The following is a 133,853-nucleotide window of genomic DNA, read 5'->3' as shown; positions in this document are numbered from 1 at the left end:
ATATGTTTAGTCAGAAAACTAACTCTTCGAGGCCGGACATCATGTGGTTCATACATTTTGCTGTCATATGGAAGAAGTAGGTGCTTCTGCATCGCTACAATGACAAAACGAGAAGTTAGAGAACAAAGTAACAGTGAGACTGAGACTGACATTAAGCATGTCACTAGTTGTAATTGGCAAATAATACTCAAGTAACACCAAATCACAAATACAAGACATAAAACAAGGCAAACATAGAAAGTAATGTATACCTATAGGTGTTCCGAAAGCGCCAGGGGGCAACGGATCAAAGTCCATGCCAAGAATAGGTCCATCATCTCTCAAAGGCTCCCCTAACTGAGCCTCAATGTAGAGAATAGCTCTACGGACCATAGCCGACAAGCGTGGCTCATAGCTCGGGTTCCCCATTGTCTCATATTCATCCAATTCAGCTCGAGAACTACTACTACCACTGGCAAAATTCCTCCTAGAGTCGGAATAAGGACTGTTACCTGAACCAGAATCGGAACCAGATCCGGAATCCTGTTCAGGAACCGATCTAGCAGAGGGTAAATCGTGAACCGAAGAGGCCAAAGCAGCCGGTTGAACCGAGACGGCTGGTTTCACGGGTTTCTTGGCCTGACCATCCTTCTTGTCCTTGAGGCGTCTATGGCAAAACCACATCTGCAACTGTCGATCTGTCAAATTCAACTTGTCAGACAAATCAGCCCTCGTCGCCTCCGAAGGATACGTCTCCTCTGAATCAAAAAATCAACAACAAGTCACATCAACAACACCACTAAAGAGGAAAACGAAGAAGAAGAAGATTATGAATCAAAATTGATGAAGGAACCTGAATAAACTTTCTCCAAGGTCTCAAGCTGAAACGGAGTCTTCATCTGACGCTTAGGCTTGAGAGAGGAGGAGGAGGAATTATCAATCTTGTTCTTCTTCTTATTATTGCTACCACCAACAACAACATCAGCAGCAACAACAAGGCTCCTGATCTGATCTTCTTCTCCATCGGAACCCATCTCCATGTGAAAGAGGTACGAAACCCAGAAACGGCCGCAAGGATCCCCACACAAAACACAAAACACACAAAAACAAAAACAAAAAAACTAGGGCTTTCTACAAAACAAACCCTTTTGATCCCCAAATTATAATTGTCGAGAAAAACGTAAAAAGAATATATTAGTAAGAAGAAGAAGAAGAAGAACAATAATAATAGTAAAATCGATAAAAACCAAAAAGGAAGAAAAACAACAGGGCTCGTACCACTCATCTCAATTTCAACCTCCTTCATATTCTTTTTTTTTTTTCTTTATCTCCTAATTAAAATCTTGTTGTTTCTCTTATTATTATTAAAAAAAAAAACGATTTTTTTTCGTAAGAGAAAAGGAAAAAAAAATCGAAACTTGAGGGATTCATTCTACAGCGAATCGCGTGCTTATGTGTGTTTCTGCCGTTGATGTGTTTATCAAAGCATCAAATCTTCTCTCCTTACACTTTCCATCCTTTTTTTTTTCTTTTTTTTTTTTAATGTATTTGGATTTGATTAAACTAATTAATACAAGTCGTCTTCGAAGGCTTATTTGTGTTTAAATACGAGAGAGCTTTGGTCTCTTTTTGTTTTTTTGTTTGTCGTTCAGATCAGATCCGCAGGTTGCTTCATTATAATCCAGTTTCTTGAGGAACCCCACTTGTGTTTACAATAAACGTCTTGCCGTTTACTGTTTTTGTGTCTACGTTTCCTGTCGTTTTGGATTAGTACTTTTAATCACATTAAACCGGTTCATTCCTGATTTTTCCAATCCCGGTTCATTCTTCGTCCCTGAATTGGAAAGAGCACGATTCGAGTTATGAGACCTTTGACTCAAAATCTCGCTGAAGAAGAAGAGATACTGTAGATAAATTTGTGCTCTCATTTTCCGGCGCCGGGAACGTCGGAACTCCGGTGAATAGATAATGGGGTTGCATTTGGCTGCTCTGTTTCTCGCCATCATCGTTTCACCCCTCTGTGTTTACTCATCTGAAATCCAGAAGATCAGTTCTAATCAGAACTTGGTGAATGATCTGGACGCAGCTAAGCTCAGAATATCTCAATTGGGTAATAAAGTTTAGCTCTTTTGGTTCGTGGTGGTTTATGGGTTTAACAACAAAATCATCTCTTTTTCATGTGTGTGCTGATTGTATTGTTTTGGCTCTGATCGTGTAGAAGCTGTTCTTGAGGCAACCATAAAGAAGGTGGATGGTAAGACCCTTTACTTGAAAGATCGTGATAAGTTGATCCAAGATGCTGAAAGTCAGATCCAAAGTTTGCAGTCTGCTTCATACAGTGACGAGGTTCGTTTGGTTCTCTATGGAAAATGTATTGGGAATTCAACGGATGCAAGTTTAGAAATTAGCTAGAAGGGCATTAGAGAGTAACTCCAGTGATTATGTAATGAATGTGGTAGGACAATCATTATATCATCTGTTCTGCCTCTGAGGCTACTGAGCTTTATCATCATATTTTGTAGTTGTAGCTGCCACACCTCTTTGATACAATATGTTTTAGTGTTGTTGATAAGAAAACATTTCTGGTTGTATGTTAAGTACTCTCTTCTCGGTTTATGTTAATCATTGTATATACCCGTAGAAGCATAGCCAAGGTTTTTTTTATGTTAGTGTTCTTATATAGGTCTTTGTTTTTGTTTGGAATCTTGTGCTATACTAAATCATGATAGTCGCATTGCTGACATTTAGGCTGACACTTACTACTTGATCTCAGAGCGGGTTAACTTTAGTCCAGAAAAGGATAAGCGAGCTGGAAGAAGAGGTCCGTTCAGCTATGTTGCTATTATATTCCTCATCATATTTATATTTGTATTATGTATCATATGCGTTCTACCATGGCTGGAGCTACTTTTTCTTCAACTCCACTAATCTAAAGAACAGGGTTGGCAATGCTAGGTTAAAAAGCTATGGGATGCCTTGAGAACAACCAACTTCGAGCTTCACGTTTTAGAGGATAAAGCAAGAGATGCAGAGGGTAAAGTTAAAGCTAAAGCTTTGGAAGTTGAACAGGTGGTTATTGGCTGGTTTAAACCCATTCCTTTAATTTTCTATCCAAAACACAAATGTGAACGATTCTTTGTAGATCAGAATCATCTCATAGTTCACTTCATACAATGTCTTCTACAAAAGTTCTGATTTATTCTTTCATATCTATTCTTTAAACTTTAAATGTCACTTAAGTATGTTTGGATCCTCGGGGAAACAAACATATATTGGCGTAGGTATTTAAGCATCTGATTTTCTATGTCACTTAAATGATTATGTGTAGTAACTAATCATCCTACTTCTGTCTGTTTCTGATGTGTTTTGTATGTAAATGAGTTTTCAGATTTTTGTTGTCACCAAATTCTTCAAGTGCATGGGGTTCTGACCTACTTTCTTAATCATTTTAGATGGTAGAAGTTGTTACGGAGCAGTGGATTCAGGTTCAGCATCTTGAGCAGGTCTTTAGTTTTAGCATACAAGTGTGTCATTTGATGTAGTTGAATCTCGTGAGTTGTGATCAAGTTGGATCGCTGATTATGTTTTTTTCTGTCCCTATTGCATCTTGAAGATGAGAGAATTTAACAACAGAAGGCATCACACACCTAGCAGATGCACCTTCTTGAAGGTAAAATCCAAATCCAGCTGTCGAACTTGCAGAGATATGATATCTGAGGCGTAAACTGGGGTTTAATCATCTCATAGCCTCGCATGTAATCTTTTTGTATCTGTATTTAGCTCATGAACGACATCCAAAGACATCTGCCCAAATTTCATGAGTCACTTGACATTCACTGGAAGGGAAAGAAGGTTTTCTCTGTGCAATCATATCTCACACAAGCACAGTCACGGTTAAAAAACCTTTGGGAAGCTATTACCAAATATCACCACCAGGTTTTGTTTCAAATAATTTCATTTCACCCTCTCCATTATATAAGATTGAATGATTCTGTAACCTCGCTTTGCTTTGATTCCTTATAGTTACAAGGCTTCATCAAGTATGAGATGGAGAAAACTGAGATCACAGCAGCGCTTGCAAACAGAGAAGTAGTGTTTTTCATGGTATGTTAGTCCATATTTTCAGATCTGGTAAAATGGTTAAATCGATGTTTGTTTTGAATGATCATTAAATCAAATATGTAAAATGAAATCTCCAGGCATCTGCAGTGATCACCTTCCCGGTGTTTGGAGCTTGGATCTTACTCTCTTCCTAGGTTGATTTCTGGAATGACATGATCAACCGATGCATCAGTTTCTTATGGCTCAAAACATTGTCTAGTTTTTTTAAAAAGCGTTGAGGTGGTTCCTTGCGATCAATTGCATCCATGAGCAAACCGGTTAATATCTAGTTAAAACCAGTTATTACGGGGTAAGATGCACAGTTGGTGTATCCAAGATTAGTTTTTGGGAGTAAAAAAGCGTTGGGTTTTGTTATTGAAGAAGAGACAAAACCAAAGAGATACAGACAAAGTCAGTTCGTAGTTAAACGTTAGTTGTAACTTGCAAGTAGCGGTAGCCTAGCCTTACTGTCCCGTAGGGTTTGGTGTGTTTTGGTTTAACCGAAAACAAAAAAAAAAAGAAAGACAACATCACATTGACAAAATCTGCGGGAATTAGTAATGAAATTTTGTTTTTTATGCGAGACCACATTATCTTTGGATAATGAAGATACTCTCTTACACATTCTCTGCAAGACATTGCGAAATTCTATTTGTTCAATAGATCGATCATTCATATCCTCATTCATAGTGTGAAACTATTACCTATTTTTCAATCAGAAGTTAGCCAATAGTTTGATATGATGATAGGTTTGAGTTTAGCTTTTGTTTTTAAAAATAAAAATGAATGTGTAACTTAACTAGTTAAGCTATTTATAACTTTAGCCATAGTTTGATATGATGATAGGTTTGAGTTTAGCTTTTGGTTTTGAACCAAAAAAATGAAATACTAATTTAACTAGTTAATCGTTTATAACTAAAAAGATTAAGATTGTTGCTGCAAATGCAAAGGTCCTACAAGGTTCTACTTACGACTCCAACAACACGACCTCTTTCGTTGTCCCATTTCCGCTAGTCACGCCACAAAATCTCCACCCAACACTTTCGAGTCTTTGATTGATTATTGCATTACTCTTTGTATATTTTTTTTCTTTCTTTTTTTTTTTTTTGGTCAAACCATAAGTAAAATCTTCTACTTTGTTTTTAGTTTTTTACCACTTTTATTGAATAGTTTACTTTGATTTTCATTGTATCCTAACCTTCTCTTATTTATGTAATAGTAAAACTGTAAAAGAAATTACAGACACTTTAGTTTCGTTTATATTCCTTTTTAGCTTTTATTATGTTAAATAATGATCCTTTTTAGCTTTTTTGAATGGTTGGAGTGCTTGCTCTTTAATACTTATATATGATATGTCTCATCGTCTGAAAACGAGAAAATACCTACTACTACTACTACTCTCTCATACCCACACCCCGCAAATTACTCATTGTTGCTTTGAAATTATTACTTTGACATTTATCTTTCGGTTGACAATTTATTTGTTTACTACTTTTCTTTATAAATCCTAGAATTTCATGCTACGAAAATAACTAATAATCTAGATACAAAATTTGATATTTTTATAAAAATTTTAAGTGCATATATTAGAAGTTAGAGGTACCGTATCTTTGAATGATGGAAAAAATATACTATCAACGAAGAAAATATAGAGCCACGAAATATTTTTGTCATAGACAATACTAGAGACTAGAGAGAGTAGTGGCCATTAGGGGTCACATGATATGTGTATTGGTGTCTCCAATCTCCATAGTGATCAGTGGGATTGGAGCAATCCCCACTAGACTCCTCCCTCAATTCTCGCATTATTACTCGCCTCTCAGTTTCTCCCCTCTCTCTTTTTATTATCCTATTTTCTTTCTCCTTTTTTGTACAAAGTGAAATCGTGTATCACACCACAGACAGTGACGACCAAGTTCTTTTAGTTAACAAAGAAAAAAAGGTTTTTTTTTTTCTTGGCAAAACTATGATATGTACGTAATCAATATTTCGGTGGTTCATGTTTTTTTATGGCCATCCACCCTGACTTATTGTGTTAACTGTTAAGTTGTACTATAAGAATAAGACTGACAGTTAAAAAAAAAAAAAAAAAGACAGATAAAAAACAGGTATAACTAACCTTATAATTAGGTAAATGATCCTACTCTATTGATTACAATTTCAACCTCAAATTATAATAATAATAAAATCAGCTTGAATTTAACAATAACATGTTATTTTAATCAATTGAACGCAATGTATAGGAAAATACTCGCTTAAATACATTTTTTAATGATACACACTTGTTATTTCGTTCGATAGTACAATATTTTCCAGATATAATGTTTTCGTAACTATAATTTCTCACTGGTGTTTTGAAAATTGTTAACTTGTAACTCTTTCAGCAGTGGGTTAATTTGTAATAACTGTTTTTTTCTCTTAAGTTTAAGCTAACATTGTATACAGCAGTTTATGCCCAATTGACACTCCTACCAGATCCCACTAATGAAACTGATACAAAACTTTATCATTCCAATGATTCAACAATTACAAAACTCAAGTCTAATAAACTACTGTTCTTTTATTTTATTCTCCGAATAATTGTTTCCGTAAAGTTTTCAATGAAAATTAATTGTCTTGTCAGTTTTGCAACTCACAATTTGCCTTTGAACAGTTCAAATTGATTAATATAGATATTGGAGCAGCAATGGTCTTCCTTCAGCATTTGGATAACAGATTCACACAGTATCTTCAAATGCTAATGTTGATCGGACCAGATGCCCACATATATACATTATTCATGTTTGCTCGTAGCATAAAGCAAGAATGATTACGAGTAGTACATGATGATAAAGATTACTGGTGCATTTCAAATCAGCTTTATATATAAATGTGGTTTTGTCTGACCATCCGATATATAATCAAATATAAGTTTGCTTGAAGATCGGGAAAGTTGGAGACATAAACTATAAAGTGTTTTTTACATAAGAAAAGCATCTCGAGGCTAATTCAATTATCAACTCGACACTGTTATGTCGATTTTTTTAGGGGCCAAATTATGAAGAATGATGTTTTATAAACAACACAAACAAAATTCTAGCTACTCCATGTTTTTCACGAAATACTGACAAAAAAATGTATGCATGTTTTATCATTTACGACTATGATTTAGAAACTATACACGCTTCAGTATTAACCATGTGGACTGCTCTAGTGCAATGAGTCTGATGCAATGATCTATCATAGAAATTGCAGCAACTTATAAACTTTGACTATTAATTTATGTGTTTATGTTAGATGCATTACATTTTCAACATTTTTTCTGTTGAATTTTGTTCTGACCCATGTTTTATAAATATTGTTTTGATTAATTATTATTTTCTATACGAGTTTTCAAAAAACCATCTCGATAATGCACTTAGTAGTTTTTAACGAAACGAGAAGATGGTATATATGAAAAGACGGTATCGTAAAAGATCGAATAAAAAATATTAATTTAAATATATAATGATAATATTTTACGATTTAAATAACAAACAAAATATAACTTTGGATCTTTCTTGAATATGCTAACAATATGAAAACCTTTAATGATAGGACTTGAATACTAACTCCTAGGCAACAATGACAGTATGACAACATGAACAAAGGGAGAAAAGAACCAAAAACAAAAGCCTCCCCCTATCTATTCCTAGTCCATATCTGTTTTCAACAAAACTACGAAATACGATCCATATGTTCTCATCTTAACTTAAACTAAACTAGTCGATAAGTGTTGTTTGTCAAAGTTAACAAACCAAATGGTTAATTAACCTTTTTCTGATAAACTAATCTTATAGGCAAGAAAGCTGAGCTACCTCTTTGAAAAATCATCTCATCCTTAAGGACCCACCAATCAACCATTATCACCTATCCAGTCCCCATTTCCACCTAACGACTTCAAATTAAAACACACACACACACACAAAAAGTCCACAATTCCTAAAGAAAAAAGTGTAAAAGAACAAAGAAAAAAAAAGGCTTCAGTGCTTAGAATCTTTCAATATATATAAGCTCACACATTAGCTCTCAATAAACCCACAATATCTAATTGTCCCTTCTCTTCTCTCTATCACACACTACTATCACATTATGGCTTGCTCCACTAGAAGCTCCCTCTTCTTCTTCTTCACTACACTTATTCTTCTCTCCACTCAAATCCACGCAAGAGATAGCTACTTCTTTGGGAAGTTCCACAGAGACTCTCCCAAAGACCAAAACCCTAACAATGTTCTCCCTCTCGAGACAAGCGAGAAAACAACGGTAGATGAATCCATCCCCAACAAGAAAGAGCAAGAACAAGATCCTACCTTTGTCTCCGAGTCCGGGAACGGCTATGGCTTGTATGGTCACGAGAGTACTACCTACAACGACAACAAAGAAGAGTTCAACAGCAACAACAAGTACGACGACAAAGTCAACGGCGAGACTTTCTCCACTCCAAGCCTGAGCGAGACTGAGGAGTCTTTCAACAACTATGACGAAAAGTACCCCAAGAAGACAGAGAGCTACGGCAGTAACGGTTACAGCAACGAAGAGTTCAACAACAATAACAAGTACGATGCAAACTTCAAGGAAGAGTTCAACACCAACAACAACTACGATGAAAACCCCAAGGAAGAGTTCAACAACAAGTACGCCAAGGAAGAGTTCAACAACAACAACAACAACTACAAGTACGATGAAGACGTCAAGGAAGAGCCTTTCTCTCAGAACAATGGAGACAACAAGGGAAGCCTCTACAACTCCAACGCTTACGGGACAGAGCTAGAACGTGAAACGCCGTACAAAGGTTACAGCCACAATTTGGAGAGACAAGGCATGAGTGACACAAGGTTCATGGAGAAAGGTAGCTACTACTACGACCTTTACAACGACAGAAACCACGGCCATCACTACAGGAAGTCTCACAGCAAAAGCCCCGCCGGTTTCTATTCATCTCCGACGACAGAGACTAACTACGACCAGCAATCGTATTCGTACGGAAACAACAACAACAACAACAACGGGGAGAATAGCTTTAAGGATCCATACAACTCCAAGTGGGAGAACGAACAGCCTGAAGAGTTTGTTGAGGAGCAAGGCACAAATCAGTTCAAGCCTTGATGAAGATTGTTATTTGATTTCATCTCAAGACTACTCTACACTCTTCATTAAAATCACTTTCTTTTTATTTTCAACTAAGTTATATTACTACTACTTATCGTTGTTTAGTCAAACTAAATCGTTGTTATCATTGCAACAAATTTAAAAAGTGAAAGGGGTTTGTGTTTTTTTTTTTTTTTTTAAAGTTGAGGTGGGTTTGCTTTTTTATGGGGTTTTGAACTTCGATGTTTGCGTTTTGCATATATTATTCGATGAAAAGAAAGATAGTTTATATATTACTTACTTTATGTTATTATTCTCTTATGTTAATTCAATCACTTTTTTGGTAATTTTGTTTATTAGAAAAAAACAATGTAGCTAATTAAAAAGACTGTATGGATCTCTCCATTATTAAAATGGGACCAAACGTGACTGCTTATAATGATTTATAATGGGGGACATGAAGATGCCTCTTCCTCCTTGCGTAAGTGCAAAAGAGATAAAAGTAATAATTACTTGCACAACCAATTTTTTTTTAATTTTCCATGGATCTAGAAAAACATATACTCCACTACATAATTGTCGACGAGGCCACAAAAAACCTTTGAGAAGATGTGTCTTAATGTTAGTTGGGTACGTACATCAACAGTTGCCACACTCGTATTACTATTAGTTCTTCTAGGTTCCTAATCAAGTTGTCAACCCATTAAAAGCCTTTTGTAACCTTCAATCACGTTTCTTGATTTCTTGACATATAGTTCAAGAAATGTATTCTTTTGTACAATAAGAATATATATACTCTCAAATTAGTGTAATGGGTAACATATGGGCGGCAAAGACCAAGAGAAACGCCGGGACAAGTAAAAGACAAGGACAGTTCCAAAGGCACTGATGAGCAATAAGAATCCACTCTCTCGACTCTCTCGAGTCTTTTACGAAGAAAAGAAGAGTGTGTCCCTAATTCCGATAATCACGGCCAACATAAAGCACAAATTAAAACCCCTTTTTTTCCTTTTCTGGATTTATTAACTTTTTCCTAAAAGAAATTAAATTATTAAATAGAAAATATTACCACCATGCAAAAAAAAATATATTTATTTTGATCAAATTTTTTTTAACTAAATAGTAAAATTATTGTGTTAATTTGTGAAATCATATGCTAAACCAACAGTGACCATGTTTTTAATAACCGATTGACACGTGTCACATATCCGCAGCAAACTAACAGTTTCACCAAGCTTTCCTGTATGCGCAGCTGCATCAGATCCGCACCTTAAACAAAAACCCCTACGCAAAAGCCCTAAATCTCTTTCTCTCCTCTCCGTAAGGAAAAAAAAAGCCAAATCGAAAGATCCTAAGTACTTCAATGTCCGCCGCAAGGTCAGTCTTCCGCTCCGCCGCGAGCCGAGCAACCGCCGCCGCGTCTAGGTTCTCCACCGGACCCAAGCCTATGCCGTCATCGGCACGGTCCGCGTTTCGGATGCCTAAACAGAGCCCTCTTTCAAACCGCATTTTCAGGTAAAAAAAATTCTTAACCCAGAGAGCAACTGGTTTGATCTCAAAGTCTCGTTCCATAAGCAATTCTGAATTCATTGTTTTGGGATTTTTATTTGGAATGAAAGATCTCCGGTAGAGCTGAGCTGTTGCGTGGAGACCATGCTCCCGTACCACACTGCCACTGCTTCTGCTTTGCTCAATTCGATGCTCTCAGCTTCACGCCGTGGTTGGATCGTTGAAGGTAACACACTCTGTTCTTATTGCGATTCCTCTATCGTCCATTTTGTTTCTCCGATGATTGAAATGCACCAACTAAGCTTTATTCAAAAATGCCACTTTTGTTTTAGTCTAAACTTCTAAATGAATGTTTTCTAGTGGAGAGATTGGTGAAAGGAAAGCTATTGTTGAAGTGTAAAATCATTTTAGAACAATTCACTGGATTATTCAGTTTGTTGCATAATAGTGGTAATGATCCACTGGTCATATGTTGGTTCTCATGTATCAATCATATACTTTTGGATTTGCTTTGCCCATGTACCGGTTGTTGTAGATTAGATAAAACAAGGTCCTGGTTGTTGTTGTGGGTTAGGTTTAGAGCTGTTATGTTAGACATAAGAAGTTATGGATCATGGATTCTTTTGGTTCTACATTTCTCTGGCACCTCTGAGTTTTATTTCTGTGTGCATTTTTTGATGAGTGGCTAGTTTTTCTTTTGTTTTTTAACAAAAGTTTGATGATCTTAAGTTTTTTTTGCGATTATACTTTCCTTATGTCTGGATTTGTCCCAGTATTAATATCTCAAGTTTATGCCCTTGAGATTTTGGTGTTCCTAGGATCAAAAGTTTATTTTTTTACAAATCTTTTTCGTATCCAATGTTTCCCTTGAATACTCTACTCTTGAATAGTTTGGATAGTAAATATCAATAACCCTTAGCAGAGTCTGTCTTGTGGCATCTTTTCTACATATCTTTACCCAATTATCCATACTGAAAAAAAAACAATTTCTTTTTCCTCCTATGTAGGGCTAGACGAGACTAGATGAAAGATCCATCAACAAGAGTGATGTGAGTCAATTTATTATCCTCTGGTCCTGAGTTAGGTTTTTACTTGATTTGCCATCATTGTTATAGTTTTTTTTCGTAAAGGGGGCTTCATAAGGGAGAAAGTTTGCAAAAAAGGGTCAGTTGTGGTTGATTATGTGTAATAGACATAGTTGTTAATGTAATTGAATGTGATTGGAATATTGGCATGCTATTATATTTTCTTTCTCTGAACCTTTGGGACTAGAAAACCTGCCATCAGCATCACACTGATACAAATTGTATTCACTCAGATTGCAATGATGATGTATGATGAATTACTGGGGAGTGGTCAGCAATGCATGCAGTCTAAGACAAGGTGGTGGTGTAATGAAGCTTTTGTATTTGTTTCTTGAACTTGTTTTTAGTTTCTTGTCTTAGCGGTTTATTAGAGAGAAACCATTAGAAGTGATAATAACCGAGTCACATCTCTTAGGTCACAAGGTTTAAGTTTTGTTCTGTTTTACCTTTGATAAGTGGTGTCAGAAAAATTCTAATGGAGTGTTTGTATTCTGTTGTTGTAGATGGATGACACTTCTTCTGACCATTGCAGTAACCAGGAAGATTTGTTTAAGAGTTGTTAGAACACTTGTGTTGATTCTTAAACCCAAAGGAGGTGGTTTCCTGCAAATGTTTTCTACTATTTTATTTACTTTATAAAATGTCCAAGTGAGATTTTTTGAATCAATAGGTTCAGTTCTTACATGGCATTGCCTTCTATTGTAGGTCTCCCTAGTTTGTATGCAACTGAAGTTATTTCTCTTGAAACTGCAGAGACAATGTTAAAATATGAAATAAAACAACAGAGCTAGATTTTGATTAAACTTAATATTCTCACAGTCTATAAATCATATACTAGAAATAAAATTAGAAGAAGAAAGAAATGAAATGAAAAGAACAAGACAACTAAGCAGGCAGAAGTCAAAGGCTAAAAACATCACATGTGACGAACGTAGAGTCTACACGGTCGTTGTAATTGCTGAATTTAGTTAACATTTTGATTCCTTTGATTTCCGTGAACTCGGAAACGAACGATAAATAAACTTGGAAATAGAAAAGATCGTGTAGAGTTTCCAAGATGGAAGCAAGATCTACATAAATCATAGTTTCAATGTTTTGTGGGGTGTAATTGTGTGCACAAAATCCTAAATTCTCATCCTTATTCCTGCTTGGTACGTTGGTCCCATCCCAAAGAGGCTCTAGATTCTACAGCTATAACCAAAGACATTTTCGTATGAGACAAAATATAGATTACGGTCATCTCTCTAACTATACAAGTATTGCTTGAGCCAATGATACGTAACATTTCACCATTTTTCAATAGAGAAAATCTCATGTATGTGTTTCTTAGCTTAAAAGGTAAAATATGTAATCTTTTGGTTGTTTTGTTGTTGTAACTTGTAAGTTCTTCTGTATAGTATAGCCACACATTTTACACATGCCTGAGTAAAGAAAAGAAAAAAAAGATAATTTCGAATTTGTTACGTTTCTTGATTGCAATCATCCACCAACATATCCGGCGATGAATCATCCTATCATCATAATAATCAATAATGCATGCAAAAAAAATAACTTTTTAACTTCTAAAAAGTGTAACATTATAACAAATCAACTATACATTTGAGGCGGAAATAATATTTTTGAAAAAAATCATCCAACACTTAAAAAGGAAATTAATGATTACACACACTTAACTCATGCACAGATACTGAGATACACACATACGTAAAAATGGTTAAATGCAAAACTTAAATAATTGAGCAACTTTGAAATTAATTATATATAAAAAAAGCAACTTTTGAAATTGTTTTCATTTTCACACCTATACCTTTCTCTTGCTTTCTTGCACCAAAGCTGTTCAACAGTAACCAATCTCTCACACTTCTTCTTCTTCTTCTTCCTCTTCAAAATCTTCAATCATGCTCCATTCTCACTCCTCCTCTTCCTCCTTCTTCTTCTCTTCTCTCTCTAAATCTCTCCCATGGGTTACCTCTCTTGCAACGGCGAATCCGCCGTTGCTATCTGCGATCCTTACAACTGGAATCCTCGTCGACGATCGAATCGTCATCCTCATAAACTCCGGATTTTCAAATACGACGAACTCGCTGCCGCTACAAACGGCTTCTCCGCCGGAAACTTCTTAGGTAAAGGAAGTCACGGCAGAGTTTACAAAGCGGTTCTTGACAACGGAAAGCTTCTCGCTGCCGTCAAGAGATCAACACTCACCACCACCGTCGGTAGTCATAATAATAACAACAACGTGAGTCAAGCGGACAACGAGATCGAGATCCTCACACGAGTTCGTCACCGTTGGATGGTCAACTTAATCGGTTACTGCGTTGACCACCGGAGAAAAACGAAGCTGTTAGTCGTTGATTACATGCCTAACGGCACGCTTCACGATCAGTTACATTCTCGTTGTTCGTTAGATCCACCCCTTAGTTGGAACCGGAGGACCAAACACGCGCTACAGATCGCAACTGTTGTTCACGCGCTTCACGTCGCGGAGAATCCGGTGATCCACCGCGACATTAAATCGTCAAACGTACTCATCGACGGCGACGGGAACGCTAGGCTAGCCGATTTCGGATTAGCGTTGATCGGAAACGTCGACGACGAGCGTTTGAAATGTACACCGCCGGCGGGAACGTTGGGGTATTTAGATCCGTCGTATTTAGCGCCGGCGGATCTAACGGCGAAGACAGATGTTTTCAGCTTTGGGATATTGTTGTTGGAGATGATTAGTGGCAGAGAAGCCATTGATTTGAATTATAGCCCGTCTTGTATAGTTGATTGGGCTGTTCCGTTGATCAAACGCGGCGAATTCGCGGCGGTTTGTGATCCGAAGATTAAGAACCGTCCTTACTCCGCCGTGATTCGGAAACTGGCGATTATGGCGGCGAGGTGTGTAAGATCGACGGCGAAGAAACGTCCGGATATGTTAGAGGTAGTGGAGTGTTTGAAAACGGTGAGGAAGCTATCTAAGGCTTCTCCAGCGTGGAATCGTCTGCGGCGGGAGAGTGAAGACAGATCGGAAAACGTTTTGGCGGTTGAGGAAGAAAAGGAATTAGAGAATCATGTGAGGATCGTGAGAGGAGGAAGCAGGAAGAACCGTAAGGTATCGTGTATGACGAGTGAGGGTAATGTTAATGTATACGATTACGAGAGAATAGAACCGGAGGTGCCGTTGCTTTCTCCGCTACCGCCGCAGATTCGTCGTCGGAATTTTGTGCTGAGATCGAGGTCAGTGGGAGCGAAAGTTGGACCGGATCCGAACGAAGACGTTGGACATAAGACTGCGGTTACACTGAGAATTCTTATCGAGAAAGAGAGACCGGTGAAGACTATGGCGGCGGTGAGGCTGAGCAAGTCGAGGTCGGTGGGGATGGTACGTAGTAATAAAACGGCGTCGGGGAAGAGATATTAAATATGTCTTAACGAAAAGTCAGCAATTTTGCCAGACTAAATTGTTTGACCGTTGCCTGATTTGTAGTATTCCACTTCTTTTTTCTATTTTTGTTTTTTCTTTTGTCTCATTTTTTTATTTTAACTATTTGTTTTTTTTGCTGTTGGTGTATTGAATAAAATTTGTGTTTTTTTTGCTGCGAAATTTTCAAGGTGATTTTTATAAAAAAAAAGTCAGAAAGGAAAATGGAATTTGATTTAGGAAGAGAAGAGTTGTTGAATGTTTAGTTCATTCACATTGAATAGTTTTTTTTTTCAAACTCGGTTTTGTCAAAGAAGAAGTTGGTTTATTACCTAAATATGTATGAATCTTTGCCTTTTGGTACTAAAGCTAGTTTACTCTATTTTCAATACTCAAATGAGAAAAAGATTTGGTCTGTTTTGTATTCGTTTAGCGACAATGACCAACGATTAGCCCGCGAGCTCCCACAAGATGCATCGACTAAATCATTTTACAAAAATAGAGAGTGACTCTAATAATTTACAAATTTCATAAGCTAAATGATTAGGCAAATAGAGATAAAAACCGTTTCAGTTTCATCCAAATATGTTGTTCTACAGGAGTGTACATATACTAGTTGTAAATTCAACAATATCAATATACAACGAAAACATTTACATCAACAGATAAATAAAATTTTCACAACCCAAAACACCTGATCAGACAAACGCTAATCACAATCTGAAACCTGCAAAAATACAACAGACACACTTTAACTTGTGTTCCCACTTAGACACCCCTCCATGTCCTTTCCAGAGTGCATGGATCTCTCAGACAAGCGAATCTTCAGACATAACAGTAAGCAGAGAGTATTTGGCTTTGATTGAGATCTTGCCTGCTTCAACACAAAGCTTTGCCCCAGTCACTACCCAATATCCAGGTGGTTCCTCTGGACCTCTCACTACCTCTTTCATGTCCACAAGATTCAGCAGCTTTGGTTTCGCAGGCGGAGATGGCCCCCTAGGATACACTGCAGAGTTTAGATCAATCTTAGACTGTGGCTTTGTTGTTGCCGGGTTTGGACTTAAACCCGCGCTTAGTCTTGTACTAATCATCGAGAAAACACCTGATTTGCGAGAGTTTGATGAGAGATTATCCCAGCATGATTTACGTATAACAGCTGAAGCATCGAGTGAGAAACCGAGCCTCAAGAACAGAACTTTCCTCATCCCCATTCCTTTAACTTCTAACCAGGCTTTGGTTACAATAGAGGCGGTGTCATCAGCCCGTGCTCCGCTGTACTGAACTGGGAAGGTGCAAACGTGTGAGAATATTCCCCATTTCACGGGTTCATAATACCCTTTTTCATCTGGTTCATCGACAGGTTCATAGGTGTCATCGTGTGAGAGATGGAGACTTGGTGGACATGTAGAGAGGTGCTGTAAATGGATTGCCAGATGATCTCCCTTCTTCCCCTCCAGGAAGAAGCGTAGTCCAGTTACTGGCCGCTCGCATGAATCAACCTATACAACAGTTTTTGAGAATTGAATGTTTGCAATTGAGCAAAGGTTTATTATCTACAGCAATGTGAAGAACACATGTACCTTTGACGTGTTGACATATAATTTTGGACCCAACAAAGAGAACTGAAGGGACGGAGAACTCTGTTTTCTCCGGCGTAATCCGAGAGGGAGATCCCCATAAACAGGAGCCCATTGGCGTGGAAGTTGAAACTCAAGAAACTGATGCAACTCTTCTATTGGTGGCTTATCTACAACATTTTATACAACCTTGTTACCTGAATGAACCGTCTGAGTAAGTAACTAAGATACAAAAGCCAATATACAAAGGGCTCACATCGAAGGTATAAGTTCACCGCATGACTTAGAAATCCTGTTCCTGGGAGACCACTCAAGAGTGAAGTTATAGGAACAAAACACATCGATATGGCGTTAGGTGATTGTGAAATTGTTGAGAGCCATCGATCATGACTTTGTCCCACATCAACACCTCCTCTTCTGACACAAATGCTCACCATCTCCTGGAGATGCAAAGTACACATTTGTTAATTTCCCAGTTTAAGCATACAAAGAATACCCATATGGCTCACTGCATTAGTAGTGGTGAGAAGAAGCGGACCTCGTTCTTGGAGCGCAAGATAACTGGGCGACTAACCGAGGCATTCAATGGTTGAAATCCCCACTGGAGAGGGCTCCCCTCCTGCGGAACAATTAAACATTCAGGCTCCAATGTGATTTAAAATGCAATAAGGAACAATAGACAGACCTAAAAACTTGTAAAAGACGCTTTTACATTTGGCTTTCCGGAATAAACAGCAGCAGGAGAGATACTTTCAACTGGATCAGCAGAAAATCTTTTGTCACCCAATTGCTTCAACAGTTTCTGGACTTCATCAGGCTCATGATTCGAATTACGCAGCTGCTTCATGTGAATAACCTCTTTGCCTCCCATTGTCACTCCAACAATTATATGAGTACCATATTTATCGATAAACCTGTTATATAAAAACCAAAACCAATCTTTCCCATTTACAAAAGATCCAAAATTGCAGTAAGAAAAAGAAAAAACCAAAACTTTGTTAGTGATGATAAATTTATTTACCCAGCAAGTGCAGCAGCGTCCCAAGAAGAAGGAACCTCACGTTTCACTTCATCACGTAGAGTAACTTGCGACCTAACGAGCTCTACACTGTACAAACTAATGAACCATCCATCATAAGCTAAAGTCTTGACAGAGCTCGCATCTTTCTGCCAACATCTATTAAAATCAAACATAGTATTGAACATCCCCGACGGTATCTTCCCAGACAGAGACATATCTTGATTAAACTTCTCCGACATCTACACAAACAAAAGTCACTCAAATTTAGAGATGTTTCTTTCTACTACGACACACGAATCAGTAAAACAAAAAATAAAAATCAAGCCTTTAGATACTAAACCTGATTAAAAGAGAGTATATCGGAGCGTAACCGAGTACGTTCGCCTTTATCGCACTTAATCGAGCTGGAGACGTTATTAACAACGATCCCACCAGGGAAATACAAGTCACGGTTCCGGGTCGGGTCAATCTCGACTAGCCTAGACCCGTCTGGTGTAGCTTTACAATAAGAGAGACGAACATCGGAGCAGAGATCATAGCCTAATCCGATCACTGATACGGCTTTCTCGGCGGCGGACTGAGCATCGTGGCGGGTGATATTGTAAGCCATGGGATGAGAAGGGTGGAGGAGGGAGAGAGAGAGATGATGATGAAACAAAGGGAAGTGGAAAATTCAAAAGATTGTGTCTTTGAGTGGTGAAGAAGACGAGGAACAAAGCCATTGAAGTGGTCAACGGTGTATGGCTCACAAAAGAAGAAGACTCATAGAAAACTTTACAAAAATAAAAATGAAGCATTTAGTCAACACGCAATTACTTTGACTTTATTTGGCTAAATGTTTGATTTTTTTTTGTTATGATATTAAAAGTGTGAATATGAGATGATTAGAATAATATTTTTTACCTAATTTTTTAGTTGTAACAAGTAACAACTATGCATATCGATTTTTTTTAATATAATCTTTGTTTGAGGATACACTTATGAAGCAGTTAGGCTGATGATATTTGACTAGGACACTATAAATAAATCATGATCAGCAGATTTGTTTTGTAGCTTTGTTGTCCAAATTTATAACTCACAACGAAGTTGATGGTTACTATTGCCTAATGTTTTACAATTTGTCTATTCAAAAATCAGTATGTGTAAACTTAAGAAAAAAAGAATATAAACTTAGGAAGATTTGATACCAAAACATGTAACATGAAACTTTCTTTGGTAGACTTTTCCAATAGTGCAAGGCTGTGAGACGTTACATCATCGGTTTAATATTTTTATTTCCAACGTAGGATTAGTTTTTATATATCATTAGCTTTGCTTGGGTGTATAATTGGGTGTCAACCCCAACCACACTGTAGTGTAGTTGGTTGGTAATATTGGTATACAATAGACAGCAATGAGATATTTTTTTACACGTTATTCGTCGTCGCATGTTACTCTCTCTGATACGTTTGACAAAGTTGCGGCGTTAGAACCGAATACACATAGTCTTTGTTACATATATTTCTATAAAGTTTATAAGATTACGATCTCATATTTGACTATTACAATGTTTTTTTAAACCACACGATATTTCTACTGTTGAATTTTGGTGTAAGAGTTGCATTTATCTTTCGCCTCCATCTGCAGATTTTACTACTATATTCAAAAGCTTTTACGAAATAAATTTATCTCTACAATGATAATAAACGGAGACAAAATTTTGAATGTGACTTGTCTTCGGATCAGATAGCAAATCCAAGAGATTTAGCTTCACAGTTAATTATCATTGTACATATATATTCATTCTTAAACAATAGCTTATAAAGTTAAGAAGATGTATTCAACAAACATTTGCTCTAGAAGATTTGAGTTTTAATAAATTTTTAGATGAATGTTTAAGATTTTGGACAAATTTATAGAAACTTGAAATCCCAATGTGTAAAACTTGAAGACAAACCACCAGTCGATCGCAAGTCCTTTCTGAACTCAATTAATGTCTCGTATAAGTTTGTTTGGTTAATTATAAAGCGTTTCCTATGGTCTCGTGTTCAAATATGTTAGAGGAGTATTTCTTGAACACATGCTATCCTTGCTCATAACAATGACATGTTCCTAGAGTATATTATAAGATGTGTGTGTATATAACTATTTGTATCTACTACGTACATAACACAAACGAAGACATCATCTGTATGCCAGTAAGTAAGTACAAACACAAGCCTTGATTTCATTAATTAATTAGCTCTACCTTATTTATAAAACACCCATATATGCACATATCAAAAGCAAGCTTTACCCGTAAGTAGCAAAGTTGAAGACCACCCTTCCGGTTTCATTTGGGCTTCTTAATTGTGTCTCTGTATCGGTCCTAGATTGCCATGAGGAACTGGTCCAGGATAAGGAAAACCTCCTCCGTAAACCGGGCTCGGGTTCCAAAACCCGTAATCGCCATACAACTTTGCTAGATCAAAGCTCTTGGATTTCACCTTTAAGGAAGAATCTAAATCTTGAGATGTATATTTGTTGGTAGAGATAGGTCTTCCCATTGCGGTCGAGATAATGAGCATAGCGAGGGTAGTTATGCGAAACATTGACATGTTAGATACATGAAGAAACATTTTTTAACCAAGAAAACTCTTTACGATCTGCATGATGTTCCTACCTTTTCAAAGCTATTTAAAACCAAATTAGATAAAGGATTACAGCTCATATCTTGTTTTATTAATGTAATTTTTTTTTAATATCAAAGGTAATGGGCATTTGAGGATACAGTGTTTAAGTGTTTTTATTTTTGGTTTATCACGTCATTTGAATGAGAAAGTTCATGAGGTTTGCATGTACTTGAAGTACTTCTTTCTTGTTTATCACTCGGAAACGATACTACGTTGGTCACTGGTTATTAATTCACAAAATAGACCAAGGCCCAGTCGTATGTTGAGGCCCAAATTTTGTTTGATGGCTTAGGGCTTATCTTAGTTTTTCGTCACATAATGAAAGGTAAAAAAAAACTTTGGTTGGTTTAATAATAGCTATCTTTTCTAATTGAGAAAATGATAAAGATAGTTGTTTTTAATTAGGATAATGAAACACATAGGCATGAATCAATTTATGGCCTTGAATGGAAGGGCAGATTAAAGCCAGATTAAAAGCAGATAATACACACAATGTGAGAACTGTTATTTTTTCTCCATTCACACAAAATTAATATAATGGCAGTTCAAAAAAGAAAATATTACTAAAAAATAATTGATCTGCTAGCAGATCAAATATAAGAAGGATATTGTATTGCACTATGAACAGTAAAAAAGCTGGAGATTTGGAGTGTTTTTAAATGAACTGCTTTTTTTAATAAAATATTAATAAAATTTGATCTGCATTTAATATGCCATATCTGCTAATCTGCTTTTGTTCTGCTGGGTATATTTTAACTGCTTGATCTGTTCTGCCATATTTATTATCTCCATTCAAAGCCTATATATAGTATATAACTAATCAAAGTCTTAGAAAATTTAGTGATGATCTAATAGTGTCTACTTTTATACTAGGCTGTGGTATTTTTTTCTTTCTGATAACTCATCATCGTTGCATAGCTATATATAGAGAGAATACAAAAAATGCTACAATAACATTCAGTTAAAAAATGATATCATCATTTGACTAAAACAACATTACATTTTATCATCATCCTTATTTTCAGTTCAAAAAATGGGTCATCATCTTTGGTAATATTATGGCTTTGAATGGAGATAATAAATATGGCAGAGCAGATCAAGCAGTTAAAATATACCCAGCAGAACAAAAGCAGATTAGCAGATATGGCATATTAAATGCAGATCAAATTTTATTAATATTTTATTTAAAAAAGCAGTTCATTTAAAAACACTCCAAATCTCCAGCTTTTTTACTGTTCATAGTGCAATACAATATCCTTCTTATTATGATCTGCTAGCAGATCAATTATTTTTTAATAATATTTTCTTTTTTGAACTGCCATTATATTAATTTTGTGTGAATGGAGAAAAAATAGCAGTTCTCCCATTGTGTGTATTATCTGCTTTTAATCTGCTTTTAATCTGCCCTTCCATTCAAGGCCTATATCTATATATTTTTATACCAAAAATCATCATCATCATTTCTCAACTACAAATTTTCTTGCATACTGGTATAGACCGAGGCATGTATGTTCTGGAAAGTATAACAAAAAATGCTTTGGAAATTGGTATTACCAAAATAATTGTCGAGTAGTAGTTTTCTATATATGTAAATATAGGAAGACGGCAAATTATTCTTTATGAATCGTATAATTTGCTTTGACTGTACGTACGTACATCCTATAAGAAACAAAAACAATACTATATCTTTGGCATGAAAAAAAGAAAGAAGAAGATATACTATGAATTGAGACTAATTAATTAAGCTTAAAGTAATCATATTGATAATAATTGTAACATGTGTTTTAAATGGTTTTCGAAGGCAAACCATATGATACGAGCCGAATAAAAATGAGAGATTTAGTCAACCGACGGACACGCTTTGATCCAAAATGTCTCTAATGTCCCCCTTCTTGACCCATACCTCTCTAAAACATCCTAATAAGTCTCCTCTTCCTCCTTTTGTTATATTTCCCGGCACGTTCAATTATTTGATTTGCAAAGAAGATACTTACTTAATAAAGCATATACTATAAACATTACTTTATAATGTGAGTTTCATTCATGCATCAAACCACTGTTTTGTGTGTTATATATTCCACTCTTGACATTCCAAAACACTATCATCCATAAAAAGTTAGTTATATGATTATTAAAATTAGCAAACATTTCAGCGCGTAAGACGTAATTACATCGGAATAGTAAAGTTGTCCAAAAGAAATGAATCCGGAATAGAGTTGAGTGATATGACTTACCGTGTGTAAAGACTAAAGATAGGCTCTTTATTTTCCTCTGGCTGAATAAGTCGTTAGTATAAGATCATATCATTAACAAAGGATCGTCATTAGCTACGTCTGCTTGGAGACGATTATCTTTCGTCATATTCGGTGTTATGAGAAAGGTTTCTTTATTTTAACTCATCTTTTCATGATCTAACCTTTCTTTCAAATAATTCAAATCTATTTAAATAAATAGAAACTTGAAATAGGGCAATAATAAAATTCAGAATCGAGACAGAATAACCGCGCATCGTGCGATTTTATTAGTAATGTGGCAATTTTTTTTTTTGTTACCATTAGAACCGCACTTTACTTTTTTACAATTGTTTTTCATGTTATTGTTTAAAGTTTAAATGTCTAGTAACCGTTCAAAAAAAAGAATTATCTTCTACTTAAAATTTTTTGTAAAAAAGGGAAAGAATATACAAATTTTTAAAAGATTAAATATTCAGAAAAAAGGTAAATATATAAATTTTAGCTTAGAATTAGTAAAGAGTGGTCAAATAGTAATGTTCGGGTGATTCATTTTTACATATAGTCGAGAAAATGCATAGATGGTGTGTAAGACTAAAAATAATAATATGTCATCTTGAAAAACAACATTTAAAAAAATCAAAAATCATTGAAAAATCCTTAAACAAAATATAGATCACAAAGTTTTCTATCAATGGAATATGTTAACACTTCTTGAATTTGTGCAAAATTCTATTTAGTAAATATTTTCAGAAAACTTGAATAAGTTGCCGGTACTCCGTCCGACAGGTTTTGATATAAAATTTTCATACGTATTAAAGAAGAAAAAAAATAGTAAGAGTACAACATTTCTGTGAAGAGCAAGTAAGTCGTATTGGTCCATTCGCCTGAAAGTCCAAATGCAAAATTTAATAATGTGAAATTGTGAGGAGAAGAATCAATCAAAACTTCGACATCAACGTGTAAATGCATTGCATCTGAACTAAACGGTGGCCAATCCTGGAAACCGAACGGTAACACATAATCTCATTCTTTTATATATCAAAACATTAGTATTATTATTATAGTATCATATACTATATGATTAACAAATGCAAATTATGATTCTCATCTGTGTGTGTTCTACCGACAAATTTTGCAGGCCTGTGTCTTCTTTGGTTCCAACGTAATCCGATCTTTGTGTTCTCTGGTCTATACATTGTGTCCATTGTTTATTTTGGCTTTTGTCAAATTATGTCCGTTTTTAACGTAACACATAAGTGAGTAATCATTCTTTGTTCTTCTCTATAAATAGATTTGTTTTTAAGATATGGTTTAATTTGATTCTTCTACCAATTATTAGGGCGTAATGGTTGCATGTGTACTTGGTCAAGCAATTCATCAGCCGCATGTGAGATTAGTTTGAGTATTTGCATTTTGCAATCGGGGTTTTTTGTTTTTTAGTATGACAGTAATGTTTTTTTAGTCACCCGTACAAACACATATCAATATTATAAAAATACATTAACTTATCTTATTATTATTTGTTTCCACACATAAGTTAAATTAAAAAACTAAAGAGATTTTTTTTTCTTTCAAAATCCCTAAGAAAAACGAGTTAAGCAAACGAAATAAGGTTACTATATATATATTGCTCGCCTCTTATAGTATTATTTTACCTAATTTTTTCTATAATATGTGAATGTGAAACTCGTAGGTAAAAGATATATATCTCAACTTCATTTAATAGGCTATGAAAAACAGAATTAAGTAGTTTGGTACACAAATTGGTTAATTATAACCTGTTAGAGTATATTATGATTTGTCTATACATATATCTATAGTTTACTTATTGTAGATTTATATATCGTATTCGAGCACTCCGATCTTTAAATTTTATAAATTACAGCGCCGCCACCTAAACATAATAACACCAAAAATAAAAATAATTAAATAATTTAAATTCAGAAATTAAAGATATACGTTAATCTACTAAATTACATTAGGAATAAAATGTTTACTTTATTAAAAAAAAAAAAATTTGATTTTTACCACTTTTTAATTTGTTATTAAATATGTGACTATCTATCAAAGCATAAAGTTTTATCGAAAATTAAAAATAACATGATAGTTATATATTATTGTAAGTTAAGCTTATTAAAATTGTTTTTTATTTTCAACTTTTTGTAGATTTATAATTACTTTGTCATAAATATTGCAGAGATATTAATTAATAAATATGATGTAAAGTACGAAACTGTATTAAAATTTGAAAGATTTCGACAGCTCGTCTAGTAAAATTTTAACTAATAATTAAAAAGTAATTGTATACCAATTAATATAATATATATATCAATTAATAATATAAGGCAACATGGTACATTTCATTTAATTTTCAATTTATAATTAAATAACACATGTAATAAGGCAATCAATTCATAATATCTAAAGCAAAAAACTGCTATGGAAACTCCTCCATTTTTCACTTAAGTATTTTAAGATATAAAAAAGTGTAAAAATTTAAAGAAAAACGATAAATCCATATCAATTCAATAGTATTTGTATCTATATTTTACTCTTTCCCATAAAAAAAACAAAAGTTTGTAACATAATTAAAATCCCGGTTTTAGTAAAAGATTATGTTTGCTTTAATTAGTACACACACATACATAAGAAATAAATCATTTGGCACGTCAATGTCCTTTACCAATTTTTCTTACACCAATACAAATCGACACGTGCCAAGTAAGCGCGTGGGCTCCTCATCGCAAGTAAAATATAGAAAAATCCATATATCACCAAAAATTAAATTAAAAGGCATTTTATACACACAAAAAAAAAAAACATTTTCATAATTGAAAAATAAAAAAACTTTATGAAGGGAAAAGAAAAAAAACATTTAAGAGAAAAAGCAAAAAAAAAAAAAAAAAGAGAGAGTCCATATCAGACAGTATCACTTTCCCCGTTCGTGGAGACAAAAAGAAGATGACACGTAGGTGTATTTAATTACCAAAACTGCCACTCGGCCGCCCCTTTTAGTCAAAACCGCGGTTGACTTACATTTTATCTTTGTCTCCTTCGAACTAATTATATATATATATCTCTCTCTTTCCTTACAACTTCACCCACAAAAACCTCTCAAGCTTCTTCCTTCCTCAGCCTCTCTTTTTCTCTGAACAAAGATTTGTATTTGTTTTTGTTGTCATGGCGCCGGCAGTTAAAACGGCGGTGGTCAAAACCAACGAAGGTAACGGAGTCCGTTACAGAGGAGTGAGGAAGAGGCAATGGGGACGTTACGCAGCCGAGATCAGAGATCCTTTCAAGAAGTCTCGGGTCTGGCTTGGTACTTACGACACTCCTGAAGATGCGGCTCGTGCCTACGACAAACGTGCCATTGAGTTTCGTGGTGCCAAAGCCAAAACCAATTTCACTTATTACAACACCACCAACGAGACCCTCAGCTTGAGCCAGAGCCATAGCACCGTTGAGTCATCCGTTCATGGTCTCAACAACAACAACCTCGGATCTGACGCCATCAGTTCAAGATTCCCTTTCCCTAAGATCCAGGTCAAGTCTGGGATGATGGTGTTTGATGACAGGAGTGAATCTGAATCGTCCTCTGTCGTGATGGATCGTAGCCCACAAGGAGGAGGACGAGGACGTGTGGTCTTGGACTTGGATCTTAACTTCCCTCCTCCACCTGAGAACTAATCATTTATATTATTGGGGATTAATCATTAATAATTTAGAATAATTAATTTTTAATGTTTTCTTGATTAAGTATTATTTGATCATCATCAAGTAGAAGTGGTTTCTACCAAAAAAAACTAATCAAGTAGAAGTGGTGCCAATTGTTTTTTCTTTTTTTTTTTGGTCATCAGCAGCAGATTTGTTTGAAAGAAATATTAGTATCAGAACGTGTTTTGTTCTAATCTGCTGATCGATGTCTTAATTATTACTTATTGATTAGTATGTAATTCTGATCAAAATAAATAATATACTCTTGTTTTGGCATCAATCTCTATGATCAACACATATAAGTAAGTTGATCGTATGTTTTTATCCACATCCAATTAGTTATATTTTTGACAGAAAACAACAATACCTTATAGGATACCTTATTTGGGATAATGAGATTTGTCAAAAACAGATTTTGTTGTTTTTGAATATAAAATTGCAGAATAAATTGTTGCATTGTTTTTTGTTCTCATGGAAGGTATATAATTGTTGGAAAAAAAAGGAAGGTATATTATTTTATATATGCTAATCTGCTGTTATAAAAATTAAAAAACATATATATTGTCAAACAATTATATGTTTACTGACTTTCCTATATGTGATGTATATAACTAGTCATGAAACAAAACTTTATAATATGGAAAGATATAAAGATAGGTGACTACTTCTTCTAACCCTGTATTGTATACATGGTAAGTAAATTGCTTATTTCGACATACATATACGAAGAAGGTTAAGATATATTTTATACATTTATTGAGGTAAATTGATTAATCTAGTTATTTATGAGCACGAGAAGAGAACATTTTTTTAGCAGAGGTGGTGATCCAACTCAAGCAAAAGGACTCATGCATTGGTGATAAATCTGAATTATTTCTTGTTATTGTGGTAAACATGTTCACTATGTTTATGTACTCTTTGAATGTTGTTAATTTGTTATACAAGCTAAGGATAGTTAAAGCATTAGCTAGCCTAGGTTTAAGATACAACTTGGTAAAATCTAGTGTATAGACCATATAATAGTTCTTTGTCGACCATATCATAGAATTTATGTTACTTTTAAGACATTTTCTTTGAGGAAGATTTGATTATCGATGGTTGGCCAAGGATATCTTTGATATGTACTAGCAAAAGATCTCTTGAAGTTTGCTTTTCTTGTTGGGTTTGGTTTACTCATTCTCTATCGAGGTTTGCGTTTTGGTTTGATTTTGTAATGGTTTTTTATTTTCTATCTTTTTATGATTGTAACATTGTATTTTAAGTTATTAGCTTTTTTTTCATAGGATTTTAGATTCCAGAGATATTGCGTTTTTTACTGGTTTTAGACTCTAAAGATATCTTGTTTTCTAGTCGGCTTATGTTTGTAACCTTCAATACGTTATGATTTCAATAATATAATTTTAGATGACAAACAAAAAAGACCATATAATACTTCAAAGCGGATAACTCCGCAACTGCCAGAGAGTTAGCCAACCACTGAGCAATGCTTAAGGTGGAGCCTCTTCGACAATTGGTTTAAATTAATTGACCTTCGGCCATCAAGGCATCAACGTTGGACTTTCGTTTAACACAAACTGAACTTGGATCCCAATTGCTTAAGAGCCCATCAGTTCTTTTGGCCCACTCCAAAAAAGGTAGAACCAAACATAAAACCGCATTTAACGTTAGAGTAGTGTTTGTTGGAATTTGCTCCACTCGGAAAAAAGCTTGTCCATGTCTCTCTGTTATTTTCAGTTTAGCTTTTTAACGAGATTTGATATATTAATACTTTCCCCGAAAAAAGTTATTGCAGTTAAATGAATTTTTGTGAAGAAATCATGCTAATGAGTAATGACTAAATAAGTCTAAATTCATAAACTAACAATAGGCAAAATATTCACAACAAAACCCAATACTACCAAAGTTAAAAACTCAGAAATTATTAACATAACAAAACCCAAAATATTCCCAAAAACCACGGATTGTGTTTTGATGGGACTCTCCATTTGGACATATCTTCGAACCAATTCATACACGGAAAAAGGCACTGATTAAAAACCTCAAAAATTGATGGTCGGCCACTGCCGCCACACTATCAAGTAAAAGAGCACTTATTAAGCCCTATATAATTCAAATTACATATGACTTTCTTTTGTCAAATAATTAAATAAAGCTTAGGTTTATAAAAACGACAAAGAAACTCACAAACACTTAAAGCCATCTAGAAATAGTTAACAAACAACTAAACAAGAAAAATCCAAATTTTATCAATCGTTATATCGGAATACTTTTTGTTCAGCATACGGGTAGAAATAATGTGCAAAACTATTTATGAAAAACTCGTAAATATAAATAAGACATATCATGTCCGTAGGTGAATAATAAGCCAGTCCAAAGTCCAAACTCACACGCTTGCTCTGTAAATAATGTCTCTCACTAGTCTCTATCTCTTTTGTTTGTTTCCTTCTTTACTCAGTCTTTTGTCGTGGTGTCTTACACAGAGAGAGGCGCGTGAGTCAAAACAGGACTTGCAAAGTAAAGAAAGAGCTGCACACAAGTCAGTCCGTACTCAACGACACGCCATAGAATACGATAAGATTTCAATAACCCCCTCGAAACCGACATAAGCTACGGTCGTAACGCAATCCACAAACAACAACAAAGCATTATCATTTTCTCTTTTTGATGCATGCACACGAATCATAATAATAAGACGTTTGTTAATATTTGCTGATAATTAAATAACTTTCTTTTGTTTTTTTCATCTTTCCGCAACATGGATCTCATAACAATCGATCTCTTCCGTCTCTTACATAACGAACAAAAGAACTACTTAAAATATAACTCTAACAAAAAGATATCTGCTAAAAAGAAACAAATACTTCCACCGAAAGTTGTCTAAAACGGCGCCGTATACAAAAGTCCGCCGAAACGGCGCCGTCTATATCGAGACTTAATACTTTTGTTTTACATCCAAAGCGGCGGAGGCTCGTTGAGGTCAATGGATAGGCCACGTCTCACCGTAGCAGGTGAAGGAGAAGGACTCGTTACAGGAAACCCTACCACTCGACCATTAGATGGTGACGTGGCGGCATTAGGCGGGGCGGCGAAGTAAAGCGGCGCTTCGTTAGAGGTGTAATCTGAAGTTTTGTCGTTGAGCACTCCAGTTCGTAGAAATATCCGGTGGTGCTGGTGATGGTGGTCGGAGATAGTAGGAGGAGGAGGAGGAGGAGCGGCGAACCAGAGCTGTTGATGGTGATTGTGTTGGTTATGATCTGGTGCGGGAGTTGCGACAGAGGGAGCGGAAGGGATGTGGTTAAGGTCGAGAGAGAGAGGAGAAGGGAAGTTAGTTTTGGCTTTGATACCACGGAGGAAACGAGCGGCGCCGTCGTAAGCGAGAGCAGCTTCTTCGGGAGTGTCGAAAGTGCCTAACCAAACCCTAGTTTTCTTCCAAGGATCTCTAATCTCAGCAGCGTAACGACCCCATGGTCTCTTTCTCACTCCTCTGTAATGCACCTCTCTTGCACATGTCGTAGACGCCATCGTCGAGAATCTCTATCAGAGAAGATGAGAGAATCTAGAGAGAGTTAGTGAGTACTACTAGTATATAAATATGAAGGAAGAAAGAGGTTTTGCTTTTGTTGACTTGTTTGACCCAAAAATGAGAGAGAGTGTGTGAGTGAGTTTAAAGAGGAAGAGGTGTTGTGTTTTGTAGTTGAGAACACCCGTAATCCTCGGCTTCTTTTGACGATTTATCTTTTAGTTTTTTCTTCTAAGCAATACTAGGATCGAGGTTTTCTATAGGTTTTGCAAGGATCAACCACCGTTCGATCTTTGTGCTGTTTGGTCGATGTGACTGTGGTATACTGAGAGATTGTTACACGTGTGTTTTTACACCTAACTATATTGTTTTCGATTATTTGAGAATACAAAAAAAAACACACACACAATAAGATACTAGATCTCTTATAAAGTGAATAATTGAATAGACTAATCGTACGACATAGAAAAAGGGACTTATTACTTCTGCCTGATGCTAAATACTGTTTTCTCATCTATTCATTTACGAGTATAATAAGTTTGGTTATACTAAAAGAAGATTATTGGACGTTAATGTTATAGAAACAAATGTATGAGTTTCCACTCTTAAAGCGAACTGCATTAAAAGATAAGCAGAAGGCTATTTGCTTTAGGTTTGTGCCATACTAGGAAATTAATAATGCTCGTTAGAAAATATATAACAAGCAAATGTAATTATTAAACCCAGATCGTATTAATTATTATAAACTTTTGTAAACATTATCAGGTTCTACTATATCGATCGTAATTACAAACCTCGATGCATTTTCTTCTCATAGCATAAGCAACCAACCAACCATTGAGAAATGATAAAAAGAAACAAATAGAGTAAAATAATAAAAAAGTGGTGTAAACGAAGAAGAAAGAAAGAAAGAAAAATAAAAAGGGCCGCCTCTTTGACTGGACCTGTGGCATTGGGATGCTGACGTAAACCCTACTAGTAGCTGCTCTATACAGTATACACTCTATATAGATCTCTTTTTATATATATATACACGTATCTGCTTGTTTCAGTCTATTATATTACAAGTATTTATAGGCTCTCTTTTGGGTTTTTTATTGGCACCCCCACCATATATAAAATATATATTTATGATGTAATAATTATAATGATGCACGAGTACACAAGCGAGCGAGAGAGATCATTTAATATAAGTTCACTTGAACACAACTACTCCTATCTATCTATCTATCTATCTATCTAGCTAGCTCTGACTGATTTTGTTTTTCTTTTTGTCTAAAATATTTATTTAATCAGCCCCATCTTTTTACGGGACCCTCTCTATATAGCAAAATCTTGGAGTACATTAGTCTGTTCTTGCCCCCTAGTGACGCAGTTAGCCTTTAGATAAAACTTTTTTTTATTTCAGTATAATTTTGTAATACAAAATTACCAAATTCTAGTCCAAATTGGAACTTAGTCCGAATCATACTATGATTTTTAAAGAAGAGACAAGGGTTTAAAACATCTTCCATACGAGGTTTATTTTTGGTCTTATTAACTGGAGTTTCATTAGGTTTTGTTTGTTATTATTTATTAGGGTTTTTCTTGATTAAAAAAGAAAGAAGTGTGTTTCCTTTCACGTGACAAGGCTTGGGCTCTGTCGTTTTGATTGAACAAAAGCTTTGGTCCATATCTAACAAAATTTCTACACGTGCGAACACTCTGATGTCTGACTTCTCTCTCTGACAACACCAACTTATTATTTTTTACTTTTATTAGATTAACCCTACTATATATTTATACTACTACATCCCAAAGCTAAGCTAAAGCTAATAGTAACAATAATCATTTTCAAGAATCTGGCTTTCGTGTTCACGTGAGCCTGCTCATACTTATGAGCTATATGACGTGTCTTTGTTGTGCAGCTAGAGAGATAGAGAGATAGAGAGAGAGAAGACAAAAGGACCATCATCATCGTCTAAGTGCTGACTGCCTACAGAAGCAGAACACAACACACACGAAATCATGACTACCATACGAATACGATGCCTCTCTCTCTCTCTCTCTCTCTCTTTCGCTGACGTGTTTTCTCCTCTCTCTCTCTCTCCCCGTCCCTCCCACTCCCACACACCTGATCCTGACTTTCGCGCCTCTTTTTTGACTATTTGTTTTTCTTTCTTCTGTAGTGGTGAGCTAGTAGTATCTTTCTTTTTTCAGCTATCCATCTATTGTTTTTTTACCATTTACCTCTTTACTATATTATCCGACACGTCACTGTGATCGCTTTATTCGATAAGCTCGAAACTTTATTTGCTGTAGCTGTTGAGAGCTTCTTGTAATGTAACTGTTGAGGATTCTTTTACTTGACGTAGTTATGGTTCCTCTACTCTACTCTACTCCATGTCTCTATCATTAACCAATAACTTTATCATCGTTATTTCATTAAATTTATAATTAAAAGAAAAACAATGTTGGTTTTGGATCAAAGTATCAAGAACTTAAATGAGTTTCTCGTCTGCTAAAGCCGAAGCTAAACCAGCATAAATCACAAAATTTGGTTTCTTAATCACCATTCTAGGAGGCTCGTCGAAAACAAAAAGTGAATAATATCTCAGAGATTTGCAAGCTTTTTCGTAAAAAGTCTAGTAACCCCAAAAATCCTTACGACAGCTTGTACTGATGAGCACAAATATGCTTCTCCAACCTCACCTGGTGACTCTAAAAGCCTAAATAAATAAAAGTACAACGATAAGTCGAAAGAGTCTGAGAAAATACACAATCAAATGGGTTTCGATCAAACCGTAAACGAGGGGACATAGATTTTATTACCTTGACCTGTTCCAGTAGATTTTTGGCCCGCTCGTTGGTTTTGAAGTGATCACGAACAGGCTGTGATACATATATCGGTAATGATAAGCAAAGCATACAATTCATATAGATCAAAGAACGATTGAAAGGAGACAACTTTCAACGTTCCAAGATGATTCTACATTTTCTGTTGATGCCAGAAACTTAAGAGAAAACAACTTTTTCTTATATGGATTACTATGCTCATGTTTGTTGTGAGAATGAAGTCATTAATAGAAGGAAGTGTACTTACTTGCAGGGTTATATTCAACGCTTTCATTAAGGCCTTCTTCAGATCCTCAGGCTGCAACTCGCCGCTCTCGTAGTCAGCAGCAATGTCTTCAAAGCTTTTGAAGGTCCTGACAGTCGGAAGAATTTCAAAGATCAGTCTAAGATGTAATTTGCAAATCTTATATTTGATTCAGAGGCACCAAAAGTTGCAACCAAGATATTCAAAATAATTGTTTCCACTACTCACTTGTTACTGCCGTTCTTTTCATATTCGACTTTGAGCTCATTGAATCGTGGCAGAACGATATATTTGACGTATTCAAGACATGGATTGCCTTCCACAGTTCTTGGAGGGCAATAAGCTTTGTTGATCTTCTCATTAACATCAGCCTGGAAGACAAAAAGATCATAATACATGTTCATACTTACAAAAACTCTTCTCTGTTTTGAAAGCTTTATAGCTATTACTTACCTCCTCATCTTCCATAAAAATGGCAGATGAGGGATCACTTTTGGACATCTTTTCTTGTCCTTGTTGGAGACCAGGAAGCATATCTGAAAAGCCATTAACACAGTTAAAGATGATGACAACATCGGAAAGAAAGAAAACAAAAATATGCAAAGAGACATACGGTGGGACAGGATGATGGGTTTATTCTTTCTCTTAATGTGAGCACAGTATTCTCTTGCTAGCATGTTTACTTTCCGCTGATCCATCCCGAGCTGGCAAATATCAGCCTACACAGATCAAACAACAAGTATCAGTAGCAATTATAGAAATGTATATATTTAAAATACAAAAATGCATTTTCAAGTACCTCGAGTAAGAAAATATCCGCACACTGCATACACGGGTAAAGAATTTGAGCTGCACTCAGCACCTCGGTCTCACTACGTCCCATAATCTGCCCACACCTGTAAGGAAGGTGACACATTTCATTCAGATCCATTCTCATCGCCATTATATGTGAAACCAATAACTGGAAATTAATTACCTCAAGATGCGACGGAGATTGTTTCTACGAGCAATATCCATCACAAGAGGCCAATACTTATTCCCCTTACCATTTATTTCGTCTGATGCCCAAAGGAATGCTACTTTGTCGTTGTTCATCCCACCCGCTTGCCAAATCTCTTTGAAGTATTCTCCAACCACTCTAATTCTCTCCAAGTCACCTCCCAACTTGTTGTTCAATTGAGCAAACCAATCTGCAATCCAAATTTTCACTTGGCAACCAGCTGAAGTCAATTTGTTCACATTGGTGACCTTCATGACTCCCTGTTAAGAAAGTACAACAATGAAACAATTTACAATAAAGTTCTCATACAAAAAATATATATAACGTAATCAAAACAGCAGAAAGGCTTTAAGTTTTTGCTAATCATCTACTTAATGAAACTTACGTACATATACAAGCAAATGCATCTATTTCTAATGAACTATCTTATCCTTCAGACTCTAAAATCCTTCAAAATGAAGGCACAGAATGGAATAAACTAAAAACTCGACATCTCTCAAGCTGCATCTTCAACCTTGACTAATCATAGCCAAAAGGCTTAAAAATCGAGAGAAATTCTACATCAATTATGATTAGACACATCAGAATCTCATAACCAACCTGGGCGATGTGCATCCTTCCTGATGGTTCAAAACCATCGTAGCAGATCGGAGCAGGCTTCTTGGCTAGCAGATTCTTCAGCTCATCTTCTTGTATGCATTCCTCACCAATACTCCTCACAATCTGGTATTTCACCTCAGCCTCCTCACTCATCCTGAATTAGCAGCGTGCTACCCAGTAAACCACAAGTGCATAATACTATAGGAAAACTGACAAACATATTCGATAAAAAATCGAAGAACTTGAACTAGGGTGTGTGCCTTGTTTTACGGAATTGTCTATTTAAAATGACAGGAGGAAACTATTAAGTAATTAAAGCAAGAAAATCTATCTCCAAGTTTCACATAGAAGTCACAAAAAAAACCAACTTAGATGAGAAAACAAACATTGTACACTCTAAGTAATTTATCTTCTCAGAAACCACACAACAGAACATGAAAGAAATGGAATATGATATGCGGAAGAATCCATAACAAGATTACTCACTGTAATCCGGCCACCAAAGAAGATGCTGCGCTTGATGTATTGACGGAAAGAGCCTCCTTCTCTGTGGATGGAGCCGTTGGGATGACTCTGATAGACCATTAAAACAGGAATTACATTGGAATTTTGGTTATAAAAAGTTTGATTAATGAGAGACGTTGCTGAAAATTTTGACATCTGAGAATGGTTCTTGCTCCGTAATTTCTTTACCTGGTGACTTTGTATCCCTACAATAACACATGATAAACCAAAAAGGAGAGAGAAGTTCAGAGGCCTGTGTATGAACGTCCAGGCAATATCTATAAGTAACTAATTGAACCTAAAATGAGTGGAAAGACATTTTTATTACCTTGACCTGTTTGAGCAGATTCTTAGCCCGGCTGTTGGTTTTGAAATGGTCACGAACAGGCTGCAATGTGGGTAAAAACCAAAATAAAATTGTTAAAAACCTAAAATCAATGACCTATTTACCTAAAGGACATAATTTCTATGTTCCATGATAATTTAGTTAAATCCAAACAAAAGGGAAACATATTATTTAAATGTTTGTTAATAAACCATCTTGCTGTAACATAAGGAAATACTCACTTGCAGTATCTTATTCAATGCTTTTGTCAGAGCGTCCTTCAGATCCTTAGGGTGCAACTTGCCGCTTTCATAGTCAGCAGCAATATCTTCAAAGCTTTTGAAAGTCCTGTCATTTGAAAAATTATCATTTCATAGGTAAGTAACTTGCATTGCTAAATAAACCGAAAACAGAGACATGAATTATGAGAAAATCTGACCAAAGAGAATATTTCATGGCAGCCATTAGTTTGAGAGTAAACCCAGAAACCAAACACTAAACACAGAGGGTCTAGAAGAACTGGTAAAGACTCACCTGTTACCGCCATACTTTTCATCTCGCTCAACTGTGAACTCACTGAACCAGGGTAAGATGATGTATTGGACATACTCAAGGCAAGGGTTACCTTCCACGATATCCGGAGGGCAATAAGCTTTTTTAATCTTCACATTAACTTCAGCCTGGAATTTAAGATCATTAAACACCACTCAATAACTATACAGCTCATCTCTGTTGGTTATTTGAACTAGCTACTTTACCTCTTCATCTTCCATGAAGATGGCAGATGAAGGATCACTTTTAGACATCTTTTTCTGCCCTTGTTGAAGACCAGGAAGCATATCTACCATCCGTTACAGATAAAGATTATAAGAAGAATACTTGAAAGGATACACAATAGAACATCAATCAAATAGAAAATGTAGAACATACGGTGGGACAAGATGACAGGTTTGTTTCCCCTCTTAGTGTCATCACAATAGTCTCTTGCTAGCAAATTTACAGTTTGCTGATCAACCCCAAGCTGGCAAATATCAGCCTGCAAACGTTTCAACAACAATTTTAGAAAAGTTAAAAAGGTAGATGCACTTGATATAGATAAATCAGAACGCAGCTAGAAACAGATTGTCAGGGATCTTAAGACGACTAGTGAGAGCAAGCCTAAACGTGGAAGAAACCTATACGAAATTAGTATTAAAGTACCTCAAGGAAGAAGGTATCAGCACATTGCATACATACATACAGAATATGAGCTGCACTCAGCTCCTCAGTTTCACTCAAACCCATAATAGGCATACACCTGATCAGACCAAGAAACAACTCATGAATGTTTATCATCACATTAACATAATTGCATAAATGAAACGCGGGTATACCGTTTTATTTTGGCGAGACTATTTCTGCACGCAATATCCATCACAAGAGGCCAGTACTCATCCCCTCTAGCATTGATCTCATCGGATGACCACAGAAACTCTACATTCTCAGTGTTCATCCCGGCTGCCTGAAATATCTCCTTATAATAATCTCCAACAATCCTGATTTTCTTCAAATCACCTCCTAACTTGTTGTTCATATACGCAAACCAATCTGCAATCCAAATTTTCACTCGGCAACCAGCAGAAGTCAATTTGTTCACATTCATAATCTTCATCAGTCCCTGTCAACGTAATATCAGAGTTAAACGCACTAGCAGAAGCTTCTCACTTACAAATGAAAGAAAAATGAAAGAATTCCAATGCATGCTAAGCAATATAAAACAAGAATATAAGAAACATAATCACCTGAGCGATATGCATCCTCCCTGATGGTTCAAAACCGTCGTAGCAAACTGGAGCAGCTTTCTTAGCCAGAAGATCCTTCAGCTCATCATCATGTATACATTGTTCGCCAACACTTCTAACTACATTGTATCTTTTTTCGACCTCTTCGCTTATCCTGAACCAATAAAGATGTAATCTGCTTAGCTAACAAGTGCAAATTATAAACTGGAAGATTCACAAATGAAGTATCTCGATTTATTTTCCTGAGGTTTATAACTACAAATGTGAATGGTGAAGGAAAATCACCAACTAATTCGATGATGAATTGGAGGATGTAAATTAATGATAGTGCCTTTATCCCAGAGTTCTAATCTAAAACATGCGGAAGAAACTAGAGAGGAAATCAACTAACACTATAACATCGCTATTGGCTTCATCCATTTCTTGGATCATAGGCAAGAAAAGTGCTAGTGATATAGAGAGAAGAAACTTACTGTAATCCGGAGGCCAATGAAGACGCCTGAGTTGGTGCATTGATAGAAAGAGCCTCCATACCTAACGATGGAGCTGTTTCTAAAAATCAAAAACACAAAAAAAACAAAAAAAATGGACTCAAATTTTGAAACTTTATGCAGAAAGGAGTCAGACAGAAGTAACACCTTATCCTATCTTCTCCTCTATCTATATTGTTTCCAAGCTCTTGTTCTTTTTTGTTTTACTTACTCACACTTATGAAAAGTTGGTACCTTTAGCATATATTTCGATCTGGGCTTTGAGTGTTTTAGATCGATTTCAATCTAGAAACTGGCATTGACTCCTAAAACTCAGAACTCCTATTGAAAAATCTCCAAATATAACCCAACAGAGAAACGAGTTCTGGGAATAAAAGCACAAATGAATTCGAATGGGAAGAATATTTTGAACTGACCTCTGCGATTGATTCTCGTAGGCGTTGGTGTTTCACGCCGTGAAATGTCTGAAACCTTGAGGAAAGAAGAAACAGAGAAGAAACCCTTTTGACTCAAAAAAAAAAAAAAAGGAAAAATAGATCAGAACTCCCGGTTTGATCCGGTTCACTAAAGTTCCCGGTTTATTATGGTTCTTTGGCAGAGTGGGGCAAGTCCTACTGAAACAGGGAAGAAGTTATTACTACAGTTCAAGATTCTTGTGCTCATCTCATTCAGAAGCCATACTTCTTGGGGACAAAGTGCTGTTTTGAGTTTGGTTTATTTGGATTTAGATGTATGAATATTTCAGAGTTTCAGTTTTGTAACAAAGTCGAGCTTTGACCGAGTTGGTTTAACAAAAACTGATGTTTCCGTTGTTTTCACCTAACATGTGTAAATGATATATTAAACCATAACTTTTATGTTCTAAGTATCCTCTAAACTCCCACCAGACAAAAGAAACAAAGGACTAATCCCATACAAATTATAACACGAAAAATCGAATCCTATATCTCTAAGAGAACCGGTTTCACTTCCTGCGATAATTAAAAGCACTCAAGACCATTTACAAATGTATTTCCTCTTTGGTCTTCTTCATGTTGGGAGCAATGTGGTAGACATGATATGAACATTTTGACCTTGTGGGGGTTTGGGATTCGTGTTGCTAACCAGGAGAAGATTGAACTTCCAGAGAAGTAAATCACGACAACAAGCTTGGTCCATTTTCCACAGCAGTACGAGCTTGGCCGTGATTATTGTGCCCTTGCCGTGACATTTGGATGTCATGAGATACATGTGTTCTCTTTTTTGCATACGGAGCTCCTCTTGCTGCCATATTTACAGTACAGCTCATATAAGTTTTCTCATAGACTAATTACAGTTTCCTAGTGCAGAAGACAGAAATGAATGTTCTACCTGCAATCTGCTGTGCCCGAAGAATGTTCTGTCGCCTTTTCCACCATATCATTGCACATGCAACGATCAATAAGAATGCTAGACTAACACCAAATGCAATCCCAATCTTGGCTCCAGAAGAAAGGTGAGGTCCACAAGCTGGAAGCCCGGGGATTCCACAAAGACCTGCATTATCTGTGAAGCTACAGAGGTAGAGAGTGACAGTTACCAGGTAAGTGAGTGCTTTTTCCAACAGCATTCTAGTATTTTTAAAAGACATTTTGTCTCTGTTTCAATTTTCTTACTTGAAGCTTGCTCTATGCAACAGCCTCCCACCTACAGCCGCTGGTACTTTTCCTGACAAAGAGTTTCCATTGAGATTCCTACAAACATAATTAAAGATTTTATATTGCTTGACCATATTAACTCCATTGGCTACTGAAAATGATATGGACCAAAGAAAAAGAAAAATGTCAATAGAAACTGGATAATCTTACAGAATCCGCAGGGATGTTAATTCTCCCAAGGTTTCAGGGATAGATCCATTGAAGGAATTGTAGGAGAGGTCCCTGCAAAGAAGAATTAAGATTTAGTTTCAGGGTTCAGAATCGAAAAGTTAACACATAAAGTATTATTACTTACAAAACTTCCAAGCTCGTGACACTTCCAAGTGATGCAGGTATTCCTCCACGAATGCTGTTTTCACTCAAGTTTCTGAAATATGGAAAATAAATTGATCAAGATGCTTTCACTGTAAGGAGAAATTCCACAATATTAATGACATGAAAAGTCATTTCTCTTGAAGAAGATAACAAAATCATTCGTTTACATATAAATTTTGGGGGAGACTTCGATGAATGTATTGACTTACATGCTCTGAAGATGTTTTAGTTTCGATATGTCGTTTGGTAGAAAACCTTTCAGACCTTGGTTATCAAGATCACTGCAAAGGAAAACAAGGTTTTGTCTATTCAAAAACATGATAAAAGACTGGAAACTCAAAGAGAGATCCTTCCCAAATAAATATAAAGAGTTCATGTAATCTCTAGCTTATGTACATGCATAGATATCATATAAACTATGTGACTAATGTATATGCACAAAACAAGAGAAACGAGCTATACAGTCCATCAATGAACCATCGGCTGGTGTTCTTGTCCAGCTGACAATTAGCTCCACTCCAAGGATGTTGTGGGGGAACACATGGGTCACCGTTCCATCCAAACCTTGATGGAAGTCCTAAAGCTTTTTTCATTTTCTGTAATGCACCGACTGAAACAAAAAGTGGCTAGTAAGTATAAGACGTTGCATGCAATCATAATCCAATGATCCAGAAAGAAAGCAAACAACCAGCTTGATATTCAAGAGCTATTAGAAGGAATAAACCATAAGTGATTGGCAAATTTTAACCCTATATAGATTACCAAATGCGAATAATAATTTACTTGAATGACATTACATAAAATCAAATTCCATTCTTTCAACAATGGAAACGGCAGCTGACAACAAGATGCATTTTCGTTTTCAAATAACCAAACTTTATGAGCATTTGTGAAAAAGAACAGCAATGAAATGATAACCTTAAAAGTGTCCATAAAAAAAGTGTACCTTCATCTCTTAATGTCTTAAACTCAGCGGTTATGACTTCAAAGACCTCAATTGCATTGATAATAGCAAGACCACCTGCCTTGGGTTGTAGAACGACTGTTAAAGTTCTTCCACTCACAGTCACTGTTGCATTGAGAACAAGTGCTGCATATCGGTCACCACTCCTCTTTATGATATCCACATCTTCAAATAAAGTATCACCATTTATTACAACATCAAACACCCTTTTTCCTTCAGCAGTGATTGTAGCATCAATCTCTGCAAAGTGCAACCACACTGAGTACTTTCTGTTGGGTTCCACATCCAGGCTATATGTTAAATCGGGTTGGTCTTCCGTACTCACTAAAGCTGACTGATATAGTGCTTCTGGATAAAAGTTTGGGGAAACTGAGGCCTTCTTAATGGTATTCTCAGTTGATCTTGGGGAATCAGCTCCTTTACCAAAAGATCTCCTAGGATTCCAAAACCTATCACCACCCCAATGATCCCCACTGTAATCTTCATCAAACCTCGGCTTCCCAGTACCACAAGTCAACCTGGTGGCAGTTCTAAGTATAACTCCTTGGCCCCAACCTTCACCAAAGTTGTAAGCTTTATCATCAACCTGGAGAATTTCAATACTAAGGATAGCAGGATCACCATGACCTGTACTATGGAAACATATAGTAGCTGTCCCACCCAAAAGAAACATGAGAGCTTCAGCGAAAACTTGATCATCTTGACTACTCCAACCCGATTTCAGAGAGGATATCTGAGTCCCTTCAATAGATATGTCAAAGAGAGGCTCTTTGTCAAAGTTAGGCTGATCCACTACTCCAAAGAAGATCCTCACAGAGTAGTGTCCCTTTGGCACTCGGACAATGTTGTAGCAATTGTTTGGACCCTCGGAGATTGGGAAATACCGAAGTGTCTTCAGAGGAGGAGTAATATAACTAGGTGATGTAGCATTGGCAGGTATGCCTCCAGTGTATGCAATATCCTTGAACCAAAGAGCATAAGTAGGCGGGGTTCGAACATTTCTTCGAGCTCCACAACTAATCCGCAAAGCATATGGAGCTGAAAAATTGCAAGATAAAACTAAATCCTTGGTTCATGGAAAAACATTTGGATGAATGGGAATCATCAATACAGTAATGGTGACCAGATACTCAACAAATCCACAAAATGTATCTGTTCATATGATCAGAAACATGCTTCCAGAGTAAAAAAGAAAAACATTTGCTTTGATGCTCGCGCTTAAAAAACAGGTCAATGTAAGAAAAAGAAAAAAAAATCGTACATCTAGACGCAGATCAGTATGCTCCTAAATTACATGGTTTCAAGAAACAGCAATTCGTAAATCTTGAGCTATTAGTTCAAGCTCGAGCTTTCTGAATCCAATTTTTACAAAAGTATTGATCGGAAACAAGTAGTAATCCAAGTGAAATGCAAATCAAGAAGATTTCGAATCCGGAAAAATTTGAACTTTGGAAGTAAGTAAAAAGTTGCCAAAAACAAGTAAAGTGAGAGTTGTCAAAATCTGGAAGAAGAAGAAAAAAACGAACCTGGACGAGCTGAAGAAGAGGGAAGACCAAAAGAGAAAATGATGAGAAGACATGGGAGGATAAATCGAAGCATCTTCTTTGATCTTTCAAGAATCCCAAAACTTACCAGCTCCTCTGTCTGACGAATCTATCTACCAAAAAGCGTCTCATTTCGCCATTTTGCACAAAACTTGATTTGGTTCGTTTGTTTTGTTTTCCTTTTCGGTAAGACTGAGGGAAGAAAGAGAGAGAGAGAGAGAGAGAGAGAGAGAGAGAGAGCAGAGGGACGTGAGTGCAGGTAAAAAAGCTACCGGTACTGAAAAATTATATATTTAATTCTAATTAAATGCTCCCCACCTCTTTACACACAAAAAAAAAAAAACATTTTAATTTAATTTTCTTTGTTTTTATTCTTGTGGATGAAGTTATGATTATAATTAAATTAGAAGAGGAATAATCAAATGTTTTGATGTGTACACAAGTGATCATAGTCAAAAGTGTGTGTGTAATCCGACAGCTCAAAATGTGCTGTAGCGAGATCTTATTATGATGCTTTGGCAATGTCCTCCTCGTCCACAAGTTTTACATTATTATCCCATGCCTGCCTTCCCTATTTGCCTATATAGCTCTCCTTTCGCATCCTTTCTAGTTTCTAGTCTTCGGCGTTGTCTTAATTAGAAGAAGCTTTACATTGTTGATATTCAATGAGAATTCTCGAATACCAAGTCTCGTTGCATTTCATTAATTAAAGCAAACATATTTAGCTAGTTCTAGACTTTTAGTATTGGTCAATCTAGTTTTGACTCAGCAATGAGTAGAAGGTTATGAATAACTACTTGTTAATGTCCCCTAGTAACACTCCCATATACTAACTCCTAGAATTACAACGTTCCCACAAACGTCGTAACTCATAATCGTGATCACTGATCACACACACCTATATCTCCATGACTCCATCACGGGAATAGAGAAGGGTTCAAACCCAAATTCATACGTTACAAAATGTATGAAAACGAAAACATCTTTGTCGAATATTAGAATCTTTTAACTTTAACAAAACCTTTTGTATGCTAATTGCTAAATGACGAGTGATGACTAAAGAATAATGAAAAAAAATATATAAAATAAATAAAGAAAGTTACTTCCTCTCTTTCCAGTTTCCACCTTAGTTGTATGTTTTTCTTTAAAAACTGTTTATTTTCAATGATTAATTACGTTATGTTCTATGTAAACGGGACAAAATTACCAACAAAAAAACTGTGGATGAATTGCTTCATTCCACCATATCGAATCCCTTCAATTTTATTAGAATTTTATTCATATATTTTTATATGATTGTGATAGATTTACAACTAACTTATAGTTGAGAAACTAAGATTCAAATCTTTCCACAATAATTTCAATTATTATTTAGTTAGTGTAATTTTTTTAGATGGCAAAGTCCCATATATATATTTTATTAATTTTATGTGTTTCGGATAAATTTTAAATATATATATATATATATTAAGAAAATGGTGATTAAAAGATGTACCAAATTATGGATATAACCTATGGAGTATAACCTATGGATAAAAAATAAAAAATAAAAAAAAATGATGTACCAAATTATGGATATAACCTATGGAGTTTGTGGAGCGAAGACCAAAAGGAAAGGAAATAAACAAACAATGGATATGAAATTGTGGAGTCGGTGGAGGTAGTTTTTGTAGTTGTTGCAATTAATAGTAGACTTAATCAGCTCAAATCAGTGTTTTGTTGATATTTAATTTAAACATTAGTTTAGGAACATTAGTTTAAGAACGGTTTTGTTTGTAAGAATAACAACGATAAATGTTTGGTGGGAACGACAACGAAACCGTCACGTGACGAACATTCCCGGTCTCGGGGGTCACCAGAAATGCTAGTTGTTGTAACCTTTTTGACATTTTTTTAATCGGACGGCTGAGAATGGTCGTAAGCTCCGGTTAGCTTTGAGTTTTGACTTTATAACATTGATTGATGCGCAATCTTCGGTATTACACATCAAAAGCATTCCCCACTTCTTTGAGTCCCTTCCCTTCCTTTGGACCAAATCTGAAGTCGTCGTTGCCCATTCATTCATCTTTTTTTAGTATATACATATAAACTCCTTACTATAATTGAAAACATATCTTAAAAAAGTCAATGTTACTAGTGGTCTTTTTATGTAATCAAACATTTCTAAAACTGCTCTCCTTCTCCATTCTCTACAACATATCTATCACCACTAATCTAGTAGAGTAACACATATCATTATCGACTAAACCGAGATATCTACAAAAACTTCCACAAATACATAAAGGTGTGTCGAAATGAACAAAAACTGATCATAAGACAATAATAACTAATAAGAACTCACCAGTGGATTGATACTGCAAAATTTGTATGAAAGTTTTGACAACTTAGAACTTCGTAAGTTTTATTTACATGAACGCACGTGTGAAGAACGATGACGACGGACTCGAGTATAAAAGTTTAGGTTTATTCAATCAACAAAACTTAAAACAGCAAATGGGCCATTGGAAATTAGAATTATAGTTGGGCTTGGGTGTATAAGTCCATTTTCCTAGGACGTAACTGGAGAACCATAAAAGCCTGACAATCTTTTGCTTTCTATGTCAAGCACTAGCTTCAAGAGTTGAACGTTGATGTAAGCAGCATCTTGATGTTGAGCATGATGTGGTGGTAGACTCTGGATCCTCCTCTCATCTTTTCTTCATGTTGAAACTATATAATATATTAGTTTGTATAGTGGAATTATGTGTAAGATTTATTTGCATCTCTATGGGTGAAACTTGTACAGGCATGCATGTGACGGCTAGCTAGATCTGACGGCACACGTGTCTCGCTGATATCGCTATCTCTTCCCATGGTTTTGGATTTTTTTGTGTGTGAATAGTGATGATATAACTGTGTGTAAAATCTACTAAAACTGAAGAATTTTTTTTGGAGTACGAAAAAATAAGAGATGAAGATTCTTTTCTGGTTAACACTTCCGAGTATGTGAAAGTAGATATTAGAAAAAGGTATGTTTAATTAGTTTAGTTGTTTAAGCACCATCCCATATCCAAACGGGTTAGTTTGATTTGATCATGTGAAATGAATTGGTTGCATTTCAAAATATATATAAACTACAATGCAAAAACGTAACTTTACCAAATTCTTACCTTATTATTTATAATTTAGTGACAATACTAGTACAAAAAAAGTCGGACCATAAAGTCCGAACATATGTTCTGTTGTTATTATAATACACAACTCTTATTATAAGTATGATTTGATAATTACTGTAGGAAAAAAATAATAGAAATTAACGGGAATGATATATAGAGCATGTGCACTGGTGAGGTCTATCAACAAGGATAGTTGCAGTAACAAATCAATGTTCCTCGTGGGTGTGGTGGAGGACCAGGACGACAATGACCATATCCCTTATGCTTCGTGGCACACAGTTTCTCACATCTTAGGAATGAACATGTGTTATTTTTGTTACCATAACGTATAAGGCATGGTACCTTCCCTTGGACTCCTGTTCCTGTAAATATTTCAAACAGAAAACCTCAGTTTCTATATTATGAGATAGTAACAATGAAATATACATAAAACATATGTATTAGTTTTGATCCATTGATTATTCTTGAGATTTCAAGATTACATAATTCACGTAATTAACCAAAATTAAAAAAAAAAATCGTTTTGGAGATTGATTTCTAGATCTAAAACAAAAACAGTTAATTAATTAGCTTTTGGATCTGGTATCGATTTGACATTTTTAAAAATAACACATAACTCCATATATGGAATTATATAATGAAACTAATTTTACATATAATATAGTTTAGTTTATATAACGAAACTATAATGGTATTGATAATTAATTCATTTTAAACAAACATTTATGGATTTTATTAAATTAATTCCAATTAAAAAAGAAAAGAAAAGAAAAACAAACCTAATAGAAGAATGGAAATGATAAGTAGAACGGCTAACGTGAGTTGAGAGGGTTTCTTCATTTTACAAAGTATAAAATGATCTGATGATTTTTTTTTTTAATAGAAAACATGAAAGGTGTACTTATACATGCATCCCATCCCACAATTAAACATATCTAAGTTAAGCTATTAGATTCCGATTTAAATGGATTGGTTCCACGTAATAAATAGGAGAAACCCCCCAAAATAGATTTCTAAATAAAGATATCTCTATATGTATTATATATATATATATATATTAAAAATTGAATAAAGTTTTATTATTTAATTTAAACAAATCATTTAGTTATGGAATTTATTAGAACTTGAGCTATATATGTTTATTTTCAATTCAATAATTGGTTTTAAATGATCAAGTAAATTTATGTGTGTTGAGATTTAGATTTGGTATATTTTTCATAATACAATTAAGATATCTTAAATTATAATGTTTTCAATCATATATATATGTATATATATATTAACTATGTACTAAAGTAAAGTCTTATATCAAATTATGAGATGTTTAAATTTTGAAGTCTTTTTACATCAAAATGATTTTTGATATAATCCAACAAAATTTAAGATATGTATTGTGTGTGCATGGTAACCTGTGAAGTCGGTCGAGGTAGTTAATTAGCACAAAAATGTCATTTTTGTAAGAATGCTGTACCATTCCACTATCAAAAAGAGTACATGTATCTTATGTTATGTATTAGTTGTACAGGGAATGCGTAAAGATTCCGTTTGATCGTGAGATTAAAATACTATTTGATCTCTATGGTTAAAAACAGTCATATGATGGCTGCAGCTGACGGCCCACGTGTCGGTCGTAGTCGTTCTCTTTTCACTTTTGGTCCCAATCTAGGCTGTCCGTATGGAGACATCTTCCCATGCTTTTGGACATTTGTGAATAATTGATCTAGATTTGAGTACACTCTTTTTCCATATTAAGTTCCTTAAAACAAGATATTAGATTGACAGATTAGATTTAGTCTCCTCCTAGGAGCAAACCATATTCTCTACGAAAACGAGCAATGTGGAACTGAAGATCTTTAGAATTCTACATTTAATGGGACATCGGGTCATAATGAATAACCAGAAGAGAAAGTTATGTCTTTCTCTCCTTTCTTCATTGGAACATCATTCATAAGTGTTACTTTTACTCTCGTAACTCGTAAGGTAAGTTTAGAAATTGACTTATTTTTGTGAATCCTAGTGCAAGCTAAGTAACCTCCAGTTTTGCCCATTCCATAGTATGGACAATGTAACTATAGTTTTATTGGTACCCAAAATTTCTGATCATAACTAGCAAATCCCTTCAACTTCCAGTTCGTAAAGTTGTTGTTCTCTACTGTCAAACGAGTTTGTTTGATTTTGATCTTTTGAAATGAATGAGTGTGAATATGCATAAATTCTAAGAGTTGTCATGATACTTATACATTTAGGTGAAGCAGAAGTTATGTATTACTATGAATTTGACCAAGTTGATCCAATAATTAACCATATAGTTAGTATTGTGTGATAATTTCACGGATCTCGAGCCCAGGATACTTTATTTACAAGGTCCCCTTTCATGACTCATCATCCTTATCTATATCTCTGTCACCTTCCCACGTTGCACTTTGCTAATTTCCACACTCTCATCACTCCTTTGCTTTTGTCCTAAAATTATTTTCAAAATTATTATAATTTTTTTTGTTTGGAATCATCCGATTATAATATAAAGAAACTATACATTGATGTTTGAGTACAATTTTAGGATTAGTCGTTGGAAATTAACTAATAACTATTCAATAATTAAATAAAAACCAACCAGTAAAATAAAGTCACCCAAACTTTTTCATTGGCGTGGCAGTAGTGATGGAAAAAACAAAAAAAAATAAAATAATATAAACAAATAAAAAATCAAGATATTTTGATAAGGTGCTTATAAAAGTCATATACGCACCAACAATTAAAAGTGTTTCAGTACTGTCTACAAAATCATTGAAGAGCAACCAGAAAAAAAGAAAGAGAAAAGATGGTTCTGCTAGAGAAGCTTTGGGATGATGTGGTGGCTGGACCTCAGCCTGACCGTGGTCTTGGCCGTCTCCGTAAGATCACCACCCAACCCATTAATATCAAAGGTAACTTTTCCATATCATACAAAAATAAAAAAACATGTATAGCTTAAATCAGAAATTATAAATATTAATACTAGTGCGTAATTTTGTCATGATACATGGTAAGATATAGGAGAAGGGAGTAGTAGTAAGGTGATGCATAGGTCGTTGACTATGCCTTCGGCAGTGAGCCCTGGAACTCCGACAACTCCGACCACTCCAACGACGCCACGTAAGGATAACGTGTGGAGGAGCGTCTTTAATCCGGGAAGCAACCTCGCCACTAGAGCCATCGGCTCCAACATCTTCGATAAACCTACCCATCCAAATTCTCCATCCGTCTACGACTGGTATAACTACGATTCCTTTTTCATTTTTATTTCATATACAGTAGTAGTAAGTATGATTATAACTTTATAATAAGTCATTTGATCTGGCTTAAGTTTTAAGATGTTGAGTTGTGAAACAAAGAACCGGATAAATCTAGGAACGGTTATATTGGTTTAGTCCGGTTATTTGTTTTTGTTTGTTTTAACATATTACGGGATATGTATTTTGGTATGTGTCAGCGTTGATAACGAAGCTCAAAGGAAGGAACACGTGGCACTGTGTTTAGTGGGCGCGTGGATTAACTGAAAAAAAAAATTATTCTGTTTTACCAAATCAAATCAACAACCTTCCTTTTTGTGCATATGGTATATTATCACTTTTAACTCAATAAGTTTAGAGTGCTAATCACATTCACAGCCGTCGATTAAGTATTTGAGATTTACTGATCGGATGGTTCAGATCAGGACTTGATGATTTCACTAAGTGATCATCGCACTTGTGGTGTTCGCAGGTTGTACAGCGGTGAGTCAAGGAGTCAGCACCGTTAGGGTTGTTTGGTCCGGAAGGGGTAGTGTGACATGCGGGGTGATGTAATTACAGTGACCAGATCTTCTACCATGTGTCTGTTTACTTACTTTTTTCTTACCTTAGTTTTTGACTGTTTATAGTATGGTACTTTGTCAGACTTGATAGGGTTATCTTTTTTGTACAGAAAACTGTCATCTGCCTAGACAAATGCGTGTAAGCTTCTGTTTTAGGGATGTGTTTTGCAAGTTTTTTTTTTTTTTTGGTTTGTTTACGAGTTGTGTAGTTGCAAGTGGTGGTTGGATCTTTCACTGTCTCGTTGGATTTTGTCGGTGGTCTTTAATGTTGAATAAATAATATTTTGTTACTGTATATTGCCTCAGTTTACATTTTAGAAGCATCATTCGCATTTTCTCTCTCTCTTATTAATGAATAGAAATGTTATTAAAGAATAACTTCACAAAATTTAACTCACCAGAGGAGACTAGTGAGCCAAATGCTCTCATCAGGTTAGCAAAGTTTTCCCTAGCAAGTTTCTTCGACCAAAGATGGGTCAATCCATGTGATGATCACTTGCGGAGGTCGTCGAGTGACGTTGTTGTGGAAGCGGCAACCGATACACATTTTTATACTACTTATTAAGTTAACGCTACACAAAACAAATGGAGTTACATGTTGAGTTCGACCAATAGAGGTCTTTGATTTTAAGAAAATGCTAGCCATGCATTGCAGAGTCATTATATCTATCGCTACCAACGATACCATAACAACAACTTTTTTCCAAACGGCTGTTCGTGACCAAACACAAAATGGGCACAAATATTAATTTGCCCGTAAGCCGGAGCCATGAAATATTTTGTTTATTAACAATAATCTCATAAACTCGTAAACTTGATCAAAAATAATATACATAAAAAGGATCCAATCCTATATATTTTATAATATTTTTTTTCCAAAATTCCAAAACGATTGAACCAAAAAATAAAAAATAAATATAAATAGCTTAAAAACATAATCTATATTAACATTTTTGGAGAAATTTATGAAAAAAACCTTTGGGTTCAAACGTATTTACAATGGCATGCCATTAACATTAATTATTTAGTTAAATTTTTAAACTAATAATAATTATTTTTAACAAAATTCCTAAGATCTCTCTAATAAATATAATATTTTTTATTATTTTCCACATTTTCTCAAATGTTTCTCCAAAATCTTTATATGATTTTATTGGTTTTTAATTTATTTTATTACATAAAACATATTCATAATAAAAATACAAAATTTTCCGCATATATTGCAGTTTGAATTTTTTAAAACGGGCGTATATTACAAATTTTTTAACATATGTGTACAACATCCGATATCGATTTTTTGAAAATGGTTCATAACCTTTATAAATAAGATTATAACTTTCCAACTACGAATGACGGCACTATAAACATGAGTTTAATTTTCCGTCGAATATATTGATGGGACGGGTTGTAAAAAGGGAATGGTTGTTAACTACATACAGTATAAAGTTTAAAATATTTTGAACTTTATAAAAGTTTAAGTGCTATTAATATTTTAGCTCTACACAAAGTTTATCCTAAAAAATTATTGACTTTGCCAATTTTTTAAACATGGATTTATTGTTTTGGTGATTATATGACTTGACGGGGTACAAGACGGAAAATGTTGTAATATGCTTTCAACAGGTTATATGACGGGACGGATTGTAAGAAGAAACGAGTTTGAGTTGATATTACTAAAAAATTATAATATTATTAATTTCACAGTTCAATAAGGGTCATTTTACTATGTTTTTAACAACATCGATCTAAAACATGTATAATTAAACAAATTTAGTAAAGTTTGATATCATGCGATCCTGATAATTATTAAATAAACTACAACAAAATCTATAAAAAAATTAAAAATATGAATTACAAAGAAAATGTTTATTCCGCGGTATCGCGGGTCAAAATCTAGTTAGAAAAATAAAAAAACACTCGTGATCCCGTCTGTTTCTGAATTCGCGTTAGTTTGTATTAAATTTATTGCGTGTGACGATGGTCCAAATCGTAGCCGCCATTTTCCATGAATTGTGATTAGCTTATCTTCGTTACCCTTTATCCCAAATATCAAAACAGATTCAACAAAATCCGAACTTCAAAGCAATTTAATTGGTGTCTGCTACACAGAATCCAAATCCAGCTTGTTCCGATCATGGATGTCTCGAAAGTTGTCAGCTCTTCTCGGAATTTCGCCGTCTTGGTCAAAGTCGAAGGCCCTGTAAGCCCTTATCTCTCTAACCCAAACTCGTATGTTCAGATTCTATTCATCAATTTATCTAATTTACATTCCAAAAGTTTTTAATCATCATACTTGGTGTCGATGTTAGGACCCAAAGGGATTGAAGATGAGGAAACATGCTTTTCATCAGTACCAGTGAGCATAAAGATGGATTCTTTTCATTATGTTCTGTAGTTTTGTTTCTCTATTGGAACTTTAATGTGAATTAAATTTTTGTGTGTTTTGGAAGTTCTGGCAATACAACACTTTCCGCTTCTGGGATCTTGTTTCCAAGAAGTAATTTGAGCGGTGAGGTTGCGGCTAAGCCTATGTTTGAAGCTGGTCAGGACATGGCCCTGGTTTTGACTGTTGCTTCTGTTGTAGAACCATTCTTAACATTAGGCCACAGAACTACCATCTCTCAGGTTTGATACACATGCTCGAATTTGGCTTATTGATGATACTTGTTTTTTTCTTGATATGCTACTTCATTCTTGGTGTCTTCTCTTTTCTTTTGGTAAAGGATCCGGTGAAGTTTATTCCGGGTGCTCGGGTTGAGATTATGGTGGAGGTATACTGATAGTGTTTTTGAATAGTTTATGTTGAATGGTGAGTTGTTTTGAGTTTTCAGGGTATGATTTAGATGCTTACTCTTTTCAGGGTCAGCTAAATTCAGAGAAGAACGCTCCTTTTTGGGTTCCTGCGCAACTCCTTTCTCTGGTATGGGTGAAAGTACTCTCTTTTTTTAACCTTGCTTGCTATTAGTGATTCTTGATAACTCCTTGTGGGTGATGATATGTGGTATTATGTTTTCTTTCTTTCATGCATGTATTGAAAAGCATTTGAGTTTGTATGGAAATGTTGTAGCTCCCTTTTTTCCGGTTCTGATGCTACTAATATGTTACAAGGTTGATGTTCCTGTATCTTCCACTGCACTTCAATCTCTTATAGAAGCTTCTTCCGGTTCAAAAGATTCTGGATGGGATATTGGTTGGTCTTTGGTTTCTGCAACTAATGATTCTCAGACTTCAATCAATGTAAGTTAAATGCAAACCCGTAATACTCTTTCATGACTCATTGCAAGGGAAACAGTCCAATCATTTGAACTTCTACCTGTAATTGCTTTGGGTACATGATCCGTGTTTGTATAACCCTTCTATGAAATGAAAGAGATCTGTGTGCTTCTGAGATTCAATTTTCTATCATTTTTCCAGATTGGACATTACAGTAAGCCCTTGATGAAACTTGATGAGCCACTCGATGCTAAGTTCATGGCCAAGTCTGCCACTCGAATGGCTCTTCTAGGAGTCCCCTTAAGTTTACTGGTAAATATTTCCCTGATTCTCCTCTCGGTTTCCTTGGATTTGTAGTTCATACTAATGTTAATGTACCGTATACTTTATCTCTAACCATATTTTACTATTTCCCGTGATGCAATTATTTTGTGAATCAGGGTCAGCCAAAAATGAATTTTGCTTCATCAAGTAGCAAGGGTGATACACTTGTAGCACTAGGATCTCCTTTTGGAATCCTTTCACCTGTGAACTTTTTTAACAGGTAAAGAATGGCTACACTAGCGTTGCTGTATTTTAATCTAGTAGAGGTCATCATGTTTTTCATTCTCTTAATTGTGTCAGCATTTAACTCCAGGAATCTAAACTGGTTTGAAACAGCGTATCAACTGGCTCCATTGCGAATACCTATCCTTCTGGTCCCCTAAAAAAGTCACTGATGATAGCTGATATTCGATGTCTCCCTGGTATGTGCAATTATCAGTAGTTATATATGCTCCAACTGTTTCATCTTAGGAGCTAACATTTGTTCCATTCCGGTTCATTTCTTTCAGGAATGGAAGGGGCTCCGGTGTTTGATACGAACGGGCACTTAATTGGAATTTTGACTAGACCACTAAGACAAAAGAATAGTGGCGTTGAAATTCAGGTTTGTCAACGCCAACCTCATTTCCTTTTTGGCCATTGAAGTTTTATTGTAATGTTTCATGTAAAACTGTAGCCTTCGGTAGCAGCTGGTGGTTCCGTGGGGAGCAATTACAAACGCGTGCAGCCACTTGCTACTTGAGGAACCATCTAAAGAAGGAAAAGCAAGTCAGTGGGGGAGTGAAGTACCAAGTATTAAACCAGATGCTAGTATTCCTGCACAAGTGGCTATTGAGAAGGCGATGGAATCAGTTTGTCTTATTACGGTCAATGATGGTGTTTGGGCATCCGGTATTCTTCTTAATGAACATGGTCTCATACTAACAAATGCTCACCTGCTTGAGCCGTGGAGGTTTGGAAAAGGTGGTGTATATGGTGAAGGGAACGGCACTGGTTTAAAACCCTATGTCTTAGGAGCTGAGGAGTTCTCTTCCACGAGAAGTAGATTCTGGGAACAGAAGAGTCAAACCTTGCCACCAAAAGCTCCAGCACATCTTTATTCTTCTGGTGGAGAAAACATCAGGGAATACAAACACAATTTCCTTCAGTCTGGGCAAAGAGACATACGTGTACGGTTGTGTCACCAAGATTCCTGGACTTGGTGTCCTGCAAACGTGGTCTATATCTGCAAGTCACAGTTAGATGTTGCTTTACTGCAGTTAGAATATGTCCCTGGAAAGCTCCAACCAATTGCTACCAATTTTTCTTCTCCTCTTTTGGGTACAACGGCACATGTTGTTGGACATGGACTCTTCGGACCAAGATGTGGTAAAGACTTTATTAGTCCTAAAATTATCTTGGTGAACCTGATTTGTGATCAATTCGTGCTTATGTTGTGCTTCCATTAGATTTCCTAAACACCCTGAAACTACACTCTCTTGTGCGTTACTAGGCCAGGTGTCCTTAAATGGAAGAAAGAAAAACCTCTGTTCTTCCGTCATAGTTTTGTTGTCTTAATATTTTTTTTTTTTGTTACTAGGGCTTTCTCCTTCCATTTGTTCTGGAGTTGTAGCAAAGATAGTTCATGCAAAGATGAGACTGAATACGCAATCCATTTCGCAAGAGGTCACAGAGTTTCCCGCTATGCTCGAAACAACAGCTGCTGTGCATCCTGGTGGTAGTGGTGGTGCTGTTCTCAATTCAAGTGGTCATATGATTGGACTTGTAACTAGGTAAAAGAAATTCATTCTCAAATACAATGTTTAGATGTTTTAGATCCAAATATGAGATGGGTCATTAGAAACAGACCGAACTGATACAGCAATGAACCAATGATGTCTTCTTTAATCAGAAATTGTAGTTGATTGTTCATTGCTTTGCTTGCAAGAAGATTTTTGTGATAAAGGCTATGTACTTATCTCCAAAGGAGTCTCCTCTTGTTCCGAAGATAATGTCTTTTTTGTACATGTGCAGTAACGCAAGACATGGAGCGGGAACAGTAATACCGCATCTCAACTTCAGCATCCCATGTGCAGTCTTAGCACCAATTTTCAAGTTTGCAGAAGGTTTGTCTAGAATTGTTGGTTTCTTTTGCTTATGGAAGCAGAATAGAGAGTCAAAAAGTGTTTGCTTATTATGGTTCCTGTCTTGAAACAGATATGCAAAACATGGAGATCCTTCAAACACTTGATCAACCAAAAGAAGAACTCTCATCTATATGGGCTTTGATGCCATCACTATCACCAAAGACTGAGCCGTCTCTTCCCAATCTGCCTAAGTTACTCAAAGATGGTAATGGAAATAACAAACAAAAGAAAGGATCTCAGTTTGCAAAGTTCATTGCAGAGACCCAGGACATGTTTATAAAGCCCACCAAGCTAGTTATCCCTAGCAAGTTATGACAAGATTCACTTCTTTGCAGAGTGCGTGCCTTATTTTCTCCCTTTTGCTGGAGTGGCAGCTTTAACTTTTGTATAGACAGAGATTACAATGCGTTACCACTGTTTATGTATTCATCTGCTTGTAACATATGTAAACCCTTATACAATAATATGGTCGCAACTATTTACCAGTCTTCAAACTGTGAGCTACTCGAAGATGTTGGCTTGCATCGGATACATGTGTTAAGTAGTAGAACGTAAACATCTGTTCCATTTTTCATGCACGTAGAACGTAGTATGTTATGCTTATGCATCACCATAACATGCATGGAAAACTATCTTATAAACTCGTAAGCACAATCAAACATAACAAATTAGAATAATCCCTTATCCATGTATCGACTTATTGATACCAGAATCAGTCGTCCACGGAGAGTGCATAACAAAATGTAATCGCTGCATAGTAGCAGATTCACTATGCTCGTTAAAGATAAACCAATTGTTATATGTGCAAAAAAAACGTAACTAAACTGATGCAGTTTCAATAAATCACCGATAACACAATCACAAGGAACATGAAAAAATGTTACTAATAAAATGCATATTCTCTTTCCAGAAGTACATATCCCAGCATGTTTGTTTTCGTGAAACATACCATCTCTTTAAAAACCAATCATCTTCCACTATAGTGTATACATGTGGTTAAGACCACAATTTCCCACTTTAGCTTGTGGTCAAGAACATGCAAGCCCTACCCAAAAAAAGAAACATGTACCATATCCAACACTTATTCGGGCACTAATGAACTCGTTTCAAAAATCATGTTCACAAATTAGCTAGGCTTCCACTAAATACACCTTCACTACCTCTATCTTTCACCTAAAATGTGGATCCAAATTCTCAATGATTCAAGATGCCATCTCGTGATGAGTGATGAATTTGATGTTGTTATATACAATTATATTAACTTCGGGTGGTCATGGACTCATGCATGGTTCCATCGGATGTCGCACCAATATATGGATCTTCGGTTTGAATTAAAAAATTTTGCAAGTGTTTGGTAGTAGATGATTTATAAGAAACAGTTTGATCAAGGTCTTTTAAGAAAAAGATGTAGTTCGATCTCCAACATAAGCAAAGTATCGATCTGTTACCATCACTACATATGAACTTTTAATGGGTAAATCACTTTCATACCAAATTTATCCTCTCATTGTCATTAATTAGCATCAATGATTTATATTGCGACATTACTAGTCACTACATATGTTGATTAATCATTCAAAGACAAAACATATTACAGTTAGTTATTGGTACTTCATTAGAGATTAAGTTCAATCAATCAGTTTGTTACTTTTTTAGAGATTTGAAAAATAGTTATACTAATATGTTACATTTTATAAGTATATCGCACTTGACCATTCTACGTATTTTGTTACTTTTGGGAACTTTGTGTTATTTGAAACTATATATATATATAAAAAGTTTCATTCCTTTTTATATATTAAAAAAATAATTTCCTTCTTTGTTTAATCTTATAACAAAATGCACAATATATAAACATCATTCCTCTCTTTGTCTTGTATTCGCAACTTCTTGGACAGAAACAAAACCAAACATTCTTTTCTTTATTTTTTCCTTTTTTTTTTGGGTATAAAAACTGAATATGCTTACTTTAATATATTGACTGTGATGCAAAAGAATCGAAATCAACTGCCAATCAAACTATGCGAGAACACTGTCGAAGAAAACAACAAAAATAATGGAAAAAAAAAAAAACGTTAACCTTCTTTGGCAAAAAGCAAGTATTCCAAGAAAAAGAGCAATCTGGAGAAGAACAAACTAACATTGATTTTCGAGAAAATAGAACGAAATTTAGGGGAATAAAGAAACAAAATTAGTTATCTGACAAAAACAAAATTACTAAACAAAGACGAGAATATATTATTTTTGTATGCAGTAAGTAATTAATTAAAAACAGAGAATGGAACTTTAGGGAAGAATGAGAAAATCCCTTGGGAGTTACAAAAACATTCGTTAGTTTCCCTAGGCTAATGCTAATGCTTTTTGCTTTTCTTTTTCCCAATCTGCCTCCCACATGCATCATCGTAAATATATATTCACACATACGTACGTACATAGGCACCAAGAGTATTTGTGTATCATCTTCTTTTTTTTTTTTGATAAAGCGTAGACTCTTTTGAAAAACGAGTAATGACTTTATCTAAGAAGTTATTTGGTGATTCTTTATTTGGTTTATAGTAATTGTGTTTTGTGGTGAAGTCGTGAGAAATTATTACCAAGAAAGAGCACGACTAGAAAAAGACATGTTAAGAAAAAACGATACATATGATAATTTCAATTTTCAAGTAAGTACATATATATCATATTATAAAATCGAGTTACTCGATCGGGAGCTCTGGCTGCTATTGAGTATTGACAAGTAAAATAGTGAGTGGTTCTCGCAGCTCATGCATACATTTAGTTCTTGATTGACATATATTACTGCAAACAGAGAGTTTCATGCATGTACATTTTATTCTCTTAAACCATACCAATCGTCTCAGCACAAGAATATGCAAATATTACATGCTAATCTTTGGCTAAATGATTTCTGATTTATGGTTTATCTCATGATATATCCATTAGAACAATGATTTTTTTTGCAGTAGTATCTACTGTATAGTTTAAGACGCGAAAAAAAAAGAAAAAAAATGTAAACATGGATGTGATATGTTTTAGTTTCGATACATAGTCCTAAGATCTAATCCTCTTATTTTAATAAAAAGTAAAGAAAAGCAAAGATAATGTAAGGAAAGAGACGATGGAGAATAAAGTAAAGATTGGAAATGTGAACCCATTTGGGGTTGGCAGTGAGTGAGATGGAACATCACATGCACTTATGCTCTATTTTGTCCCTTTCCTCTTGGAGCTTTCACTTCTCGATAACCTTCTTCTCATTTGTTTTTCTTGCAACTCTCTCTAAGTCTAATCTAACCCTATTTTTCTTTTCTTTTTTTAATTCTTAAAGATTTTGATTGTTTTTTTCCTATCCATGACTTAGTAATGATGTGATTATTTGATCTACCATGCATATTATATATATATATAGTCTCAATTACAATTAGACAATAGTGCCTATTTCGGAATATATCGCTCAACTTTTCCAAGACCGTCGTTGTCACCAAAAACTCGACTTGATTTGGTGATGTCAATCAATATAATGAAGTAAACTAGTATAATATAACCTTTGATTTTATACTTACATAGTTTGATTTCAAAAGAATGTTATAGTTAGTTTACTTCATATTATATTGTGCACTGCTATCATTCCTGGATGTATTCAATTTTATCTATATCTCTAAAACATTCTCCAGCTTGCTAAAATATTGTAAGAAATCTCATGAATTATTACTAACATCTTAAAAGGTGCAACTAGTATTATTATAGGAGGGAGAGGTACGATATAATATTCAAACCGACGCGTACAAGAACTATATAGTAGTCTTGATAATAGATATGTGTATATTATATGATTGTTGGAATGTATATAAAATGAAAACAAAGAGTTGGAAGTGGGATTGATAGGGTGATGTGGGTCTAGGGATTCACTCCAATTCCACAATATGCAAAAGAATGTCACTTATCGTGATGAGTGATGTTCCTCGATCCCTCTGAAAGATTCACCTGTTACATTCTCCTTTATTGTCTCTATCTTTTTCTTACTATTACAAATTTTCAATATATGTATATATACATACACTTTAGTTTAATGTAAGTTATTCCATCAGGGATCTAGGTTCAGTTTAAGATACGATTTAACAGAGATGTCAAGTTAATTAACCCGCCTTGTTAAGCTCAAAATCAGGGCTAGTAGTAAGACAAAAACAATTGTACGTATAAAATGAAATAGTTACTTCGATTCACACAAGCATTTAAATTTAGTATTTACTTTGTATTCTATCATTTTAAAATCAAATAAATGGAGAACAGAACCAATATATACATCAAACTAGGTCTAGTATTTGGACTTGTTTTAGTTGGTTAATAGTTAAATGTTTAGAAAACTATTTAATTTTCTGATAGTATCAATATATTTTCCTTGTTCAACAGAAATTTATTCAATATTGAGATCTTTATCATTTAAAGATTCAAGAAACAATAATATAATGAGTTTGTTTTTTTTGGGTGTAAATTGGTTATTTATATGTGTTTTTCAATTCTGCGTAGAACAAACAAAAAGGATGGGATGTTATCAAAGTTGTCCCTAGGTTATTTGAGAAAATAATATTCTTACTTCTTACAAATCATATATGTCTCTAGATGATTCATATATAAGGTGCTTAAGGCCGTTTAGTTTTAAGACATTAATTAGGCCTAGTTTTTTTTGCTAAACAATGTTAAACTTTATTACATTCATGACCCAAAAAATGTGAAAGATAAGTGAAATTATTTCACTAGCAATGAAAATGGTTTAGGTTTATCAGATTATAAACTTAAATAAATGGTATCATGGTAAAAAGATAGGGGATCCGGGAGAAAAATGATACATACAAAACTGGAATAAAGAGAAGATGAGTGGGTATAATTGTTCATCAAACTATGCAAGTTTCTCAAATTTCGTGCTATTTTACTAATTGAACATCGTTTATAGTATATTTGTTCCTATACCAATTTCTGAAGTTTATAAGGGTAATACAATCCGGCAAACAGGCCATATGACAAGTTAGAGAAATTTACAGTGGATACCATATGATACGCAAAGAAGACATTATAATTGTGGATAAAATTAAGGCATAGTACTTCCTATCCAAAAGATATTGTATAAATATTTCGATGATATATACTTAAGTTCTTTTTTTTTTTTTTTTTTTTTTTGAAACGAGATATATAATTAAGTTATTGAGAAAAAAATTAGAAAATAATGAAAACGATTTTATTAAAAGTCGGTCAAGGAAACTGATGTTTTTTTTTTGTACAGAGAACTGAAATATATGATAAAATAGTAAAATGAGCCGGTGTAAGGACCATTGTTTAGAACAAAGGCATCTTGAAAACATCTCTGTAGCAAAATCTTATTTTAAAAACTAGTAGCAATATGTTAAAGTACAAACTCGAGAAAACCCTAGTGCAACTCACACATAGTATATATATAATCAATAGTGGCACGAATAACAACATTACAAAAAGAAAAATATAAAATAAAGAGCTTATAGAAAACCATCTGTCAAGAATCTTTGTGCTTCAATCTTTGAAAGTTAAAACAGTAATAATAGCCAACAGCTCTTTGTCTGTACACTGCTGGTTTCAAAAGGATTCTCCTTTATAGAAGTAAAGAAAAACAAAACAAAACAAAATAAAATCAAAAGAGCTTAATCAAGAAAGATATGTTTGGCAATTGTGACCAGAAGAAGAAGAAGATGCCTATCATCAGCTCTCCCAACACCAATCCACTGGTCTCTCTCTCTCTCTCTCTATCTCTCTTTCCTTTATAAATTTCTCTCTCTAAATAATATGACCCATTTATTTTTTTTGTTTCTTAGCTTTTGGATCCGAATAATATCCTCTTGTCCTCTCGTTGTTCTCTTAGCCTTTAGTTAAACCACACGATCTAAAGAATCCTTTCTCTCTTTCTTTCTCTCCCTCTCTTCCTCAGGCGAGTATGCAGAGCAAGAACATGATCGTGGCTTCATCTCATCAACAGCAGCAACAACAACAACAACAACCGCAGCAGCCGCAACCACAACTTAAATGCCCTCGTTGCGATTCCTCGAACACAAAGTTTTGCTACTACAATAACTACAGCCTCTCTCAGCCGCGTCACTTTTGCAAGGCTTGCAAGAGATACTGGACGCGAGGTGGGACTCTCAGGAACGTTCCCGTAGGCGGTAGCTACCGGAAGAACAAACGAATGAAGCGGCCATCGACCACAACCGCAACCACTGCCTCCACAGTCTCGACGACCACTTCTTCATCCCCTAATAACTCTCATCAGATCTCCCATTTCTCTTCCATGAATCATCATCATCCCTTGTTCTATGGTTTATCAGATCATGTGAGCAGCTGTAATAATCTTCCAATGATTCCAAGCCGTTTCAGTGATTCTTCAAAGACTTCTTCATCAAGTGGTTTAGAGGGTGAGTTTCTCTCATCTGGCTTTAGCAGTCTTAGTTCTCTTGGATTAGGGCTTCCGCATCATATGAGTCATGACCACAACATTAATGGTAGCTTCGTCAACAACTCCACAACAAACAAACCCTTTCTTCTATCGGGTCTATTTGGTTCTTCCATGTCTTCTTCTTCCTCTACTCTTCTCCAGCAGCAACACAAGCCCATCAACAATGGTAGTGACATGTTGGGACAATCCCATCTACAAACCCTAGCATCACTTCAAGATCTGCATGTTGGAGGTAACTGTGGAGACATGAACAAAGAAGGAAAGCTTGATCAGATCTCTGGGAACATTAATGGGTTCATGTCATCATCATCTTTGGATCCATCAAACTACAGCAGCATGTGGAATAATGCAAGTGTTGTCAATGGAGCATGGCTTGATCCAACAAATAATAACGTTGGATCCTCCCTCACCTCCTTGATATAAACAAAAACCTTTGGTTATATGATCTATAACTAGCTAGGGTTCATCTTCATCACTTTTTTTTTTTTCCTTTTTGTTTTGAGATGAGAGAAGAAGCTTGGATCAGAGAGATCTAATCATGGGGAAAGTTGATCTTGGTACTATAAAGCTCCCTCGGATCCTCTTCATCTCCCCATCTCAATCATCTTCCTTTGCGTTGTTCAAGAAAAACAAAAGAGTTTCAAGATTGGTTCAAGGTTTACTATGGTCCACTGTTAAGTTCACTCGAGGTAAATTATATGTATGTAAATAATATGGTCCTGACTTTGATCACTCTTATTTTTCCATCTATGTAATTCTAAGGTCCACCACATGGGTTGGTGTTTCTTTTCATTGGGGTTAGGAGGGTATATTCTGGCTTAATTTGGGTTTCTTTTTGGGGTCCGAGAACTCAATAGTTTTCAAGTTCTATATCTTTTTTTTTAGTTTCACATTTCTTTTTTGGTGTGGCTTTCATTGGGTATACAAACAGAGGGAGGGGTGTGGTTTTGTGTTGTTAAAACTTTGGTTATTAATTCATGTATGATGAGTCATGTTCTTACGGTAATTTTGGATACATGCATGTCCGTGTACATATATATAAACACGGTACGAAGGCGAATGTGGATGACTTGATGAAGTGGATGAAATGAGAATGTCCTTTAGCTAATGTCAAATGGGAGATTCCATAAATACGTTAGAACTATCAGAAACAACGTACGTCAATGAATAAAATGAAAAATGAATCGAGACATATAGGCATGTGTACGTGTACATACTTAGACCGACAAAGCGAACAAACCTGGTTAGATATTTTTGTATAACATATATTGCTCATAATTATATCAAATTGATGATTTTGTTCTTTAGCATGTTGGCTAGAACTCAAGGTTCCACATATGTTACAAGCGAGCTATATATATAAATGAACACAAGTTCTGGTCCAGACTTGGAGTCTAGTGTGGTGTTTTTGTAAAGTGGGCACGAGTTCGTTACAAGTTTCTTTGTGTCATTTTCTCTGTAATGATTCTTTACGTGCAAGAGTTGGAGATTGTTTATTCGTTGGACATTAGAGTCGGTATCGTTTGAACACGTCAGTTTTGTGCGGGATGACTTCCGGTTTTATTTCACACAATTGCTCAGAATGTCCTCACTCACGTTTGGTCTTCCTATCATTGTTATGGAAGAGCGTAATAAGCGGTTCCACGTATGCGTCGAAGCGCATATAGCTACTAGAGTCTAGAGAACATCAGACGTCCATGCGTTTCTATTTTGACCCGATTATAATAGAAAATTCCTAAAAAAAAAGTTGTGATAAAGAAAATGTAATCCAAAAATAGCAATCTGTAGATGTATATATATTATCACAAGCACGAAATCAATTTAACAAAAGAAAATTAAAAAATATAAGTATCTGAAAAGAAAGAAAAAAATGAACTATCTTTTAGTTTTTCTAATTGTTTGTGGCCAATGCATGATTGGTAATGTATCCGGTCTAACAAATGATATCCATATCTGGAACGATCTCGATCCCAAGCACAAGCACACAACCCTCTTTGTGCATTGTAAATCTGGAAGTCAGGACCAAGGACCAAAATATATACCGTGGGGAAAAGTACACCATTTTGGTGTCGAACAAAATTGGCGTCGCTCGAAACTTTATTGGTGTACTTTAAGACATGGGCCTAACTATAGGCTTGGAAATAAATTTGATGTGTATAAATACCAAGATGGTGTGCCTAACGGACACACATATGATTGGATAGCTAGAGAAGATGGAGTTTATTTCAGGAGAGAGAATGGTCCGATCCGTAAGGTGCATAATTGGAGGCCAATGTAACAGTAATAACTGTTATATTGGTATTGGTCTACTAGAGCAACCGTAAATTAAAGCCTATATAAGATGTGAACAAAATAAATATTCTTTCAATCTCTAACATTATTGTTATTACGTTGTTTATGCAAAATTTCAGTTTTACCTTTTATTTCTTTAACTTTTTACATATATATTTACTCAGTTCAAAAGGTATATAATGTATCCTGATCAATTTTTGATAACTATGTATATGTAATATTTCTATTTAGTTTGTTTAATAAAAATTATTTTTGGTTATTTAATTAAGATAATGGTTTATATCTTACAAAAATTCTTAGAAATATAAGAGCCTCTTTGGTCGTGTGGGTGGGCAAAATATGTAGTACAATGTTTCTATACCATATCCCTTATATATTAAAAGAGAAGTACAATTGTGTTTTCGGGTCGAGTTATAAAAAAATTAAACCCAGATTTTCTAATTGGATATTTCGTTAATGGATCTTACCAAAATTATTGGATATATCCGGCCGATTTTAGCATAGCATTAATGTTATTTCGAAATTAAATTAGTTTGCAAATATAAATGTCTGTATATTAGGAAATTTCATTGATATTTGGGCAATCCCTAAAAAATCGTGATTTTCAATTAATTGTTTTGCCATAACAGATCCTGCTTTTGTGCAATCTAATATTATGAAAATCAAAAATATCAAAAAACAGAATATTCGATGAATAAAAAACGAATAACATATCCTGAACCACTTAACTATAATAGGATGTGAACAACTATATAAGAGACTACGCATTGCTATTACACTTAACTATGCCTACGCATAGTTACTACACTATATAAGAGACTAATAAAGCAACTAAAATCGAGAACTGGGCTTTAAAACAAACAGACAAGTGTCTCTAATTACAAACTATAACCTAACCTCTCATTCTAGCATCTCGATTAGTTTTCCTAAACTTCCTTAACCCATTCTCTTAATTAGATAGAGAGCTTACAACGCAATATGAACCATTAGTTTATGTATAAAAATTTTAAAATGTTCATATTATAAATATTAAAAGTTTGAAATGGTTCAAATATTATAAATATATAAAATAATTGTTAATTTTACAACCTGTCAGAACATATATTAAATCATTAATAATTTTGTAATCGATCGGAACATAATACACACCACTTAACTAAAACCAAATACAATGTAATACCAAATCTTACATAAATATAATTTGAAATTATCTGGAAAAGTTATTCAGTTTTAGTGAATTACGGGTCGTATGAGAAAATCAAATTTTTGCGATGGTTTATACAAAGTCTTATTAACAAAATACAATATTCAAATATTGATTAAATCAAATTTAATACGAACAAGTTTTATCAAAGAATTATATCTCTTATATATTAAAAAAGAAATAAAAAAGGAATTCAGATCGGGTTATTTTAAAAACGGCTCCAAAAGTTTTTAATTGGATCTTCTATAACTGTATACTCGATTTTTAAATTCCTTAATAAACCAATAAAACCGGTAATTTTCCTCCGCGCTGTAGCGCGGGTCCGAACCTAGTACTCTATATTTGATAAGAAAATACAAATTTTTGATGATTATAAATTAAGAAACTTGTTAAAAAGGAATATAACATACTGCATTTAGAATTCTAACTCATAACTAAGACCACCATTATCCATGAGTCTTAAACAATTCTTACCATAAGATTTGTTAAGAGTGGCCTTTTTTTTTTTTTTGTCGCCGAGTGGCCTTTTATTTAAGAAGTCATTCTAAGCATATCTTGTGCTAAAAATTGCTTAAAACCCCATGGGTAATGTTGCTTTTTTTTTGTCATCAAAAAAAAAAAAAAGCTTCATATATATTACTTTAAAATCATTTTCACTAATAAGCAATAGTGGATTTATTTGCCCGATAAACTTCATATATATTCCTTTAAAATCATTTTCACTTCTAATGTGAACGAAATAGTTTAGTGGGAAGGTAATAAGTTAAAATATATATATATATATATACATTCTATCTATAATTTCAATGAAGATGATTGTTGTGTTATCAGCAATGTACAGTTTGTTTTATGGAGGGATTTTGAGATAAATGATATAGTTCTAAGTGCTAACATTCATGAATTTTATGTGTCAAGGTCTGATCTGATGACGAACTTTTATTTGGTTGGCATGCATAGCATAATCCAACTTAAACCTATAATTCAACTACATATGTATTATGTCATCTTAAATAATTTGACGTACATTAGTTTTCCTGTTTTAATTAAGCCTACACAAGATAACAGTGAATTTAGTAATGAAGGAATTTGTAGCTATGAGAAACGAGCTACATGCAAAAAAAAAACAACAACAACAAAAAATAAAACTTCGCAAAATAGCCACTAACGTTGTTGATACAAGACCATAACCATAACTTAAAGAGTTGTAAACTTGTACAAACCAAAAGTGCTAGTGGCATGACCGGGTATAGTTGAACTTGGAAATCAAACTGCCTGAAAGTTTGATTAACATCTATGGAATAAATCTTGATCCATGTCTTGCTCTATGAATTGAAAGACCATATATCTTGGTTGGGCCAATTTATAGAGGATACGCACAAGCGGTTGTCGAGGTCGCACATGGTGAACAAGTCATGTTGTGCATTGGCAAAAGGAGCTATAGGGATGACTTGAAAAGCTTCAGTGTGAAGATCCAAAGATATAATTATGGTTTCTACGCAGCAGGATCTCTGCGCATAATCCGGTAAGGTGCAGAGGGAGTGTCCTACCTCCAGGCATTGGTGGTAAAGTCGAAAACTTCGCATGTAGTAATGTTTTCTAGTGAAAACTTGGAGGAGTTGTATAACCAAACGGGCTTGTATGTGCCGGTGAATTTGTCTTTGCGGAACCCAAGCATAAACAAAATGGTTACTCCTGTGTCGATGATGAGTTGGTTATAGCGAGAGGAAGAACTCGATACAACCTAGTGGTGGGATTGATCACAAAACATATGCGATCGGGAAAGTAGAGACAAACGAGACCGTCACAGCTACTCTTACAAACAAAGTGATATGTGTCTTCCCAATGAGTAGGGATCTGAAGTGACGATGATGAACCCGACATCAATGTTCTTAGACATTCGAAACCCGAGGGTAACATGCCCGGGACAGTGTAAAACCATCCTTGTAGACAAGAACAGACACCATAAGAACATCATGATCTCCTGATTGCTGACGATGCATGAATGGTATTCGATAGTTGATTTCCACTGCTTCGATACAGCCTTGAATCTCAGCAGAGATGTCACCGGAGCTCTCTCGAGGATGCACTCTACGACATCGTGATGAAGCCATTCCGTCCTAAAACAAAGTTTTTTCGACATAAACGTGTAGTGATTGCAAGACAAGTATCTCATCTATATTGACGAAAAGAGATGCAGAGGCTCTTATTTATATACACATAAGTTGTCTAACCAATGAATAAGAGAAGAAGAAAAAAAAAAGTAAATCTCATCACATTTTTCCCTTTTCTTGAATTAAAAAAATAAAATGGAAATGCCTACCAATGTCTTCTGTTTTCTATAACTAAAATCAATAGTTTGTATAAGAATTAGAGAACTCTCTAATTAATATTTTTTTTTCTAGGAGCCATGGACCTAGACTTCTTAATGGAAGATCCTTTCTCTAAGCATTCGTCTTCTCCAAATTTGAGGATAACAACAACATGTGATGATTGTAGATATGGTTGAACGATCTAGGAAGATGTTACATCGGAGAAAGAACTAATTTAGGGTTGAGATTCATTGTATCAACTATCAAGTTGGAATGAAAGATAGCTAACGAGATCATTATGTGGGTAATAAAGGAGAGAAAGTATGTGAAAAGAGAATATGTGGCTGCGACAACCGATGGATGGTGGAAGTGATGCTCATCAAAGATTTTCTAAAGAAACTTCTATCCGAGCATTCACAAGAAGACCGAGTTCATTTCTCCGCACTAATGCTTATTTATGTAGATATTGCTTCAGCCATGAGATCAGATGGAATTAAGAGCTCAACACGACATATACACAAACTTGGATGCATGATGGAGGTGCTTCTCTAATCAGTAATCCAATATTCGCAAGTTATAAGATAATAGCAACCATAGGACTTGAGTTTATGAGGTAACGAGAGAAACACACTCAACAAATATCATCTAACGAGACAAATAAACTTTCCACAAAACTGAGTTTCGAAATTTAAAGTTTTTGTAACTATTTTATCTAGTATATTAATTACAAGAAATTATAGTGCCTAATAAGTTTTTATCGATAAAGTACTTATGATGGTTAATTGAGTTTGTTGAAAATATGAGTTATAACAATTTATGAAGTTTTCGTAACGTTTGATATGTAAATATTATATCATTTCTAAAGGTAAATGGATTTGTCTTTTTCAATCTTTGAATTCTAAATTTTTCTAAATTAAGTTTTTTCCAATAAAATAACGGATTTTCTCGAAATATGTACAAGCGACAAAAGTATTAATAACGAATAAAGTTGATTTTGACGAAACATAAATGGTTGTTAATTGAGTTTCCTCAAAATTTAATATTGCCAACTATCAAACTAATGCTCTAATCAGTAATCCAAAATTAACAAGTAATAAAATAATAGCAACCATAAGATTTAATTGTATGTGGTAACGAAAGAAACACCGGAGCTCTTAAAATGGACTGTCCAAGTCCATTATAATTTGACGTCCAACATTATCCATTTTAGTTATGGACAAATAGTTGACCGTGTCCATTAGCGACCATATTTAATGGGCTATTTATGAGTGTCTATTGGTCAAAATATAACAAATTGTGTAAAATAAGGAAAAAAAATTAAAACACAAATGGCTAAACACAACATCCAAAGACAAATTTGACACGAAAGTTAAAGGTACCAAAATCCAAATGCACATTTGACCACAAAACTCTAGAAATTAAACTTCAAAATTCAAACATAATTTTAGCACAAATGTTTCAAACTCCTGTTCTTCATTGTCTTTGTCGATAAACTCACATAGATCAATAATTTCTTCAAATCCTCGAAGCCAATTTCTTGCACATATTAAAGTATGAACATTAGAAGGAAGAAGTGAACTTTGATACTTCCTTAAAACCCATGTTGATATGCTAAACGATGATTTCGCAACCACATTCGTAATAGGGGTGCTAAGAATGTCACAAGCCATAGAAGACAACTCCTTAAAACGGTTTGAACTGGCTCTCCAATATGCCAAAGCATCAATGCTCTTAAATGTCATCATGTCCAAAACTGACTAATCCAAATACTTTTCTAGTCCTAAATACTCCACTAGCACCAGCCGTTTGGGAGAAGAAAGTGTGAAATCCCTGAAAGTGTAAGACCATCTCCGCTCCACATATGGACTTGTGACTGAACTGTCCATAATAAATTGGACATAGATGGACTATGGACTGCCTATTTTAACAGTTCTAAGAAACACACTCAACACTCCAAAATCATCTAAAGATTACATCAGCTATAAGCTTTTTAAATGTATAATATTGGTTTTACTACCAAATAATTAGGTTTAAAGTAAATATATTACACATAATTGAATTCTGAATTCTAAAGCTTTAGTAGCTATTTTACTGAGTATTTAAATTACAAGATATTATAGTGCCTTATAAGTATACCAAAAAGTAAGCTTTTCCCAAAGTATGTCCAATAACAAAATATATACTTATGGCGATTAATGAGTTTCTACAAAATAAGAGTGACAAGTTATAAAGTTTTTGTAACACTTAATATGTGAATATTATAATATTTCTAAAGTTAAATGGATTTGTCGTTTCCAATCTTTGAATACAAAAATTTTCTAAATTAAAGTTATTTTAAGAAAATAACGGTTTTTCCTAAATATGTACAAGCGACAAAAGGTTGTCAAAAAGAAATATATATATGTACAAGCGACAAAAATATTAGTAACGAATAACTTTAACTTTGACAAAACATAAATGGTTGTTAATTGATTTCCCCAAAATTTATTATTGCCAACTATCAAACCATTACTAAAACTACAAAGATTTATCTTTTCAAAGTTTGAACAAAATATTAAGTAATAACTTTGATTTAAGGATAGCTTAAGAGAGTAAATAAAAGGAAGAGAGCCAAGCAACTCCAAAATAAAACAAAGAGTCTTCTCTCTCTCTCTCTCTATATCTCAGATAAAAACAACAGAAACAGCCAATGACCTTCTCGTGGTCTTCTGTGCCATAAACACCATTTATATACATTCAAACACAATCTGGCGCCACATATACATATACACGACTGTATGTATATGTCTCAGCCTCTATATAATCACATCTCTCTCCTTGTGTGAGTGGTGAGATGGGTATCCCCATAAGCTGCAACATCGAACCATCTGCAACATTTTGACTCGTTTCCTTTTGTGTTTTTCCAACATCTGTCTCTTCTTCACTCGCTCTCTTCTAATCAATCTCCCCAACGACCTCTCTCTTTATTTTTTGTTCTTCCATTCATATCTCTCCCTCTTTCTCTCTCTCTCTTTCTCTCTCTCTCCCCGGGAAAAATGGATAACTTCTTCTCCTCTTCTAACGCAAACTCTGTCCAAGACTTCTCTCTGGATGTTAACAACAATCTCTCTCACTTCACAACGATCCCGACCTATGCTCATCAGCCTCATCACTTGTTGCCGCCGTATCCATACCCGGTGGAGCAGATGGCTGCGTTGATGAATCCTCATCAGACACTTTACTCATCCGATGGTTTTCCTCAGATCCCGGTTGGCCAAACCGGAAGTGGGTTCTGTTCTCTGGTTAGTAATACTAACCCTTGCTTGGGATTTCTTGATCCGACCAAGATGGCCAGGATCAACAGGAAGAACGCCATGATCAGATCAAGAAACAACCCTAGCCCTAATTCTAGTCCAAACGACTTGGTTGATTCAAAGAGACAGCTGATGATGCTTGACATGAAAACTTCTGCGCAGATCCCTGAGAAAAAAGATCTCTACCCTCACTCCACTTTCGATGACAAGGTTTTTTTTTTTTTGTGCTGGTCCAATTTTATAATATTTAACTCTATGATACATATTAATTTTTTTTTTTTTCAATTGGTTGGTTGTTGTAGAAACTTAGGGTTTTGTGTGTGAAGCTTTTGAAGAAGAGCGATGTTGGGGCGCTTGGGAGGATAGTTCTCCCAAAGGTATGTAAATTCTTACAATTCAGTTTAGTTTACTTTACAATTTCTTTTGTTTCGTTTTCATTATTTTTCTTATTTGCAAATGAGAAAATTTTATGAAGAAAATTGTGGAAATCACACGAAAAAACATGATGCATATGAACATGAGAACGTGGAATAAAATGAAGTTCTTTTAATCAAATTAGTTTGGTTTTATTACAAATTTATATATATATATATTTTTTAAACATTATCATGTAGTGTGTATACGAATTTAATTCTTAATTTAAAGTTAATAGTTAAGTTTGAACTGTTTGTTATGTATCACACCCAGTTTTTGTTATGTATTTAGCTAAGATGAAAATTGTGAAAATGAGTTTATTTTACATTATGGGGTTGAAGAAAATGAAAAGACGTCTAGTATATGGCCTTTTCTGTATTAAATATCTCTTAAATGATTTACCTCGAGACACAATTATGGGAAAGTGAATTTTTTGTTCACAAAAAAAAGATCATCATGGAAAAAGTCTACATATATCTTGGGTGTTTAATTAAGACATTAATTAAAAGTTGGTTTAATGATAATTGTTGTTATTTTCCTAAGTAAGAAATTAATACGTGAATATTTGGCTTTGGAATGCAGAGGGAAGCAGAAGGAAAGCTTCCGAAGTTAACTAATAAAGAAGGAATCATTGTAGAGATGAGAGATGTTTTCTCTTTGCAGTCTTGGTCTTTCAAATACAAGTTAGTCTCACGTCTCACTTCTTTCTTAATCATACGCTAAATTTTAATGGTTTTTTCTTTTGTTTGGTTAAGGGTTTATTTTAAATTACGAGTTATTTTTTTGGTATTAATGTCACAGGTTCTGGTCCAATAACAAGAGCAGAATGTATGTCCTCGAAAACACAGGTAAATATTGAGGAACTCCAAATATTATTTCATCAAAAGTATTTTACTTATATGATTTTCATTTTTTAATATTTTTGTGTATGTGTCTGTGTGTGTGATAACTGAAGGAGAATTTGTGAAGCAAAATGGATTAGAGACTGGAGATACTTTAACAATATACGAGGACGAAAGCAAGAATCTCGTGAGCTCTCTTATTAATTTCCCCTTTCCCCTTTTTTTAATTATAAAAAGACAAAAAGGGTTAATTAAAAATGACTAATTAGTAGACGTTCAAATTAAATTGGGAATTTTATAAGTAGTCATTGAAATCAGTTTGTTGAGCATACAGACAAAACTTTATTGCCTGTTTTTGGCCTTTTCCTGTCAATGATTACATGAAGTTATATAGAGTTAATAATTTTCCTTTTTTTGGGTTGATTTGGTTTGCTTATGACTTATGACTTGTGTGCGTATTATTCGCTTGTTCTTATTACAGTACTTTGCCGTTACAATGTCGGGCAAACAAAATGGAGGAAGTGGAGATGAGTCGATGGAAGTGAACGAGATAATCAACAACTATGACATGAACCACTATGAAGAGCTAATGAATGATTACATGCAAGGAGACGAAGAAGAAGCTGCTATTGCAATGCTCATTGGAAATCTAAACGATCACTATGATCCCAACCCTAACGATCTCATGGACCTCACCATTGACACTGATCATCAGCACCATCAAGTTCAAACTGCGTCCTCGTCGTCATCTGTGGATCATGCGGACGTGGGTTCATCCGATGATCAGGCGAGCTTTAGCGAGTATGCTGGGTGGTGATGTGGTTGAAGTTCATATAGCTAACCCCCTTATGCAAATGGACCTTGGGATATACTAAAGAAGGGAGATTAAAAGAAAATATTTCATATCTATAGTTGGCTTTTTATATAGTTTTTATTTCTTGGTTATAAATGTATCAAAGTTTGTTTAATTAAGAAAAATGATCGTTTGTGTTCAGTATATCAGTTTTAGTTACAAAACATTTCATTCTCAGTTTTATATATAACCTGGAAGAGATTTAGACATCTTGTTTGCGAACAACCTTTATTTATTTAGTGATTAGAGATTTGTTTCATATGAATTTTCAAGATTTATACTAAACAACTGAAGTAAATGTGAAAATTTATTCGTTTAGGAAGGACATGAATGCTTGATTCTCAGTGAACATGCGATTTGACTACGGATAAATAAACATAAACCAACTTCGTAGTGGTTCGTCTTTTATTAGTTGGGCTTTACTAATATAGAATCATGATAAAGCCCAACAAACAAATTTCTATGAGAATGGTTTTAATCTATATGATCCATATAAATAACATACATATTTTGTTGTAGTATTTCTGAGATGTTGGGTTTGGATTCGTTTTCGTTTCCCATCCACATCTTGAAAGAGGCTAAAGATTTTTATAAATAACATGTCCCACATTGCTTGGAATAAAGATCTTTGAACAATATATATAAGATGTGCCAATCATTCTCTTTTGATTTAGGCCTCGACAGAAAGCCCAAAATCCAAAACCCAAATTGGATCCAATCCGAATAAACCGATTGAAATTGGATTCGTTTAATACATAAACTCGATTGGATTCTATACTAATTAATTTCGGTTTTTGGTTTCTACCCGACCCGAAACCAAAAATTAACCAGAAATATAAAAACATAAAAATCTAATATTTTTCATCTTTAGATCTTAAAAGAAATATTAGAGCCGCTGACCCTTAAGAAACTAACAGCAACCACCACTGCTATGCCTCAAGGAACCAACTCCGAAGATTAAACTCCAAGATGATATGGATCTCATATTTCTTGGTTCGTTTTTGTGTGTTTGCTTTGCTTTCTTCTTTGTTTCTTATGTTTTTAATGACATTTTGACTCACAATTTGGTTTATGTGTTGATGGTGCAGCTATTTCAAAGGAAATCATGTCAAATTGCAGAAAATCAGAAATAAAAGGCATAGAGATGGGTGGAAGAAGAAGGAAGAAAACACAATTTGAGTTGCCGAATCCGATTAACCCGACCCAAAACCGACCAAAAACCGAATGTTAGGCTACTTTACTGTATTCTTTTGAGATTAGTTAGACTACATTAATAGATCTAAACTCATATACAAAAAATAATCCATGAGTGGAAAGTTTGTCACATAACTTATATATTATTCAACAAACTTTCCAATTTTCTATGCGGGACATTTTAATACACGCCTTTATGCTCAGTATCACACGCGATGAACATAGTGACATTCAAGTGTTCAAAATAGGATGATACACGCATAGTCCCTCCACAGAAGTCGGAAATTCTAATAGCTTTTTCCATCCTTTATTTTATATTTTCCAGAATTGGCAAATCAAAATAAGTTATTACTGGTCGGCCTAATTTCTCAAACTTGATTCCCTAACCCAGACATTGTAAGTTCCATCGGTCTAACCCTTAGCCTAAATACTAATCCAAGCCCAAAACAATTACCACACTATACTCTCAATTTGAAAAGTAGACATGATCTCTTCTAACCATAGGCCAGACTCTAATTATATATATAGCCCAAAAGAGCTGATACTCCAAACCCAACTAACCTGGGACACTAAACTAAAAGGGAAGTATATGTTTGACTTTAGCTGTGCAGCAGACTTGAAATAAAATCAACACGTGTTTGGGGTAAAGTAAGTGAATTCATGCAAACCGAAATTAGTGAATCCATGCAAATATTAATCTATAAGAATAAACAATTTATTAGAGTTACTGTTTGACCCGACAATCAAATCTCAAGTTTGATCGATATTACTATATGAACCTCAAAGCAACTATAAGCGAATAGAAAACCAGATTGATTAAATACCAAGTTACGATCTGACTATTCTCTCATTTTGGATTTACGCTATAGGTTCTGGATATAACACGATCGCACTAAAATGTAAAAATTCCATATATACTCTCTCTCTATATATATATATATTTTCGATCTATAGTTTAAATATGGGAAATAGATTTAATAATCTTTGAAGTTCTCCGTTATAGGCTCCTGGCTTTGCTCCGAAGGATGATTGCAGCAGAATTTCACGTGACTACGTGACCTTGTTTCACTATTTACTAACAGATAGGATTCTTCTCTTTAGTTGACTAAAAGTTTATATATTCGGTCATAATAATAGTTGACATCTAGATCTAGCTAGGCACTCAACAAACTATTAAACATATTTTTTTTTTACATTAATCGCGTTTGGATATGAACACAACCAAACAATTTTAGATTAAGATAATAGTAAAAATTTCAACACCCAAAAAAATTACACTTTTGGATATAAATACTATGAAAATATAATTCTCAAATGTTACTATATAAATATGTATATGGCCCCGTCAGTATTATACAAATTTACACAAGCAATAGTATAACTTATTGACTAACCAACCTTCCGAGTTCCGATCGAGTGAGTGAATTTATTGACGATGAATTTTAAAATCATAGTTTGATTAAATTATAATGGATTCCAACTCCCAAGTACCCAAATTCCTAAATATAATAATGTAGGAAGCGTGGCATTTCGATTTGGACATTAAATGTGTAATGTGATATACATGTCACGTGTGGATACTATGAAACAACAATCTATGAACGTTCGGCTGTTTACAAGTGGTTTGTGATCGAATGATCGTTCAAGTTGGTATTAGAAGCTTATGTACAATCGAGTAAAATGTTAGAGAGAGATTTAAGTGATTTTTAGATTTTGGATTTCGCGAAATAAATAAAAATCCCCGAGTTTTGTTTTGTTTTATTTTAGATTTAAACAATGTTTTTTTAGTTTTGGTTTGTTTGAATCATTAATATAAAGTGTTGACAAAAAAAAAAAAAAAAAAAGTGCCCAAAAGCTTATTGAAGTGAGATTTTGGATTTTGATAAGAAATAAATAAAAATAAATTCAACAAACTAAAACAACATATCTAGAGCCAAAAGTTGTATAAAGAAACGTAGCAATCCTCATTAGTATTAAACCAAACATTTCACAACACAAATGTACACAAAAACAATTGGTCATATTTACTTTTAAAATACGAAATTGATTAGCCATGGAACTTAACTCTTCGTTGATGGTGTGAAGATCCGACAATCAGGTCGGACATTGATAAACCCACCTATACACTATGATACTACCTATATCACTTATACAGTTAAGAAATTTTATATACACAAAAACTTTATAAGGGCAAAGACTATATAGCACGAAAGTAGCCATATTTTTTGGAGGAAAATGTGGTAAGTTCACGATGCATACTTTTTAGGGGCGTATTTTTTTTTTATATTAAATTCAGTAAAAATCATAAAAGCAAAGAGAATCATTCCAACGACAAGAATGATTAGTCTACACAATGTAAACGTAATGATAACACATCTTCGCCTTCGCGTTATCGGATTTAAACATTTAAACAATTATGGCTCGTCATAATTGTGTTTATAATCTATAGCTAAACGTTAGACCAAAGCATCCAAAGATAGGTTTTATTTTAAAATAAATAAATAATAATAATGTTAATGTGGGTCTATCATATTTCCCATACTTTTGCAGGTAACATGAAAATGTAACATGACATGTCTCTATCCGGACAAACATATATCTCCCGCAACGGTAATAATTTAAGTTACTCGTTCGTGAAAGTTATTATTGAAATGGTGCGTTGCATTTCTAACTTTTTGTGAATCGATTTAGACATTTTACATTAATTTAACACAGGAAAAAAACACAAAAAACAATTTAGACAAACGACAGAAAAAATGGAAAAAATATCTAAGCGTAATCACTTTTAACTATTTGAGAAAAGTGATCTCAATAGTAATGGATTCAAATTTGAATATGGTTGCTAGTTATGAGATGAGTGAATTTGTTCTATTGTATTATGGAGTTGTCTAAGTATACGTATTATCATGTTTATCAGCAACTGATCCTAGTCGTATGCTTATGACTTTTAGAGTTACGTGTGATCGATCAAACTTTAATATATTATAGAAATTTTGATTAATCAATTGAGGAACATGTGCAATGTAACGCAGCAATTACGCTCAAAGTCTCCAAAAGATGTCATCAGTGATACATATTGAGAGAAAATAGTTAAAAACCACATCAGCTTTTGTCACAAAATGTGGTTTACATGCATTCAGACAATGTAACTAATGGCAAACTCAGTTCGAGGCTACTTATTACATATAGAAATACAGTGAACTAAAGACTTTATGTTTTTTAGTATCAATACAATTTTCCTCCTCAGGTAAAGTCGTACGGTATGTCGGTGTCGGTCATGGCTAGGTTGCCTAAACATAAACTTAAAATTATCAGAAAATTTCACTCTTCCAATACATGTAACAACGTCCGTCGGATAATATTACCGTATGAGTTGGTACTTTCTGCGATTATTGTTCTGCAATTAGAAAATGTTATCAAAACTTTTAATTTTCCTAAAGTTTCACATATATAAATTTTCAAAAACTTTTGCATGTTTGCTTTAATATCATCATGCAAAAAGAAAAGTGTTTTCTTTGATATCATGTCAAAAAAAAAAGGACACTAAACAATTTATTGTAATTGAAATTCATATTCAACAACATTACAATTATTCACGCTATAAAACAATTTCTCTATAAATTTTATATCCTTCCAACATATTACTTTTGTTGAAGTTAAATTATCTAAACAGTGTCCAGTTTAGATGGATAGTGATAATAGTAATTAGTAAAAGTTAATTTTGTGTGGCTATATTATCTTGTTTTCTTTTTTCTGAAAACGATCCTTTTTTTTTTTGGGGAAAATTTATAAAGAGCAATACACATTGGTTATTAAACAAAAATAAAAATACTGCAACTTGACGTAGGCGATCTAAATCTTACACCTATGCATTAGTCTTTTTTTTCTAGATAATTTAGACGAATCAATTTCTAAATCAAATAATTAATCAACGTCAATTTTTACAAGATGAATTAAGAACTTAAGATCTTTTTAACATTGCGTATTTTATAAGCTTTTTTGTAAACATAATTAGTAAGTGACTATAAAAATCTTTGTATAGCCAAACTTTTCATCTTGAGTATAATAGAATTAAAGAGTGACAAAAAAAAAAACGAATAGTTACCAGAAATATAAGAGGAGTAACTAACGTGGTACTAGTAACTTAGTAACTAGAATTATTATTTACAAAGAAAATAAAAGGGGGAGTTTATTTCATAACACTCGAAGCGTGAACCCTCTCTCCTATAAATAGAACCGTTTCATAATCACAACTCATATCACTAACCAAAAACAACAAAAAATGGGGTTCCTAGGTAAGAGTGTATTAGTGAGTCTCGTAGCACTTTGGTGCTTCACTTCCTCTGCCTTCACTGAAGAAGTGAACCATGTCAGTCAAACCCCTACTCTAGCTCCTGCTCCAGCTCCTTACCACCACGGTCACCACCACCCACACCCTCCCCATCACCACCACCCCCACCCTCACCCTCACCCACCGGCCAAATCTCCAGTTAAGCCCCCGGTTAAGGCACCAGTGTCTCCACCTACCAAAGCTCCAGTTAAGCCCCCAGTTTACCCTCCCACCAAAGCTCCTGTCAAGCCCCCAACCAAAGCCCCAGTTTACCCTCCTACCAAAGCTCCAGTTAAGCCTCCAACCAAAGCCCCAGTTAAGCCACCAGTTTCCCCACCGACCAAACCTCCGGTCAAGCCCCCGGTTTACCCTCCCACCAAAGCTCCAGTTAAACCCCCGACTAAACCCCCGGTCAAGCCACCAGTTTCCCCACCAGCCAAACCTCCGGTCAAGCCCCCGGTTTACCCTCCTACCAAAGCTCCAGTCAAGCCCCCAACTAAGCCCCCGGTTAAACCACCAGTTTCTCCTCCGGCTAAGCCACCAGTTATGCCGCCGGTTTACCCACCTAAGTTCAACCGTAGCCTAGTCGCCGTTCGTGGTACAGTCTTCTGCAAAAGCTGCAAATACGCTGCCTACGACTCACTCACAGGCGCTAAACCTGCCGAAGGTTTGAACTAATTTTCTTGAACTAATTTTCTTTATGTTATTAGTAGTATATCATTAACTTCTGTTATTTATTTTATACATTCATAAATACATCAGCAATAATCTTGTGAAATAACCTAATTTGCCCGCTCTGCATACGCATTTATTCAATACTGTATATGTCTATAAATAATAATACGTATCACATACCAACGCACACTTCGATAATAATAATTCAAAATTTCAAAAACGTTACAAGTGGTAGGGACCTTTTGGTACGTAACTAGTCAATGTTTTGAAAAGCGGTAAAAAAAAAATAAAAAAATAAAGAGAGTGACTTTATATATGTACACTTCTGCACTCATCAGTCACTGTTTTTTACAGTCTGGCTTATAAATTTCACTACTTCCGAAAAGAAGTAATTTAAAGCATACAATAATAACTATTCTCAATAATTTATTTAATTACATTGGTTCGTGCAGGTGCAACTGTGAGACTAGTGTGCAAGAGCAAGAAGAACATAATCTCGGAGGCAACGACAGACAAGAACGGATACTTCTTTTTGTTGGCTCCGAAGACGGTGACCAACTACGGTTTCAGAGGATGCCGTGTGTATCTGGTGAAATCAAAGGACTACAAGTGCAACAAAGTGTCCAAGCTCTTCGGTGGAGATGTCGGCGCAGTACTCAAGCCTGAGAGAAGCCCTGGAAAATCCACGGTGGTGATCAACAAGCTGCCTTACGGTATCTTTAACGTCGGTCCATTTGCATTCAACCCGGCTTGCCCCAAATGAAGATGAATCCGTCCCTCTGGTTACTTTCTTGATTACGTCGAGTTTATCATATGATTATCTCGTGTTCAAAAAAGAGTGTAAGAGCAAGAGAGAGAGAGAGAGTTTATGTGCGTTGGAATTTTAATGTTAGCTAGTTTTTTCTTCTTCTTTTAAGTTAAAAAAAATGCTTGGGTTTAAATTATGATGTATGAATCTCTCTTTTTAAGCGACGTTGTTTAAGTTTCATTTGAATAAAATAGTATTACTAGCTTTTTCGAGATGATTTATTTTGGATTTTTCAAAATGAGAATATAATGAAATGACTCCGTTAGTATAAACATAACACACATTGAATGAACAAATTAAGTGAAAGTGTCAAGGCGCGAGTTTAATTATAATTATAATTTGCAGATTGCAATGCATAATCAATGCATAAATTTTCTTTTCCCAACTTGTTATTCTTTTTTATTTATATATAGGAATGTTATTTTACGGTATAGACAAAAGAGAAAAATGATTACTAGGAACGGTGAAAGGTTCGATGGGAAGGGGAAGGGGAAGGGTGGGGGAATCATCGAATAGGGTTTCTAGTCGGTTCTTGGATTCGGAGAAAAATCAGCTGCGTAATTGTCGGCCACGGGGATGACATCATTTCCCCATCACATCTCCAAAGTTTTTGTTTTTTCGTTCAAAAAGGACAAGAAATAATTCAAGGTTTCACTATTTAAAACGACTAGTTTTGAAAATTAAGAAAAAAGTGGATTAACAAGAAATGTTTATGGGTTGTGGTGAAACGATTAAGCTATTATACTCTTTTTTTTTTTTTTTTTTTTACCTTTTGCTTTTCTTGTTTCATTTATGTGGTGTCATGCATTAGACCATCCTCAATGGTGTCACGCAAAAGAACAAGTTCAATCATGATAGTAAGCAGGCTAAGATATTCCCATTGAAGATGCCCTTAGTGTTCCACTTTTTTTAGTTCATAACTTGACCTTCTCTCATGCATTAAGTGTTCGACATTTCAGTTCAACAGTGTTGCTTGAAATTAATTCATTGTCTTATAAACTCATTCTGTTTACTATCATGATTGAACTTGTTCTTTTTTCTTGTTACGAGAATTCAGATGTAGTTTAGTAAATTAAAGGACCCAGAAAAAAAAGAGAGAAGAAGAAACTTGTAAACGCATTAAGGTAGTGCGATTTTGCAAGAAGTTTAGTTGTTGATATCAATTGGATGATCAAGAAAATGCAGTGTTAATCTCTTTAACTTCACTCCTTTTTCTTTTATTCTTTGGACGGACGAGAGATCGATAACAAAGAGAGTTGTAAGGTTTGATCATTTCTACTCTCAAGATCGATAAACTACACAAGACATGGCCCAAATAAATATACACTAACAGGGCCTGAACTCACACACCCAACCCGTTTGGTAAACAAGTAACAAATACAAGAGCCCAACTCATAAAAGCCCAACGTATCTCCGCAAATAACGAGCATGAAGAAATAGTTCTAGACTAGTAGCTTACTTAGTCAAACGACTAAAAAACCCTTCAAGCTCAATGATTAGATTACTTCCAAGAAAAGCATATCTTGATAGATTGAATATATAATAACACGACACGTAGATAAATCAACTTACCATAACATCAATTCTTAGCATATTTATTGGTATATTTGACCCAAAAAAAGAGGTCACATAAATAATTAATTGTCCTCCTAGTCATCTAAACCATCATTGGTTGAGATGAGTTCCAACAACGAGTTCAATTCCCCCCCAAAGGAAATTAAATCTTCTTTGTAGAAATTATATATGCGTTGTAGTTAATTAAAGAGACTTTTTAGTCTCTACCTCTAATCATTTATTGCTAAAGACTTACAAAAACCAAATAAGTCTACACAACAACAACAATAGTGTAGAAAAAAAAAAAAAAACTCACACTTCCACCATCTTAGGACGACGGCGCGTGCAGACCATTCTCCAAGTCAACGCGTGAGCGAAGACTTAAAAAGAAATTAAGAAAGAGACTAAAGAGCCAATAGCGCCCACCGAAAACATTTTCTTACCGAACCAAAAAACACAAAACACAATTTTTATCTTTTCTCTCTTCTCTTCTCTCTCTCGTGCTGTGCTACAACAAAATGGAGAATTCGCCGAGATACAGAGAAGCCACGAATCTGATTCCATCGCCGAGATGCCACAACAACAACAACAACAACAACAGCTGTAGTATGAGCAGTAGCAGTGAGAGTAACAAACCACCCACAACCCCAACCCGACACGTTACTACAAGATCCGAATCAGGTAACCCGTACCCGACAACATTCGTTCAAGCAGACACTTCATCCTTCAAACAAGTCGTTCAGATGCTCACCGGATCCTCCGACAGACCCAAACACGCTTCTTCCCTTAAACCAAACCCGACCACCACCACCCATCCACCCGACCCAAGATCCACTCCTTCCTCTTTCTCAATCCCTCCGATCAAAGCCGTACCGAACAAGAAACAGTCTTCAGGGTTCCGCCTCTACGAGCGTCGCAATTCTATGAAGAATCTCAAAATCAATCCTTTGAACCCAGTTTTTAACCCGGTTAACTCTGCTTTCTCCCCTCGGAAACACGAGATCCTCTCTCCCAGCATCCTCGATTTCCCTTCTCTCGTTCTCAGCCCCGTCACGCCTCTTATACCCGACCCGTTCGATCGATCCGGGTCATCGAACCAGAGCCCCGACGAGCTCGCCGCCGAGGAGAAAGCCATGAAAGAGAAAGGCTTTTATCTTCATCCATCCCCAGCGACTACTCCGATGGATCCAGAGCCACGACTTCTTCCTCTTTTTCCGGTTACTTCACCTCGTGTCTCAGGTTCTTCATCAGCTTCAACTTCTTGAAAACCCTAATTTTTATTTTTATTTTTTTACTCAATTTTTTTTTCCTTTTGTGATCTTAATTACATATTATATAATTGGGAATTGAGGTGCATCCTGATGAGAATTATTATACGAGAAAAAAAGTTGTAATGTTGAGATGTTTGCTAAATTTTTAAAAATCATCCGCCTTCAATTGTATTATTATTATTGTTAAATCTCTCTTTCCTGTATGGTGATTTTAATATGATGCTCTCTACTTCACTTATTTCAATGAATTGAATGCTAAAAATCAGATTAGTATTTTTCACTCTTATTAAGTCAGTTTATGTAATTGTGCAATTTGACTTGAATGATATCTATATTCTATAGTAATTGGAGGGGTTAAAAAACACACACACAATTAGTTGTATCCTACATTGTTTTTTTGTATTCAAAGTAGACAAATTGATGAAGAGATTAGTCTTACTTTAGAGAGAAACCAAATTGGTCCAATCCAAACCTTCTTTTGATAAGTATCGATGAAAGGGGAAAAAAGGAGTGTAAGAAGAAAAGAGATTTTTATATTATTTCATTTTCATAAATAAAACCATATTTGTTTTGTATAGTCTTCTTTTCTCCTTTTTATATACAAATTAGAAAGAAAAAAGAGTAAATTGGATAGAAAGAAGGGAAAAGAGTGGGGCTTAGCTGTCTAAAGAGAAGAGTATTAATTTAGGGGTAAGGAATCTTTTGACTTGTATATATTTTTTCTTTCTTATCCTGTTTGAATCCAATTCATATTCATGATTTTGATTGAGATAGGGGTTTTGTGAGATTTTGACCCCTTTTTTACCTATATTTTTTGGCCTAATGAATGAATAGCAACATCAAAAATTGTGGTTTGGATATACATTTAAGAGTAGAACAATCCTTTTAGTTGTTGTGGTCATTTGTTTGGGGTCTAATAATAATAATAATATCTTGAGTCAAATGTGAAATGTTTTTAGTTGAAAGGTGAACTTTTACTAGTGGCATATGGCTAGATTGATTTGAGGTAATGGGCATATGCAAAATGACCCCATCTCGATCTTTTTGTTGTCTTTTTAATATCATGTAGTATATCTTTATTTGGTCAAAGTTTTGAAAGAAAAATATATTAGGTGTTTGAATTGGTTGTACAAAAGGGACGTGGTCTAAGGATACGATTAATGGCTTAATTATTTAGTATTTTGTCATTAAATGGGGTTTGATGACTAAATATATATATATGAAAAAGTTTAAAATTAAACTTGACTCAATCTTCTCATGGTGGACCGGATCCATTATTATCTATCTATCTCTCTATACAAAAAAGAAAGAAAATTCTCATGTGAAGAGAGTTGAAGTTATGTGCCCCACTCCCACTATTAGTGGTGCCACTGATAGCAATTGGGGTTGACTCATTTTTTCAATTTTCTTCTCTTACAAAAATAGTTATAACAATAAAGATCTTTTTTTTTTGTGTGAAAATAATTTGGTTAGATGTATTCTTCTGCTATTGGTAAATCTTACCCACTAGAATCTAATCCGGATTTTGTAGTGATGTTTGTACCTAAATTCCTTAAATTACAGAGTATAAGATATAGATGGATTCTTCTTTTACAACAAAGAATATATTCCACACCCCAAAAAAAAGAGTGAAAACACTAAAATAAAAAGTTTTTTTTTTGTAAAATCTAGTTCACTAGTATTATAAAGAAAAGAAAAGTTAAATAATAGAAAAAGTCAAAAAAAGAAAAAAGTAATGGGAGATGTGGTGTGAATAGCAATAATGTTTCAAAGTTAGGTTCTCATCTCACTTCAAAGTCTTCTTTGGCTTCTACTTTTTTTTCTTTTTTTTTTAATGAGTATTGGAAAAAGACCATACAGTGCTGAATGAAGTAGTAGTGCAGGTGGGTCTTGTGACCATGAAACTACCAAACATTTCCTCAGACAAACAAACAGACAAAACAATTTTAACTGTTAGCTAAGTGAGTCAGTCAGAGAGAGCACAGGCACAGCATGGGCCTAACCAAAGAATGAACATTATACGTTTTCTTAGGGCTCTTTTATTGCCCCCTCTCTCCCTTGAGAACTTGAATGAAGCTGTTTTTGAGTACGACCGCTTCACACTCTCATCTTAAATTGAGAACCACAAAACACTTTTCTCCTAAAAAATAAAGGTGCAGTTTGATTTGGTCTCGGACTTGGGCTTTTTCAGTTCAAACTCATTTTTACTTTGAGACCCAAAAGGCCGAAACGTTTCTTATAACCTTTACATTGTTCATTGTATTTTATCTGCACATAGTTTCCTTTGATCTTCTTGATCTTGGGAAATTGAAGCAAGAAAGCTCAAATGATTTCTCATTTTCCTTTTGTTGATAAATAAGAAATACTTTTAATGTCTTAATATTTGTCCGATCGGGTTAGATCCCATGATCAGTAACAGTCTCAACTTTAAGTAACCAAAGCTTGACGTGCCTCGTTCGTTTCGAGATAAAACAAAATACAATATAGAAAAGAACAAAAAAAACTAGGTCCAATTTGGCCCCTTGGTCGTTAAAACAAATGTATAAATTGTAAAAATACTAAAAACATCATGATGTATATAATAGAGGAAACGGAACTTAATTATATGAACGAAACGAAATTAAAGAACAACAACAAAAGGAAACGAAAAGAAGCGATATACCAATAGAATCAAAAGCTTATATGCATCATGATGACGATGATTTTAAAATAATTAAAGGAAACAAAAAAAAAAGAGAATATAAGATCATACGTATAACATAGGATACGTTAATAAAGAATGAAAACAAAAAAAATAAGAGAAAAAGGTGGTGGAAATTAAATATTTAACGATCAAGAATGAAGAAGATCGAACGTGTACGTACGTAAGATGAAACAAAGCTTCGTCCTCTCTCTCTATTCATTTTAGCGAGCGTACCTATAGCAATGCGTGATGGCACTGCATCCACGCCTGTAAGGATTGTTCCTTTTTCTCTTCTTGCAATCGTAGTAAGATCGGCCACGTCTATTGCATGGCACATTGTTCTTTTTGAGAGCATCGTAACCAATGTAACGACGTCCTCTTGCGAGCTGACGTCGGTTTGTCTCTGAATCCATCAGAGACTCGAGCTCATCGTCCTCTCCGATGCAGCCTTGCCCGTTGACGCATGCTTTTGTCAATGGATAGGTCGCATTCACGGATTTAGCTACCATAGCTAAGATCAAGAGCCCGAAGATCAATAACATTTTGACACCCATTTTTTTGTTGTTGTTGTTTTTTTTTTATAAAGAATTAATAGTGAGTTATAAATTATTACTCTTTTGTTTTAGTTTTGGTTTCTTCCACGCCCTTCCTTGTGACAAGGAGAGGGAGAAATAGAAGTATGTGAGATTGTGTAGAAGAACAAATGAGAGATTGGTTTTGTTGCGGAAATAAAACAAGGTTAAGACAGATTTGAGATTTTTGCTTGTTATTATTTTGTGGTTGTTAATTCTGTTACTTTGAAAATGAGGGTTTTAACCTTTTTTCTAGGACTTTTTTTCCATTTTTACCGTTTGGTAGTTATATCTAAATTTGATATAAGTTATTTATGGCTCTGCTTTTTATTCGGCTAACTTTTGTTTTTTTATATTAAATCTTATTTTGTGAAAATATATATAAGTAAATGCTCAACGTTGGCATGTAAAAATGTCTATTATCAGCATTGTAACCAATTTCAAGAGAAGTTTAAGAACGAATAGTGCTTTTTTGGATTTTTGGTTATAAGAGATCATAGGATCATTATATTTTAGATACTATTTTTCCGTAAATTCATAAACCCTGCGTTAGTTTTTCAGCATCTTTTAGAAAGATATAAATTTCGTCAACTCTTTTATCATAAATTCTTTTCCAAAAAATATATATTTATGGATCTCATTAGCACTTTTTTTTTTTAACATCAAAACACAATAATTTGTTAAGCCGGTTGAAATAGATTAGTCTCGTGAGCTATTTACATTAGAATCTGAGAGTTTATATAGGAAAATGGGGCAACCTCGTGCTCAAGCCGCTTTTGCAAGCCGGTAGGCACATATATACTTCCTTGGACCATTTGATTATAGAGAAAATTACAAGGAAAAAAATATACTATGCATTGACACAATACAATAATTCAGATTCCTTGGATCCCTACCACATTTTCAGTCTCATGATATACACAATTCCATTATGAATGCGATATTGCGATGTGGTAGTACTCCATAAAGTGCCAGGAAGAGCAAAGACGAGAGCTAGAAGCTAGTTAGTAAAATAGTGTAAGATGTCGTGTCGGTCAATTATGTTTCTTAAAAAATATATTTTCATAATGATAACAATGACAAGAAAAAATCAAGAGATGCAATGCCATAGACCATAGTAATGGGTCACTTAATCACGTACCGAACAACTACTACAACGTTAGTTGCCCGCATTTCATTGGTCAATATGTCTATTGTTGTCATTAAGAAGTTAATTGAAAAAAAAAACACACACAATTATTCTAATACTTAAGTAGAAAAAGTCAATACCAAAAACACTATTTATAGTCTCCTACATAATCATCGTCGCAATCTATTTACTAACCATAGTACGTAGACACGAAGATCAACACAGACAAACTCAGTTTATAATCATTTTCTAATTTTATAAAATGAAGAAGAAAATTTCAAATGTCTCTTTGATAGTTTCGAAGGTTTTACTTTCGTAGTTCACACAGATACATCATCCACGTAATTCATCTTTTTTTTTTTATATAGTAATAATATAACGTATGTGTAGTGTAGTGTAGCTATCATCAAAATATCGATATCAATCGTCAAAAGATCTTTAAAAATGATAAAAATGAAGAAAATTAAAAGTTGTGCTGGTAAGTTTCCAATTCAGTTACGTGCTTTGTTTGCCTTTGTTTTTAATACGAATGGGTCCATCACATATAAACCAAAAAGACTAGTCATCTTGTGAGGTGATGTCCTCGAGTGATCAAACATATATACTATATTGTAGGCTTTGTGGGATGTCGATTTCTTAATCTATCAAGTTTTAGTTTGAAATTATTATCAATAAGGTATAGATTTTGTGAGAATTTTAAAATTTTAATGTTTTTTTTTCATTTTCTTTCGTATCTAATATTGTGTAGAATTAACATATTTGATTGTATATCTAGTAATATATATACACTCACACGTTAAGAAAAACAAAACAATTTAGTTGTGGAAAATTTACCAGATAAATCATGGATTTCATGCACCATCTATTTATAATTAATTTGTGTGGGACAATGTATATTTGTTTGAACCAAAGTCTCACTCTCACTATTTATTTGTCCAACAATAATATTTGTCAATTTATGAACTAGAATAAGACAACTTATCAATTTTATTATAACAAATTTGAATATATCTCTATTGCTTTCTTATTATATAGTTTTTTTCTACGTCTTCGAACAAACAGTTTTTAAAGATTATAACTGTTGATAAGACCAACTTAATTATCTTCCTACAAATGTTGAAAGCTCACTATTATGTTATGATTAGTTGTGAGATCTTATAAATCTCAGAATTATATTAAATTAAATGACATAGGATTACTATATCCCAAAAGTCATGACAGAATAGTTATGGAGGAGGATAAAGGAAGGTTTGGCTTAAACGTCAAGGAATATTTAAAAGTGGCGTGGCTAACTTTTGCTTCCTCTAATCTCCTTTTTCAAATTCAGTAGGATTACTAGTACATATGCATTACATAGTCTAATACTGGAGCATTATATAATTTTTTTTTTTGACGTAGTAGCAAATTCTTAGATTCTTTAAATATGTTTTACCAATATTTTTTAATTTAATCATTTAGATGAATCTTTGAAAAAATTTAGGGAGAAAAATGAATTAAAGAATATTTATTTGGAGGAGAAACAAATGATGTAGTTGAGAGCACTTGGAAGAAGAAGTGGGAAATAATGGATTAGATATGTATCCACCTCTGTCTGAATCTTCATGATCATCATCATCATGATCATCATAATCAATTCATCAACATCATCATCAGCTACCTTTCTACTTTGTCCGTTTCACAATCTTTTTTGCCAAATCCTCTCTCTCTCTTCCATGTGACACACTTCGCTTGGCTTCTTCTTTCCTATCTCCGTACGTCAAAGTTTCTTCTGGTAAAGTCCTCCTCCTCTTTGTCTTTTCGTTTTCCATCTATAGATTTCACTCTCTTCTACGATTTTTTCTTTCTTCTCTTCCCTGCTCTCTACTCTGCTTCTTTTGATTGTGATATCTCTTACCTGTTGCTCTTCTCTCTGTAATTCTTAACTTTAGCTACTGTTTCTTGGAGATTTTATCAACTGGGTTTCTTTAGTTTCACCAAAGCTTCTGCCTTTAAGCTTACCCTGTTCAGGTTAGATGATAGTTTTCTTGTATGGACCAACTACCAAGCACTCATGAGTTTCTAGTCCTCAAGCTTCTTCCTTTTTCTACGGTTTATGATAAATTCTTGATCTTTCTTAGTTTTTCAATGTTTCTCAGTCCTGCCCTGTCTCCAAGTTTTAACACTATTGTCTGAATCACCAAAGAGGATGGAAGCTTCTACTGGAAAATTACCCAAGAGTAATGCCGATTCAGCTGATCAGAACCATAGCCCTAATTTTCGTGTAGAGGTAAGCTTGTTGCTTTTGCTTACAGAATCTCTTAACTCACTGTTTCTGTATATGAACACACAACTGAATGGTGTTTTTTGCTCAGGTAAACAACATTGAGAAGCAGCTATGGACATTAATCCATTCAAAGGGTATATTGCATCCTGATGCTTCAGAATTATACACGAAAGCAGGTTCGACCTACGAGCAAATCTTTAAAAGCAATCTCCAACACGAAGAGCTTCAAGAAGTAGAGTTCTGTCTCTGGAAACTCCACTATAAACACATCGATGAGTTTCGTAAAGGCCTTAAAACAGATGATCATGTCAAGCATATTAAAGCATTCAAGTTGTTTCTGTCAAGAGCGGCTGAGTTTTACCAGAATCTGATTTCCAAAGTCAGAGGGTATTACAATAGAGTCTCCGAGGAATCTGGAGAACAAAAAAGCAGATTCTTATGCCATCGTTTCTATATTTGTCTTGGAGATCTCCAAAGGTATAAAGAACAATATCTGAAAACACATGAGCATCCTAATTGGTCAACTGCAGCTACATACTATCTTGAAGCTGCAACATCTTGGCCTGATAGTGGAAATCCCCATAACCAGGTAACTAATTCTTCTTCCACCACTCTGTTTATATTTGCCATTTCTGAGTGATCCGCTTACATTTGTGTAGTTAGCTGTATTGGCGACATATGTTGGTGATGAGTTCTTGGCTCTGTATCACTGTGTACGAAGCTTAGCCGTGAAAGAACCTTTTCAGGGTGCTTTGAACAATCTTCTTTTGTTGTTTGAGAAGGTAACTGATTCACTGACTCTTTTCTATTTCTCTGCAATTGAGTTATCTTTGCCCTGCATTGCTCAAAATTATCGTTTTAACTACTGCAGAACAGGTCTTCTCCTTTGAAGTCTCTGTCTACTGATGCACAGTTTAACTTCTTAAACCCATCAGAGAGAAATGTTTCTGTGAACGATTTGTCAAAAGAGAAAGGAGAACTAGTAACTGGAATTGCTTTATGGCCCCTGGTTGTTCGAACAACTAGCTTTTTTTTCCTTAAATCCAGGTAAGTTTGGATCATGAGTAACATTGATTCTCATCTTTTAGCCCAAGTTCTTGATGAGCCTTTCTCCAAAATTGTTCTTCTCTTCAATTCTTTCTGGTTTGTTTCAGTTTTGATGAGTTTGGCCGTGCATTTGCTTCAACTATAAGAGAGCTGGATGCAGCGTTTGCAGCAGATGATAGAAATCTAGAAGCCATATTGGAGTCTTATCAATTTATGGACACAGCGGCGAGAAAGGGACCTTATAAAATTCTCCAACTTGTTGTGGTTTTCATCTTCATCTTCCACAATATCGCCGAGGTTAATGGTACAGACAGCATGATAGGGGAAGACAAACTAAATTTAGCATTAACTATGGTGTTCATCATCATGGGCCGAGTTGTTGGGAGATGTTTGAAGACGAGCCCCTTGGATTCTTGCCCTCTCTTACCTGCTCTACTTGTATTTCTAGACTACTTACCGTTTCTGCTTCACGAGGAAGAATGCAGGTTTGATGAGAAGAGCGAGAGTGCAATATCTTACTTCTTTGGCAAACTCGTTGATTTCTTGAACCGGTTAAAAGTAAAAGGCAAAAACTGCTCTGCTAAAGTGTTGGTCGCTCTCTGGGAAGATCATGAACTGAAGTATTTGGCTCCTCTGGCTCCCAGACATGTACTTTTGGATTTCTCAAGTCATGTGGATCTACAAGAGAGTTTTGATAGAGGGAAGGAGCTCCGTCTCCAACGGATTATTAATTCCGCAATTGAGATTACAAGTAGGCAGAAGAAGGCTTCTCAAAAGTGGCTATTCTTTGACAAGCAAAGGACTCAATTCTACACAACTTCTGGTGAATTGCAATGCAAAGAAGAGCTCTTTCATGGAAATAGAGAGGGTAGCAACAGAAAATGTGTTACCATAGGACCAGTTGAAATCATTCCTTTTGAAAAGGAAAGATCTATACCTGCAGAAGAGGAAGAAGTCATTCTTCTCAAGCCGCTCGTAAGGTGTCAATCTGCTCCAATCTATTCGTCTGGCATTGAAACAAAGCCACTCAGCTCCGATAGCACAACTTCAGGAAATCAAACAACTACATCCGATGAAAACCTAAGACGTACCTTATCACTTGTTGTGAACCATAGCTCACAGGATACTGGCTCTGAAAGCTTCAGCTTTACGCAAGGCCTTAAGAACACAGATCCACAACATTTGCATCTAGAAGAAGGTACCATCTCAGGAAGACCTCCATCGCTGAGCGCGTGGGTTGTTGACAAGAACAAAGAAAATGGACGACCCAGTTTAGGTAAACCAAACGGATTGGGCCCTATTGATGAAACAGGTCCTGTCTCAACCTTTGATAGTCTCTCCATCAGTAGCAGCACCGAGCATCCTGCGTCTTCCTATTCACCTCCTACTCCATCTGCTCCATTACTGCCTGAGGATGCTTCTTGGCTTCATAATGACGCTAGTACTAATAAAGCAGAGAGCTTCTATGACCAGAAAACATATATGGAACTACCCGGTGTTATGAAGCCATACACTAATCCACCATTTGTTGGGATTTCTTCTTCAGAATGGTTACGTCGGTACAGAGAAAGTCGGAATCTTGGACCAGCCTATTCCTATCAAGCACAAGGGACAAACAATTTGAGAAACTTCTTGGCTCATGGGTCTTCCAAGATCAGTCTCTTAGCTAAGTACGGGACACCAAACGAACAACCGACGATCTGTGCTGAAAACCCAATGATTTACACTCAGCTCTACATGGAAGAAAATGGATCTAGAGGAGAGAAGCTCTACAACGGTCAACAAGGAACAACAAATGCTTATGGCTTCAGTGATGATCCCGGACCGTTTCTTCGATTTCTGAGAGAGAAAGAGTGGCTGAATGAGAATAGTCAGAGGTTAAGAGGACCTTCTCCTGCACATATGAACAACTAAAGATGCACGAGTGAACAAGAAACTGTCTCAAGTTGGTGAGTTGTGACAACCTGTAGTCAATGTTTTGTCGCTCAATTTTTCAAGAGAATGGAAACCTATATTAAGAGAAGGATTTGTTGTACATTAAAAAAAAACAAAGAAAGGAAACTTCAAAAGTTTTAAAAATCCATCAAGTTATTTTGTTTCGTGAGGAATGCATTAGATTAGCCTTGAGATCATTACAAAAAAAGTATACGTATCAAAACAATCAGTATCAAATAATAATCATCTTCTTACATCGGAGGAGTAAAATTAGTCTGGAATAGCATCTGATAAGCAGTTACAAATAAAGGAAAAAAAAAAAAAGGAGCTAATAGTAGAGAATCAAGCAAGTAACATCCTGATCAAGATGAAGTTCTTGTTTCAGTACACTTGCCGTTTCCTCAAGCCAAAGAAAGAAAACAAAACAAGATGAGAGAACCAAGGAAAGAGTATTGAGAAAGCAAATGCTATGTACCAACAATAGAAAGTGGATCTTCTTGTTGTACCAATCCAGACTAATCCCAGTCCTCCTATTTTGCTTGATATATCTGTTGTTAAATGTTCTATCACACATGTCTCTGCCTCTACCAGTGTGTGCATGATCATTCAGTTTTATCATTAGGTAGCAAATTCAGCTCCTTCATTTGTGTCTCCACTTGTACTAAGCCTGTCTGATCAAGAAACCTGCAGAACAAAGGCACCATAAGCAACTTTTGAAATTTGTATGCTCTTCAGGATGCATATTTACAGTAACATTTCATCTTTTTCCATAATCTTATTCAAAGTAAAAACCTTCCGAATCTTTAGAAGCCTTAAACGGGTCACAGAGACTTCAAGTAAAAAACACAAAGATGAGATATTTTTTGAAGAAATATACAAAACTAGATAACTGATAGTGATAACCCTTATCTGATATCTAACTCAATTTACACATTAGAACCAGGAACACCTATCAGCTCCTAGCTAACAGCAATGCAGAGAAATATATTCGAATCCTTAAACAAAAGAACTCAAGGATTGATCAGCAACGACAATAAGACACTTGAGAAAGTTTCAGGAATCAGATCTAAGACGAAACATTTAATAAGCCTATACAAAAGTGAGTTAAAAGAGAAGCAAAATTTGACATACCAATTGAGAAGGATAAAGAGAGAAGCGGCGATGATAATAAGAAAGCCAACATGAACAAGCAACATAGATTGGCCACTGGTGAAAGCTACAGAGAGCATGAAAGCTAGACAAAGACCCAGTAGTAGAAACGCGAATCTCAGAGTGTTCCATGTTGGACCCTGTTTGAAATTTTACAATCCAATTTAGGGTTTTAACAAAGCACATATCACACAAAGCAGTTAAGAGAGATCATCGTGCTGACATTAACGCCTGGAGCTAAAGCTCCGAGAAGAACAGCTTCCGTTGACGAAATCTGAGATTTCTTCTCCTCCTTCTTCTCCATCTTTCTTCTTCACAGAGAGTTCAGCGACGAATCTGTTTTTTTTTTTTCAATTCCGAGGAAACGATCAACTTAAACCGAAATTGTAAAAACCGGCTTATTCCGGTTATTGTAAATTGATTAATCATAATTGGTTTGATTTCAATCCTATGTTTACAAACATTGACTGTTGACCATTGACTTTTACGACATAGTTAATCAAACAAATACAGATCAGAGTAAGCTAGACGTCACATTAAAACATGTTCTTATTAACAAAATCTTCATCATAACGTGTTAAAACTACAAGTAAAAGCAAATTGCTTTGAAGCAATGATCATAATGTTTTGGAAGAGTAGGAAAATCAAAACGTGATACTTGGTTTTGGCCTATACATTTGTGGAAACTTTTGCTATTCTATAACCAATTCGAAATTCTTTTTATAACATTCATTTTAATATATGTATAAAGGAAAAATATCTCCATTGATTCTTCTGGTGACAAATGCAATTAGGTGACAGCAACAACGATGGCCAAACCAAAAATTCAGGATAACCAAAGCTAAAAGTAAGTATTTTATCTAATATAAGAGTGAGACTTTGTTCAAAAGTAACAAGATACTTTTAATGACCTTTAGCTAGATATTGCAATCTTGCGAAAAACTAATGTTTTAGCAAAATTTTAAGTTTTCTACCTAGTTTCTGCAATTAGGATCGTTTTAACCCATTAACATGACTACACAAAACATATTTCCAGTTACAAACATATCTTTATTTGATGCATAATTTAAGTACTAATCAAAATTTATAAGACAGAAATGGTGGTTGTTGGTTGAAAACTTATGGTATGAGACACTTACCAACACCTTGAACGTATAGTATGAGACTACGAAATAGCAACGTAATAAGCAAAATGTAAGAAAAATTCGAGTTGTGACTTCATAATTTTCAAAGAACATGTTAACCTTTTATAACCAAACATCTGCATGTCCATTCATATAAAAAAAGAATTTCCATATATTTTAAAACAAAATTAAATGTATCAATTGTGTCAAGAGCATATTTAAATTAAACTAGATTAATGATGAATCGAATGTATCAAACCAAAAACATAAAATAAAAAATAAAGAAAAGAGCGACAGATACGACTAATAATAATGAATGACAGGATTCATGAGTGGCTGCTAGGTAGTAGTAGTGATTATTAAACAAATGTTTATTCGTTTCATTTATTTATTTATTTTTTATAAAAATAAAAATAAAATCTTAGTTGTCCCAAACTCTATAATGATGATATACTTACACAATTAGTGTTTGGACAATAATAATTAGCCCTCTTATTTTTTTAGTACAAGATGTCAATAATAAAAGTTTCCCCGCCCATCAGTAACATCTCGCCATCTGTCCCATTTCGACAGTACAAGATAACTTTATTTATAAAAAAAAATCATAGAAAACAAAGAGATTAATAAGTGATTAACTATATCATTTATAAGAAAATTGATCAACGTGCTTAAATTTTAGATTTGACCCATAGTTTTATACATAATAAAAACTAAAAAGACAATCTTTTTTTATTTACATTAAAATGAAAATACTAAAAAGATGATATTAAAAAAAAAAAAAAGACAAAGACAAAATAAAATAAAATAGAAATAGACAAAAATTGGATATAAAGGATTTATCAAAATTTGCCTTTTTGTTTAACGCGGAATAATTTTTGGGAGAGTATTAATTTCGTCAATTTTGACAGTAGTTTTCTTTTGTTTTGTTTAAGAGAAGGCGAGAGACGAAGAGAAGAGAGTGACTTTTTTTTTTTTGGTTTAATGGTGCTTTTTGTGAGAGATTCCTTGTGAACAAAAATTCTTAAGGAATCAAAACCCTATCTTCCAATCACAAACCCTAGATTTTGTTTCTCAAATTTTTCAAATTTTTTTCTTCTTCTTCTTCTCTTTGATCTGTGTCTCTTTCCTTGTGATTCCCCAATTCTTTGATTCTTTGTGATTCGAGCTGAATTGTTTGTAGATCAGAACCCAGAAATCGAATTGAACAAATTTTGTTCAGCAAATCGTGTATAGATCAGAAGAACCCAAAAGCTTTAAACTTTTTGATCTGAATTTGAGTGGAAGCATCGGATTTTTGAGTTTGATGGAGTGATGATTTGAGGGTGGCGATTTTCAAGTGGGGGGAACGATGACTGGATTGGGCGTTCGATCCAGTAGCTATGGTTCCTTGGAGAAGACGGGACTTAACGGCGTCGTTTTGCCCATCCAGACCACTATTACGACGACGCGTACAAAACCATCTAAGATGCAGAAAGAGAGGGAAGGGATTGTACATTGGATCTGCAAATTCGTTGGTCGTAAAAAGGTCGGCATGTTGCTTCTCTTCTTAATCTCCGCCGTCGTCTTCCTTCGCGTCCTTTACGTTGGCAAAGGTTATCCATTTTCTCTTTTATTTCCGACCATTTTGGGTTGTTGATGTTGTGGATTTAGTTCCTAAGTTGGGTTAGCTTTGATTCATATTTGCTTCGGCTGAACGATTTTAGTATAGTTTGGATCAATGTATTTGTTTTGGCTTTAGAATTGTGGAGCCAAAGGTTGTCTAGAGTGGTGATCGTTAGGCTAAGATGTTGGAATGTAATTCAATTCATGACTGAGAAGGTGAATTGTATGCTACTTGGAGCTAGAATTTACTTCTAAGAATCTATTTAAGAGCTAGAGAACGGTACTGGTGGGATTTTGATTTGAAGTCTATGAACAATGGACTTGAAATTGATTGTAACTGTTCTTTTGCTTTTGTAATTAAGGTGAAGATGGTCAGGAAGTTCAAGGTCCTCCGAGTCTTCATTTCAATGGCACTTCAGGCGTAAATTATTCTAGCATGTTACAAGTAAATGATGAGCAAAACATGAATGTTGGAAATATATCGATCAAGGCAAAAGATGTTATAGTGTTCCCTCCTCCTCCTGTGTATTTTCTTGGCTATTCGCTTCCTCAAGGACATCCTTGTAACAGTTTCACCTTACCTCCACCACCAGCAGACAGAAAAAGAACAGGACCACGCCGTAAGATATTTACTCTTGATTTCTGGTCTCTTTCCAATTTGTTTTTTTTTTTCCGAGATCACTACAATATTGTTGTTGTGATGATTAAGATCTGAGATTTACTGTGGTAGAGTCGTTTTGTAAGCAGTATTGGGTTGTTCTGCCTGGTTTTGATTTCAGCATGCCCAGTATGTTACCTCCCAGTAGAAGAAGCAGTTGCCTTTATGCCAAATGCCCCGTCATTTTCCCCAGTTCTTAAGAACTTAACGTATATATATGAAGAACCACTAAACAGAGAGACAGAGTTTGGAGGGTCAGATTTTGGTGGTTATCCTACTTTGAGACATAGGAATGATTCTTTTGACATTAAAGAAACAATGAGCGTACACTGTGGGTAAGTATCTTTGTGATGATTTTGTAATTCCCTGGTCCTTTTTCTGTCTCATCTTAGTATATTTCTGTTTTTATCCATGATTGTTTAATCAGGTTTGTCAAAGGACCTCAACCTGGTCGAAATACAGGATTTGACATTGATGAGGCAGATCTTCTTGATATGAAGCAATGTCGTGGGATAGTTGTTGCTTCAGCAGTATTTGGTAGTGTTTGCATGATCCTTTTCTATTTTATATATTCAGTCTTTGTGCCATTTTTTGCATGTTTCTAATGTTAGAATCTTTCCATTTCTTTAGATGCTTTTGATGATGTAAAAGCCCCACAAAATATCAGTAAATATTCAGAGCAAACAGTTTGCTTCTACATGTTTGTCGATGAAGAAACTGAATTAATTTTGAAGAAAGAACGAGGCCTTGACGGAAACAAGAAAGTAGGGATATGGAGAGTTGTTGTTGTGCATAATCTCCCTTATTCAGATGGAAGACGCAATGGAAAGGTAACTACATCTCTCTTATCTTTTCAATAAGAAAGTTTATGGACGAAAGTATGCATTTAGTTACTCCAAACTAAAACATGAACTTATTGGCATGCTAAATATTTCCCTTTATATGACAATCTTTCTCCAAAAGTATTGTACCCACACTGCTGTAACAGTATCCTTTTGCTTAGATTATGCTGATGCCTCGTTCTTTGCAGGTTCCCAAGCTTCTTGTCCATAGAATGTTTCCAAATGCTCGCTATTCTTTATGGATTGACGGAAAACTTGAGCTTGTTGTTGATCCATATCAAATTCTTGAAAGGTGAGGCCTATCATATTTTTCTCAAATAAGATAAATCCCAGGATATCTGATATGGTGTATGTAGTGTTCCCCATATTCCATTGCAACCATTTTTAATTGTGGTTGTGTATGTAGCTTACTGCAGTGACAGAAGTACAGAATTCCTTTAATAATATTAGTTAATTCTTGTGGTAGGAATCTGCTAGTTCCACCCCTTGTTTCTTTCAGACAAGTTTCCTTAACCAGCTAGCGTTCTGTGCTTAACATTACAGTAATGTAATAAAAATCAACTGTTTCAAATAAGTTCACGGTTTGCGTTTAGAAGGCCTTAGGCTTGGTAAGTAGTTTCTGGTGCAATTTACCTGACATCTCTTCTCATCAGGTTCTTGTGGAGGAAAAATGCTACTTTTGCAATCTCTAGACATTACAAACGATTTGACGTCTTAGTGGAAGCCGAAGCAAATAAAGCTGCTGGTAAATATGATAATGCTTCTATCGACTTTCAGGTGGATTTCTACAAGAATGAAGGGTTAACCCCTTATTCTGTGGCGAAATTGCCAATCACTAGCGGTATGTCTCTTTAGCTTATCCTTTCTAAAATTCTCTTTTTCGGGATCAAAGACTTATTATATACACAACTATATGGTTGGGCTATGCAGACGTACCAGAGGGCTGTGTCATATTAAGAGAGCATGTTCCCATCAGCAACCTCTTTACTTGCCTTTGGTTTAACGAAGTTGACCGATTCACGTCCAGAGATCAAATCAGTTTCTCAACAGTAAGAGATAAGATTGCAGCAAAAACAAACTGGACAGTAAGCATGTTCCTCGACTGCGAAAGACGCAATTTTGTAGTTCAGGTGATTCTTCATCTCATGTTGACTTAGTTGTAAAGAAAAGGTAGTATAAAAAGCCTGACTTTATCATTACATGGTTTGTCTCGGAATCTCGAATGCAGAGATATCATCGGGCAGAACAAGAAAGATTTGCAAGGCAACGACCTCCGGTGCCTAAGTTTCCTCCTCCACCGCCTTCACCGCCTCCACCGGCATTAATCAGCAGCGATTTGCCTAGAAAAATGTCAAGTGGAAGGGTAAGCACAACACCGCCTAGAAGACGTGGAAGAGACAGAAGGTCTGGTCAAAGGGGTCATAGGAAAGCTAACTTGCCTGTAAGATTACCAGATTCAGCATAATGAGGAGCTGGGGGGTTTCTCCTTCTTCTTGGTCATCACCAAACCCACACACGTTCCAATTTTACCCACACAGTATGTTTATTTTTATTTTTTTGTTTCTCTATTTGATTCTAAGGATTCAAAATCAATTTTTTAATGTATATATATATACACGAACATTTTGTACTTGGATAATAAATTATAGTTTTGAAATTTTGAAGAAAGATAAATCTATATACATATATCCTTAAGACTGACTCATCCGAATTTGGTTTTTACTTTTTAGTGAAAAGTTGGTGGAGATGCTCTTTGGGGTAAACCCGACACAAACGTTTAAGCCAAACGTTGTTCTATGACTCCAGTGTAATGATAAAATGACCATACCCTTAAATATTTGTATACGTCAAAATTAAATATACAAAAACTTTATAAATTTGTATGCAAATTTTACAGCTAACGTTATGGTCATGGGAAGCATGTGCGTATGCTGCACCAATTATCTCTGCCCTACAGAACGATCTTGAAATTTATGGTATATGCTTGCATACATATGTCTGTCTACCACTATTTATGGTCAATTCATTAGAATCATTAGAATCTTTCTTTTCTAGGCCACATGATTATATATATGTTCTCTCATAAAGAGATATCAACGTGTTGGACCTGTTTGTAATCAATAATGAACGATCAATTGTTTTTTATTTTTCGTTTATAAATGATATAATTCTATTTTGCTATACATGGATTACATGCGACTCATAGTAACAGTACATACTACATAGGGTCAAAATCAATTTGAAGTCGTCGTAGAATGTTTATCTCAGACTCATTGTTGTTGATTCATAAGTTAACTTTTTATTTGGCTTATGATGAGAACTAACTCAACACCAATTTTGACTATTGGTCTTAATGTTGTACTAACTTATACGTCAATCATGCATGAGAAAGTAACTATAGCTACTCCCATCAAATGGCTATTTCTGAAACTTTTATGTTTGTTTTCTATACAGAGGAAATGTAACAAAATTCCATCTATTACACTTAAGTCAGCATCCTATGTACTAAAAGTATGGTTAAATTGATTGACTGATTTAACTTTTTCATAATAGAAGCAAATGGATCCTAAATACAAATCTGTAATCAAGTTTACTTTCTTTCTAGCTAGTTTCTTACAACAAAATAAAATATCATAACACCAAGTATACACAAAACGATATTTCTCTTTAATGTAACACATAATACAAAAGATTTGTATGTTTCGACAATTCAAGTCAACTCTTTGTTTTGTCATACATAATGTGTGTAGAGCAAAAACTCACACGTCTCTTCTTTTTTTAAGGACCATCCTTAGTTGGAAATTAAAACCCTAGTTAGTGCAGCGATTTGGAATCGCAAACGCGACCGCTACGTGATGTCCCACCGTTCCCAACTTCCATTTGTATCACACGATTCAAAACCACAAACAAACAAAAAAAACAAAAAAAACACATAATTGCGGCATTGACCCTCTTGAGCTAATGATTAGATATCACCAAATACTCTACTACAAAGGACACAAGAAACATCAAGAAAGAAGAAGAGAATAATGAAGTATGGTCTGTTAATCATAAACTGTATTATCCTCGCTATAGGAACATGTGGAGGTCCTTTGTTAACTCGTCTCTACTACAACAATGGTGGCAAACGAATCTGGTTCATGAGCTTCCTATCAACCGCTGGTTTTCCAATCATTCTCATCCCTCTCTTCGTCTCCTTCCTCAACCGTCGCCGCTGCAACCGCAAGAACGTAGCAAACGCAGCAAAAACAGAGCTTTTCTTAATGGAAACTCCTCTGTTCGTAGCCTCAATTGTCATAGGGCTGCTCTCAGGACTTGACAACTACTTATACTCTTACGGATTAGCGTATCTCCCAGTTTCCACTTCATCCCTAATAGTCGGAACTCAGTTAGCTTTCAATGCTCTCTTTTCTTTCTTGTTGGTCAAGCAAAAGTTCACTCCCTTCTCTATAAACGCTGTCGTTTTGTTGACTGTTGGTACTGGAATCCTTGCGTTGCACAGCGATGGAGACAAGCCGGCTAACGAAAGCCACAGAGAGTATGTGATTGGGTTCTTGATGACTCTGATCGCAGCTGTTCTGTATGCTTTCATATTGCCGCTCGTTGAGCTCACTTACAAGAAAGCTCGACAAGAGATCACTTTCCAACTTGTGCTCGAGATTCAAATGGTTATGTGCCTAGCTGCTACGGGCTTTTGTGTTGTTGGCATGTTCATCGTTGGAGATTTTAAGGTAATAACACTTTTCATGGTATCTTTTTTAGTATAAGGGTATCATTGGATGGATCTTGACTTTTCTTGAAGCAATAATATCTATAGATTTTTCAAACCTTATCTTGTATTTCAATAAACTAGTAATTGTTTTAACAACGTGTAGTTTCAATCATATTTATTGCTTTGGATATTTCAAGAAGTCCCCATTTCTATATAAATATCAATAATCAGTATATGATCAACTGAAATCATTACTATACAATATATATATGTTTTTGAAGGTGATAGCAAAAGAAGCAAGAGAGTTCAAGATCGGAGGACCTGTGTTTTACTATGCATTGATAGTGATCACAGGGATAATAATGCAAGGCTTCTCCTTAGGAGCCATAGGGGTTGTGTTCTGTGCATCGTCTCTAGCTTCAGGTGTTCTCATAAGTGTTCTGCTTCCGGTTACAGAGGTTTTAGCTGTCGTTTGTTTCCGGGAGAAGTTTCAAGCTGAGAAAGGTGTCTCTCTCTTCCTCTCTATGTGGGGATTCGTCTCTTACTTCTACGGCGAGTTCAAATCCGGCAAGAAAGTTGTTGTCGACAAACCTCAGCAGCCGGAGACAGAGCTCCCTACTCTTCCAGTTCGTGATTTTGCTGCTTAAATGTCTTCAGTAACTGTGTTGTTTTGTTTTTTTTAATAGCATGAGTTATTTAGTATTTTGTTATTGTTCTTTGTGTATAATTAAATGGTCTATATATACTCTATAGTGTAAATGTATATGTATAAATAAACTTTATAGATATGTAATAAACGAACAGTTTTGATAGACGTGTCGTATCATAACCCGTAAGATAGAATGATAAAGTCATGTGACAAAAGAAAAAGTTAAAATTCTAGAGTGGGAGAAGTCTATATGATAATGTTGTATCTCGTAATTTTTTTTATAAAACAATTGGATAAACGTTGAGAAGATACTTAATTAGCATTAATCACAACATGTAGATATCAAATTATATTCAATACAAATTTTAACCTTTAAGAATAAATTTCGTATATTTTTTCTTAATTTTTGGTAAGGAAATTATGCTATTTAAAATCAAAATAACGATTACAAACAAGAAAGGAAAAAAAGTCAAAGAACCAATAAACTCTCAATTAAACCTTCCAATTATAGAACTGAAAAAATTAAATGTCATGACACTAAATATAGAAAGAAATAAATCCAGTAAAAAAAAGGAAAAAAAAACCGTAGAATTAGTTGAAACGTAAATTAAAAATACTCAAAGAGTATGGGAATATGGATATGGATATTATTATTATCCGGTCTATGAGATAATAATTACTACGGTTTTTTAATACGAAATAAAAACTGTTAGCTAAATTTGTGGGCATAAAATAGCCATTAGAGTCTGGCTCTCTAGGTCGGACAAACACAAAGATCTCAAGACAGAACCTAACCAGACAGTAACACCAACCCGGATAACTACTAACTCCTCCTAGCTAGCTTGCACCAACCCCCAAAAGTTTTCGTTACCTCTCTCAAGAAATCACAAAACATCCATTTCCATATTTTTTTTAGAAAGAAACCAAAACAAGAAATGGTGAAGGCTCTTGTGATCATAACCTGCATAATCCTAGCCATAGGAAACTGTGGAGGTCCTCTGATTATGCGTCTCTACTTCAACAATGGTGGCCAAAGGATTTGGTTCTCTACTTTCCTTGAAACTGCGGGCTTTCCGGTCATCTTCATCCCTTTGCTCTTCTCTTACATTCACCGGCGCAGAAACAACAATGGAAGCGAACCTACAAGTTTCTTTCTTATCAAGCCGCGTCTTCTTGGCGCGGCTATTTTCATAGGCATTCTCTCTGGCTTTGATAATTACTTGTATGCATATGGTATAGCTTATCTCCCAGTTTCAACTGCTGCTCTCATTATTGCTTCTCAGTTAGCTTTCATAGCTATCTTCTCATTCTTCATGGTTAAACACAAGTTCACTCCTTTTACCATTAATGCTGTTGTGTTGTTGACTGTTGGAGCTGCGGTTTTGGGAATGCATACCGAAACTGATAAGCCCGCTCATGAGACTCGCAAGCAATACGTTACTGGGTTCTTGATGACTGTGGCAGCAGCTGTTATGTATTCTTTGATCTTGCCATTAGTGGAACTTGCTTACCAGAAAGCTAAGCAACCAATGAGCTATACGCTCGTGCTCGAGGTCCAGATGGTTTTGTGCTTCCTTGCTTCTATTGTCAGCCTCATTGGTATGTCCATCGCTGGTGATTTCAAGGTTAGTCACAGTCTTTTGAATCTTAAACCTGCAAAAGAGTTTTAACACGAGATGGTTTGACTTGAACCCTTATCTTTTTTGTTTTGTTATTTTTGCAGGCACTACCAAAAGAAGCAAAAGAGTTCAAGCTGGGGGAGGCAGTGTTCTATGTGGTGGCTGTGTTTTCAGCCATTATTTGGCAAGGCTTCTTCTTGGGAGCCATTGGATTAATCTTCTGCACATCTTCTCTTGTCTCGGGTATTATGATATCAGTTCTTTTGCCCATCACAGAGGTTTTAGCTGTCATTTTCTACCATGAAAAGTTTCAAGCAGAGAAGGGACTCTCTCTTGCTCTTTCCCTTTGGGGGTTTGTCTCTTACTTTTATGGTGAGATCAAGTCTGCCAAGGAAAAAAAGAGAATTCAGCAGGAGGAGAGTCAGGAGCCAGAACTGTCTTCTATGCCTAGAACCATAAGCGAGTGTTAAAACTAAATGGATCATAGAGTTTTCTTTAAGATATCGTAACACGCATTTATAAGCCCTGTAGTTAGATTAGAGGATGTTTACAACTTGTGGAACTATGCCAAAAACACAACTCTCGAGGAGTTTTTTTCTTTTTCTTTTAAGCTTTACTTGTTGATGTCTCTTATTATTCACATCAAATGAGTTTGTGATAGAATATGAAGTCAAATCATGACCCTTGCCCTTTCTGTTATGCTGTTGACCTGTTCGTTTTTCTAGATGAAATTTCACTTGTGTCTGTCTTCTGCTGAATGCTTCTTCTTTTATCTTTCATCTCTCGTGGTGGTTTCATCCCATTAACTTGTTGAACAATAGCACCAGCAGCATGATTAACGAGAAGTCGCGTATGATCTGAGGACCCGTTCGATTCCACCTGTAAGTTCAACCAGTAGAGAGCTTCTGGTAAATCCTGTTTGATTCATTTTCATGATTCTTCATTACTATAAGGAACAATCACTAGTGAGAGGAGATAACATTCAGTTGAATCAATTTGTAAAAGCAAAAGCCCCAACAGATCTTTTAGCTTTTTCTAATGTTATTTCCCGGATACTGTTTCCCCTAGAGCTAGCTTCAAGCTATTTGAAACTTAATGTATCAAAAATACAAGAACAGGTCTATAGTATTATTCTACATGTTTATAAGAGAACCTATTCATCTCATTTTTTAACTGTGTGTTATCTAAATATATCTGGTTTTTTAACTCTTATTTCTAGCAATCCTAGAAAACGACGAGTAAAGTACAAGCACAACTAATTCTTCTATTGTAATCAACTACATTCCTCTGAGGTAAATTATACCAGATATATCCATTTAGGTCTAACCATCAGATATTACCCACATTATGCTGTTATAAATACAATTGTAAAAATAAAATTTACTCACCAACTTCCTTCAGCAGAACCACTCAACTCGTTGTTGATTTCTTCCTTTGCAAACTCTTCCAGTATAGTACGCTGGCGTTCATTCACTTCACTAGAGAATACAAGGAAAAACGTACACCGCATTAGCATATACCAGAAATCTATCAACATCAGCGAACTTGTTATATGATGATTCCAAAAATCAAACACTTAATATAGATTCATTCTTCACGGAAATGACAAGAAGAGAATCCAAACAAACTCACATGCCACCAGAATACCAAGTTGCTGATCATATCAACATGAATTTCTATAATCGGATGTAAAGTAAGAGACAGCAGGTAATATAAAAGAAGATACCAGGGAAACTAATTCGAAAACATCAACTTTGAGGGCAACAAAGTGCTTGTTTATTCCAAAAATAAGTAGAGTTTTTAGCATAATGTGGGTGTCTCCAACAAATTTATAATTTGAACTCCAAGTAGAAGAAATCTTACGTAGGAAAGTTAACTCGGAAACGGACATACTGATCTCCATGGTCTACAAAAAAGCCTTGTTTCGGTAGTCCTGTACAAACTAACCTATTAAAAAGAGTTCGAGCAAATATACAAAAAAAAAAAAGAAAAAAAAAAATTTGACCATATAGCCTGATAATGATTTTACCTTTGCCTCTTAAAACAAAAAGTTGACCAGGCTGAGTCCCCTCTGGTATCTGCAACAATTACAATATGGCACCTCTATTATCTCCAAAGGCTTGAGATCTAAATTTTCCTCTTGGTAACTTGTATACTCAATTGCCAAATTGTAAACAGACACAATATTATATCAATCTTACTGGAATCTTACATTTAGCTGTATCTTTCCTGAAAGCGTTGGCACGACAACTTTGCCTCCCAAAATGGCCTGTCAAGTAAGTTTTCTAAGACATGTCCAGTATGGCTCAAGGAAGCAAAAATAGAAACAACGTAAACCATAAGACATGAAAGGATGCACTTTATAAGAAAAATACTTCAGCCAAGGTTCTATGGCTTGGGGACAACATACTGCAGCAGCATGCACTTGAGTTTTATGACTGGGTGCCATCAAACTGAGTTGGAACAGATATACCACATTATATAGCTATAGGACAAGAGCATCCTATCATAATGATATAGATGCCACTTAACTTTTGGCATATAAATCAGTTGAATAGAACAAAACTCACTGATTTCAGCTAGACTGCAGACAACTTTTACTAAATTATGGTACCACAGAGCTTTATCAGCTTAGTTGTTAAGGCTTTTGACCACAGAGTGTCACCATGAAAGGAAAACATATGTTTGGAATGTACTGCTCAGTTTATAACCCAAAATTCAGGTGTGCTTACTTGTGTAAAGCTAATATTAGCATCCACATATATATCTGACCCATCCCTTGAGAAAACTGAATCATTGGCAACCTGTGAACAGAAGAAGATTAGATACTTGTCATCAAAGGAAAATGCCACATGCAGTAAGACTCTAAATGGGCAAGGACGATGATAAAGTCTAATACTACTAAAGAACCTTAAATAGCATAAACAATCTATTCACTGGATGTAAAAAGTCTTGATGATATAGTGACAACTGGAGACACTAAACAGGATAGAGTAGCCAACACAGGTAAATCTGCGAACAATGGTGTAGATTATTTTTGGAATGAATTTATTTAAAGTCAATGTGTGACTTATAACATGACTTTGACGCTTGCATCAACTGTCTTATTTCTTAGGCTGAATTGATCAATGAGACTCATATCGTAGATCAAAGTCAAGGTGGGTTCGATTTAAACTTCTCTAAGCACCTTTCAGAAATGTTATACAAGTAAGATTAATGAGGAAAATAAAGATGCTTTTAACACACCTTTAGTTTGATATACAAGTTCCCAGGTTGAGTTGTTCTTGATCTTACATTACCAGCACCTTGGATTGGGATCGTAGCTTCAGGCTCCACCCCTATGATCAAATACAGAAACAACAAAGCAAATTAAAGATTGACAGATTCATGCCATCAAAAACCAAATTTTCATTATATGGTCCAGCAAAGTCATGTATTATACTCCGAAATCACAGTTCTAAATTCTTTACTGCTACAAACACCAAGTGCAGCTAAAATACATTTAACCAGGAAATGCACATTGCCACGCATAATATAAAGACAAGCCAGCCATACAATAAGTGTGACCAATATCATCTTAACTACACAAATACTCAGAGAAAGGAACATAAACAGTGTGAATAAAATCTTGCCACTCATTCCATAGCAGAGTGACATGTTTTACAATAAAAAAACAAGTTAAAGATAGAAAGCATGAAAATTTAAAACTAACCTCCAGGGATCACAAGTTCAACAGTCTTTGTGGCTTCCACAACACCGGATCCTCTACAAGACATGCAGTACTCCTGTAGAGACAATAAATATATTTGTAACCAGTGATGGAGAGATAATTGAAGTATCAATAAAAGACCTCTTTTCTCAGACCTTAACAATATGTCCCAATCCCTTGCACGTCTGGCATGATGCTGTAAAAGGAGGAATTGTTACCTGTTAAAGAGACAGATAGCATAGTACTGTAAATAGAAATTGTATAATTTATTAAACCTCCAAAAAAAACAAATAGACTTTATCCTCTAGTTGGGACTTACTCGTCCAGCTCCCTTGCATGTTGGACAAACTCCCATGGCAGCATCACGAGGGTAGCCAAGGCCATCTGTAAAATAATAAATGATGAGAGATTGGGAGTCATGGGTTTGCAACAATATTACTGTCACCCAAGTAAGTCATTCGTCTTCTCTAAATTGGCTAAATCAGCAAATTTTCAAAGAAAAAAAGTTGTAAACGTTACAAGAAAATAGAAAGGATTAAAAAAGCGAGGCAAAATCTCTACATTACATTTACATTTACATTGATTGATCACACTGTAATTAGAATTCTATTTTATTTTAAAACTGTAAATAAAAACTTTAAGTAGAATTTTATTTTACCATTTTGAGCAACTGAATAATAATGTACAATGACGAGTTAGGACTCCTCAGCTAAAGTGTCTATACTCTCAAGTATCTTTACAGGATGTCGTGTGCACCATGACTGGCTTTTCAATATTAGTAAATGCAAAAGAGATGATATCTGAAAATTCTGGGGATACTCACCACAGGAATCACAAAAGACATATGCATCAAAAGACAAACGTTTGGTGCACCCTTTTGCAGCTTCCGAAAAAGAAAGCGACAGTTCCACCTATTCAAGTTTGAACAAGATAAGGCAGATAAGCATGTGTATTAGTGAAGAGTCCTACACTACAAGATTTACATATGTCAACCAGCTTCCAATTGTATAGATTAAAGAGAGAATCAGAGAAACTGACCCGAATATCAGGTTGAATCTGATCATTCTCAAATATCTGAATCAAGTGTACAATGTTAGAGATGTGACTAGTCAGCGGTCACAAAAACATATGAGACAAAATTGGAAACAAATTTTTATACTTCAGAAAAAATCTTGTGGAACGAATCCGAGAAATTGGATTGGTAGGCACGTCTGAATCTCTCTGCATCACCACCATCATTATTTACATAATCTGAACTCCGATAGCGCAGCTGTGTAGTGTGATAACAGAAAGCAATTTATTTAGTGATCTCACCACCAGATAAGTAACAACAACACAAGCGTACCTTATCATATGCTTCTCTTCTTTCCGAATTTCCCAGGGTCTAAGTTTGTCAATCGAACACAAAAGTACATCAGAAGTTACATTCAAATTACAAAGATGGTTTTAAATGGGGAGGATCTGATGGGTGGAAAAAAAATACCTCATATGCTTCTCTTATTTCCTGGAATTTTCTTTTTGCTGAAGGATTATTTCTATTTGTATCAGGGTGGAATTTTTTTGCAAGCTGCAAAGTTGTACATTCACTCATAAATTTGAGCTGACAATTTTACTTATAGTTTTTGTTTGGTGTAAAATTGAAGGACAGTTTTACTAACAACGGACCTATTGACTCACCTCATGGAATGACTTTTTAATCTCCTCACGGGTAGCTTTTGGAGAAACACCGAGAACATCATAGTAATTACGAGCACTAGAGCAGGATGTTCCTGAGAAAATCATAATCCAAAACCAAAAGCATTTAATGAATAAAACGATAACAAAACACACTGTCTCCATCAAGTAAAAGTAAAGGCGAAAAACAAGGACCTGTAGCGTGAATGTAACGCTCGAACAACGGCTTCTGAAACCCTGCAAAGTGTCAAGAATTCCAAGTATTGTAAGCGTATATTCCTATAGAAGACAAACATCAATTGGAAATTCTCTAATGTTAAGTACCACTACATCCTCAGCGTTATCAGAAGGAAATAAGCATCCCGAGTGCCTATAGAAGAATTCTCTCTAATTCAACCCACCTTTGATAGTGCCCAATACTTTGATCCCCCTTCCTGGCAAACCCTAAAACCCCATTTCAGCTAAACTAATCACTACATTGGAATTCTAATATACCAAAATACTGACATTGCCGTTGTCGTGTTGCATATACACCTTAACCAGCTCAGATAAGGCACATGGATGTCAATTTTTTGATTCTCTTGAAAACAATTACTAAACAAAAATCATGATCTCCGACTAAAACAATCATCCCTTATTCAATTAACTTTATCAATTACCTTGTCGAAATCCCAACGCGGAATCAAATGTTCTTCGTGCCTGTAAATGCCGCAGAACCTACGAAGAAAGGATCAAACAAAATATTTAAGCTCTCTCTCTCTCGGAGAATCGATTCAAAATCCAAAACTTGAGAGAGGTTGAAAGGAAACAAACCCAGTTGAATCTTTGCATGACTCTGTGGATGAATTAAATGCAGAAGCGGAGAGGTTTTGTGTATAGGGAGAGGTGTTAAACCCTACGCTTATGCCAGGAAGAAGAAGAAGACCCCAGCAGAGACGTTTGTTAAATCTTTTTTGCTTCTTCTGCACATTTTGTCAAAAGTCTCTAACTCATTCAGAAGATTCGAAATGAGTTTATGTAATTTTATTCAGCAATACGGTAAACATAAAAAATATAGGCAGTAATTATATTTGTGGTGGTAATTGAATCAACTAAAATCGTAGACCGCACGATATACGTTGAACCGACTTTGACTAAAAAAACATTATTATACGATCAAATCAACGACTAATAACGACAAATTTAAAATTCAATTATTGTTGATTTTTATTGTTACCTACGCTGCGAAATTAAAATTTCTCATTTCGAAAGAAGAAGCATCGCGAAGAAGAAGAAAATCAAAAATCATGAGTGGACAAGAGAATCACGATGCTGGCCGGATCTCTTCTACTCCCCCCGCCGCGACGGCGCCTTCTCACTCATCAGAGTACGCTCCGTACCCTAAGCTCGACACTACCGACGTAACTCCTCCTCCTCCTTCTCAGCCGATCCCCGCCGCTACCACCATGCCACCGGAGTCCAATCCTTACGTTTCTCCTGCACCTGTTCCCAGGAGTGAGTTCTTCTTTGTCTTCTTCTCTATCCGATTTCGCATGCTAATCTGATTTATTTTTTATTGATTGATCTTGGTTTGGTGGCAGATACGATGGATTCGGTTAAGGATGCGCTAGGGAAATGGGGGAAGATGGCTGCCGACGCTACTAAGAAGGCTGAGGATCTCGCCGGAAACGTTTGGCAGCACTGTAAGCTTCTTCTTCTTCTTCCCCTTTGATCAGATGAATTGAGAATTAATCTGTTTACTCTCTATTGGAGATTACAATAGTATTGGTTACTTATGTCTTCTGGTTAAGTTAGTGTTCATCAATCTATGCTTCTTCCTTATAAACGCTGGAATCTTGCTTCTCGTTTAACCAGCGACACCAAATCTAGCCAACAAATCGTGATGGTTATGCTATTCCTTTTGAGTTCAATCCAAGTTCCTCACACTATCAATTAGAAAAAAGTATCCAAAAGTTTCTGAATTTGTTCATTCATAAGTTCTCTGTCTTTGGATTTTATTGCTTGTTTTTGTGAACAGTTATTATTTATCTACATGTGGTTGGATGATGCTTTATTTGAACTGAGAGTAAAATTTGTATATAATCCCTTTGTTCTTTATGCAGTGAAAACAGGTCCCAGTGTTGCCGATGCTGCTGTTTCGCGAATTGCTCAGGGGACAAAGATAATTGCAGAAGGTGGATATGAAAAAGTCTTCAAGCAAACATTTGAATGCCTTCCGGACGAGCAACTTCGCAAGACCTATGCTTGCTACTTGTCTACATCTGCTGGTCCTGTGATGGGAGTTATGTATCTTTCGACTCACAAGCTTGCATTTTGTAGTGACAACCCTCTCACCTACAAAGAGGGTGAGCAGACTCGGTGGAGCTATTACAAGGTATTTTGGCTATCCTATGGTTCTTTTCTCTTTGTAGCTCTTTAATTTGATGTCTTTTTACATCTAAGAGAACAATTTTGAGATTAAAGATTCATATGATGTAACTATTGTATTATATACAGAGAGTAGTGGGTTTAGTGACTCATCTATATATACTAAATAGAAAAGTACATACTGCTTCTAAGGATATTGTTGCGCATCCAGGTAGATGCGTGCCTTTTTGTTATCTGAGTTGACAACTAGGACATTCTTGGTATGTCTAAGAGACAAGCTAATCTTAAAGGATTCTTGATAAAATTAGAGGTGCCATCAAATAGTTGTTGGTTTGAGAGTTTTTACTGGTTCAAATGTAATGTTTAAGGATTGTTACACCCCAAACATGAGCTGAAATCCAATCCAACCAAGCAGAAAACTTCGTGACAAAAGGATCTCTGCATTGCTAGTTGTATTAAGCAAAAAAGATTTTGAATTTTGAGATTAGGGTGGTTCCTTGAGAATTTTAAAGTCTATTTTATGTCATAGTTCTTTGTAGAGTCTGTGACTGATGATATCATATAATCAGGTGGTACTTCCGGTGAACCAGCTGAAGGCAGTGAACCCATCAACAAGCAGAGTGAACACATCTGAGAAATACATACAAGTGATCTCCATCGACAACCACGAGTTCTGGTTTATGGGGTTTGTGACTTATGAAAGCGCTGTGAAGACTCTTCAAGAAGCGGTACAGTCACATGGTCCTTGAAAGTCCACTGGTAAATGCAGATCTTAGTGGTATTGTGCATTATTATATGGAACAGTGTGTTTTAGTCTTTTGATACCCCAGTTCAATGTATTGTGTAGATTGTGTTCTCTTGGTGTTTGCTTATAACATATTCGTTGCGTTTGTTCAATTGCTTTTATATGAATGTGACATCTTATTTTTTTATACAAATCACACCCAATTAAATCTTTCATCTTGTTCCACTTAGATCCACATTTGTTCCACCATCCTTGATATTACATTATTCTCTGAAAATAATGCAATATATACAATTTAAATTTGAAATTATCTGAAGTCGCTTCTACTTAAGGAACAAGGATCTTCAAAATGTTACATATTCAGGTTCCAACAATGTCACGGTATTGGTATCAAAATGTTACATCTTCCCATCTAATACAGAGACATATAATTATTGGATACTTTTTGTAAATAGTAGATAAAGAGGGTCAAAATGTATGAAACAGAAAAAAGTATGAGGATATTTATGTTATTTATCAATACTTCCCAGAGACCAGCTAGGTCTTTTTATAAAAGCCGCCGCTTCTAAGAGCAGAGCATCAATCAACCATCTATGTATATTATGTTCTCTGAGAAACTAGGGTTGTGCAGTTCCGATCCTCGTCGTTCTTGTTTTGTTTGTTTATGTTTATGGTTTAGTTATTTACGGTTTGAAAGTTCCCAATGATCGAACAACCTTTATATTTAGTTTCAGCCTTGTCTGAAAATACAATGTTGAAAAACCAAAATTTTCTGAGGGAACTCTCTTTTTCTTTGCATCGTTTGATTGTGGTTTAGTTGTTATGTGTCTCCCAGTGATGATTCGAGAATATCTATATATAAGTTTCAGCCTTGTCTGAGATTATTCAGTGTTGATAAGTTCTTCGATTCTGAGGGTACTTGGATTTTCTTTGTCCTGTTTTCTGTGTACTGTGTAGTATGATTCATGTCTTTAAGCCTTCCGCTAAACAAGAGTTTTCGAAGTTGATTTAAAGTATTCAGTTGTTTTTTTTGTTTGTACGTGAAGGATGAATCTAAGTCTCATTTTATATAAAAAGTTTTGTACTATTTTATCTGAATATGTCTTGTGTGAGAGCTTCTATATAGCACATAATCAAACCTAGGTGTAAATTTTGTATGGTTTGTTTTGTTACACGCAGCATGCTAACGCTATTATGCTACTATCTGACTGAATTGTTAGTATATGCTAGATAGTATTCTAAATCATTCTAGAAGCTCACCTCCGAATGTAGTTATTTTCTCTTTTGTCGCCAAATGTTATCGCTGATTGGGTAAGAGAAGAAAACCCTACAATATAAATACAACCAAGAACTAAAAACTTTTGAGTTTTATCATTATCATCTCAGTTCTCAGTTTCTCAAGCTTGAAGTATCCTATCAAGCTAACTTCATTTTCTAAACAGACAAATTAACTATTGCATTTGGACCGCCGAAAACATATCCAATGGGCCTTAGGAAATAGCCCAACATCAAAATAAGCAGGCTTGAGAATCCAATTCTCATCAAGGTCACGTGGAAGGCAGCAGCTGGATACGAACATTAAGAGTTTCTTTCGTTAACACCATTCATCACAGAAGATCATATATATTCAATGTATATTGAAAAAATATAGCTAAACAAGTTTGGTATGTGTTTTGGACAATTGTAACTTTGAGTACGTAAACATGATCTAAATGGTCGGGTTGTGCAATCGCTTTAATTGTTTCTTACTTGGATTAGTTATATACAATATAACTATTTTAAGCATAATTCATTGTATCATTCTTATGAAGTGACCAGCTTTAGAAGTTAGTGAATGGTCATTAAGATTTGAACTTACGTTAAGCCCATTTCTCCTTGTCGTCTTATCCTTTTGCTCACCAACAAGCTAACGTCGTTCGAATTTCCTATTAAAGTTGTTGTTAGCATATAAACTATGACAAGTGTGGCCTTACTGCCTACCAAATCTAAAGATGTAGCACTTGGACTCTTCTTGTGTTAAATGAACATAGTCAGTCTTGCAATATCTACATTTTGGATGCGTTTATTCAATGATTATGTCCTGAAATTTTAAGTTAATGTTAAACAATATATTTTTCCACGCAAAACAACACACCACCACAAATAAATAAAGCAAGCAAATCTATTATTCTGTATTATGTTTTGGGGCATAGTTGAGGATACATGAATTGTAGTGCGGTCGCATAAACATGATTCTAATTTCTAGTGCGGTTGGAAATACATGATTTTAGAGTTAGGTAGAAAAAACTAACGTTTGTATATACAGTATTTGTAGATCGAGATTCTTTTGTTAAAACAAATTTGAGATCAAGTTAGCCCTTCGTATGCTACTACTAGTCGATGTATTATTTATGTACCATTTAAACTAGTTAAAAATCGAAACTTAAAATGTGACTCAAATTTTTATTTGACAAACTATAAAAGACGAAGCCTGCAAGGAAGTCCTTAAAATCTTGATTTAGCATACCGTTTTGTAATTAGATCACAATTTTAATTTGCATCGGTTAAAAGAAATCAATTGACAATTATATCCGTAGAAATGCACATGCTAATATATTTGCTAGCTAGTGGACCAAAACTTTACGTTTATAGGAAAACCAAAAAGATATGCATATAACAACGATGAACATGACGAACATGTCTATTTGTGTGAAACATTACCGAACATTGGACTAACGAACCAAAGTCTACAAGACATAAGTTATGTTTTATCATCACACTATTCCTAGAAAAGTTTATTACAGGTTTCGAAATAAAAGAGAGAAAACAAAAACACACACACACACATAAAAGCATGCAAAACGAAAAAGAAGACGAAAAGGAAAAAAGAAGAAAAGAAGGGCGGGATTAGCAAATTCAAAACGAAAAATAAATAAAGGAAGAAGCGAGTCAAAGTAAGGCAACATAATTACGTACACTATTTTTGATGATCGGTCAAACTTTCATCTAAGACCCAATTAGAGTGGTGGCTGGCTACTACAACTTCTCTTATACAATTAGAGGACTTGCAACTTTATAAACTATTCTTCGTATCTAATCTTATAGGTAGGAATAGGATGTGTGATACGTTTCGTGAAAACAAAAAAAAATAGTAATTAATATATCATGTTCTCAGGATTAGTGATCATTGCTCAACTAAGTAGGGGATTTGGTCTATCACGTATCATTTAAGAGAAGAAGAAACAAATAAAGGTACGTGATATTAATAATTATAGAGAGTTTTCAGAAATGTGTGGCTATTTAATTACACTTAAGACAAATAACATAATGTCATAATCGAGTAAAGTTGAAAATACCTTAAAACCAAGATTGAAATGTCTAAAAAGAACACTCCATACTTCCTTTTCCACCGGTCTAAGTCTTCTTTCTCTTTAAACTCTTTTTTTTATATATTTTTATGTATCATAATTAAGAGTTTAACAAATTGCCGTCACGCACGTTTAAACATATAGTCCTATTCTTTATTCGTAATTGTTAATCTAATCGCTTTTGAAGCACCACGATGTAACACCTCAACTTGGACCAAAACTAGTCCATCTAACTTTTAAAACTTGTATGTGTGATGATATCATAGATGAAACATAATGTCCATTAATCTATTATAAATTGGTGTACCTGTAGTGTTGTTTAATACAAGTGATGTTTTACTTAATGCACATAAAAAAATAAAGTTCAAATATACAATATTAACTACCGAAACCAGTTGACAAAAACAAAAAGCTATCAAAAGAACATTAAACTTAACTATAATTTTTATTATAAGAGTAAGAAAATTACTAAACATAGGTAGAATATGATTATTTAATTTTCTATAAGAAGCTAAATTTCCAAAACATATATTGGTAAGATTTGAAGGTATATTACAAATAGCCAATAAGAGAAAGATATTGTTTAAAGTGAAAAAACAGGAAAAAAAAAAAGAATAGGTGAAATGATAAAGATGTTATATTCACTAAAGTATAATGGTTTTTTCTGTTTACCAGATAAAATGAAATGAATGGAGAGAACTCTATAAAATATTATTAATGATTGAAATGGGACTAAATCCATTTTTGTATGTAAAATATTCTCACTGTATATATATACAAACCAAAACTTCATCTCATTTGTTCACACTAAAACCACAAAACTCTCTATATCTATCTCTCTTTCCTTTGCAACAGTTTCTTCTACATGATCTTCTTCATCATCTAGCAGAAAACATAAAGAACCCTAAATCCTTTAAAGCTTAAACCCTAAATCCAGTTATATTAAATGGGTCATGATAACATCACAAAGCTCGGTAGTCTACTCGTAAAGCTACACAGAGCTCCTTCGAGTTGGCTCTGTCTCCATCCCCGACCAGACCGAACCACCACCGGCGTCAACAGCCAACAACGAATCAAGCTCGTCAGATCCGACGGTTCTTTAGAAGTATACGATCGTCCCGTAGTAGTCTCAGAGCTCACAAGAGACTTCCCAAAACACAAAATCTGTAGATCGGACTTGCTCTACATAGGACAAAAGACCCCTGTTCTGTCTGAAACCGAAACACTGAAGCTCGGTCTCAACTACTTCCTCCTCCCATCAGATTTCTTCAAGAACGATCTCTCTTTCCTCACCATCGCCACACTTAAAAACCCTCAAAACGGTGGCGTTCTGGTGAAGAAGACTCAGAAGCAGCCTCAGCCTTTTCTTATACAAAAAGGTGAGAAAGGAGAGCGTTTAAAGATTCGCGTGTCTGAAGATTTCTTGTCGGAGCTGATGATGGAAGGAAGAAGAAACAGAGCAAACCAAGAAGATCAAGAAGATGGAGACGAAGAAGAAGGAGAAGGAGAAGGTAGAGTTTGTACGACGGTGAAGTTAAAGAAAGATTATGTTCAACTCGTTGGTTTGCGTAAATGGAAACCAAAGCTTGAGACGATAACAGAGACCAAGGCAATGAAAGCAGCAGCTGCAGAGAAGACGAAGAAGAAACGAAAGAGGTTTACTGTGATGAAGAAGAAGTCTCAGAGTGATCCATCTTCGAAGCGTAAGCTTCAATCCAAATTCAAGTCCAAAACCAAGAAAACTAATTCTTATTAGGAAAATAGAATAATTAATATTTGTTTCAAATTAATTAGCAGATTGTTTGGTGTGTGTTGATACATAGAAATTGTTGGATTTGATGTAAAGAAACTGAGATTAAACAAAACAAAACAAAAGAAATTAACCAAAAGGGATAAGAATTGTTTTCCGAATATGTTGGATTTTTGCAGTTTGTTGTGTTATAATTATCTCAAATTGCAAACACTAAAACACTAATTTTGTTTGTAGTTAGTAATTAATCATCGTTGAACGTCAAATATGTTAAAAATGTATTTTTGCATGAAAATTATGAGTTGCATTTTTTTGGGTCTAAAAGAAGTTGCTTTCGTACATAATAAACGTTGGAATCTTTCCAACAAAACCATTCAAATAAACTAAGTTTGAATTATTATGAACCTATGGATAAACTTTGTCAGGCAGGGAAAACAAAATAAGTATTTTTCTTTTTGCTTCTATTTTGGCAACTTGGTTTTTATTGGGGTTTTAAGTTTTTTTTTTCTTTTTAAAACAAAATCTGAAAATATAATAACCAAAGAGGAATAAAATAGATTATACAATTTGTCTTTAGTTACCGATTTCAGCGACCAAAGCATAACTATTATTTTGACAAGAACTGTTCTATTTTATTTTTTTCCTGAAAATGAAACTGAAATTTGATTTTGTCAGTTTCTGTCGAATTTTGAATACAATAATTCGAATGGCATAAAATTATTGATATATGTTTGGTCAAAAATAACTATTTCCTTAGATAAATATTTGTAATTTGCATATACATAATTATTTCTATTCATATTGAAAATGAAAAAAAAAAAAAAAAGTCTTTGACTGGAATGTGTTCTCTTTTCTACGAATAAAAATTGTAAGAAACAAAAACTGAATTTAACGAAATTAACTTCACTTTCGTTTCATCATTTTTGATAAAAAAAAATATATATGTAAGAAAAAATAGAAAGGATGACAAAAAAAAAAAGAAAAAGAAAAAATAGAAAGAAGCAAAACTGGTAAAAGCTGGTCGTAATTTGTGATAAATGTTTGAATGGGAAAAGAGAGAAAGAGAAGGCACGTGTTTTGTTTGTAGAAGGAGTTTTTTAAAAACTTTTATTTGTGTGTGTGTGTTGTGTCAGTCTCGTTATTTGATTTTTGTGTGAAAAAAGAGACAAAAGAGTAGTCAAAGAAAGTCACCCAAAAACAAAGACATCTCTCTTTTTTTTTTTTTTTGTTATTTCTTATTAGAAAAAGAAAAGCTCTGTTTCATATAAATAGTAAATCTAAATAGTAGCAGTAGTAGTAGCCTTTTGATTCACGACGATGACGACATTGATAACCCCAATAATTTCGTTCAATATATATAAATAAGTTAGGTTTATTGTTAACAACATATAAATACCAAATTATCTTCTGGAATGTGAGTGGATTGAGACGCATTGACTCCATGTTCAATCTTTGCCTATCTTCTTGGAAACCTATTTTTTTCTTTGTTTTCTTTGGTTGGGATGAGTTCTACAAATTTTATCATCTCTTTTTTATAATAAGATCCTTACACAACAACACTAGTTGTTTCCGTATTATTTATCAAAATCTGATAGCTTGCAAATGATCTTATCTGCTGAAAGATACTAAAATAACGTACATTTCTTTTTAAACACAAAGTAGGAGAAACAAAAAAGATTGATGGAAATTTTTAAATTATAATTTGAAATTTTTTTGTTTTTTTGTCATTATTTGAAAGTTTCTTTAGAAACATATAGGTGACTTATAAAGACTAAATAAAAAGTAATGAAATGCCTTACTTGGTAATGAAAATTGCCTTGGTTCAAATTTAAATATGTATATGGTTTGTGCCTGCCTAGTCCAAACTCTCAAGTACCCGCACATATGACATGCATTATGCTTATGCATGCATTTCCTTTTATTTTTAACGAATCCAACAAATGTTATAGTAGTTTTCTTTCTCCTTAAACACAAATAAGTTTGTGTTCTTACCCGCACATGTGTTGCAAACTCTTTAAACAATGTGATCATAGGAAAATTCAAAAATATAAAGTTTTGTGTTATTTGCAGAAGATCATATAGAGTTAGTATTGGCTGAAGACAAAACATAATAAAGTTAGTATTGGTGTAGTTAATGGGCCTAATGAGTTCGGCCTTTTCCGTACATGTGAAGTAAAGAGTTTCCATTTTTGGAAGTGAATTTTCGTTGTATATACGGAAACAAAGGACTGTTTAATTCTCTTTGTCTCTTTATCTTCTTCATCGTGGAAACCCTAAATCGATGAAGCGATCGTTCCAAGGATCCATGCTAACTACTACGGAAAAGGAGGTTCTCGATCCCACCGTTGTTAAGAAACCCGTCTTCCTCACCAAAGCTCACAGAGAAGAATTAGCCCTAAAACGCCGCCACGATAAAACCGAGGATCGTCATCGCCGCCTCGTTCAGATCACTAGCTCCAATTCCGATAATAGCGATGGAAACCGTTACCGAGATCGGACTAGAGAACGAGGCCGCGACCGTGACAGAGACAGAGAGAGCGAGCGTGAGTATCGTGAACGTGAAGGCAAAGCTAGGGCTGAGAAATCAGTGAAGTTAGAGCGTGAGAAGGAGATTAACGCCATGAAAGAGCAATACCTAGGAACCACGAAGCCTAAGAAGAGAGTCATCACGAAGCCGAGCAAGAAGTTCTGTTTTGATTGGGAGAACACTGAAGATACTTCCAGTGGAGATATGAATGTTCTATACCAAAACCCTCACGAAGCTCAGCTTCTGTTTGGGAGAGGGTTTCGCGCTGGGATAGATCGCCGTGAACAGAAAAAACAAGTGGCGGCTAAGAAGCGTGAGGAAAGAGATAAGCACTGGAGCGAGAAGAAGTTAGAGGAGATGAGTGAAAGAGATTGGCGTATTTTCAAGGAAGACTTTAATATATCTTATAAAGGATCCAAGGTTCCTCACCCGATGAGGAACTGGGAAGAGGGTAAGCTTAGTCCTGAGCTAGTGAAAGCTGTGGAAAGAGCTGGTTATGAGAAACCTAAACCTATTCAAATGGCAGCTATACCTTTAGGACTTGAACAGAGAGATGTTATCGGCATTGCAGAGACTGGTTCAGGCAAAACCGTTGCTTTTGTTCTGCCGATGCTATCTTACATATCAAGATTGCCACCAATGAGGGAAGAGAATCAGAGTGACGGTCCTTATGCTCTTATTCTTGTTCCAACAAGAGAGCTTGTAAAGCAGATTAAAGAAGAGACGGTTAAGTTTGCACGTTATTTGGGGTTAAAAGTGATCTCCATCGTTGGTGGGGAGTCAATAGAGAAACAAGCGTTGAAGCTATCACAAGGATGCGAGATTTTGATTGCCACGCCTGGTCGATTGCTCGATTGTCTTGAGACAAGGTACGTGGTGTTGAACCAATGTAACTATTTGGTTCTTGATGAAGCTGACCGTATGATTGATATGGGTTTTGAGCCACAGGTTGCAGAAGTGTTAAATGCAATGCCTTCAAGTAATTTGAAACCAGAGAATGAAGATGAAGAGCTTGAAGAAAAGAAGATTTACAGAACTACGTATATGTTCAGTGCCACAATGTCTTCTAGTGTAGAGCGTCTCGCTAGAAAGTACATGAGGAATCCAGTCGTGGTCAACACTGGGGAGACCACAAAGCTGGTCTTTCAACAAGTGATCATGATCAAAGAATCAGAAAAGTTCTCTAGGTTAAAGAAACTGATCGATGAGCTCGGTGATGAGAAGACAGCGATTGTGTTTGTGAACACCAAGAACAAGGTTGACTTCATCGTCAAGAATCTAGAAAAGATATCAAGGTGTCGTGTGACAACATTGCACGCAGGGAAGTCGCAAGAACAGAGAGATATCAGCTTAGAAGGGTTCAGACAAAAGAGATTCAACGTTCTTGTTGCAACAGATGTTTTAGGCCGTGGGCTTGATATTCCTGATTTGGCTCACGTCATCAACTACGATATGCCTAACGCAATAGATATGTATACGCATAGGATTGGACGAACTGGACGAGCAGGGAAGACAGGTGTTGCGACAACGTTCTTGACTCTCGAGGATAAAGATGTGTTTTACGGTCTGAAGCAGAAGCTTGTTGAATCTAATAGTTTGGTGCCACCTGAACTTGCGAGACATGAAGCCTCTAAGTTTAAACCAGGAACCATTCCTGATAGATTCTCCCATTTTTAGGGATATGGTGTTAGTAACGTTACTACCGATGACTTTGTGTTCACTATAAATTATGGAAAAGCACTATACAACTATCTATTCATTTATATATTGCAATTAATGCTTTGCATATGCTTTTGTTAGTTTTGGGATCAAATCATTGTTCTTACTTCAAGGAAACCGAATCCAACACCAAGGTAGTATAGTAACAAATGATAGACATCATGAATCATACACGAAGAAACATAACAAGAAAAGGAACTTTGGTTAAATAAAGCAAAATAAAACCACACATAAATAAAGATAACTCAGAACTTTATATCCGAACCTCGAAATTTATCCTCAATGATCATATCAATTCTCTTCTCCATCTCAGGAGTGAGATAATTCTTCGAGTCACCAACTTGGCCTTTACGGAAAAAATTCTTGTGATCAACTCCTCCAGGTGTTCTGCCGGTCTTGTTGATCTCCAAATTCTTTAGGTTACTAAATGAGCAAAGATCTAAGATCTCTTCAAGAGATCCGTTCTCTTCTTCTTGCAACGTAAAAGGACAACCCAAGAACTCGGCAAGTTTCTTGAGCTGAGCATGAGGTTCTGTTTTCAACTCCTCGTACTTCAAGAATAGTACATGTTTGGGGTATTCTAAGCTTCCTCTCCAATAGCTCAAGACATGTTCCCAAAAGGGTCCGTAATAGCTAACTCCAGTGCAAAACGACTCAAACATTGACTCCAACGAGTTTTTCGCTTCTTCTATCTCTTGATTTGCACACTTGAAATACCAAAACGAAACCAACACGTCTTTCAAGTTCCTCCACACGTACACGATCTTACAAGGAGAGTTCTTGAGACCTTCTTTAAGCGTTTGGAAGGGAACGTGAGTCGAGAATAGCCTCGGGGATGATGAGATATTGCTCAGGTCTGGTTTCGAGCTTTTCAGGTACAGTCTGAGCTCGAAGAATGGTACTAGGCTATGAGGATTCTCAAGGACAAGAGGATGATTATCAGAAGAGTGTTTGGATCTCTCGAGGAGAGCGACAGTGAGAGCTTTAAGCCAAGTAGTGCCTGATTTAGGGAACGAAGCAACAATTATGTCCGTGTCTTGTGGCTCGAAATCTCGTTGGAAACTGAGGATTGCTTGCAAAGTTTTTTCGTTGTACCAACATCCTTGGTACTTGAACAACTTCGTGCCTTCGAAGTCTATGTCTGATGGAAGTGAGGAGATCAAATTTATGGTTTCTTCATCATCTTCTCTCGGCAGGTTCTTTGAGATCTCCTTATCCATTTTTTTTCTTTGTTTGGCCTGTGGGTTGACTTATTTAATCACAAAACATAAGTATACATATACAACAATATAATCGTTACTCAAAAGGATTTGTACGGTAGGCAGAATATATTTTTTTTGATGAAAAAAATATTTCTTTCTTTCTTTTCAAGTTCAACAAACGCACTTGTTAATTATTATGGAAATATATATATATTCTCCATCAGTAACAACTAACAACTAATGCTGACAACAAAAGGAGAATACCACTCCAGATTAAATAAGTTTAGGTGTTGTGCTGTTCATATACAATAATTTTCTAATTAGATATATCGAACGCAAATAATATTCGATTTTGGTTTCAAAAGAATTGTTCTAGATAAGTTTAACGAAACCAAATCCGACATCAAAAGTAGTAATTAACAAGATGATAAACTTAACAACGACATAAGGCACATTGATCAACCAAAGCACAATTAAACGGCACATAAAAGATAGATATGTGACTTAAAATTCCAGATCCGAACCTTGAAAATGTTCCGCGATGATCATATCAATTCTCTTCTCCATTTGAGGAGTCAGATAATTCTTGGAACCACCAACTTCGCCTTTACGGAAAAAATTCTTGTGAGCGGCCCCTCTAGTGGTTCTTCCGGTCTTGTTGATCTCCAGATTCTTCAAGTTACGCAATGAGCAAAGCTCTAAGATCTCTTCCACGGATCCTCTCTCTTCTTCCACCGTAAAAGGACAACCCAAGAACTCAGCAAGTTTCTTGAGCTGAACGTGAGGCTCTGTTTTCAACTCCTCATACTTCAAGAAAAGCACACTCTTAAGATCTTTCATGCTTCCTTTCCAATAGCTCAAGACATGTTCCCAAAATGGTCCGTAATTGATGACTCCGCTGCAAAACGAATCGAACATTGACTCCAACATGCTCCTCTCTTCTTCTATCTTTAGAATTGCGCACTTGAAGTACCAAAACGACACCAACGCGTCTTTCACGTCCCTCCACACGTACACAATCTTACAAGGAGAGTTCTTGAGAGCCACTCGGAGAGTATGCAACGGCATGTGAGTTGAGAACAGCCTCGGGGATGATGTGATACTGGTCAGATCTGGTTTCGAGGTTTCCATGAAGAGTCTCAGCTCGGGGAATGGTACTAAGCCGTGAGGATTATCAAGTAGAAGGGGATGATCATCACAAGAGTGGTTAGATCTCTCAAGGAGAGCTACTATAAGAGCTTTAAGCCAAGTAGTACCACATTTGGGAAACGAAGCAACGATTATGTCAGTGTCTTGTGGCTTGAAACCTCTTTGGAAATTGAGGATTCCTTGGAGACTTGTGCTGTCGTGCCAACATCCTTGGTATTTGAACAGCTTTGTGCCATCGAAACCTACGTCTGAGGGAAGTGCAGAGATCAAACTTGCATTTTCTTCGTCGTCTCCTCTCAGGTTCTTTGAGATCGCTTTCTCCATTTTTTTGTTTTTGTTGATGTGTGGTTGACTTTTTTTTTTTTTATTAACGCTCTTTTAAGGTTAATGAACAAGTTAAAGCATGTTGTTTTACCCAAACGTCTTGTAGTAAATAGTATCAAAAATTATTTAATATTGGTGAGAACCAAAATAAACATACCTAATTTACAGCTACAAAAAGCCATTAGCGAAACAAATACTTAAAAATTTTAAAGCAATCGTTACTTATTACACAATGGTAGGCGTTACGAGGAAATTAAAAGCACTGGTCAAGTGAATCTTAAATTCATTTGGTAAGTACCAATTACAAAACATTTGAATTATGAGAGAAACATAATAAAAGCGATAGAGATGATACACTCTCTCTTTCCAGTCCACAATAAAGGCGAGAAGGATAGGGAATACATATCAAACAAGAACGACATAAACTTGGACAACGTAACTTAGTATTATTATTGGTAGAAGAATGTGGAGGATACAGAATCAAACCCTTCTGTTCCACTCTGACCAATACTGTTTTGATCCACAAAGCCATCGAGCTCAAATGCAAACGTATCCATGTTTGTTGCATGGGCTACATTCCAATAGCTATCGGTCTCCGGAATCCTGAGTTCAGCTCCAAAACAAGTACTTGGAGGAAGAGGTGGGAGCTCATGATCACATTGCTCATCATTACTATTTATAGATTGATAACCACATTCACTCTCTTGAGGCCACCCGTTGTATGAGAATTCAATAGTGTTTTGGCTTTGGTTGTTGGACGATGCGTAGAGATTGTTGTTGTTGGTGCTAAGAGCTACTTGCTGGCTTGGAGGGTTGAATAACTCGGAAATGAAACGTTGGGATTCATCAGGAGAGATGAAGGAAGTTACTGAGGAGCCACGAGGCATATCAGAGTAGACAAAGTTGGTTCGAGCAGTCAAGCCTCTTATGGACCGTGCGGCTCTATCATAGGCCAGTGCAGCCTCCTCGGCCGTGTCAAAAGTACCTAGCCAATACCTCTCTTTCGTAGTCGGGTTTCTTATTTCAGCTGCGTATCTTCCCCACGGCCTCCGCCTCACTCCTACGTACTTTATTTCTTCATTATGTTGTTGTGGTTGTGGCTGCGGTTGTTGCTGCTTTTGCCTTTGGCTCTTTTTTGATCTAGAGGACGACGAACCAGCATTTGATTTGCCATTGATCTCCATTGTTAACTAATGTATTCTGCTCAAAACACTCAATATGTGAAATGATAGAGAGATAATTAGAAATGGTTGGATTTAGTTATGTTTAAAGAGTGAATACGGGTTTGTTTAAATAGACGAGATCACCTTCACTATGAGTATGCGTATTGTGTAGGGACCCTCTCTTTTATTCTAAAGGTCTCTTTAGAATTCTTTTTTAGATACGAAAAAGTGAGTCGTCACATGGAAATGTGCAAAATCAGATGATCATCACCATCTAATCATAAGTGAAAGTGAAATGAGTTTGTGGCTTTTAGGATTGGCCCTAGTGAATCATGTAGGATTATGAACCAATCTGCAATGGATTTTTATTTTCTTTTTTCTTTTGCTAATCTTTTATCTATTTTCTCTTTAGGCATGCTATTATTTTTTTAGGAACGTGAGATTCTTCGTGGCTTAGTTATGATCACTTGTAGTTGTAATATGTTTTGGCTTTCAATTATGAACTTTAATCATTTTAAGAATCTCCTAATTAACTTACATTTAAAAAGAAAAAAATTTGAATACCTATTGTTGCGAGTTTTACGGTTGTTATATCTATTTGTAATTGTGAAGCATAGTGACACATGCATGCACTAGATAGTCTCAGAATTTCATAACGATTTTGTGATGATATATAAACTAATTTGGGAGATTTGTGACGACATAGCTATGCTATATATAGTGTTGCAATTGTAAAGCCGTCGCTTGACTTAATCTAGCGACCTTTGTTTCTAAAATTGCATTGAAACGACTACACATATACGAGACTATAGAATATTTGTTTTTAGAAACGGAACTTCCTTTAACTCTTTTTTTTTTTCCAATTATCTGTTTTAAAATTTGTACAAGATCGAGTTTTTTCCTATGAATATATGTGTGCCACTTGATGAAATGATGGGCTAATCACATGCTTTACAATACTCATGATTGCAACTTTCGCAATCTCTCGGATCCAAATGAATGATTATTTTCATTTCGTTTAATCATGATTGATCCTATATTAAATTATACTCCCTCTGTTTCTAAAAGATTGATGTTTAGAAAATTTTCCGTAAATTAAAAAACAATCATGATTATTTTAAAAAACTTTATTTTCTCTCACCAAAAAAATATTATTTAATTAAAAATCAATAACAATTCAGAAATTCAAAATTTATCAATGATTACTTTTTGAACTTAACAAAATATTAATATTAATTAATTAAAATCTGTAGAACATCAATCTTTATGAAACAAAAAAATCCCAAAACAACATCCTTTATGTAACGGAAGGAGTATACTTGATTTCACAAATAGGACTAAAAAGAAAGCAATTTTATATCTATATTATTATGGAAACTTTACTATAGAAAACTATTTGTTATCGTTTTTCTTATTTAAATTCTGTGGCGCTTCATATTGACTATTCGAATGCTTTATATGATTAGTCGCATGAACTTGAACATGTTCATTATCCAAGAAACAAAGAGATACATCGTATGATAGTGCATATTGTGTATAATTAATACTTTATGATGTTTATAAAAAAATATAAGATTTAATTATGTATAATTCTCAAACTCTTTAGCATTGCAGGCTACCTAAATCAATCGTAAACCACAAAATCTTATTGTTCTTATATGCTAAACTTGAATGTTACACACTTACACTTATATGTTTTATCAACTACTAATGTGATTTATGGATTAGATCGGTCAAATCGATAATTATCCGACCTTTTGTTATACGTTAACTAAACCAAAACAAATTATTTCAATTGAAGAAAAAGTTCGGTTAATTAATGGTTTAGATACGGGAGAACGTCGGATAACCCAAATCCACAAATTTTGAGAAATCTCTCGCTGTGGGTTTTGTGTGGAGTCTTGCGGTAGAGATAACTTTCTGAGCACCGAGGAAGACGAAACGATGGGTTTTGTCTTAACCTGTACTTGTCCCCCTTCCTCCTCGCTCCTCGTTGTCTCTCAGCTCCATCATCACCAGGTATGTTCAGCTTTGTTCTTCGTCTTCTGATTTGATTGTTCAGTTTACAAATTTACTTTTGTGGACTCACAATTCAGTTCTCCGCCGGAGTAAAAAGCTGCGAGCTTTGGCGTCGTCATCAGTTATCTCCTCCGACCCGTAGAGCCCTAATTTCGAATTCACGTTGTTTCAATCTCCCTCAAGAACCCATTCTCTCCGAGGCTCTCAAGGTTCTCTCTTTTTTTCCAACTATTTACTAATAGGATTTGTGCGATGCGAATTAGTTGAAATTCATATATGAGTTGTTCCAGTTTACTATACGTATGCCAATTTCTTGATGTGATTTTGTGTTCTTGATCAATCTTGGAGGCTTGTGAGAGTACTAGTTAAGTGTTACATTGTGTATGTGTGTTTTCGCATTCGATGATGTTTTGATGCATCTAATGCTCTGTATTGCATTGTGGTTGTTTGCTTGTAGGAGCCAATTGCATTTGTGGGTGGGATGTTTGCTGGACTTCTAAGACTTGATCTAAACGAAGAGCCGCTCAAGGATTGGGTGACGCAAACTGTTGAAGCTTCCGGTATTATGGAAGAGGGAGCTGATGCGGATGGGATGGTCTCGGATGACGAAGAAGCTCCTCAACAGATTGAGATTGAATGAGGTCTGAGTTGTATATGAATGATGTCTCTTATATCTCATTGGACCACAAGCAACTGTGATTTTGGTTCTGCAGTGACTGCCTTTACCATATGCTAGGATCTTGTGTAATGTAACCTTGTGTTCTTGATGTAAAAATAAACAGAAATCCAAACAACAACGTTTCATCTTGATATCTTGCGTGTCATGCTTCTTTTACTCAGCTCTTATGCACAACTTTTACATTACACAGGTGTGCACTAGTTTAGCCAACAACCAAAATCTTGGTTGATCCGGAGATGAGCTTATATGAAGAAAAAGGATTTCATATTTTTCTTCTTCTTAGATAAGATGTTAACAAGATTTATGATGTTACTAGAATCAAGATAGTGATTATAACAATAGGTATACTTCATCTTGATGCTCGGAGTGGTAGAGATCGGTTGAATCAAATCAAAGCTAACACGCCATGGCTTTTGCATTGTCAGAAAGATGAGGCGTGAAATCTAACAACATAGAGCACAAAGATTTAACATATGAGACTCTGTATCAGCCATAGTCTAAGCCTTTAAATTTGGGAAAACTTTATTTGTGTGGCTCTGTAGTTGAGATCTTTCTTACTGTACTAATTCTTTCATGAAAAAATAGCAAAGAGACACCCTTTCTCTCTTTCGTATTACGGTATGACACCGTTTTCGTCCAAGGCACCGTTTTCTCTTGTGCTTTATCAGTTTTACCCCTTTAACTAATGTGATCCTATTAACCTTTAACCTAACTCTCGTTATTTGTTTTGTTTATCATTTAATAACTTTTTCATTTAAAAAAAAATATATTTCCAATTAAAAATCTTAACCCCCAAACCACGATGGATTGAGATCGGGACATATAGAGCTCTTGTGTATCAGAATCAAAACAATGTCTTCTTCTCTTTCTCTGTTGCTTGAAAAATTACAGATCTCATCTCGGTCAAATCTGAAGATGATCTTCGCAAGATCTATTTGTTTGCTGGCCACACTTCACCCCACCTCGTTGCATAGCTTGTTGTTCACCAACAGAAGAACTTTCCCCAACCACCATGTTTCTGCTTGATTCTTAGATCAATTGCTCGAAGATCTTGTAAGAACACAAATGTAACCATTGTCATCTACAGAAGCACTCGCCGCCTCTAACCCTTTTCATATGATTCTCCTTTGCCTAGAATTGTTTTTCAATGGATCTACAAATTTTTCAAGCTTCTCTCCAACAGTGTCGTCGGAATCGTTGACCCATCTCCGTGTTAGAAGTGTTGTTTTGTGGACATTAACAAACATAGCTTTTGTGGATAATATAATTGTGGACATCAGTTTTGTGGATTGCACTTCTTGGATAAAACAAGTTCCAATGGTCAAATCTCACATTTTTGGTTATTTCGAATTTTATCTTGGATGGTCTGTAGTTAAAAATGCTTGTGCCTTGTCATAGTTTTGCTTTGATCAACTAAAAAGAACTGTCTTGGTTTGCTTGAAGAATAAAGCACATTTGTCTCCAAAATGTACGTCATGTACTAACTTTGCTTTTTTTAACGTGAGATGTAGAGAAATAAATTGAGGAACAAACTTGGAGAAACATTGAAAAACTACGATTTGATGTTGTGTTAGTTTATATGTGAATGGATGGCAAAAAGAATACACAACAAATGGCATGTTTGTACTTTAACCATTTAGTTCATATGAACGGCATGTCGATTATGAACAAATGAATTAGTTATGTGATGATGATTGTCTTCTTCATGTTCTTTGTTGGTCGTGACGATCTCCAAGTCTTACTCAACCTCACATCATCATTCACCAACTTCAAGTCTTGATGCTTGTTCTATAGTCTTTTGCTTTTTCACTTCTCTGTTTGATGCTTTTTAATGTTTGATGCTTTTTAATGTTTGATGCTTTCTTTTTATGATTTTGGATTTTTTCTAGGATTGTATGTAGTTGGAAATATTTGTTTCGTGTCATAGTTTTTTCTTTGATCAATCATAACGTGCATCTACTAAAAAAGAAGCACGTTCGTGTCCAACAAGTACATCACGTTACCAACTATGTTTTATTCAACGGGAGATGTAGTGGAGTAAAGTGAGGAACAAACTTGGAGACAAAGATACCTTGATCTTGTGTTACTTTATACGTGAATATAAAGAATCATAGTAGAGGACATGTTTGTATTTGAAGGATTTACGTATGGGTTGCAGAGAGCTTTGAGATTGGTTTGGAAGTGTTTACATAGTCTATTAATTTGTGGCCATTGCTCACCATCCACGTGACCGCATCCATAACTAATGTTTGTGGCCATCGCTCACCATCCACGTCCACCAAACATTGACCATATGGTCAGTTTTTTTTGTAGCATCAACAATCATGCTTTTATATTACCGATAGTCATCTTTAATGATAATACAAGACCAAAATGGTTAACCCAATCTCCATATATTGTTGCATTTCTTCTCTGTAACACAAGACCAAAATGAAATCACATCCAAAATAGACATCCATGTGGGCACGCTTAGTGAATGAGCTAGAAAGAGAGAGATGCCACGTTGTAAGATTCCCTTCAGAAAATCAATATGATTTAAGTAAAAACCCAAAAAATGAAGAAGCTCTCACCGTATCGTATCCACAACAAACACTATTACACTACCCCGTATATGACGCCCAATTACATAAATTGGGATTATCCGAGTTCCAAGTTTTGAGAATTGTTTTGTCTTTAATTTGGGTATGTGACGAAAAAGGTCCTGCGTTCAAGAAGAGTTGAACCCGACCGAACTGGAAACCAGAGGAGAGAGAGAGAGGGAGAAGCTAGAGAGAAAGAAAAAAAATGACGCTAGTGTTCATCTCTCATCTTTTATTCTTAGCCACAAGATCTTAAAAAAATATAGTTATCATCATACGGCTGAACGTTAAAGTTTTATAATTATTTTAGTTAAGCTTTCATATTTAACTGAGGGTGTTTTAGTCAGAATTTGGTGTCTACAGTATAAAAGATAGCAAAAAACGGTGCCATAAACCTAAAGGGTGTTAAAGTGAAGACAAACATACATAAAGGATGTCTCAATGTAACTCTCCCTTCTTTCATCCAATTCAACCGAACCACATCATAACCAAAACGACTGCGTTTAGACACCTCTGATCTTTCACTAGCTAATTTAGTAATTTACCTATGCCTATGCCAGGCCAAACCGGTACGACTTCTGTGAATTCAATCCGTGACCATGGCCTCGCGTTTATTATCGACGACGACACTCATCACACCGCCGGCTAATCTCTACAAATCATCGGCGTATTTGACGGCGAGAGTTGGGGTGAGAAGGCGAAGGGTTAACGTTAGAGCTCTGAGCGATGGTTCGCAAGGAGCCGTCGATGGAACTGTTTACAAAGGTGTTTACGGTCCCTGGACCATTGAACAATCCGATGTCAAAGAGGTGCTTCTCTTCTCTCCTTACGATTCCTGCTCAATTCATACTAACTTTTCTGCTTTTGGGTTCCTTAAATTTCAGATATTGCGATGTGCTTTGTTCTCATTGACATGCAAGTTGAATCCTTTTGATAGTTCTAGGCCAATTTGTTCATATGCTCATAATCGTATAGTGTAGAGGTAGCTCAGAAACTATGGGGTGACTAAGCCTGTTGAACTTACTGTGGAACTTTGTAGTTGAGCCCTGTTTGTTTAGTAGAAGTTTCAATGGAAGTTTTGAAAGAGTATCTTCTGTTCTTCAGGTTATTCTGTACAGATCAGGACTAGTCACTGCTGCTGCATCTTTTGTAGCTGCTTCTTCTGCGGCATTTTTACCAGGAGACTCTTGGTTAAGTGAAATAATCAAGCAAAACCATGACTTGTTTTACTTCGCTGGTGCTAGTGGTTTGGGGCTATCTCTGTTTCTTATTCATATATATGTAACGGAGATTAAGAGGACTCTTCAAGCTTTGTGGGCACTTGGTTTTGTTGGTTCCTTGGCCACTTACGCAGCCCTTGCCAGACCAGCAGGTGATAACTTGGTTCAGTATGTCGTTGATCATCCAACTGCTGTGTGGTTTGTTGGTCCCCTTTTCGCCGCTCTCACAGGCCTCGTTTTCAAAGAAGGTAAAAATCTTGTATCTGCATTTGAGGATAAAATGTTTTTTCCTGCTATTTGGAAACATACCGATGTTCTTGATTTGCATTTCTGTCTGCAGGACTCTGCTACGGGAAACTAGAAGCTGGCCTTCTTACATTCATCATACCTTCAGTTCTTCTTGGTCATTTGGTAAAGTAGCTTGTCTGATTAAGATATCATACTTTAGTTACCTTGAATCAGACTCCTTAAATCAAATAAGAACTTATCAGAAGGCCAATATAGCTATAAACTGCTGCATCGTTTTTCTAAAGAGAAAACTTCACATTTCCTAAAACTGGGATCTGGTATTTGTTTATTTGGCCTTACTTAAACTGCTATACTGAATATGCAGAGTGGTCTGATGAATGATGAGGCAAAACTGGTGTTGCTAGGAACATGGATGGCACTCTTTCTAGTATTTGCTGGAAGAAAATTCACTCAGCCTATAAAGGTACACTGTTCCTCATTGAAGATTTGCATATTCAAGCTTTCGTAGAGGTCTTTCTATTTACAGAAGTATCAAATGTCATAGTACCAATAATCTATATTCTGGTTTGATTTTTTGAAGGATGATATTGGGGATAAATCTGTTTTCATGTTCATGTCTCTTCCGGATGACGAAAAAAAGGCTGTGGTTACAAAACTAGAGCAAGAAAAGTTGGGATAATACTCTCAATGATAGCGGACTGTTTTAAGTATCTTCAAGAATAGGTAAATATCTTGTATCCATAGATTATATATACTACTGAGGAGAGATGCTACCATAAACAGTTTGTAGATTGTGATTAGTAGCCTTTATTGCAATTTATGAATTGACTATATTGCTATCAAAATCTTCATGTGGACGGAAAACGAATTACCATTCCCTAGTGGAGAGTTGATAAATCCCATCTTTTGGCTGTTATAATGTATCAAACCCAGTTCACTCGGACCCTTATTTGGACTTGATTTCAGGTTTTAGGTCTGATCATCCCCTTGGTTGATTTGTTTTTAATAGTTTCCTCGTGTGTGTTGTGATGGCCCAGCTCATTTGATCCCGCCATAACTTAGGAGGCTTAATTTTAGGATTTTATATGGTCATGGATTTGGTCTCTAGCCAAGATTGGAAACTGCAAAGAAATGGGGGTCCAAACCTAACTGTGACAAATGAAATATGGTCCAGCTTGGGCAGACCTATCTAGAACCAGGGCTAGGCTGTCCGCAGGCTTTCAACCCAAAATCCCTAGTTATAAGTTGCATTTCACCGAGGAGACATGTATGAGCATGTTACTATTGTATGGCTTAAGTTGTGAACCAAAGATCTACTAGGGTAGAAATCTTTTTACTCCAGTGATGAACTCAACGAGCACATGAAGTCGCTTTCGAGTGGAAACCTGCTGGTTATTCATTCATAATGAAAATGTTATTAGCCATGCTTGGAGGAAGAAAACCATTGTTACGACTGATCTCAATTGAGATGCATGATCCTGATATACAATTAAGATGCATGATCCTGAAATACAAATATAATTATCTTTCCTTGGTAGTCGATGGTTTTGCGTGTTATTCGGCCAACAACGATTGCGATATTTGTGGGTTTCCGAATTGGGGATAGGAAAATGCTGAGAAAGAGTTGTTAAGTTTGCAAACAAAGAGCGTGAAATTAGGAACAAGGTTTTTTGTCGTCGAATGTGAATCGGGACAAGCAATTGAAAGACAGGAGGACACACGAGTGGGGTGTTAAATGCGGTGTATAGAGTAGGACTAATATGGTCCACTCTTGAGACTCATGTTATGGCCACTCTCTCTCTTTAGTCTTGTTGCTTTCTGTCTCAATCTTCTAGGAGTTTTGTCATTTATTAGCATAACTACAAAGGATCCAAAGTACCTCATATGTATATAGATTACATGGCTATGTTTGACCAAAATGTGACAACTATGAACAATCAATAATTGGCCAATGTGTTTTTTTTTTGTTGATCAGTCTCATAAACTTCACAAACCAAATGATCAAATAGCTTAACTATGAGGAAGAGTTATTCTTGTATGTTGGATAACCTTTCATATAATGTCTACCAAATCAAGATAATCTTTACTCGTCTTTAGA

At 35.2% G+C, this 133,853-nt stretch overlaps 35 protein-coding genes and 1 pseudogene across 45 annotated transcripts in view; 21 read left to right on the top strand and 15 right to left on the bottom strand.

The window, feature by feature from the left end:
- The window catches only part of LOC17897746 (homeobox-DDT domain protein RLT1), an 8,323-nt gene extending 7,153 nt beyond the window's left edge, over positions 1-1,170 (bottom strand). The window contains exons 1-3 of the mRNA XM_023777115.1: positions 833-1,170; positions 252-737; positions 24-94 (exon numbers count right to left, since the gene is read on the bottom strand). Coding sequence (XP_023632883.1) covers positions 24-94; positions 252-737; positions 833-1,019 — 744 coding nt within the window. The 5' untranslated portion in view covers positions 1,020-1,170. The remainder of the gene's footprint in view (positions 1-23; positions 95-251; positions 738-832) is intronic.
- Positions 1,171-1,345: 175 nt separating this feature from the next.
- Positions 1,346-4,455, top strand: LOC17899479. Its single transcript, XM_006305447.2, has 9 exons — positions 1,346-2,089; positions 2,198-2,325; positions 2,753-2,800; positions 2,935-3,048; positions 3,432-3,482; positions 3,593-3,649; positions 3,760-3,915; positions 4,003-4,083; positions 4,179-4,455. The coding sequence occupies exons 1-9, from the start codon at positions 1,948-1,950 to the stop codon at positions 4,233-4,235; spliced, it is 834 nt and encodes a 277-aa protein (XP_006305509.1). The 5' UTR covers positions 1,346-1,947; the 3' UTR covers positions 4,236-4,455.
- Positions 4,456-8,128: 3,673 nt separating this feature from the next.
- LOC17897289 (protein E6) lies at positions 8,129-9,496 on the top strand. Its single transcript, XM_006305230.2, has one exon. The coding sequence runs from the start codon at positions 8,191-8,193 to the stop codon at positions 9,202-9,204; it is 1,014 nt and encodes a 337-aa protein (XP_006305292.1). The 5' UTR covers positions 8,129-8,190; the 3' UTR covers positions 9,205-9,496.
- Positions 9,497-10,474: 978 nt separating this feature from the next.
- On the top strand, positions 10,475-12,583 carry LOC17899039 (protein NUCLEAR FUSION DEFECTIVE 6, chloroplastic/mitochondrial). 6 transcript variants are annotated; one of them, XR_002835476.1, is made up of 5 exons: positions 10,475-10,701; positions 10,806-10,921; positions 11,703-11,744; positions 12,014-12,078; positions 12,284-12,583. XR_002835476.1 is itself a non-coding variant. In XM_023789743.1 (4 exons), the coding sequence occupies exons 1-3, from the start codon at positions 10,550-10,552 to the stop codon at positions 12,031-12,033; spliced, it is 288 nt and encodes a 95-aa protein (XP_023645511.1). In that variant the 5' UTR covers positions 10,475-10,549; the 3' UTR covers positions 12,034-12,078; positions 12,284-12,583. The 6 variants fall into 6 exon arrangements, 5 of the variants coding, with proteins under 5 accessions (XP_023645511.1, XP_023645514.1, XP_023645512.1 ...); XM_023789743.1 differs by lacking the exon at positions 11,703-11,744; XM_023789746.1 differs by lacking the exon at positions 11,703-11,744 and having other exon boundaries at positions 12,014-12,081.
- Positions 12,584-13,434: 851 nt separating this feature from the next.
- Positions 13,435-15,329, top strand: LOC17900413 (serine/threonine-protein kinase-like protein At1g28390). Its single transcript, XM_006303653.2, has one exon. It carries the CDS (start codon positions 13,741-13,743, stop codon positions 15,184-15,186), a length of 1,446 nt encoding a protein of 481 aa, XP_006303715.1. The 5' UTR covers positions 13,435-13,740; the 3' UTR covers positions 15,187-15,329.
- A 409-nt stretch (positions 15,330-15,738) lies between these two features.
- Positions 15,739-18,511, bottom strand: LOC17898892 (MACPF domain-containing protein NSL1). Its single transcript, XM_006306964.2, has 7 exons — positions 18,128-18,511; positions 17,788-18,026; positions 17,479-17,680; positions 17,305-17,385; positions 17,023-17,206; positions 16,770-16,936; positions 15,739-16,688 (listed from the first exon to the last, which is right to left on the bottom strand). Exons 1-7 carry the CDS (start codon positions 18,395-18,397, stop codon positions 15,996-15,998), a joined length of 1,836 nt encoding a protein of 611 aa, XP_006307026.1. The 5' UTR covers positions 18,398-18,511; the 3' UTR covers positions 15,739-15,995.
- A 1,600-nt stretch (positions 18,512-20,111) lies between these two features.
- On the bottom strand, positions 20,112-20,417 carry LOC17899270. Its single transcript, XM_006306281.2, is given in 1 exon segment — positions 20,112-20,417. A coding segment is annotated over 1 exon segment (306 nt).
- A 5,368-nt stretch (positions 20,418-25,785) lies between these two features.
- LOC17900770 (ethylene-responsive transcription factor 11) lies at positions 25,786-26,512 on the top strand. The gene has a single exon (XM_006304545.2). The coding sequence runs from the start codon at positions 25,853-25,855 to the stop codon at positions 26,357-26,359; it is 507 nt and encodes a 168-aa protein (XP_006304607.1). The 5' UTR covers positions 25,786-25,852; the 3' UTR covers positions 26,360-26,512.
- Positions 26,513-29,102: 2,590 nt separating this feature from the next.
- LOC17896678 (ethylene-responsive transcription factor 12) lies at positions 29,103-30,011 on the bottom strand. The gene has a single exon (XM_006306062.2). The coding sequence runs from the start codon at positions 29,906-29,908 to the stop codon at positions 29,333-29,335; it is 576 nt and encodes a 191-aa protein (XP_006306124.1). The 5' UTR covers positions 29,909-30,011; the 3' UTR covers positions 29,103-29,332.
- A 2,289-nt stretch (positions 30,012-32,300) lies between these two features.
- Positions 32,301-38,191, bottom strand: LOC17900892 (tyrosine--tRNA ligase 2, cytoplasmic). Of its 2 annotated transcripts, none has more exons than XM_006306747.2 (21): positions 38,103-38,191; positions 37,669-37,747; positions 37,196-37,349; positions 36,788-37,071; positions 36,615-36,711; positions 36,345-36,450; positions 36,173-36,255; positions 35,949-36,094; positions 35,657-35,762; positions 35,418-35,477; positions 35,279-35,295; positions 35,072-35,158; positions 34,586-34,739; positions 33,962-34,245; positions 33,785-33,881; positions 33,599-33,704; positions 33,439-33,521; positions 33,214-33,356; positions 32,989-33,094; positions 32,718-32,777; positions 32,301-32,614 (listed from the first exon to the last, which is right to left on the bottom strand). In XM_006306747.2, exons 2-21 carry the CDS (start codon positions 37,725-37,727, stop codon positions 32,594-32,596), a joined length of 2,253 nt encoding a protein of 750 aa, XP_006306809.2. In that variant the 5' UTR covers positions 37,728-37,747; positions 38,103-38,191; the 3' UTR covers positions 32,301-32,593. The 2 variants fall into 2 exon arrangements, with proteins under 2 accessions (XP_006306809.2, XP_023644719.1); XM_023788951.1 differs by having other exon boundaries at positions 37,669-37,741; positions 38,103-38,121.
- Positions 38,192-38,472: 281 nt separating this feature from the next.
- On the bottom strand, positions 38,473-42,423 carry LOC17899272 (putative leucine-rich repeat receptor-like serine/threonine-protein kinase At2g14440). The gene is made up of 9 exons (XM_006306938.2): positions 42,168-42,423; positions 40,624-41,679; positions 40,140-40,287; positions 39,887-39,958; positions 39,658-39,729; positions 39,513-39,584; positions 39,321-39,398; positions 39,037-39,218; positions 38,473-38,949 (listed from the first exon to the last, which is right to left on the bottom strand). Exons 1-9 carry the CDS (start codon positions 42,238-42,240, stop codon positions 38,822-38,824), a joined length of 1,881 nt encoding a protein of 626 aa, XP_006307000.1. The 5' UTR covers positions 42,241-42,423; the 3' UTR covers positions 38,473-38,821.
- Positions 42,424-45,367: 2,944 nt separating this feature from the next.
- On the bottom strand, positions 45,368-46,199 carry LOC17897280 (defensin-like protein 153). Its single transcript, XM_006304547.2, has 2 exons — positions 46,120-46,199; positions 45,368-45,702 (listed from the first exon to the last, which is right to left on the bottom strand). The coding sequence occupies exons 1-2, from the start codon at positions 46,178-46,180 to the stop codon at positions 45,521-45,523; spliced, it is 243 nt and encodes an 80-aa protein (XP_006304609.1). The 5' UTR covers positions 46,181-46,199; the 3' UTR covers positions 45,368-45,520.
- Positions 46,200-48,085: 1,886 nt separating this feature from the next.
- On the top strand, positions 48,086-49,470 carry LOC17899294 (dormancy-associated protein 1). Of its 2 annotated transcripts, XR_002835478.1 has the most exons (4): positions 48,086-48,267; positions 48,371-48,593; positions 48,813-48,938; positions 49,085-49,470. XR_002835478.1 is itself a non-coding variant. In XM_006303352.2 (3 exons), exons 1-3 carry the CDS (start codon positions 48,162-48,164, stop codon positions 49,119-49,121), a joined length of 366 nt encoding a protein of 121 aa, XP_006303414.1. In that variant the 5' UTR covers positions 48,086-48,161; the 3' UTR covers positions 49,122-49,470. The 2 variants fall into 2 exon arrangements, 1 of the variants encoding a protein (XP_006303414.1); XM_006303352.2 differs by lacking the exon at positions 48,813-48,938.
- Positions 49,471-51,158: 1,688 nt separating this feature from the next.
- Positions 51,159-55,334, top strand: LOC17899243 (glyoxysomal processing protease, glyoxysomal). Of its 2 annotated transcripts, none has more exons than XM_023790076.1 (14): positions 51,159-51,375; positions 51,485-51,531; positions 51,626-51,800; positions 51,899-51,946; positions 52,036-52,095; positions 52,284-52,412; positions 52,590-52,700; positions 52,829-52,932; positions 53,049-53,134; positions 53,222-53,316; positions 53,399-54,080; positions 54,292-54,484; positions 54,726-54,817; positions 54,909-55,334. In XM_023790076.1, exons 1-14 carry the CDS (start codon positions 51,310-51,312, stop codon positions 55,151-55,153), a joined length of 2,133 nt encoding a protein of 710 aa, XP_023645844.1. In that variant the 5' UTR covers positions 51,159-51,309; the 3' UTR covers positions 55,154-55,334. The 2 variants fall into 2 exon arrangements, with proteins under 2 accessions (XP_023645844.1, XP_006305907.1); XM_006305845.2 differs by having other exon boundaries at positions 51,160-51,375; positions 53,402-54,080.
- A 5,090-nt stretch (positions 55,335-60,424) lies between these two features.
- LOC17899274 (dof zinc finger protein DOF1.4) lies at positions 60,425-62,370 on the top strand. The gene is made up of 2 exons (XM_006305294.2): positions 60,425-60,588; positions 60,789-62,370. The coding sequence occupies exons 1-2, from the start codon at positions 60,520-60,522 to the stop codon at positions 61,731-61,733; spliced, it is 1,014 nt and encodes a 337-aa protein (XP_006305356.2). The 5' UTR covers positions 60,425-60,519; the 3' UTR covers positions 61,734-62,370.
- Positions 62,371-63,153: 783 nt separating this feature from the next.
- Positions 63,154-63,784, top strand: LOC17898657 (S-protein homolog 21). The gene has a single exon (XM_006304549.2). It carries the CDS (start codon positions 63,181-63,183, stop codon positions 63,586-63,588), a length of 408 nt encoding a protein of 135 aa, XP_006304611.1. The 5' UTR covers positions 63,154-63,180; the 3' UTR covers positions 63,589-63,784.
- Positions 63,785-65,876: 2,092 nt separating this feature from the next.
- Positions 65,877-66,979, bottom strand: LOC111828655 (annotated as a pseudogene).
- A 2,961-nt stretch (positions 66,980-69,940) lies between these two features.
- Positions 69,941-72,663, top strand: LOC17897593 (B3 domain-containing transcription factor LEC2). The gene is made up of 6 exons (XM_006304319.2): positions 69,941-70,618; positions 70,711-70,785; positions 71,405-71,505; positions 71,624-71,670; positions 71,778-71,851; positions 72,146-72,663. Exons 1-6 carry the CDS (start codon positions 70,151-70,153, stop codon positions 72,479-72,481), a joined length of 1,101 nt encoding a protein of 366 aa, XP_006304381.1. The 5' UTR covers positions 69,941-70,150; the 3' UTR covers positions 72,482-72,663.
- Positions 72,664-77,969: 5,306 nt separating this feature from the next.
- On the top strand, positions 77,970-79,739 carry LOC17898652 (non-classical arabinogalactan protein 31). Its single transcript, XM_006305204.2, has 2 exons — positions 77,970-78,708; positions 79,169-79,739. The coding sequence occupies exons 1-2, from the start codon at positions 77,994-77,996 to the stop codon at positions 79,477-79,479; spliced, it is 1,026 nt and encodes a 341-aa protein (XP_006305266.1). The 5' UTR covers positions 77,970-77,993; the 3' UTR covers positions 79,480-79,739.
- Positions 79,740-81,305: 1,566 nt separating this feature from the next.
- Positions 81,306-82,629, top strand: LOC17898581 (VQ motif-containing protein 4). Its single transcript, XM_006303950.2, has one exon. It carries the CDS (start codon positions 81,597-81,599, stop codon positions 82,341-82,343), a length of 747 nt encoding a protein of 248 aa, XP_006304012.1. The 5' UTR covers positions 81,306-81,596; the 3' UTR covers positions 82,344-82,629.
- A 2,116-nt stretch (positions 82,630-84,745) lies between these two features.
- LOC17896971 (protein RALF-like 4) lies at positions 84,746-85,744 on the bottom strand. The gene has a single exon (XM_023776984.1). The coding sequence runs from the start codon at positions 85,584-85,586 to the stop codon at positions 85,254-85,256; it is 333 nt and encodes a 110-aa protein (XP_023632752.1). The 5' UTR covers positions 85,587-85,744; the 3' UTR covers positions 84,746-85,253.
- A 2,629-nt stretch (positions 85,745-88,373) lies between these two features.
- On the bottom strand, positions 88,374-88,785 carry LOC111828653. The gene is given in 3 exon segments (XM_023777130.1): positions 88,374-88,478; positions 88,481-88,661; positions 88,780-88,785. Coding segments are annotated over 3 exon segments (279 nt in total). The 3' UTR covers positions 88,374-88,386.
- LOC17898485 (protein SMG7L) lies at positions 88,416-92,134 on the top strand. Of its 2 annotated transcripts, XM_023789085.1 has the most exons (7): positions 88,420-88,504; positions 88,662-88,740; positions 88,869-88,999; positions 89,085-89,585; positions 89,656-89,778; positions 89,868-90,043; positions 90,151-92,134. In XM_023789085.1, the coding sequence occupies exons 3-7, from the start codon at positions 88,919-88,921 to the stop codon at positions 91,955-91,957; spliced, it is 2,688 nt and encodes an 895-aa protein (XP_023644853.1). In that variant the 5' UTR covers positions 88,420-88,504; positions 88,662-88,740; positions 88,869-88,918; the 3' UTR covers positions 91,958-92,134. The 2 variants fall into 2 exon arrangements, with proteins under 2 accessions (XP_023644854.1, XP_023644853.1); XM_023789086.1 differs by lacking the exon at positions 88,662-88,740 and having other exon boundaries at positions 88,416-88,504.
- A 61-nt stretch (positions 92,135-92,195) lies between these two features.
- LOC17900397 lies at positions 92,196-93,458 on the bottom strand. Its single transcript, XM_006305734.2, has 3 exons — positions 93,351-93,458; positions 93,110-93,267; positions 92,196-92,662 (listed from the first exon to the last, which is right to left on the bottom strand). Exons 1-3 carry the CDS (start codon positions 93,429-93,431, stop codon positions 92,581-92,583), a joined length of 321 nt encoding a protein of 106 aa, XP_006305796.1. The 5' UTR covers positions 93,432-93,458; the 3' UTR covers positions 92,196-92,580.
- A 1,714-nt stretch (positions 93,459-95,172) lies between these two features.
- On the top strand, positions 95,173-99,048 carry LOC17899206. The gene is made up of 9 exons (XM_023790039.1): positions 95,173-95,843; positions 96,216-96,473; positions 96,633-96,846; positions 96,939-97,048; positions 97,142-97,341; positions 97,542-97,645; positions 98,007-98,194; positions 98,284-98,483; positions 98,582-99,048. The coding sequence occupies exons 1-9, from the start codon at positions 95,600-95,602 to the stop codon at positions 98,816-98,818; spliced, it is 1,755 nt and encodes a 584-aa protein (XP_023645807.1). The 5' UTR covers positions 95,173-95,599; the 3' UTR covers positions 98,819-99,048.
- Positions 99,049-100,194: 1,146 nt separating this feature from the next.
- On the top strand, positions 100,195-101,879 carry LOC17899220 (purine permease 1). Its single transcript, XM_006305141.2, has 2 exons — positions 100,195-101,084; positions 101,347-101,879. The coding sequence occupies exons 1-2, from the start codon at positions 100,383-100,385 to the stop codon at positions 101,710-101,712; spliced, it is 1,068 nt and encodes a 355-aa protein (XP_006305203.1). The 5' UTR covers positions 100,195-100,382; the 3' UTR covers positions 101,713-101,879.
- A 521-nt stretch (positions 101,880-102,400) lies between these two features.
- LOC17897425 (purine permease 3) lies at positions 102,401-103,949 on the top strand. The gene is made up of 2 exons (XM_006305158.2): positions 102,401-103,339; positions 103,438-103,949. The coding sequence occupies exons 1-2, from the start codon at positions 102,650-102,652 to the stop codon at positions 103,801-103,803; spliced, it is 1,056 nt and encodes a 351-aa protein (XP_006305220.1). The 5' UTR covers positions 102,401-102,649; the 3' UTR covers positions 103,804-103,949.
- LOC17897732 (chaperone protein dnaJ 1, mitochondrial) lies at positions 103,897-109,716 on the bottom strand. Of its 2 annotated transcripts, none has more exons than XM_006307532.2 (19): positions 109,530-109,704; positions 109,376-109,433; positions 108,912-108,953; positions 108,720-108,811; positions 108,526-108,609; positions 108,388-108,426; positions 108,202-108,312; positions 108,081-108,116; positions 107,866-107,953; positions 107,362-107,426; positions 107,198-107,260; positions 107,046-107,118; positions 106,580-106,671; positions 106,066-106,137; positions 105,546-105,602; positions 105,363-105,411; positions 105,197-105,266; positions 104,722-104,811; positions 103,897-104,212 (listed from the first exon to the last, which is right to left on the bottom strand). In XM_006307532.2, exons 1-19 carry the CDS (start codon positions 109,545-109,547, stop codon positions 104,128-104,130), a joined length of 1,284 nt encoding a protein of 427 aa, XP_006307594.1. In that variant the 5' UTR covers positions 109,548-109,704; the 3' UTR covers positions 103,897-104,127. The 2 variants fall into 2 exon arrangements, with proteins under 2 accessions (XP_006307594.1, XP_023632627.1); XM_023776859.1 differs by having other exon boundaries at positions 104,154-104,248; positions 109,530-109,716.
- A 238-nt stretch (positions 109,717-109,954) lies between these two features.
- LOC17899096 (GEM-like protein 1) lies at positions 109,955-112,041 on the top strand. Its single transcript, XM_006305429.2, has 4 exons — positions 109,955-110,210; positions 110,297-110,398; positions 110,819-111,090; positions 111,653-112,041. The coding sequence occupies exons 1-4, from the start codon at positions 110,003-110,005 to the stop codon at positions 111,830-111,832; spliced, it is 762 nt and encodes a 253-aa protein (XP_006305491.2). The 5' UTR covers positions 109,955-110,002; the 3' UTR covers positions 111,833-112,041.
- A 3,955-nt stretch (positions 112,042-115,996) lies between these two features.
- Positions 115,997-117,079, top strand: LOC17898584. Its single transcript, XM_006304038.2, has one exon. It carries the CDS (start codon positions 116,122-116,124, stop codon positions 116,929-116,931), a length of 810 nt encoding a protein of 269 aa, XP_006304100.1. The 5' UTR covers positions 115,997-116,121; the 3' UTR covers positions 116,932-117,079.
- Positions 117,080-119,206: 2,127 nt separating this feature from the next.
- Positions 119,207-121,151, top strand: LOC17898026 (putative DEAD-box ATP-dependent RNA helicase 44). The gene is made up of 2 exons (XM_006306184.2): positions 119,207-119,903; positions 119,979-121,151. The coding sequence occupies exons 1-2, from the start codon at positions 119,207-119,209 to the stop codon at positions 121,127-121,129; spliced, it is 1,848 nt and encodes a 615-aa protein (XP_006306246.2). The 3' UTR covers positions 121,130-121,151.
- A 101-nt stretch (positions 121,152-121,252) lies between these two features.
- On the bottom strand, positions 121,253-122,395 carry LOC17898877 (cytosolic sulfotransferase 7). The gene has a single exon (XM_006303954.2). It carries the CDS (start codon positions 122,389-122,391, stop codon positions 121,417-121,419), a length of 975 nt encoding a protein of 324 aa, XP_006304016.1. The 5' UTR covers positions 122,392-122,395; the 3' UTR covers positions 121,253-121,416.
- A 381-nt stretch (positions 122,396-122,776) lies between these two features.
- On the bottom strand, positions 122,777-123,846 carry LOC17897767 (cytosolic sulfotransferase 7). Its single transcript, XM_006306266.2, has one exon. It carries the CDS (start codon positions 123,844-123,846, stop codon positions 122,878-122,880), a length of 969 nt encoding a protein of 322 aa, XP_006306328.1. The 3' UTR covers positions 122,777-122,877.
- A 449-nt stretch (positions 123,847-124,295) lies between these two features.
- Positions 124,296-125,030, bottom strand: LOC17897291 (ethylene-responsive transcription factor ERF087). The gene has a single exon (XM_006306219.1). The coding sequence runs from the start codon at positions 125,028-125,030 to the stop codon at positions 124,296-124,298; it is 735 nt and encodes a 244-aa protein (XP_006306281.1).
- Positions 125,031-126,862: 1,832 nt separating this feature from the next.
- LOC17897735 (UPF0426 protein At1g28150, chloroplastic) lies at positions 126,863-127,840 on the top strand. The gene is made up of 3 exons (XM_006303367.2): positions 126,863-127,028; positions 127,106-127,237; positions 127,486-127,840. The coding sequence occupies exons 1-3, from the start codon at positions 126,954-126,956 to the stop codon at positions 127,666-127,668; spliced, it is 390 nt and encodes a 129-aa protein (XP_006303429.1). The 5' UTR covers positions 126,863-126,953; the 3' UTR covers positions 127,669-127,840.
- Positions 127,841-130,788: 2,948 nt separating this feature from the next.
- LOC17898395 lies at positions 130,789-132,602 on the top strand. Its single transcript, XM_006305432.2, has 5 exons — positions 130,789-131,095; positions 131,391-131,754; positions 131,847-131,917; positions 132,120-132,218; positions 132,336-132,602. The coding sequence occupies exons 1-5, from the start codon at positions 130,886-130,888 to the stop codon at positions 132,432-132,434; spliced, it is 843 nt and encodes a 280-aa protein (XP_006305494.1). The 5' UTR covers positions 130,789-130,885; the 3' UTR covers positions 132,435-132,602.
- Positions 132,603-133,853: the final 1,251 nt, after the last annotated feature.

The sequence above is a fragment of the Capsella rubella genome, unplaced genomic scaffold (genome assembly GCF_000375325.1).
Source record: "Capsella rubella cultivar Monte Gargano unplaced genomic scaffold, Caprub1_0 scaffold_1, whole genome shotgun sequence".
Lineage (NCBI taxonomy): Eukaryota > Viridiplantae > Streptophyta > Magnoliopsida > Brassicales > Brassicaceae > Capsella > Capsella rubella.
The sequence above is the reverse complement of the archived record's forward strand: the minus strand, read 5'-3'. Positions and strand labels throughout refer to the sequence as shown.

Coding starts and splice junctions, on each gene's coding strand:
- LOC17899479 (XM_006305447.2), top strand. CDS start 1,948: ATGGGGTTGCATTTGGCTGCTCTGTTTCTCGCCATCATCGTTTCACCC. Junction 3,650..3,759: donor GCAGATGCACCTTCTTGAAG/GTAAAATCCAAA, acceptor ATCTGTATTTAG/CTCATGAACGACATCCAAAG. Junction 4,084..4,178: donor GAGAAGTAGTGTTTTTCATG/GTATGTTAGTCC, acceptor TGAAATCTCCAG/GCATCTGCAGTGATCACCTT.
- LOC17897289 (XM_006305230.2), top strand. CDS start 8,191: ATGGCTTGCTCCACTAGAAGCTCCCTCTTCTTCTTCTTCACTACACTT.
- LOC17899039 (XM_023789743.1), top strand. CDS start 10,550: ATGTCCGCCGCAAGGTCAGTCTTCCGCTCCGCCGCGAGCCGAGCAACC. Junction 10,702..10,805: donor CTTTCAAACCGCATTTTCAG/GTAAAAAAAATT, acceptor TTGGAATGAAAG/ATCTCCGGTAGAGCTGAGCT. Junction 10,922..12,013: donor CCGTGGTTGGATCGTTGAAG/GTAACACACTCT, acceptor GTATTCACTCAG/ATTGCAATGATGATGTATGA.
- LOC17900413 (XM_006303653.2), top strand. CDS start 13,741: ATGGGTTACCTCTCTTGCAACGGCGAATCCGCCGTTGCTATCTGCGAT.
- LOC17898892 (XM_006306964.2), bottom strand. CDS start 18,397: ATGGCTTACAATATCACCCGCCACGATGCTCAGTCCGCCGCCGAGAAA. Junction 18,027..18,127: donor ATATACTCTCTTTTAATCAG/GTTTAGTATCTA, acceptor TTGTTTGTGTAG/ATGTCGGAGAAGTTTAATCA. Junction 17,681..17,787: donor GACGCTGCTGCACTTGCTGG/GTAAATAAATTT, acceptor TTTATATAACAG/GTTTATCGATAAATATGGTA.
- LOC17900770 (XM_006304545.2), top strand. CDS start 25,853: ATGGCGCCGGCAGTTAAAACGGCGGTGGTCAAAACCAACGAAGGTAAC.
- LOC17896678 (XM_006306062.2), bottom strand. CDS start 29,908: ATGGCGTCTACGACATGTGCAAGAGAGGTGCATTACAGAGGAGTGAGA.
- LOC17900892 (XM_006306747.2), bottom strand. CDS start 37,727: ATGGAGGCTCTTTCTATCAATGCACCAACTCAGGCGTCTTCATTGGCC. Junction 33,095..33,213: donor GAAAAGAACGGCAGTAACAA/GTGAGTAGTGGA, acceptor TCCGACTGTCAG/GACCTTCAAAAGCTTTGAAG. Junction 32,778..32,988: donor CGTTGAATATAACCCTGCAA/GTAAGTACACTT, acceptor TATGTATCACAG/CCTGTTCGTGATCACTTCAA.
- LOC17899272 (XM_006306938.2), bottom strand. CDS start 42,240: ATGCTTCGATTTATCCTCCCATGTCTTCTCATCATTTTCTCTTTTGGT. Junction 40,288..40,623: donor TAAGACATTAAGAGATGAAG/GTACACTTTTTT, acceptor TTTTTGTTTCAG/TCGGTGCATTACAGAAAATG. Junction 39,219..39,320: donor TTGCATAGAGCAAGCTTCAA/GTAAGAAAATTG, acceptor CTACCTCTGTAG/CTTCACAGATAATGCAGGTC.
- LOC17897280 (XM_006304547.2), bottom strand. CDS start 46,180: ATGAAGAAACCCTCTCAACTCACGTTAGCCGTTCTACTTATCATTTCC. Junction 45,703..46,119: donor CATTTCCATTCTTCTATTAG/GTTTGTTTTTCT, acceptor AAATATTTACAG/GAACAGGAGTCCAAGGGAAG.
- LOC17899294 (XM_006303352.2), top strand. CDS start 48,162: ATGGTTCTGCTAGAGAAGCTTTGGGATGATGTGGTGGCTGGACCTCAG. Junction 48,268..48,370: donor CCAACCCATTAATATCAAAG/GTAACTTTTCCA, acceptor ATACATGGTAAG/ATATAGGAGAAGGGAGTAGT. Junction 48,594..49,084: donor TCTCCATCCGTCTACGACTG/GTATAACTACGA, acceptor TGGTGTTCGCAG/GTTGTACAGCGGTGAGTCAA.
- LOC17899243 (XM_023790076.1), top strand. CDS start 51,310: ATGGATGTCTCGAAAGTTGTCAGCTCTTCTCGGAATTTCGCCGTCTTG. Junction 51,532..51,625: donor CATGCTTTTCATCAGTACCA/GTGAGCATAAAG, acceptor GTGTTTTGGAAG/TTCTGGCAATACAACACTTT. Junction 54,485..54,725: donor ATGATTGGACTTGTAACTAG/GTAAAAGAAATT, acceptor GTACATGTGCAG/TAACGCAAGACATGGAGCGG.
- LOC17899274 (XM_006305294.2), top strand. CDS start 60,520: ATGTTTGGCAATTGTGACCAGAAGAAGAAGAAGATGCCTATCATCAGC. Junction 60,589..60,788: donor CTCCCAACACCAATCCACTG/GTCTCTCTCTCT, acceptor TCTCTTCCTCAG/GCGAGTATGCAGAGCAAGAA.
- LOC17898657 (XM_006304549.2), top strand. CDS start 63,181: ATGAACTATCTTTTAGTTTTTCTAATTGTTTGTGGCCAATGCATGATT.
- LOC17897593 (XM_006304319.2), top strand. CDS start 70,151: ATGGATAACTTCTTCTCCTCTTCTAACGCAAACTCTGTCCAAGACTTC. Junction 71,506..71,623: donor TCTTGGTCTTTCAAATACAA/GTTAGTCTCACG, acceptor TTAATGTCACAG/GTTCTGGTCCAATAACAAGA. Junction 71,852..72,145: donor AGGACGAAAGCAAGAATCTC/GTGAGCTCTCTT, acceptor TTCTTATTACAG/TACTTTGCCGTTACAATGTC.
- LOC17898652 (XM_006305204.2), top strand. CDS start 77,994: ATGGGGTTCCTAGGTAAGAGTGTATTAGTGAGTCTCGTAGCACTTTGG. Junction 78,709..79,168: donor AGGCGCTAAACCTGCCGAAG/GTTTGAACTAAT, acceptor TGGTTCGTGCAG/GTGCAACTGTGAGACTAGTG.
- LOC17898581 (XM_006303950.2), top strand. CDS start 81,597: ATGGAGAATTCGCCGAGATACAGAGAAGCCACGAATCTGATTCCATCG.
- LOC17896971 (XM_023776984.1), bottom strand. CDS start 85,586: ATGGGTGTCAAAATGTTATTGATCTTCGGGCTCTTGATCTTAGCTATG.
- LOC17898485 (XM_023789086.1), top strand. CDS start 88,919: ATGGAAGCTTCTACTGGAAAATTACCCAAGAGTAATGCCGATTCAGCT. Junction 89,586..89,655: donor GTGGAAATCCCCATAACCAG/GTAACTAATTCT, acceptor ACATTTGTGTAG/TTAGCTGTATTGGCGACATA. Junction 89,779..89,867: donor TTCTTTTGTTGTTTGAGAAG/GTAACTGATTCA, acceptor TAACTACTGCAG/AACAGGTCTTCTCCTTTGAA.
- LOC17900397 (XM_006305734.2), bottom strand. CDS start 93,431: ATGGAGAAGAAGGAGGAGAAGAAATCTCAGATTTCGTCAACGGAAGCT. Junction 93,268..93,350: donor CTTTAGCTCCAGGCGTTAAT/GTCAGCACGATG, acceptor AATTTCAAACAG/GGTCCAACATGGAACACTCT. Junction 92,663..93,109: donor CTCTTTATCCTTCTCAATTG/GTATGTCAAATT, acceptor TTTGTTCTGCAG/GTTTCTTGATCAGACAGGCT.
- LOC17899206 (XM_023790039.1), top strand. CDS start 95,600: ATGACTGGATTGGGCGTTCGATCCAGTAGCTATGGTTCCTTGGAGAAG. Junction 95,844..96,215: donor CGTCCTTTACGTTGGCAAAG/GTTATCCATTTT, acceptor TTTGTAATTAAG/GTGAAGATGGTCAGGAAGTT. Junction 97,342..97,541: donor ATGGAAGACGCAATGGAAAG/GTAACTACATCT, acceptor CGTTCTTTGCAG/GTTCCCAAGCTTCTTGTCCA.
- LOC17899220 (XM_006305141.2), top strand. CDS start 100,383: ATGAAGTATGGTCTGTTAATCATAAACTGTATTATCCTCGCTATAGGA. Junction 101,085..101,346: donor TCATCGTTGGAGATTTTAAG/GTAATAACACTT, acceptor ATGTTTTTGAAG/GTGATAGCAAAAGAAGCAAG.
- LOC17897425 (XM_006305158.2), top strand. CDS start 102,650: ATGGTGAAGGCTCTTGTGATCATAACCTGCATAATCCTAGCCATAGGA. Junction 103,340..103,437: donor CCATCGCTGGTGATTTCAAG/GTTAGTCACAGT, acceptor TTATTTTTGCAG/GCACTACCAAAAGAAGCAAA.
- LOC17897732 (XM_006307532.2), bottom strand. Junction 108,812..108,911: donor GCGTTACATTCACGCTACAG/GTCCTTGTTTTT, acceptor TGATTTTCTCAG/GAACATCCTGCTCTAGTGCT. Junction 108,427..108,525: donor AAATAAGAGAAGCATATGAG/GTATTTTTTTTC, acceptor TGACAAACTTAG/ACCCTGGGAAATTCGGAAAG.
- LOC17899096 (XM_006305429.2), top strand. CDS start 110,003: ATGAGTGGACAAGAGAATCACGATGCTGGCCGGATCTCTTCTACTCCC. Junction 110,211..110,296: donor TCCTGCACCTGTTCCCAGGA/GTGAGTTCTTCT, acceptor GTTTGGTGGCAG/ATACGATGGATTCGGTTAAG. Junction 110,399..110,818: donor CGGAAACGTTTGGCAGCACT/GTAAGCTTCTTC, acceptor TTCTTTATGCAG/TGAAAACAGGTCCCAGTGTT.
- LOC17898584 (XM_006304038.2), top strand. CDS start 116,122: ATGGGTCATGATAACATCACAAAGCTCGGTAGTCTACTCGTAAAGCTA.
- LOC17898026 (XM_006306184.2), top strand. CDS start 119,207: ATGAAGCGATCGTTCCAAGGATCCATGCTAACTACTACGGAAAAGGAG. Junction 119,904..119,978: donor GATGAGGAACTGGGAAGAGG/GTAAGCTTAGTC, acceptor TTCAAATGGCAG/CTATACCTTTAGGACTTGAA.
- LOC17898877 (XM_006303954.2), bottom strand. CDS start 122,391: ATGGATAAGGAGATCTCAAAGAACCTGCCGAGAGAAGATGATGAAGAA.
- LOC17897767 (XM_006306266.2), bottom strand. CDS start 123,846: ATGGAGAAAGCGATCTCAAAGAACCTGAGAGGAGACGACGAAGAAAAT.
- LOC17897291 (XM_006306219.1), bottom strand. CDS start 125,030: ATGGAGATCAATGGCAAATCAAATGCTGGTTCGTCGTCCTCTAGATCA.
- LOC17897735 (XM_006303367.2), top strand. CDS start 126,954: ATGGGTTTTGTCTTAACCTGTACTTGTCCCCCTTCCTCCTCGCTCCTC. Junction 127,029..127,105: donor CTCAGCTCCATCATCACCAG/GTATGTTCAGCT, acceptor CTCACAATTCAG/TTCTCCGCCGGAGTAAAAAG. Junction 127,238..127,485: donor TTCTCTCCGAGGCTCTCAAG/GTTCTCTCTTTT, acceptor GTTTGCTTGTAG/GAGCCAATTGCATTTGTGGG.
- LOC17898395 (XM_006305432.2), top strand. CDS start 130,886: ATGGCCTCGCGTTTATTATCGACGACGACACTCATCACACCGCCGGCT. Junction 131,096..131,390: donor AACAATCCGATGTCAAAGAG/GTGCTTCTCTTC, acceptor TCTGTTCTTCAG/GTTATTCTGTACAGATCAGG. Junction 132,219..132,335: donor AATTCACTCAGCCTATAAAG/GTACACTGTTCC, acceptor GATTTTTTGAAG/GATGATATTGGGGATAAATC.